Source organism: Aphis gossypii, chromosome 1 (assembly GCF_020184175.1).
Source record: "Aphis gossypii isolate Hap1 chromosome 1, ASM2018417v2, whole genome shotgun sequence".
Taxonomy (NCBI): Eukaryota; Metazoa; Arthropoda; class Insecta; order Hemiptera; family Aphididae; genus Aphis; species Aphis gossypii.
Genome location: NC_065530.1, coordinates 86,104,753 through 86,213,604, shown reverse-complemented (window position 1 = coordinate 86,213,604; position 108,852 = coordinate 86,104,753). Strand labels below are relative to the sequence as shown.

At 25.2% G+C, this 108,852-nt stretch overlaps 6 protein-coding genes and 1 long non-coding RNA gene across 9 annotated transcripts; 4 read left to right on the top strand and 3 right to left on the bottom strand.

Annotated features, from left to right (window-relative positions):
- Positions 1-328: 328 nt before the first annotated feature.
- LOC114126834 (coiled-coil domain-containing protein 50) lies at positions 329-9,381 on the bottom strand. Its single transcript, XM_027990902.2, has 8 exons — positions 8,985-9,381; positions 2,543-2,605; positions 2,342-2,471; positions 1,816-1,965; positions 1,633-1,741; positions 1,289-1,405; positions 1,050-1,230; positions 329-954 (listed from the first exon to the last, which is right to left on the bottom strand). Exons 1-8 carry the CDS (start codon positions 9,136-9,138, stop codon positions 809-811), a joined length of 1,050 nt encoding a protein of 349 aa, XP_027846703.1. The 5' UTR covers positions 9,139-9,381; the 3' UTR covers positions 329-808.
- Positions 5,934-6,982, top strand: LOC114126923 (39S ribosomal protein L10, mitochondrial). Its single transcript, XM_027991003.2, has one exon. The coding sequence runs from the start codon at positions 6,109-6,111 to the stop codon at positions 6,871-6,873; it is 765 nt and encodes a 254-aa protein (XP_027846804.1). The 5' UTR covers positions 5,934-6,108; the 3' UTR covers positions 6,874-6,982.
- Positions 9,382-10,913: 1,532 nt separating the features above from the next.
- Positions 10,914-17,574, top strand: LOC114132876 (coatomer subunit beta'). The gene is given in 13 exon segments (XM_027998478.2): positions 10,914-11,100; positions 11,193-11,351; positions 12,088-12,280; positions 12,432-12,779; positions 12,842-13,004; positions 13,092-13,782; positions 13,855-13,894; positions 13,897-14,192; positions 14,456-14,690; positions 14,758-15,122; positions 15,186-15,300; positions 16,358-16,503; positions 17,366-17,574. Coding segments are annotated over 13 exon segments (2,808 nt in total). The 5' UTR covers positions 10,914-11,097; the 3' UTR covers positions 17,420-17,574.
- Positions 17,575-21,949: 4,375 nt separating this feature from the next.
- Positions 21,950-41,726, bottom strand: LOC114132797 (forkhead box protein I1c-like). The gene is made up of 9 exons (XM_027998380.2): positions 40,981-41,726; positions 34,180-34,261; positions 31,420-31,564; positions 30,963-31,327; positions 24,076-24,265; positions 23,921-23,987; positions 22,913-22,985; positions 22,697-22,831; positions 21,950-22,616 (listed from the first exon to the last, which is right to left on the bottom strand). The coding sequence occupies exons 1-9, from the start codon at positions 41,059-41,061 to the stop codon at positions 22,492-22,494; spliced, it is 1,263 nt and encodes a 420-aa protein (XP_027854181.2). The 5' UTR covers positions 41,062-41,726; the 3' UTR covers positions 21,950-22,491.
- A 19,070-nt stretch (positions 41,727-60,796) lies between these two features.
- LOC114132688 (synaptobrevin homolog YKT6) lies at positions 60,797-64,620 on the top strand. Its single transcript, XM_027998224.2, has 5 exons — positions 60,797-61,080; positions 61,188-61,385; positions 61,447-61,547; positions 62,212-62,382; positions 62,803-64,620. The coding sequence occupies exons 2-5, from the start codon at positions 61,196-61,198 to the stop codon at positions 62,935-62,937; spliced, it is 597 nt and encodes a 198-aa protein (XP_027854025.1). The 5' UTR covers positions 60,797-61,080; positions 61,188-61,195; the 3' UTR covers positions 62,938-64,620.
- A 20,656-nt stretch (positions 64,621-85,276) lies between these two features.
- LOC126549263 (uncharacterized) lies at positions 85,277-104,450 on the top strand. 3 transcript variants are annotated; one of them, XR_007603413.1, is made up of 5 exons: positions 85,303-85,635; positions 85,703-86,484; positions 87,122-87,459; positions 87,940-88,048; positions 104,236-104,450. It is a non-coding gene; the product is annotated as an uncharacterized LOC126549263 (long non-coding RNA). The 3 variants fall into 3 exon arrangements; XR_007603412.1 differs by having other exon boundaries at positions 85,277-85,635; positions 85,703-87,459; XR_007603414.1 differs by lacking the exon at positions 85,703-86,484 and having other exon boundaries at positions 85,364-85,635.
- A 1,693-nt stretch (positions 104,451-106,143) lies between these two features.
- Positions 106,144-107,596, bottom strand: LOC114132342 (uncharacterized). Its single transcript, XM_027997783.2, has 2 exons — positions 107,133-107,596; positions 106,144-107,035 (listed from the first exon to the last, which is right to left on the bottom strand). Exons 1-2 carry the CDS (start codon positions 107,478-107,480, stop codon positions 106,199-106,201), a joined length of 1,185 nt encoding a protein of 394 aa, XP_027853584.2. The 5' UTR covers positions 107,481-107,596; the 3' UTR covers positions 106,144-106,198.
- Positions 107,597-108,852: the final 1,256 nt, after the last annotated feature.

Below are 108,852 nucleotides of genomic sequence, written 5' to 3'. Positions count from 1 at the left end.
TTACACGCTTATGCAAAAAACTGGTTAGTTATAATAATAAATAAAAGTTTTGTAATTTACATTACCTATTTACAACAAGATTTAATTTAAAATAATTAATATATTTATTTTTATTTATAATATTAATTTTAGATTTTAATAGGGATAATCTAACATTTGATACTTATCCCCCCCCCAACTTGTTTGATAACAGTCCATTATATCTTAATCTGTGATCAAAGTATTTAAAAACTTTTAACAGGGATATACAAAAAGTTATCAAAAAAACAAACCATAGAACAGGTTGGATTAGGAGTTATTATATATATTCTACAGGCTACACAATACATTGTTGTATAAAAATACAAAAATTGTTTATTTTATAAGTGTAACAATAAAAATAATAAAAACACTGTACATATAATTTTCTTTTTTCATAAGTCCATAGTTATTAATAGATTAATGTAATTAGTTTCATAATTACAATAAGAACAGTATTAGTAAAAAAATATAAACTATTTTTGTATAATATGAACTTATAGTTAATGACGATAAAAATAAAATTGACAAAAGCCAACAGGTAAAATAAAAAATTGAACTAAAAATACTTGTTATTTCAGTTTACATGAATTAGGTATTAAAAATGTTCAGTTTGACAATGAACACAGTTTTATAAATTGGTGGAATACCAGGTTTTGATTAACAATAATTTTTAAGATAAATAAAATTAACTAAATAAAGAATTTACTATGAATACATTCTCTGTTAAACTGAGAATCTAGAATATAGAAATATCACATTTTATTTTTAAATATTTCCCCCACAAAAATTACTTAAATACTTTAAAAAATGATGCAACACCATCAGTCTTTGACTTTTTTTTCTTATCTGTATGATTACTACGTCGTTGTCCTTGAATTGGCATGTATGGAGGAACATCGTCTAATGATGAAGATAGAGCAGTAGTAGTACCACCTATAATTTATAACAATTCATAATTATTTTGGTGAATATATAAAAATGAATTAATAATTAATAAATACTTAATAGTTAATACTTTTAATACTTACAAGAAATATCTTGTAGTTCTGTTCTTCTTGAACTGTAAGTTGGATCAATAGCAATCGCAATATTAGAAAGAGGTTCTTGAGTACTTGATACAACTTCAGATGATTCTTCTAACTGCTGTTGCTTTTTAAGTAATGCTTTTTGTTTTGCTTTTTCACGAGCTCTCCTCAGTCGCGCTTTTTCCTTAAAATAAATGTAACTTCTTAATGAACATTCCTTTCATAATGTTTATAAATCTTACTTTTTCTTGTAAAAGCTTAGCCAATTCACAGTCTTGTGTTTCAATAGCAATTAGTCTATCTCTATCTTCAATTGTCAAGGGACGACCTTCTTGTTCTTGTAATCGCTTGGCCAATTCCTTATATTTAATTATTAATAATTACTTATTTACTAAATAATATAAAAATTTAAGCTAAGAAATTAATTACATTGATATTGTTGATTAGGTCTTTAGAATTTGACGAGTGTAACTCTAGTCACGATTGTAAATATTAACGTGTACTAAAGCCTACACCCGTAAAATGCTATGACTGTGGATCTAATAATTATTTAATAAAATATAAAAAACAAAAAATAAATACTCACAGCATCCTTTTGTTCTTGAATTCGACGGTTGACCTCTTCTTCATAATCAATGTCATGCAAAATGTCATCAATATCAAACTCAGTGTATTCATTGGACTCAACTGTAAAACTTTAAAAATTGATCAATATTTATTTATTTAACTAAAACAATTTTTAATAGTAGACATTTGATACAATAAATACCTTTTAGTAGATTCGGGTTGACGGTGTTTTTTTAATATCCCAGGTCTACCTCCAGCAGCATTTGTCTTAATCTCAATGTCATGAGGCGTATACTTATTTTTTTTTAATTTTTCAGCTAATTCCATAGCAACTTTGAGATCTTTTTCTTCCCTAAAAAAATATAAATAAAATAAGATGGCTTAGTTATGAGATAATAAGTTATTTTATTTAAGCAACAAAAGTCATTGTGCAAACATGATAATTTTATAAGCAAAATATTACAATAAAACCACCTTTTAATGAAATCACTTAAAATCAACTGAGTTTTCCATTGTAAAAATATTTCAATCTTAAGGAAATTAGTAATAGAGATTTTCCTATACTATCAAAATTCTGATACACCCAACTGTTATATGTATTCATTTTTATTAACAATATTAAGAAAACTACAAAAATCTTATACATAAAAATTGTAAGTATAAAGACTAAAATAATTATAACAAAAATTATGTAAACAATTAAGCATCTACACTTTAATTAAACTCACTGTTCTTTGATGTATGCGCCATATCGTTCTTCAGCTTCACGTATCTCACGTTCCTGTTCCTCCTTGGCTGTAGGCAAGTCTTGTCGAACGATAGCATTTCGTGTACGATTGCCACTGTAATGCTCGTCGACTGTAAAATAATAATAAATATATTAATGGAGTTTATAAAACGAAATAATGCGCAACAAGAAGTATACTGACCTTCCAACTTTTGTAAATGATACGCCAATGCGCTGTCCTCGTGGACCAACCATTCTTTACACACTAGAAAATAATAAAGCAGTTAAAATGAGAATTCAATGTAAAAAACATTTCATCATTAATAATAAAAATAATGATACAGCAAGGCCTCCCTACTATTCCGCTTTATAGACACTACTATACCATAAACAAATGACGATCTTACATACGACAAAAAATAAGGTCTAAAATACATTCCATGAAATGAGTACCTGCAGAGAGAGAGAAGAGCGCGTCATCAACAGCCTCTATTGTTGTTTGTGAATAGACTGTGAGAAAATAATAACGAGAAAAAAACGGTCCTATATGAGGTTCATTGTAATGGAAAGTCACAATGGTTTCACGCCTGGATGAATAGATGTGTGCGTGCGTGAGTATGAGTTGTATCAGGTTTACCAACCGGTTAGGTTAAGTGTTTCTCTGTATTTAAAATATTTTTAGTAAAGATATGATTTACCTTTACTACTTATTATATAGAAAATTGTTTAAAAAAAAGCATAAAACTAAAAAAAAATTGTTCCGACAGGAAAAAAAACAGGCGCCGAGCGTCGTTATACACTTATAATATCTTAAATAGCTATAGTCGTGGTCACAAATATAAAATAATAACAAATAATATTGTTCCAGCGCACGTAGAAGTAACACATGCGTGCATACGCTGTTTACAGACAAACTACCTGTTGCTCTGGGGTTGGCAGGTGGTTTTCGGCAATGGGGTGCGGCGGAGGCGGCGCTTTCTCCCTCTCACTCGAGATGAACAGTGGAAAACATAAGTAGGATAAATTCCATGGGTTCGAAAAGTCGCGCACATCCGAAAACAGAAATTTACTTTTGTTCAAATGTATGCACATCGATAGGTACTCGTGATTAAAATTACGAAAACGAATTTCGCGATATTATAATAGTAATAATATTATTATTATTCTGTCATCGTACATAAAACAATCACTCAGTTATGCTAGTAACAATGATGATCTACAGGCGATCAGTGATTAAAATTTGATGTTCAAGAGAACGTACAGTTGCCTGCAGAGAACGTACATCAGTCGTTAAGCTGCGCCGAGGTCTAAAACTGTTACTGTAGCCTGAGAAGTCCGAGTCGTATACAATTGTATACCATGGAACATTAATCGAACCTACGACTACGGTCGCGCAGACAGCGGTCAAATATAATATTACACTATTTTTTTCACCAAACAATCTCGAGCGTGATTAAATTTTGCGATAAAAACCATAATATAAAATACCTATATGTTCATAACAAATACTTATAATATTATGATACATTATAATACTAATATTATACGCAGGACACTACGTTCTAAGGTAGTATATATACATAGGCGCACACAGTGCATGTAAATAAATTATTATTACTTAATGTCCACTATTTCCCCTCCTACACATTCAACCCCTCCGACATAACCATTACATGACACACCAACCACCTAGATTCCCCTTTCGCACAGCTCGTACACCGGTTGTGGCGCCCGACCGATGAACTATCCAGACTATCTGTCCCGCCGTCGCTACAACTATTTTCAGTTTTTTTTTTGTTTTTTATCCAAGGAGAAAAACAAAACAAAAGAAATTTGTCAGATACAATCTCAATGGGAACTTATAGTAAATAATAATAAAAACAGAGTCTTCTGATAGCTAGTATTCTGGGTTAAATTAATAACGATATTGTTACACATTCATTACCATTGGGTACCTATATCGAATACAAAATAATATTATATGAATTATTTAAAGTTTAAAACATTCACCACTAAAGATTGTTTATAAACATATTTTGACCAAGTATAAGCGTAAAACAATCAATCACACACTTACATGATAAAAAAAATACAGATCACATACGGCATTTAAAATAAAATAAGTCAAGGAATAAATTACCTAAATGGCTAAATGTCCTAAGCACAAAAAATATATTATAATATTAAGTAAAACAATAAACGAGAATAATTTATGGCGCTAATTCTTCCAATATAAATAAAAAGCCCATTTCACCTATTTGCGATTCGTGTAAAACAAAAATAACCGAAATAAATGAATCAGAAATAAGTACAATGTAGTAAAATAGATATCAAGATTTAACCATTTAAGTGTTATTTTCTATTTTCCTAGTAGGTTATGAATGCAATTAAATTACTCTAAAGCACTTTCACGAAACCAATTATTTGCTTCAATGAGTGTCGTGGTAAATTAGATGAAAAATAAAATCCAACCACTAGCCAAATTGTATTAAAATATTTATAAAATGAAAAGTGTGATCTATAAAAGTGTATGTCTAATTTACCTTTACCTACATGGATATACATATATAAAAACAATAAATTAAGCATTTGAGAGTTAGTATACTATATTGATTAATTATATTAGCTATAAACCCATAAGCCAACTATTAAAATTTTATATAATTTTATATTATATGTATACTTATACAACACAAAACCGTAATAAATATTTTGTTTTAAGAATTTATACATTGGATAAAAAAGTCAATAGGTAAGTTGAGGAAGCCTACTAAATAATAGGCAGTGATATAAAACACTGAGTTTAAGCCAGAACATATATTATGTTTTATAGATTTATTATTATACCTACCTATATTATCGATCCCAAAACGTTAAAGAATATATTAAGTCCTATAGGAATTTAAACGAAAAGGGGGAATTAGATTACTTAGATAGTAAATAAAAATATATTTAACATTGATAATACATTTTAGCTAAAATAATTGTTATACATTTAAGTAGCAAGAAAAAAATTGCCTAAAATTTTAAGTAAATAACATGTATTGTTTTAACTATTTCTTTAAACAATTCAAGATAAGTCGATAAGTATACAAACAGCATGATCAAAAATTTATCTTTTTATCCAGAGACAAATAAAAAGTATACTTAATTGCAAATTTAAATTCATTACGATATGTAAGTACTAGTGTAATTGTGTCTTATACCAACTACCAAGTCAATGATTAAATAATATTATGTAGTTAAGTTTCTTTATTAATTAATCTCGAATTTCTGAAGTTTTATACTAATAAATGATTAATGATATAAATATAATTAAAAATAGATATTATTATGTAACCATTCCAAATATATATTTTTTTTAATAATACTTAATTAATGTCTTCTTGACTTCTTAAATATAATATAGTACTAAGCAGGCTGTTGTATAGTACTATAGTATATTACGAATAAATGTATCGTATTAACTAAAACAAGACACGCCCAAATACAATATTTTAAAGCATAATATTATAATAAAATATGGCTACACTGCTTCAAGATTGATAAAAAAAAGAGAACGAATTGAGGTTATCGTTCCAAGTTAGTAAGTCTTATGATATTATTTATTATTATTTAAAAAAATTATAAGTTTTTGTAAAAGATTATAATAACATTCGTGATTTACTATTTTTTTTTTTTGTTTTGTACTAACAAATTTTACCTAAGAGTTTTCAATTTTGAACCAAACAATATAGTTAACAATAATAATTAGGAATCTGGAACATCATGTTAAACTGTTCAACTAAAGCTATTTGTAGCCGAGGATTTATACCAAATGTCGTCAGTGTTCGATATAGAAGAGTCAATGTACAGAAACCCAGAAAACCAGATCATTACCGTGCAGTCATTGACACAATAGCAATGCCTAAATATCCGTGGCCAAAACCATCAGATATGAAATGGAGTGAAAGATGCCCTAAGCCGTTCAGTAAAGCATTTAAACAAATTGAAGAAAATCCATATGAAAATATTTTGGCCAAAGAACTTAGAGAATTATTTGAACAAAGTGCAATGATTGCTATTTTTCATAAAAATCCAGTTAAGGGGGAAATTGATTTTAAAACTGCAAAAACTTTTAAAATGGCTGATATGGATTACGTTGTATATGGTAAAAGTACTTTAAAACTAGCTCTAGCAGACACACATTATGCAGCAGTGTTGGATTTATTTCAATCACACAGCTCAATAGTATTTAGTAGCACATCACAGGTACCTAAATTGTTAAAAATTACAAAGAAGACGCCTCATTTAATTTTATTAGCATCTATAGTTGATGGAAAATTGTTAAGCAAAAACCAAACTGTAGAATATGGAAACCTGGTAAATATTGATAACGCCAGAGCAGCATTGGTTGGTGTAATAGAACAAGTAAACAATAGGTGTTTGCAGACTATAGGACAAACACAATTGACAATGGTTCGATATTTGGAACAATATGGAAAGTCATTAGATGTTAATACAGAAAAAAAGTCGACAGAAGAATCAGACTAATTTTAATATCATAATCAACTTTGAAAGAAGCATATTGTTTATATTATAACATATATTTTGTAGATAATTTATCAGATTAATTTTCAATAAAATATTTATAAAAAATGAATACTTTTGTTTATTTTATAACAGCAGTGATGAACTAATATTTAGTATATTATAGTTATAAACAAATTAAGTTAAAGTGTTAACGAACTCGGTAAAAATTAAACTAAAAACTATTTTATAGAACATAATAACATGTATATAATAATAAGAAGTACGTTGAAACACAATAAAAAATATTTATTTCATTTGAGGATTATTTTGAAATAAATGTTTATTTTTAAAGCTTTGTTATTAAAACATTTTGATATATTTATTATTATTTTTTTATATGAAATTTACAATCTGTACTTAATGGAACAATAAGTAAATGAGAAACAAGAATAAACGTATAAGGTATCAAAACATATAAGACTACTTAACAGTTTACAATAAATTATTTTTGAAATATGACAAAAAGGTATAGAATGACATACCATAAAAAAAGATGTGTGATAATGTGTTTCAGAAAAAGTAATATTTAGATGTCTCAAACTAAGTAGTTGAGATTACTGAATAAAAAATTTAAAAATAAGACAATCCTGTAATAATTAAATGGGCCATCTGGCCACCTTAAGTATTCATAAGCCTGGTTATGGAACCAATTACTATATATTTAATGAATCAATAGGCAATAGTGAGCTTATAGTCTTTAAACATGATTTAATATATAATTTTTAGTTTTAGTGATCTACTGAATTAATACAGGAATCAGATGATCTATTAAATCTAAAAAAAGAAAGTAATTAACTATGAAGAATTTTCCTCCTTTATTCACTTTTAAATTTTGATTCTATCAAATTGTTCATTTTATATACTATGTAATAATTAAACAACATAATATTATGCATATATTTTTTATTACGATACATAGTTAGTATTTTAAAAGGTTTTTTTAAAATTAAATTTACTCTTTAGAAGACAATAATTATTTGTTTTTGTATGGTAGATATGTGCCTGTTTATGTATAGAACCAATAACAATATGGAAACTGTTTTAAAAGTGCTTCTTTATATTTTGTACATAATAATACGTAGGCCCTCACTTCCTAAATATAACAATAACATTCATATTTAAATAATATAGGTAAACGATATATAAATATATTGCTTATGAAATTACAGTAAAATCTCATTAATCCAGACAGCCATTTATAAATTATAATACATAAATTATACTAGAAGGTGTGCTTTAATATTATTAAATATAAGTATTAGACTTAAATTTTTTAAATTTATAATTATCAATTTAAGGTTATTTTGTTTAATCCGGACTTTCATTAGTTCGGAGTACCTAGGGCCCCAATTAGTCCAGATTAATGAGGTTTTACTATACATCCAAAATTATATTTTCCTTAGATACAATTGATTTGACATAGTTATAAAATAAATACCATAAATATTTACAATATTTCTCGAAAAGAGTTTGAAAGAATTATTATCATAAGAACTCAAAAATCAAAATATATTCAATTTAAAATTTATAAATTGTATTTTTTTTTTTTTTTTTTTTTACTTGAATTTGTTGGTCACTGACTACTATTTCTAGTACCCAAGAAAATACCAAAATAAATAAATCATCGAACATGACTAGAAATACACAAAAACCATAATGAGTACAGAGTTTCATTGAATAACAAAACAATAGTCACAATATTTGCGCAATTGGTGCCAAACGAAGTTATGAACTTGTCCATACTTAACAGTGACTACCGAGCGCTATGCAGTCATGCAAATGTGTTAAAACACCCCGGGCTAATCGAACACCATAACACTGCAGTGAAAGTGACCCAAAACACAACCACTTTCTTTCTCTGGCGAATTCAGGATATTTACATCCTGTAGATAAATACATACACAAGAGGACGAAGAATTTCGGCCTACATTTCGAGCGTATGAATAAACAAACTAGGTACTACGTATTACGTATATAAACATCTACAAATACATTCATCATCATCGTTCCGCTCAGCTCATATTTTTTAAGTAAATAATAATAGTAATAATAATAATAGTATATTAAAGTACCAGAGTTGACCTTTCCGGGTTTGGGCAACGTGTCGCTGGTGGTCTTCTTCCTAATGTTGTCCCCCATGGATCCGACGCCGCCAAATCCAAACTGACAATGCATATCCGGCCGACACTCAGTGTCGCAATGCGGCCCAATGTTCCCTGGAGGCATCGAAAACCATTTTGTCGTTGTCGATATATTCTATACACGCACAAAAACCAGTGGACAATGTCTGTTGTAGGAGACAGAAGGCAGTCGCGACCGTCGGCGGACGAACGCTCTGGTGGCGACGCGTTCTTGTTCCTCAGTCAGTGACGAATTGTTAATGGTGATACTGGCCCGTCTACCGTCGCAGTTGCGATCGTCGGACCAGACTGTGACGCGCCACCGACACCTCCTACCAGGTTCCCCTCGTTGGTCAATGTATAAACATAAACACACTACGATTACTACGTTCTACTAACTAACTTATACAGTATAATATGGCAAGCGATGAAGACAACCACTAAAGTATGACGGTTGGCGCTAGACACGAAACCGTAAAATAACACATAATTAGACGTCAATATAATATATATTGATAGTTCATACAAATATTTTTTAAGTACCTAATATTATTTGATAAGTAACGTCGACTCGACAACGTCGTGTATTACATACATAAACTACCTATAGACATATTAATATATTATTCAGGTACTCGTATTATGTCTATTAAATACAAGTCTTGGGAGTTGTATGTGTATTGTGTTGTACAGTTTAATAGTTCTTACTGTATATCTACTAAGTATACTAAGTAGTCATAACTATAAAGTGCATAACCAACGGGCAACCATTATAAATCACGATAATATTACAAAAAATGAATTTACCATAACAATATTATAATATTTATAATGAATAATAATAAGCAATAGCCAAATAACCAATAGGTAAACATTATATTTGTTGGTGAAACCTGTTGCACGCCGCAGGCTTCTCATTCATGAATCATCATGATTCATGATTCGCCAGCTTCCGAAGTTTGGTACAAATTACTATTAGAACAAATGTTTTGCGGAAAATTGGAACAAATGGAAGATATTTGAAGGAAACAAGAAAATTGGATATTGGAATAAATTGTATTATTTTTTTTTAAAAATTAAAGTTGTTCTGTCTATTTTGTTTATTAACTCTTACGTGATTTGGTTTGAAAAGTAATCGTGCTATATAATAGTATAATACTGGCATGTTACATACAACACATTTTGAACATATGTCTTATGAAACGTATGGTTCATATCACATTTCACTACATAAATACAAAGGTCCATGAAATAATAGTCCCTTTCAATCTTTGTTCCGAAAAATAGTAAACCATCAAACCCACTTTCTACCAGTAAAAATATAGGAACATCAAAGTATAGGTAATAGGTAGTCGTAGTGTAAACGGTATAATAAAGATTCATCTATTCTAGTTATATTTATACTTTTTATGGACTTGAAACGACAGTGATCTACTGATCTACTGTAACAATGACGGTATAGAATAAACTCGAGACCTACTAAAAAACAAGATCAGAGACAGTGATTTCCCCAATTTCGTTATTATAATATTATTTTATGTCTTAACCCTTAACTTTTGAATTTAAATGCTCAAGTTGGAAATCAAAGAAACTGAGTTTTTTAATTTCCATATTAATATATTAAATAGGTATTTCTCAGAACAAATAATGAAATAAATATTATGGTATTTTCAATTTTGAACATTACAGATTACTTCAATTTAAAAAAATTACTGATACGACATTTAGTAGAACAAAATGGACCAAAGCGATGTACGGCAATACGGCATAGGCATTTGATCGGCACTTAAATCATATACAGTGTTTATGATTTAACTTTTGGCACGACTGCTTATGTACACGTCCGTCGTCATCAGTCGACATTGATAACCATACTGATAAGACCACTGTACTTTCTGCCGACGACAACATTCTGCGTCCACACACACTCGTTAAACAAATATAGATAATTAATAATAATTTTAATATTTTGAACCCGTATATGTCATTCCCTGGAGGATCAAATAATTCACACGAATACTCGACGCAGTGGATATTCTGAGGCTTTAATTGTAAAACCTTAAAAATGGTGAGTATGCTTACTATAATTGTCTGGGATACGACTACAGTATATTTAAGACTTATCCAGAGCACTGTGTTTAATCGTTTGGTATTTTCCAGCCTTTACGTTTAGATATCAAGCGTAAGTTGACTGCTCGGTCAGATCGTGTCAAGTGTGTCGACCTTCATCCCAAAGAACCATGGATGTTAGCATCTTTATACAATGGCACTGTTCATATATGGAACCATGAAACAGCTACACTCATAAAATCATACGAAGTAAACCTACACATTGTTTATTAAATTATATTTATCACAATATTTCGGTGTTACATTAACATTTGCCATTAATAATGAGCTTATTTCTATATTAAATGAAAATTCTTAATATTTAGATATACAATTGATGTCATCACATGGAGTATGTCTATGTATTATTACTTAAAATTAATTTTCTTATACATATATTTATGTTTGAATTACATTCATAACTTTCAGTTAAATATTTTAAGTTAATATGGTGGTCCTATCATACAAATTTGACAAAACAAAAAATTATAATAATTTTTGATTATAATAATTAAATTTAATTGTTTTAATTACCTAGTTACTAATTATAGTTTATATTTCTTTTAACCTATTGTTATATACATAGTAAAGCATTACATACTTAAATTTGCATATTAATTGTTAATTACTATATTAATTTGTAATTTTTATTTATTATTTTATAATAATAATTATTTATTAAATATTTGGGTTATATTTTTCAACCAAAAAACCATTTTTAGACCCAAAAATAATTAATTATTTTTATAAGTATTGACAATTTACTATTTTTTTAAATTTACTTATCAACCAAAGTGAAATATTTTATATTTACTTATGTATAGTTGTCACATAGATATAGAAATAGATTTTTGTATGGCCTATATTTAATGTGATACCTTTTATGTTTATACATATATATAACTGTAGATGATAAATTGTTGATCATCATAATATTTTACATTAGGTATGTGAACTACCTGTAAGAGCAGCTAGATTTGTTGCTCGAAAAAATTGGATAGTTACTGGTTCAGATGATATGCAATTGCGTGTTATCAACTATAATACTTTGGAGCGTGTTCATCAACTAGATGCACATTCTGATTACTTACGAAGTATTGCTGTTCATCCTTCACAACCTTTTATACTCACAAGTAGTGGTATGTATTAAATTTTGATACACACTGTATGGGTGAATTATTATGTTCTCTCAGGTTGCTCACAAAGCTAGTAAAAAAAAAAAAAAAAAATGCATATTAGTTATTATGTGCAGAGGAAATTGTTATGCATTTAATTTTGTATGTTTTATAGACGACATGTTGATAAAACTTTGGAATTGGGAAAAACAATGGGCCTGTCAACAAGTTTTTGAAGGACATACACATTATGTGATGCAGATTATGATTAACCCCAAAGATAACAATACTTTTGCCAGTGCTTCGTTAGATAGAACTGTAAAAGTATGGCAACTTGGTTCTTCTACACCAAATTTCACATTAGAAGGACACGAAAAAGGAGTGAATTGTGTTGACTATTATCATGCTGGAGATAAGCCTTATTTAATATCTGGTGCTGATGACAGACTTGTTAAAATTTGGGATTACCAAAACAAAACATGTGTTCAGACATTAGAAGGCCACGCTCAAAATATTTCTGCTGGTAATAAAATTCTGTTTACTGTTTATCAAATTATTGTAACTTAAAAATATTTGTCTTTTCAGTTTGTTTCCATCCAGAACTTCCAATTGTTTTAACTGGTTCAGAAGATGGCACAGTCAGAATTTGGCATTCTGGTACTTATCGATTAGAATCATCATTAAATTATGGATTAGAACGTGTATGGACAATCTGTTGTTTACGCGGATCTAATAATGTGGCTTTAGGGTAAGAATATAATTTTTTATTATTTTACTTATTAGTTCTTTTATAAATTAAAACTCAAAATGGTAATTATAATTTATGATTTTTTAGTTATGATGAAGGTAGCATAATGGTTAAAGTTGGTCGTGAAGAGCCAGCTATGTCAATGGATGTTCATGGTGGTAAAATTGTTTGGGCTCGTCATAGTGAAATTCAACAAGCTAATCTTAAAGCAATGCTTCAAGCGGAAGGAACTGAAATCAAAGATGGTGAACGCTTACCCATACAAGTTAAAGATATGGGTAGCTGTGAAATTTATCCACAATCGATATCTCATAATCCAAATGGTAGATTTTTAGTAGTATGTGGTGATGGAGAGTATATTATATATACATCAATGGCTTTACGTAATAAAGCATTTGGCTCCGCTCAAGATTTTGTATGGTCTTCTGACTCTGAATATGCAATAAGAGAAAATTCTTCTACAATCAAAGTCTTTAAGAATTTTAAGGAAAAAAAGTCTTTTAAACCAGAAGGTGGAGCCGATGGTATTTTTGGAGGTTATTTGTTAGGTGTGAAATCTGTTACTGGATTGGCATTGTATGACTGGGAAAATGGTAACTTAGTACGAAGAATTGAGACTCAACCTAAGCATGTATTTTGGTCAGAATCTGGAGAATTAGTATGTCTTGCTACCGATGAAGCATACTTTATATTACGTTTTGACGTCAATGTACTTAGTGCTGCAAGAGCATCTAATTATGAAGCTGCTAGTCCTGATGGCCTTGAAGATGCCTTTGAGGTTAGTTAACAAAATTAAACCTCATACGTAGTCAAATCATGCATTTATTATTAACCATAAATTACATTTTAGATTTTAGGAGAAGTTCAAGAAGTTGTGAAAACTGGTTTATGGTTGGTGATTGCTTTATTTATACCAATGGAGTAAATCGTATCAACTATTACGTTGGTGGAGAAATTGTTACTGTATCTCATCTTGATCGTACAATGTATCTCTTAGGATACGTTGCTAAAGAAAATCGGCTCTACTTAGGTGATAAGGAACTTAACATTGTTTCTTATAGCCTTCTTTTATCTGTATTGGAATACCAAACTGCCGTCATGAGGAAAGATTTTGAAATTGCTGATCGTATACTACCATCAGTACCATCCCAATATAGAACCCGAGTGGCTCATTTCTTAGAAAAGCAGGTAATATAGATTTTTAATGATTGATTATTTTTAGTTTTTATAAACATAAAAATTTTAAAGTTAACTGTTTTATTTCATTATTCAACCACTAATGAGTAGTATTAGGTTACTCAGCAATGTAAAAGAATAATCAAATAACTTTGTCTATGTCATTACTCAATTTTCTGAAGTAAACTAGTTTAACCAATTAGTATTTTCATTATTCTACAACATTTATTTGTGTAATAACTCAACTATAATTACTTAATTATAATATTTCACAGGGTTATAAGAAACAAGCATTATCAGTATCAACAGATGTTGAGCATAAATTTGAATTAGCAATTCAATTACAAGACTTAGCTAAAGCACATTTACTTGCAAAGGAAGCATCTAGCCCTCAAAAATGGAGGCAACTCTCTGAATTAGCTACTGCACAAGCTGATCTTGAATTAGCACAAGAATGCCTCCACCAGGCTCAAGATTATGGTGGATTACTTTTGTTAGCTACATCTTCTGGTATGTATTAGTATTTATTATACCTATATTGTATTCAATTTTAATATAAATTAATTTACTTATCTAGGGAATAGTGAAATGGTAAAAAAACTAGCTGAAAGTACTAACTCGAATGGCAAAAATAATATATCATTTCTGTCGTATTTACTATTGGGTGATCTAGACAAATGTTTACAATTATTAATAGAAACTGATAGATTGCCAGAAGCAGCATTTTTTGCTCGATCATATTTACCTAGCAAAATGTCTTACGTTGTTGGACTTTGGAAAGATTCATTAAGCAAAACTAATGTAAAAGCTAGTGAATCATTAGCAAATCCAGATGAATATGAAAACTTATTCCCTCACTACCAGGAATCATTAAAAACAGAAGTTTATTTACAAGCTGAACGAAAAAGGCAATTACCAGCTGCTGCTTATGCTAATACTCCAGTAAGCTATTTAAAATATATTAACACAATTTATTCTGTTCTACATGCCTAAATTTATTTTTAGTTGAATCACGAAAGAAATTGTTTAGAAGAAATGAAAGCTGCTGAAACTAAAGAACCAAGTTTTAGTTTAAATGAACAAATTGCCAACATCAAAGCTGAAGTTTTACAATCCAGTTGTATGTATACAGTTATTTATTTATTAATATTATTCAATGATCAGAAAAAAATAATCATTTTATATTTTTATTATACTACAATAAACTTAATCACTAATAATTAATATTAAGTACCAAGATAGCATTAAAGGAGAAAAACTCTATGTTAAACCTAGAAACAATTTTGTTTTAGCTTTAATGTTAGTATGAATTGTTCAATTATTAAGCTTATAGGTAAGAACATTATCTGTATTTGTTTTGTTTTTAAGATATTAAATTTTTAAGAAAAAGATGGATAGATAAAAATTCATCAGTAATATAAGAATTCACATATTATATAAGTTATAACTTGCTTCAAAATTAAAATATTGTAAAAAACTAGTGTACAAACCTCAGTATTGTTCTTACTTTTAAGTTGAGCAATAGATTAATTCACCCTAATATTAAAGCTAAGAACACAAATTTCTTATGTTGTAGGTTTTAAAGTCTAAAATAAAACATGCAAGAGTTGTATCCTCTTAATTATAAATATCAAAAAATAAACCACAGAACTTGTTCTGATATATATATATACCATATTCAGGTTCAGATTGAACTATTCTCGTGTTAGCAGACTGAGCTACTTAATATTGTCAAACTCCCTATATTAGTTACTTTACTCCTCATAACCTATAAATATTATGATATATTTGGTTGAAACTCATTTAAAACAAATCACATTGTTTAAAGTTTGGTTTGTATATTCCACACTTTCTGTGTTGGGTACTGTTTTATGAAAATGATCTAAATACTAATGTGATTAGGTCTTAAATGTTGTTTATCTCTATAAAGGTTAAAATTGTTAGTGGTTCAACTATATACAGCTTTTACGTCATAGCCGTGGTGTAACTATGAGGGATAGGTGATGTAGGTGATATATCACCCCCTAAACTTTTTTTTTTTATAATATAATGAATTATAATTTGTGAGATACCTATAAATGTTTTTTACTCAATGTAAATTATAATTATAACTATTTAATTATTATTAATTTTTAAATTATATCACATTTTTACGTAGAATTATTTTGAATATTTAGATATAGAAAAGAAAGAAGAGGATGTAATTTTACCACCACCATTAATTCCATTAATTCCTTCAAAAATAGTGGATGATTTTGAAGATGTAGATAAAGAATTAGAAGAAGAACTAGAAAATATGGACTTGGATGATGTAGGATCAACGGTAACACATTATATCTAATCTAATTTATATATAGTTCTTATAAAGTTAGTATCTAATTTTCTTTATATATATTTTAATACCTAGAAGGTGAAAATAAATTATGTAAATTGAACTGTTAAAAACTTAAAGTTAATAAAAATTATAAATATCTGAATAATGTTTAGATAAATTATTACTTTTTAGAGATCCACTATATTAGTTATCAAAAGTCAACTGTATATTCTATAATATAAAGATTAAATTCAAGATTTATTATTCTTCAAATTTTAAAATTACATTATGGAGGTTATATTTGATTAACTATGATTAAAGGTTACACTAAAAATAAATACAGTGGAACCTCGATAACTCGAATCGATTGGGGACAAAAAAAAAATTCAAGTTATCAAAAATTTGACTTACAGAAAATATATAAAATATATATTGTAAGGCAGGGTCCAAGGCATTACTTTGAGTTATCGAAAATTCGACTTATAGAGGTTCGAGTTATTGAGGTTTCACTGTAATAATATAAATAGTTTTATAATTGTTATTTTAATTTTTGTTGAGTATATCTCAATTTTAAAAACAAAAGTTCCTTGTTTAACAATACAAAAGAAAATAGTGCTAAAATGTTGTGAAATTTTAATGAATTTTCCTGTACTTCTGATTTATAGTAAAAGATATAATTACGATAATTTTTACAACATGTTTTACATTTTAATAATTATATAAAGTTTTAGTTGAAATCAGATACATGATATCTTTTTTCAATTATTATTTTACTACACATCTATTAATTGTAAATGTATAATTTTATAAACCGAGTATAAAAATAATAATATTGTTAAATATTTTGTTTTTTTTTTTTTTATATTTTTAGGGCATTAATATTGATGCTGAATTATCTGATGATGATGATGACGATTATGCTTGAATAAATAAATATATAATATAATATATTTGTAATATTCTTGGATTTTATATTTGGTGAGTATAAGCCTCAATAAGTTAATAATGCAATGGCTTTTAATTGTAAAAATACTACTATATTTAAAATGAAAATTATATTATTATCTTTGTTTTTATTTATTTTATTTGTTCTAATTTATGATTTATTTTTACACAAAAACATGTCCCTTCATTCCATTTGTTGTATTCGTGTTATTAATTTAAGGTTATAATAAACCAAATACATTTTTTTCTAATTTAATTATTATTTTTGTTTTGAAAAATAAAATAACTCTAAAATCAATATATTAGTTAATAATATTAAATATTACTTATCTTTTTCATCTTAATGTATTTAAAATGTATTTTATAAATAAAATATGTTTAGTTCCTGTTTATTATTTGAAATTTCAGGTCAATGCATTTAATATATTGTACAGTATTATGTCTCAAAATTATTGACACCAAGAGTATTTGCACAATAATAAAATATTATATAACTCTAACCTAGTATAATATAAATAAGTGTTTACTATTTTATATTATATAATTATACTGTTACATACTTACTATAACTGTGTGTTCATAGTGTGAAAATATATTTCAATATTTGTTTTTATTTTACATATTTTTATTATATAATATAGTCTTATATGAAAAAAAACTAGTTTGAATTTATCAAAATATAGTCATTTACATATTTATTTGTTATTAAATGTATGAAATACAAGAAAATTATCTTGAACCTTTTTTCCAACAATGTTTTGTGGAAATTAAAATTTTTTTCCAGACCTATACAAATAATATGAAATATTGCATAAGTTCTAACTATTTAGAAATAAAAAAAAATTTAATTTTATATATGTATCAATATTTTAGTTTGCTTGGCTTGGTTTATTGTCTGCTTTCCCAGATCTAATAATACTTGTTATCTAGGGGAAAGTAATGAGGAGGAGGTTAAATCCTGCTGTATAGAATCATTGTAAAAGAAATTTAAAAAAATAATGTTTTTTAGAAAAAGTAATATATATTATATATTATATTATATTATATATTACATATATAATACAAGTCACAAAATGTGAGTGTTCTTTTAGGTACTTTCAGATTTTAGAATAGATAAAATGAAAGCTTCCATTAAGTATTTGATGTTTTAAAAATCTACAGACTACAGTTAATACTTTTTAAATTACAACAAACAAGAAAAAATTGATTTAAAAATCGTTATTTTATACATGGATATCCAATTTTTTTTTAAATGTTAGTTTAAATACTCATAATAATATTTGCAAATTAGCACTCAACTTTTTTTATAACTAGTAAGAAAAACTTTGAATTTTAAACGCTTAAAAAAAATGTTGACTGATTCTAATGAGTAAATTAAACTAATTTCATAATAAATCAAAAAATAAAAATGTCTATAAATTATAAAAAAAAAGACAAAATATTTTAATAATTGTTTAAAAAAATGATACGTAATGTACTATAATTTTGTTGAAAATTTAGTGTACTTGTTATTCAAAAAGTTACAACAAAAATCAAAATTGACCGTCAAAAACTGGTTTTGTGCATAAATTTTCATTTTTAAATATTTGAAATATACAAATTGTGCGTGATTGAATTGAATTTATTTACCTACGTGGCTACATCAACATAACGATAACGCACGTTTCTCACCAACGTAGTCAAATTTCCTAGAACGACGCATTACGAACAGACTGTTTATAAGCATAGAATTGCCTATACACTGCCCCTTAATAACACCGTTTCCAATTAAATATTTTATAAATAGCAAGGTATGTTGTACCGTAAGCCGTTGTACACTAATTGTATCTTTGTAATTATTTAACTATTATTTTTATTACGTCGTAATATAGTTTTTTTATTTTTTAACTTTTTTTATTAATAATACAGAACGATGTGAGTTATGTTTAATTAAAATAATTTGGATTTTGGAAAAAAATATTTTTAAGACATATCTGTGTACTTTAATGCATAATTCAGTTTCATTTAATCTATTATGTTTTTCATTCTTCGCTCTGTCACTCACCTTATATCCACAGGATCACTTATCGGACGACGGCTAAGAATAGTAAAGACGATAGTATATACGTCCGGTGCAGCTGTGTCATCACTCATCACTGTATGGACGTCATATGACGATTTTGACACTTGACAGACAGTAATAAACTAATAACTAATATAATTTAATAGTCATGTACAATTTACCAATTGTTTATGTGTTCCGACTTACGGTTGTCACAGTGACTGAGACGTTTATTTATAACATAAAATAGATTTAGATTCCGTGTTAGTATTCCTATCTTTGTTTATTTTATTTCGTTTTTATTCGATAAGTACCTACTATTAAAACCAATTTATCGTCCAATTTTTCAAATTTATTTCGAAATCAACGTTGACGATTCTTTTACTTCGTAATTTTGTCTTTTGATGTAAAAATGGTTGATTTTAGTGGTTTAAATTGTGATGTAGCCGTCGATAGAGGTATCTTCCTGCAACCAGCTAGTTCAGTTGATCATTAATTTTTATTCGTAAAACCTGTAATAAACGTATGTAAGTCATTTCTAAATTTCAAAATAGTATAAAGATGACGTATTATCATATCAAATCATTCAATCAAATTTAATGTACTTTTCCATAATACCAGAAACCCTTAGACTTTTCTATACCTCTTATTTTTTCATTATACCAGTTTTGCTAAAAATTCACCTCTTTCTAGATCATCATTACAAGTAACCCATTTTTGATTTCTTTTTTGATAAAATACCTATCTAAAATAATTATATCTCATACTAAGGTATTGAATTTGGTACCAATTAAATCTTAAAATCTTACATGATTTATCACTTTATTTGAAATCTTACACTATTTATCATCATACACATCATTATATATTTAATTTTATATAATATTACCTATTGTTTTATACTTTTATTCCTTACTGCTCAATTGGGTTAACGCTCATTTTATTCAATGAACAAATTATTATCCTCAGATTGAATATTTATATACCTATATAATAATCGGTTCTGGAATTTATCTTTATTTATAAAAACGTTACCTTTTGTACTAAAAACAGACATAAATGTTCTCGTAAATGTTTAACATTATCGTCATTATCATTATCTTTGTCGAGTTTTAAATCAAAAGGTGATGAAAAAATCAACGATTAAGATCTATTGTTTATAGGTACTTATTGTTTTCTGTATTGCTGTACAATAAATTTATACTGTTGCTTTAATCTGTAAAAAGTATAGTTTGTTTGTTCTGTTTGTACTACATTAATATACCTGTTACCATCAAATAAACTATGTATATTGCCACTATGCATTGTAATATATTAATAATAATTAGTGAAGTAGTATATTGAATAATAATGGAGTAACTTTACTTTTTTATGAAAACCAATAATAACATTACATTTCTTATCTTTTACTAAAATTTTTTTTATAAAATGTCTTGAAAAAAAAGGTTGTTTGGGAATCTGGACTTTGCATCGGTTCTTTGTCCTTGTTCTACATTTTGATCATGAGCAAGCCACTGTTTCAATCATTCAATCTCTATCAATAGATACGACGCTACAAGTGGCGAAATTTAAGGGGAGGGGAGTGGATATGGGGATATATTCTTCCAGACGCTTTTTTTGGAGAAAAAAACAAAAAAGCAATTGACTTGATATTATAATTTATGAAAAATACATTTAATTGTTTACTTTATTGTCTTTGAAAGCCATTATTACACCATTTACCTCATTTAATTTATAATGATAAATGAATAAATGAATATAATATATTGTGATCTATGAGATTTAATGGACAATGGGGGTATGGGGGCCAGAGCCTCACTATAGAACGATAGTATAAACTTATATCCCAACCCCACCCCTGAACCAATTCCAAATTGCCACTGGACACTACTAATATAAATATAGCAATATACCTATTATTTGTAAAACAACATTTTAAGTACCTATTCATATACTATTATTATCTTATACTTAAAAATGAGTAAATAGGTGCTTAGTGAACATGAATTTGGATTTTTTGTTTTGAGTTACTAATTGTATGTAGGTACCTATAGTCTATACGGCTTTACATAATGATATGATATGGTACCTACAATTAATATCATATGTACCTAGTTACATTGAAATTAATTATACAATGGTAATAATTATTGGATTAATATAATAACTATAATAAATCATTTTTATTTTAAATATTTAAATAATTAAATCACAAACTGTTATATATAAGGCACTTAATGTAGGTATTTGTATTTAACAATAAGATAGGTAGGTACCTAATCAATAATGGCTATAAAAACCTAATATTTTATAATACAAAAATACAAAATTAATATAAGTAATATTTATATATCAGAGGCAGACTTAAATTTATTTGTTCATAGTTTAAATTATTAATTTTTGTACTTTTAAAATGTTAAGTAAGTCTAATTATACTTATATTATAATTATTTGTATGACATTTTTAAAATTGACGTAAAAATATATTATTTTCCTTAACAATAAAATACTGACTTTTAATAGGTAAGTACTAAAAATATTTTAATTAGGTTAATTAAAATTTTTATTTGGTATATATACAATTTAAACCATTTGGTAACAATAAAAAATTAAATGTTTTGTTGCTTTAACATTAAAATAAAAACATAATAAATAAAAGATCAAAAAACAAGCAAGTGTTAAACTTGTTAATACTTATGAATGGATGAAATGAAAATTTTTTTTTTTAAATTAAATAATATTTTACTTAAGTAGGTACTCTTACTTTATAATAATATATGTTTTAAATTTGGCCTGCCTCTTCTAATCCCCTTAGTAACATCTTACTATAATATTAGTACTTCATAAATTAATGATTATATAAACTTTGAATTCAGATAAAAACGCTATGTTATTCATACCAAGTTACATTTTTTTGTTACTTATTAATAATGTATTATGTCTAAAAATTATATCATAGAACATTAGAACCATAAATAAATGAGTGTTTAAGAATAATCACAAATCATTTTTCATAAATAACATTTTTGTCGCGAATCTGTAACTTCAAAATCTACATTTGGGGGTTGTACCTCAAAATGGTCAAGGTTCAATGTATCTTGTGTTTTTTCCAATAGATTCAAATGTTCATCTTTTACTAAATGAACAGAAAATATTTATAATTAATAATGATTGGTAAGTTTACATACAAATATTAATGATTTGAATATTTTATACCAGATATCATATGATCTGGAGAAGATGTTGATGTGGCCCAATAAGAATACTGAAGTGTAGTATCTGGTAATACCTCTTGTTGTGGGCGCCTTTGACATTGTGGATATGTACTACCAAATGTCATATTTGAACTTGCTAAAAAAAATATTGTACAATTAATAAAACTAAATAAAAATAGTTGAATTATACATATAATTAGATTTTGATTTTTCTTACCCATAGTTGTTGGTAAATGATTGTAATTTGAATGATTCATTGATGAGATCTGGACAGATTGCACTGGTTGCAACTAAAATTAAGATAAGATTTAAAAATTACCTCTAATTGCTGGTTTTCAATTTTCATAGTTATAACGTTAATGTAAAATATAATCAAGTTCATATGAATATAATATGATAACGAATAAAGATATTAATAATTATAAATATAATCATTCATCGCAAATATTATATTACCTATTAATGAATAGTAAGAAGATTACAGAAAATAATTAGTAGTTAGGAATTTGAACGAATGTGTCCAATGAATACAGAAATATAAGAAATACCATTGACGAAATAGATTCATTTAATGTACGACACTCATTTTATAGGTACCTATACTTACTTAAAAACTATTAACGTTTTTGAACATTTTTTTCACATAATTTTAACTTATTACGAAACAGCATTTTTCTAAAACACATTTCTTTAACATTTTTTGGAGTATTTAAGTACTTTGATTCATAAATATCGAATTTTAAAACAGGCAATTTATGAGTATTTAGAGTTACCTGATACCTCTCTATATATTGGTCCTCTACTCTGCGTCTCTGCTCATCAGAAGTTTAAATAATAATTACCTATCTAATGGCTAACAACTATAGTCTATAATTATTAATAAACTACTTGTACAAATTTTGATTTTTATAAATCAAAATACTACAAAGAATATTATTTGTAATATAAAATTAAAAATGCATATTGTCATTCTATAAAATTTAAAAAAAATGATAGGTAACGATAAAAATATCATTTTTTTAAAAAAGTAATTTTATAAAAACTTAAAATTATATAAAAGAAATACTTAAATATTTAAAAAAAACGTCAGTGTTTCCTAAAATAATGAGTGTTACAAAAATTCGATCCTTACGTGTATTATATATAATAGATGTTATCGTAATTGTATATTCATTAATATTAAAATTTCATTATTAAACCGTAATAAAGAATAACTAAAAGTTACCTGAGATGGAAAATGCAATTGATGCGTTTGAGGGCCTGCTGTATAAGGCGATATAGGCCAACTGTTGCTGAAATAATAATATCAGTTATTGAATATGCAATGCATACCTACGCTCTACAATAATACATTAATACTTGTTCATAAACATATTATACCTGTGGTCAAATCTCGATGTTATATTAGTATTTGAACCAAAACTTGTAGGGTGTGATCCTAAAATGCCTCTACTATAATCTGGTCCAAAATAAGTTCCAGGTGTACTATAAGGTGTTGTTCTATATGGTCTTTTCATTCTTCGACGTCTTCTATAGTTCCCATTTACAAACATGTTATTATATTTTGGATCTAAATAATAATTGTTAATAAAATACAGATGCATAATAATAATAATAATAATAATAATAAAAAGATTAAACAAATAATGCAGCTGATTATAAATTGTGTTACGTAAATCGTTCAAAATTAGACAGCCCGTGGGTGTTTTAATATGTTACAATAATCATAGATAAAGGGATTGAATTGCTTGTTTTGTTTCATTTCGTGTTCTCAGTTAGAACTATAAACATTCTTTAGATAAGTTACTGTCATTTACAAAAAAAAAAAAAATATATCACAGGGACTTGTTGATTTTATAATATGCCTGTATGTATAAAATAAAAGAAAGTTTTTATACTAAACATTTTTAACGTACTTAATACAATATCAAGTATAATATAACTAACATTGAACACTCATCAGTTATCACAGAAGCGTAACAAAAAAATTTGGGCACCCCCACAAAAATAATAAATATGGGCCCCTAAAATATTGTTATACCAAATATAACCCTATAACCAAAGGCCCCAAATTACCGTCGCGGGGTCTGCGGGCCCTTAGTTACGCCACTGACTCATCATATTATAAGTTTTGTCACCTTTAGACTATTTAGAACAAATATGATTCATTATACCGTTATTGTACAATTTCAACTTTTTTACACGGAAAAAAGCTCAACACGCTCGACAACAAAAGAATAGAACGAATTTTTAAGAAAATGATCTTTTACTTGAGAAGAAATATTTTTAAATTATGGCGCATTAGTGTTTGTTTTTTCAGATAAAAAGGTAAAAGGATAAAAACATGTGCATCCTGTTATGTACTCTTATTGATTATAAAAAAGTATGAAGTAATTTAAACATTTTATCGTCAGAAAGTTTAAACGAGCTTGAATCCTGAAACTCCACCAAATAATTTGGTTATAGTCACTGGCACTGAGCACAATTTTACAACTCGTTTACGTACAATTTTATAAATAATAGTTAACATCCTTTTTTTGAATAATTTGCGTACATTTTCAGGTACACTTATAAAAAATAATGATAATAATACACAGGATATTATGGAATACATACAAGGTGTTTAACCTGTGCGTTCCAATGTTTAATAAAATTCAAAACATAAACAGAGAAACCGAATGCATTAAAAATAATCCACAGACCAAAAACGTAATAAATTTTTAATTATTAAAAATTAATTCATATAACATTTTTTTTAAGCCTTACTATTGAAACTTTTTTTATTATTATCAAATGAGTATAACCATAGATTTCTTAGATTGATAGATGATTCGATCATAATATTATGAAAATAATTATTTATTAATCTTCTTAATTCGTGAAATTTAACGTTATTTTGTATTATAAAACATTTTCTTCTTGCATGTTTACAACTGTGACGTTCGTAGTTGTAGGTATATAATCACGATGTAAATGTTTATAATACTCATAGGTTCTACATGAAATATGAAAATGGATTTTCATAGTATATACTTTGTGTGTAAAGAGTTGCCATTAACTTTGTTTTATTATTATATATATTATGCTTAAATAAGTTTCTATCACTTTGAACTAAACTTAATAAAAATTAAATTTACATGGGTAATTCATAAAAATAAATATTTATTTTATAATATATCCAACTGCATATAGCTATAACGCAGTGTACTTACTATTTATACAGAAATATAAAACGTCATAAATCATAATATAATCCAAATGAAACATGAAATTTACCTGTATATAGGAACCGCAGATACATATTTAAATAAACGTATACAAATAAATACACAATGCATTTCTATAGTGAGTATAAACATAATGTTTTAGACTTAGTACTTTTTCGACATATTATGTGTCTAGTACCTAACTATAATAGCGGCTATAAGTACCTAAGGGTCGATCAACACTACAGCGATATTGACGTGCGGTTATCCATTTAATAGAGCGAGTCAAACTACTGCGACAAAAACGCAAAATCGTAGCATACAACTGTGGGCATGCAGTAACGAGCGTTAAAATCGCACTTTAGTTTTTGGCGCGCTCTATTATGTGGAGTGCGTTTTCATCTAACGTTTTCATCGCACGTCAAAATCGCTTTAGCGAGGCTCGACCCTAAATTAGTCACTGCAAAGTTTCAATAATGTAATACAAGATTTTGTTTGTTTATTTATTTTCGAAGAAATCTGAAATAGGGATTACAGATTCATGATGTATAGCAGACATATATTTATGCGTTTTACTTTGCGATCATTTGATATACCTACTTAATTTCTTAAGGGCTAAAATAGTTAGGTCAGTGTATCGTCGTAGTGTACATAGTATAATATAATAATGCTTCTCTATTAAGATACTTATACAATTTACATTATTGTAATATTATATTTAACTCATTCAATTTAGGTGGGTTGTAGCCTTGTAGGTACCTACCTATCTAACTATTTATATTTTAATTAATTTTATATTATCTATAGGTGCCTAATACCTACGGCAATCTACAATTAGAAATAATAATGAATTTGATTAAAGACATTTATATAAAATAAGAAAATGTCGAAACTAATTTTAGCATCTCAAGGGAAAATTCTTTTAAAGATAACGAAAAAATCAAGACAACAATTATTTATATTATATTGTTTTAGACTAAAAGTAGAACATTTAAGATAGGTATTTACCTATATTTGCTTCTTTTTTCAATGCTCTTTAGTCTAAAGCCTAGGCGCTTACTTTGAATATATGACTATAATATGTTCATCAATTTACATAATAATTTATCCATATAAATTATAATTATAAGCCAGTTAAATAAATACCTCAGGAATATATTAATTACCTTATAATTCGTAATATAATTTCCTTAATAAAATTACACTTCTGCAATAAATCAATATATGAGTAAATATAACATAACATTTATTTTTATAACATAATATATTAATATATATACCTATTATACCTACCTATTTAATAAGTAACTAGTAGAACGTTTACAAATTTAAAATAAAAAATACCTACATTACAATTTACAGTTATGTCTAATTAAGTCCGAAGATAAGTATATAAGTACAACTTACTTACTACAACTTTCTATGCTAAATATAGAATATTAAAGAAAAAATATAATTATCTTAAAAGCTTCACTAATCATTGGAGATAAGAATATAAGATATACGATATACCCATCTAAAAATGTTTGAATTAATATAATATACCTAATAACGAAAATTATATTTACTTATATTAATTAGGTTTATTTTGTATACAGAAATCAAAGAGTTGAATTTTATTATATTCGAAGTATTAGCTAACTAGTGAGTAATATAGCTATTTTAATGAAATTTGTTTTGTATTACTATTTCAAAAGTGACGTTTTAGGAAGCCTTTGTATCCTTATTCCTTAGTGGAACACTTTATTAGTTATATTAGAAACATTATAGTAGGAATTTTAAGTGAAATTTAGTGAAATGTTATATCTAAACCTTTAAGATTTGAAACAATAAATAGTTTTAAGTTGGAAATAGATTATAGAAAAATTATGGTTTTCTTAATAAATGAATATATTCTTAAAGTGGTTATCAGCGCACCGTTTGCTTCTCTCTGGTCCACACGCATTCACGAAAATCATTTTTTTTTTTTTGTATATTTTTGAGTAATCTTAGAGTTAAATTACTCATTATAAAAATTATAGATAATATAATTTTTGTGGGTATCGATTTGTTTGAATTTGTCTTAAAACAATTCAATATCAATTTTAATGTAAAAAAATTTATTTTTAATTTTTAAGTCTGATATAAAGACAAATAATAACAAAATATAAAATCGATACATCAAACCTTTAAAAAATATTATCCTGTATAATTGTTGTAATAGTTGATTTGAATCTACAATTAATCAAAAATCATACAAAAACAATTTTAAGTGAATGCATTTTATTTACGTTGCACATGGATTTAAGGTTTAAGAGAGATAACAAATATTTCACTGACATACTCTTAACATGATATTTTCATCAATGTCTTAAGTTTAGACTATAAATCATCCCCATACTGGGCTAAATATTTTTCAGAGAATTTTTCTCTTGAATATTACTGGTTTGTTTTCGTCAGATTTGGCAAATGGTCACGTTCTATTCCATAAAATATTATGGGTTTAACTAGAATCGCATATAACCTTTTTAAAATAATTTTTTATTTTAATTAAAATAATCTATTTATTAATAGCTATTGGTACAGTACATTTAATTCAATAGTCAATAGATAATAGTTTAATTTTAGGTTACCTGCCCATTTGGAATTTATATTATACCTATTTATTTATATACACATAACAAAATATAACACGATCGGTATGTCTGGTATTTGGTTCACCAATTTTTGAACTAATGATATTATTATTATTACGAGTATATAATATTATTCATTTTTACTTAAATTAATACAACAAAGTATATTTGTATTGTATAGAAGTAATATGCGAATATGGCAAAAGTGCCAGGTGTCAGATATATAGGTAGTATTCAAATTTCTAATGCATACCAAAATATTTAAGTACTACTTACTATATAATTAAATATTATTAATAATATAATTCTATATAATAATAATTAATAAATAACCTAACTACTATGGGCTATGGCATACGCTATAATTTAAATAAAAAGTGCTTATGAAGCGGGCAAATCAAATTTTTTCCTGGATTATAATACTAGGCCTAATAATAAATAAAACATAATGATATTTTTGAAACGTAATGAATTTCATGTTTTGGTGAGCTAAGCACAACGCACGCGTACAAATCTTTATCATATGTTCAATACTGCTAAAGCAGCAGTTTTCACACATTGTTACGACCATCAGCTGTCGTTTCAATGTAATAACAAACAAAACAAAATCATGCAATTTTAAAATCTTTATCGCTCTTGATCAAAACTAGTTTGGACATTATAAGTTTTGTCGAAATTATAAATGCTGAATATCTTAATTGTATATTAAATATTAGGTATATATAATATAGTTATTTATTATATGGCGTATTTGTTTATTGGTTTATTTTAATTTGATTAAATGTACAGGGTAAAGAAAGCTGGAGAGAAAGATTAAAAAATATTGTGCAATTAAGTATTTACTATATTATTTGGAATAAGGTATTTAAAAAAAACTTTTATGTTTAGATGAATAACGTACTTAGGATGTTGATCCTACAATGTTACATGCATATAGATGAAAAAAACCAAATTAACTCAATAATTCTTTAGGTAGTATCTAAATATCTAATTATATAATAAACATTTAACTTTTTTTGAATAAATATATTAACAATTTATCTATTTTTTCCTCTCTTTTATTGAATTTAATTATTACTAAGTAAGTAAAAACAAATAATATATAACTATTAAAATACGCATAATTATAATTAAAGAAATACAACTAGTGTAGGTATAATTTAAGTTTTTAAAATTTATACTTAGCCAAATTTTGGTATGCATAATATATAAAAAAAATATGTACCTATATTTAAGGTAAACATAAAACGATTTAAGGTAGAACTCCATATAGGACTCCTATTCTTTCAATAACGTTTGTATATTTGATTTTCGTTTTTATTATTTTTCTTTAAGTGTATTATAACATTATTATTATACTATTTTATAATAAGTACTATATTTTGTACAAAATTCAAATTTATATACTTTTCATACTTTTTTGTTATTGAAAATTTATAAATAGTTTAATTAATCTATAACAAATTTATGTTTTTTTTCTGGACATTTTTTGTAGGAATACGAATAACACGCCATCATGGCAACATGTGAAAATAATTTTCAAAACCTTATAAATTTACCATTATTTATATAATAACTAGCTGAATTACCCATGAACTGATTTGTTCGGTAATGTTATTTCTATTGTGGGCTGTAATCATATTAATATCTATAATTATGTATATGTATATTATTGATAGGTATTTTTGATCGTTATTACTACCTATAGTATCTACTTTTAATTTAACTAGAGATTGGCATAATATAAAGATAGGCACTTATATCTAATTTAATGATTAGCTAGGTACTTACCTAAATAGATATTAAAATTAAATATACATTCTAATTATGTTTGTATTAAAATCACTAAACATACTACTTAATACATTTATCTGCAGAATAATTTATCATGATCTAGCCGGAATGAATTACGTATGTTGGTTCCACATCTAATAATAAATTATACATTAAAACGTTAAGAAAAAAATATTTTAGACGGATTTTTGTTTAGAGAAAAATAACAGGACTTAAAAATTAAGGAGACACCACCCTTGCGTATGGTATTCCTATCTAAAAAACAAACGACACGTAAATTTGTGATCAGCAGTTCTAATTGCGTGTAATAATAATTCATAACAAAGTGAATTGACCTATTAACTTAAATCAGTGGCATACCTAGTGGAGGGATAATTACACTATAAGACTTTTTATTGAAATTAGTTTGTTAAGAATCAAAATCCTATGTACTTTGTTTGGGTAAATAACTCCCCCCCCCCTTTCTATCGAAAATTTTTGGGTATATCACTGACCTATAAACCAAATGTATTTAAAGGTATTTAATTACATTTTTCAATTTTTTTGGTTGAATTTTATTGTTATATCATTATAAAAATAATCATTTATATATTATATTTATTTCGTAATTCATTCATTGTCTTAGCTATTGATATAATAAATTATTTCGTACCTAAAGTCCAGTAGTTGCCTTTTCTATCACCGCCGCCATCCCTAGGTATTTTGAGAAAACACTCGTTTAACGACAAATTGTGTCTTATTGAATTTTGCCAACCTTTTTTGTTCTTTTCGAAGTATGGAAACTTAGCGGTGATGTACTTATAAATTTCAGACAACGTGACCCGTTTGTACGGTGAATGTTCAATGGCCATTGAGATTAGAGCTACGTACGAATACGGCGGTTTTGAAGGCAAAGTGGTAGCAGTTGGCTGCTGTGGTTGTTGTGGGTCAGTAGACGTCGGTGATCGTTCCTCGGGAGACCCCAAAGAAGTAACCGTATTGCTACTAATGTCCCCCGAATGTACAGCACCATTATTTCTAAATTATAGATAAATATGTTTATTAAATCATACATATTTGTAATTTATTAATAATTAAAACTTATAATAATATAATAGTTTAGTACATACTGTAAGTCTGTTTCTGTAGGATAAATAGTTAACGGCACTAACTCTGTGGTTGATGGTTCGTGCATAGAAATATGATGAGAGTCTTGAAAATAGTTAGGTCGTTTATCTTCACTTGTGTTGTTAGCATTTATATCTGTATCATCTCCTGTATAAACACAAATCAAATACAATTTAATTTTTGTACCATAGAGAATCATAATAAAAATCTGTTTATTTACGTATATCAACTACTTGGTTTTTTCATTATAAACTTATGTATATTGACATATCACATTCAAAATAATATCATTCAGTGTTGATTTCAAGGGGGTTATCGGGTAAGAGCGATATAAAATGTATACGATATTTTTAATTACCTTCATTATTTATTCCTATAACATACCCCCTTGACATTTTACCAGGATATCCTTCGGGACAGAAGGTCTGAAATAAATACTGCTATATAATTTGATAATAAAGTACCTATATTTAATTCTTAAATTAAATATTTAATTTGAATATAATAATTTATAACATATTATCAAATAAAATGTATACAATAACCGTATCTATAGACCTACATTGTAGATTCGACCAATAAATATACTTTTGAATATAATATTATCTTTGTAGATTTAAAAAATAATAATTATTTTGAATCGCAAAATAAATTATATTACATGATGTTAAGGTTACAATATTCATTTAAATTTAACGAACCTATCTACTTATTACATATACATATATTTATATAAATTATTTAGACGCCGTATTATAGACGTATAAGTATATATATATATATAACAAAAAACGTTCTCATAAAAACGTGTTTAAAACGATTTTAGATCCTGTTAAATATTATTTATTACAAAATGGCTAAATTGTTTACTTATATACATATATCTTATAACTTAAGACCTCAAGACAACAAACTACAGTATATGCTAAACAAACATTAAACGCAACAGGTTTTAAAAAGGGTTTTTTTGATTTTATGTCATAAAAACTCCATATAGCATACTTTTTTTAAACTAAATAGTAAATATTATATTATAAGTTATAACATAAGTCTCATAAATAAGTTCTAGATTTTTAAAAAATGAAAAAATTACATATTTCTATGAGAAAAGTTTTATGATTCTAAACTATTATTTATTTAATAAAATAATAATAATTGTTATCATTATTAAAAAATATATACATTTCGCAGGACTGTGTAATTGTACCCAAAATAATGTTTTGATTAAACCATGTACACAGGTAAATTGCATGAAATTACGTATTTAATAGTTAAAATACACAAATTATTTTTCTGATATAATTAATAAATAATCAATAATAATTATTCTCGTAAAAATAATAAGAATTTCAAAATATAGCATTGAAATAAATTTATGAAAATTATCAAAGTATACAATTTTATATCCTAATTTTGTTTATATATTTTTAAAATTTTAATTCGTTTATTACAGACATTTGTAATAAACAATAAAGGAATTTAAAATATTAAGCATTAATCCTATGTCTGCTGGTTGGCGACGTGTCTACTCAATTCGATAAACTAGCCGTGGCGTTTAACAGATCATTAAAATGGTCCTCGTTAAGTATACCCCTCTCCCAACACCTCTAATCCTACTGCCAATACCTCCACCCCTTCCGAGTTATGATTGAAACGTGACGAAACTACCTTTTCTGGGCCACCTCTCTTCTATAAGTCTGTGACCCATTATTTTAAAACACTATATATAAAAAATAAAAATGCATAAAAAAACCACACCTACTCATACGGGTCACTCATAAGTTAACAGGAAAAAAATTAGAAAAAAATCTAGTCAGGCAAAATTTAAGCATATGATTCTATAATCACTTATTTTAGAAAAATTATTAATAGGTATTTTAATGTTTAACTTATGTACTTTATAAATGTACTATGTACTTACGTACGTACTTCAAATTATTAATAACTGTACAAGAAAATTTAAAATTAGAATTTAGAATATTATATAGTTGATGTCGGATATAGTGATTCGCTATATTGCTGCGATGGTGAAATAATGAAATATTTAATTAGATTCTGTAAGTATTCCATTACAACTTTCTAACAATAGTATATTTTGAATCTATAGGTACGCAGTTCAATTTACAGTTAAACTAAACAAATGTATATTATCTAGAATAACACTTCAACCAAATACTATTTGACTATCCGATGGTATACATAAATTTACTGTACACACACAATATCCATAAAATGCTTACATTTTTGAGTAAACTTCTAGAACAATTATAGTTTGAACTGAGGTCAATTTTTGTTGATTGTGATTCCGATTAGAAACTATATATTACCCATGTTTATAATCGGATTTTAAATATATAAAAGTAAAGGCTGTATATTTGAATTTGACTTTTTCAAAATTACCTACCTACGCGAATGTATTAAATAATATTTTATACTTGAATTTTTAAAAAACGATCTTTACCAGTTAAAGCTGGCAGTTCACAACTATGTCATCAGTTGTGTCGTGTTGTGTCCAAAAGTTAAGCTCAACCCAACTCTGAGAAATTTCCAAGTAGATCATAGTGGTAATGAATCATATGAAAAACACAGCAGCCAATCAGAATACAATATGTCAGAAGACAAAACAGACGACATAGCTATGAATCCAGCTTTAGTTCTAATAATTATTATTAGGTACACCCATATGCTTTAGGTATAAAGTTTATTGAATACATCAAGTAAAAATTAATTATCAATGTACATAATAATATTATGAATCTTACCTCGCATCGAAGTATTTTGTTCGGTGTAAAAACAATCTTCCTGAACATCTTGAAGATAGGTTGTTTCGCTTTTAATATTACTCTGAAATAGATTTAATAATATTAAAATTAAAAATACTACTTTATAATTTACAGATTGATTTAAATGTACAAATAAAATATTTTGTTTTCTATATTATTCTTTATATTAATTAAGAACTTTATAAATTCGAAAAATATAAGTAGGTAGGTACTTAATATAGTATTTAACATTATTTTGATTAATTATATATTTTAAATTCGAATACAATTATTGTAAACATTGTAGGCAATATTTCATATAAACAATGTTTATATTTAATTGTTTTAAAATGTTTTTATTTGTTTATTAAACATGCATATGACTTTTTTTAATTCTTTTAGTAAAACATAAAATATTTTAATTTAATTTGCAAAATTCATCTATTTAAAGAGCTAGGAAATATTATAGGTGAATATTTTATAAGAAAGATACCAATTAAATTAACATTGGACTAAACAAAAAGGGGATTACTTATTTACGGATTTTATAATATTACAAAGTATTTATTAGTAATTAATAGTTAGGTAACTTAATTTATTTACTGACTCACATCGTCACATGGTGTTATTCAAGGGTTAGGTGATAAATATAATATAATCATAATCAAAACAATATTACTTTTTAATGGGTAGAGGTTTGATTAAGCAAACAATTGTTTACTTTTTTTTTTTTTAATTTGCACATGCCAGGCAAAATTGTTTATATAACTACGTAAGAGAATAATAAACTCATATAGCTTCCTGGTTGAACAGCTCGGTACTCTCTGCACTCTTGCAGTATACAATTGTACAAGCATAAAAATATCACTTAGAAATAATTCATATAAGTTGAGTCAAAAGAAACCATTTAAACAAAAAAATAATGTGAAAAATGGATAAAATGCTTTGTGCTTACTATGTTTATAAGTCATAGCTATTTTATTCTTGTGAATAGTAAATTTATAAACCTATTTGTTTTTTAATAAAATGATGAATTTGTTTTTTTTTTTTTTTGTAATTTAATCTTTAGTTAGGTTATTAAGAAATATTTTGTATAATTATTTTAGTCATAATAAAATACTACATATTATACTGTTATATAATAACATTGTTCAACACTTAATAGTTTATAAATACTAAAATACCTACATAGAATATAATAAGTACTCAGGTACTCTAAAATATTTTGAACGAGTTACTAAAAATTACATTTTTGACATAATATATAAGTACAAGAAATAGGGATAACATTGACATGTTAATTATGAGTACTTATATGTTCATTGGTTAATATTAATAAATAATAAACATTGCAATGTTAAAATCAACTTGATTATTTAAGGATTTTTAGAAATAAAATAACAAATAAAAAAAACATGAATACTAATAGAAATATTAAATTAAATACCTATACTATTCATTAAAAAAAAAAAATCTATACAAATTATTAAATATTTGAATATTTGAAGAAAAATATTTAAAAAATGTGAATTATCATGTTTTATACATAATTTAAAAATAAAATAAATAAAGGTCTGATTTGAAATATTTCATAATATTTTGTTAGATTTAACACATTACATAATGGATACGTACAAAAAAAATTTTCAAAATGAATAGATATTATTGCTCATATAAAATATACTATATATTATATAGGTAATGGTAATCAATACAATAAAATATTGCAAAAATTATGAGAAACTTTGTATGCAATTTTTACCTATGGTATTAATATTGAAAATTGAACGAACTTTTAACAACAAAGAATTTGAAAATTCTCATGATATTGAAGAGCTAAAAATATTTTCAAAATTTTTTAATTTCTACTAGAAAATAGAAATAAAAATTATTTATGAGAAACTTTGCATTAGTTTTTTAATCTTTTTGACAAAACTGATAAAATATTCGAAGAATTATTTCATATTATACAATATATATATTAGAAATACTAATAATTGGATAAACTATTAAGTCTCTTCGTATTTATTTTTAAATACTAAAAAAATTGATTTTGTCAAAATTAGTGTGTAGTATACAAGTACTACTAGTACTTACTTACATTTTCCTCTATTTTTAGTTTTTCTCAATAACTAAAAAGTAAACTGAGCCTTTTAGAATCTGAGCAGAACAATGAATGTTGTATTTATCTGTCATCACCTTTTGGAGTTGAACTAATCATTCGATTTTTAACTTTGGAATGGTTTTTTGTAGATTGTAATCGAATTGATATTTAGGGAGATCAAAAATAAAAGAATTTCAGTAATTTTAAAAATAAGCAGGAAAATAAAAAAAAATTATAAAGAAAGAATAGATAATTAGTGTACCTACATTGTATATCAAAAAATATATGTTTAGTATAATAGAATGACAGATTGTTTTCACTCTGAATCGTTTTTCGTAAGCAGTGATTTATTATTGAAATCAAAAACAAACATATTACAGTGACTTACTCATCAATGATGAGGTACACTCGACACCTCCTGTACAACAAAGCGGTTTTACTTAGTTCACTCCTTATTTTTACCTAATATTTAAGTATAAACTATATATATAGTTTAAATGTTTCACCAACATTAACTTAGCCCGTTATAAATATTAAATATGTTTTCCTATTCCAGAATGTCATCAGTCATCGGACACACAAAAAACTATTTATTCTTAGTATGGTATAAGTAGGTATAGGTAGGTAGGTTATTTATGGTATAATAATGTAAATACTAAACAATTTTAATGAAATTATAAAAAACAAATGTTAAAAATCGTATTAATAGCTAAAATTGACTTTTTTTGAGTACCTATACTATAATAAATTGTGTATTAACTATACAATGGATCCAAAACGGTTTAAAAATCTCTGGTATAGTTGATTACAATGCGCTTAACTAGACGAATATTTTTACTTGAAAATACATTCATATGATCTATTATAAGAAAATAATTTCAAAAATTTAGTAGCTCAAATAGATAAATAAATAGACAGAATAAGTGAAGGTTGTTCTCACAATGTTACACAATAGGTATACTAGAATTGTTTGCAATTTGCTGTTAGTAATAATATTTGTATATAAATTTTATAAACAACATGACAAAACCTTAGCTCCAATATTATCATTTTTTAGATCCGGTTACTGTGTAGGTACTATGTGATTCTTTTTAATTATTAATAAACATAATATAATCATTCATTAAACACATGAATTATTGGCATGTGATGTAAATAAAAAAACAATGTATAGGTATATACGTACATCAAAACAATGTTTTATTCATTATTATACTAAATAATAGTATTTTATATTACGTATTACAAACTCAAAAATGATAATAAATTATTAATAATAAAAACCCAAAATAAAAAATTTATATAATTAGAGCAAATTATATTCAAAAAAACCTTAAAACCTATATAACTTTTCCACTTTATTGAGTTATTTTAAAATTCATAATAAAATACCTTCATATTAATTACCTACACAATACACATACGTAAATACGAGTATACATACATACACTAAATTTTAATTCAATCTATCAAAAATGACCTACATAATTAAAATAAAATGTCAATTAGTTTTGATTTTAAAATCAATAATTTAATCATAAATATGTTTGTAAGTACTTGAAAATTTTTAAACATAAGAAACATCAAAAAAATATCGATTACCTACTTATAGTATTGATTTTAGAATATTCTATCAAAAACTGTAAAAACAATAAATTTAGTTTAAGTTGGAATATTGGATGTTGGATGATATACATGTTTATTTTAAAACTACAAACACTAAACACTTATTATTTTGAAATTTTGTTTTTAGAAAAATTAAAATTTTTGTAATTCTAACATTTATTGCATTACTCCTAATTTTACCCTTACTCAAACCTATGTTTGTATAATTAAAAATGTTAACAACTTTTTAGGAGTAACCTATAGGTTTTATTTCATAATCGGAAGCATCGTACTTTCATAATAATATTGATTATTGAACAAATATAGTTCGTTTTAGTTGTTATTAATAATTTTAAAATATAGATAAGAAGCAGCAAGAATAAAGTGTACCTATTATAGGCTATAGCGCAACTATTTCACGAAAATTGTAGTGACCATTTGCTGATTTTATTGATTTATTGAAGTTAAAAATCTATATTTTAACAGGATTCTATAATTCTGTTAACCATTAATTCATTAATAAATATAAGTGTAAAAAATATAATAAAAGTTACATAAAATATTTCGAATTGCAAGTATATTATGCACTTTATACATTTAAAATAGGTAACTTACTTTAAACATTTAATTTAATAAACATTTTATTTGTAGAATTTATATTCCCATTTTTTCTCTTCAAATCTATCCTGAACAAAGTCCACTTTAAATTTAATTATCTATTTATGACTGTCGAGTATAAAATTATACACGAAATTATTTATACAAAAATAATAAAGATTAAAAATTATCTAAAACTGCTGTTTTAATGTAAATCTTAACTTTTATAGTTGAAGCTTTTTGGCTAAAAGTACACAAAACATTTCAAAATTGTTTTTTGAAAATATTAAATTATTAATCATATAGCCAATAGCTATATCTATTTAATATTTAATATCGCATAAATAGTTCATTTTTAAATTATTGACGTTTATAACATATTCAAATGATAACACAATCGAGCTACATACTGTCATAGACCTATAGTAGTCTATGAATATTATGTATAGAATTATCCAATTTAACTAGTTTCTTATATTTATATTACAGTTTTATTGTATGGAGCTAATAATTTAAAAGTAAAGGTAGATACTATAGGTAGTTAATTAAATAAGTTTCCACTCGCAAAGTACAATTTCAAATATGAATTTGATATAATGACAATGTATATTTATGTAAGAATATATAATATAATATATTTATAATTATTATAACTTATATTAACTTTATGATCAACATAGGTATACATAAGTAGAAGCTGTTGTTAAATGTATTCTATTAAAATATATATAGGTATTACTATAATATTTGTACAAAATAAATTAAAATTTTTCAATAATAAATTATGCATTATTAATGAGGTAATCTTTTAGGCCGTTGTTAATAATGTTTAATAATAGATCAACCATCATAAAAAACTTTGTACAATGAGTGCATTATGGTTATAATGTTATATTATGATATCTATGTCACGTGCGCTATAGCACGAATTTTCAGAAAATAATGTCGACGGTACGCTATTGAACAAATTGAAAAAAAATTTTTTATACTCCTGGCTAACATATTTGGATAGGACGTTTCGTAATAGACACAATGTGATGATGTCACTTCAGTAATATGAATATTGTATTGTGAGTCTAACACTCTAACAAGTCATATTCGACGCAGCTAATTTTTTCATAGAAAACTGAACGAAAACCATTTCTAAAATTAGGTCCATTTGAATTCCATTAAACGTTTTTATTTTGGAAAAATTAAAACAACAACCCATCAATTAAATCGCTACAAAAATACATTAAGTTATCAGTTCTTCGTTCTATTTTTAAGACATTGAATTACCTTTTCTAATTACGCACTGTTTTATAGCAAGTTATGAATTATGATAGAAAATGGTTTCAAAAGAAAATTTTAATGAAATAAAACTAAATAAATGCTGAAGAAGTCTGAAACAATCTTTTTTAATTATACAAAAAGTATACAAAGGGACATCCAAGGGGAGATTTATCCTCAAGAAAATTTTGCCTGTCGATTAAATATACATAAATATCTTATCACAAATTCATATTGTAAATATTAACAAACTATTTAATTAAAAAAAAAAAAAAAAACAAGAATTATATTATGTTTTGCCGTATAGACACCTAGTCACCTAGAAATACACTTACAAAAAAGAAAAATACATCTAGGTTCTAAAATAATTTTTAAAGGGGTGTAAATTGTTTTATTTATAAAATATTAATGTACCTATTGTTATAATCTTATAGAAGATAATGAAAATGTTTTATGGTTTATTATCAATACAAAAATTATGATTTAATATTGACAGATATATAATTCAGTTGTTTATTTAAATTTACATTTTTTGTATTCTACAACCTTTGAGTTTATTTTTTGTTGTAACTAATTGTATTTTGGCATTTCAGTTTTTAAGTTATAAGACTATTACAACAACGTTATTTTTTAAGTATAATTGCAACAATTGTAGTCATATATATGATTTTTTTTTTATCTAATAAAATATACCTACCTATGTATTATACTCTACGACTTACCTAATAAATTTAACGACTTTAAACAAAAAAAAAAAAAAAAATCGTGAAATAAAATACTTAAGTACCATACATAATAATGTGTAAGTTGATAAAAACTAGGAGCATAAAATACAATAATATTATACTTCTTGAAGACAAAGATTTTTCTATACAATATCATTTTTTTAATTTTAACAACTAAACAAGAATTTCAAGCATTTTCTATGAGAGGCAAAACTTTTGAACAATGACATTCAGTATCATAATTCACCGTACATATTAATGTATTATGTACAGTTTATTATTATCTACATGTACAAAATGTATAATACAAACTAATAGGTATCTATACAATTAAATTATAAGTAGCTAGAACAACCATTCGAAGTTTATAAATATACATACACGTGATGAACTCACTAATATTTTATTTCATTTTCTTAAATATCGAAGTGACGTTCTAGTGATAAATGTGTATATATATATTATGATCTACACTGAACGTTTATTATAATAAGTACTTACTCGGTCTTTGGACAGAGAGTCAAAGTCGTAGTTCTCTGCAGTTGTACCGGCCAAATCGCCGGAGCCCGGAAAGTAGCTCATATAAAATACTCCTCAGACCGTGCAGATCTCTCGAATTGGGCCCGAAAGCTGCTGGACAACTGTCGTGCGCGGCGAAAGGGTGAGCTGAAGAATAAAACGTACTCGGCCGAGTGCTCAGTGCGCGGACGTACAGGTAATATCACGTAAAGTAGCTATTGATACAGCGGGTAGTAAATAACGATCATCGTTATTTGCAGCGCGCGGGGTTCGTGACCGCCGATGATGACGAAGACGTCGCTACCGGAAGATGCATATTTTCGTCGTGACGGATGGGCCGTCGAATCCGCGGCGTTCGGAAGTCGACAAGAATATCATACACCGCCGGCGACTGAACGGACGCGCGTAGAATGTACCGCGAATACGCGACGGGAATAACTGCAGGCGGCGGCACTCGGGTCGCGAAACGGAAATAATTCAATAATGTATTATTATTATTATTGTTCTGGCCGAAACCTATAAACACGGCGGCGTGGTGGGGCACGCAAGTCGCACGATTTCGTTATACGGACGTGGTGTGCCGGTCGACTCCGGGCGGGTGGACGCGTTATCGCGAGGACTTCAACAGGGTGAGTGAACGGGTGTGCGCGTTCTCGCCGACGCTTGACTGTGCCTACACGCGCTGTCCGCGCCGCCGCCGCCACTCATTGGGCGAAACCCCGCGCTGACGTCACCGCCCACCGGACTGGACATTGGCGGCGGCGGCGTCGACGCCCCGGCGGACGGCCGCGTACGCGACGACGACCCACCGTGGAGAGTGCGTGCGTGCGTTCATCTGAGTCGGCACAAATTATTTAGGCTATATGCGGTCGGCCCGTCTTGCGAGCCGCGTTTGCGTGCGTACACATATTTTTTTTTCGATAATTTTTTTTTTCTTTTTTATTATTTATTTTTTTACCCGTTTATGAGTTTTCTTTGCTGCACATTTGTCGTAATAACGATTATAATTTTAATATGCGTTATATATTATGCTTTATAGTAGTTGTACCCGAGATTATCGATATATCGTATATGTATATATATACTATACGCATCGAGCATATTATATATTGTTATTTATTGTGTATGGTGTATAATATATAGCTCTTGTATTATACACTGCAGGCTTTAGCCAAACACATATATTATTGTATTGTTGTGTGTAAGTCAGAAATATGAATTTTCCAAGAACATCGTACGAATTGAATTTTTTTTACAACTTAAATAGCTGTTCGCGTTACATTGATAAAAGTGTTGCTAAATCGACAACGGTTTTATATAGTAGCTATATAATTTAATATCCAAAAACTATTCAAAAACAAAGATGAATTCAACATTTTTTTTTTATTAAGTTTATTTAAAAAAAAAAAAAACGTAATAATTATAATTTATACTATATATGTATTCAATATAGGTACATTAAACCATTATCATCGATCAATATACGTATATACCTATTACCTATATAGCTATATGTACGTAATACCCATAGTATATTATATGCATCAAGATATTGAGAGCAAAATAATACTAACCGACCTCACGGGCCGTGGCACAGAAATCTCTCATGAATATTTTAATTTGATATAGGTACATAATATATCTCTATAATATGATACACATAGGTATATGCATTTAATATATATAATAATATGACATATCTATAAAACGTTGGTATTAACATTTTAACGTATTATAGTTTATATATATATATATATAATATTATTATGTATACGTGTGTCTATTGTTCAGCAATTATCAGTGGTTGCAGGAATAAGACGCACTATTTTTGATGTACCTAATAATGCGCTAATCGCCTACCGGTACATAATACTATAGATACCTAAAAAATAGATTGTTACAATTATCGCTACTTGTAGGTACATGTAAATCAGTAATCACTGAAAGTGTAGGGCTATCAAAATACATATAATTTTTTTTCTTAGGTAGTCAAATAATCTATATTATATATAGGTGTAGAATAAGCCATATAAGGATAATTTAGTCAGGAATTAACTCATGCGACTGTTAAATCTACCAATGACCATGTAATTTACATTTTTCAAGACGTAAATATGGCAGTGAGATCATTTCAATAATTTGTTTGTATATGTATACCTAATATTTTTTTTAAATTTACAATAAATCTTATTTATTTTAGTTTTGGATAAATTGTATTATTAAAATTATCAAAACAAAATAAATTATTTTTATTTCTTATATATATATATATTAACTTCCAAAGAATAATATAGTGAAAATTTGCACTATTATTGTAATCAAAAAACTATATTTTAGAATTTTAATACATATAGAAACAAAGCGTTTTCGGCATACGTGATACGTTACTTAGTTACGTAAGTGTCGTATAAGTTACAAGTTATATTATTGCATGGTGGCTACAAATAGTAAAGGTTATATTACTACTAACATTTATCATGTTACTTCCTGTGGAAGATTTTGATTGGTTGTTGGGTTACAAAAGGTATAGGTATGTATCTGAATAATTTAGATTAATACATTAATTCCTATTTAGATTTAAAAAGCAATTCTTTCCTTCTTATTTTATAAAGATAAAAAAAAAACATAGATATATGGTATAGTGTCTACCCCCAATTTTGTATAAATATTCATTTTAAACTCATTCGTTTATGGACTTATGGCGTAATTATTCCATTATACTCTCACGCTTAAAATATTCTTTTTAAATTACCATACAACATTTTTAAAAACCAAATCGAATTATCGATAATAATATCGATTTAGCCATCTTATAATTATAGATGTATGTATATATTATAATATAATAGGGATAGTTTTGCGATTATAAGTAATAAAGTAACTATTTAATATTTTTTTTCCTTTATATTTTATAATATTATGATATTTCTAGGTTAAATAAGCTATATATATTAGGTATATATCATTACACTATATTTTAATAACTCATAATAAACTACTTGTTACAATAAATTTAAATAATTTGTATGGAACAATATTTTCAAAATAGTAATGTTGACTGCTTAAAAAAGTACAAAAAAAGGAAGTTGCCTTTCCTTAAATGGCATAAAAAATCCAATCATTTGAAATCTGTAGGTCCTTAAATATACAAGTAAAAAATTTAAAAAATCAGAATTAAAATAAATACATTATTATTAAAGAAAAAAGGGCTTGATAAACCATCCTGCATGCATGCGGTTGTATAATATATATTATGCTCCACCTATAATAGTTGCGGTAGTGACTGATAAAAAATACATTTATTTAATTGTTACATACCTATAATATATACTTTATAATACAAAATAACATATTATAATAGAACATTTACGATTCCTATATAATGTATGTGTTTTATTTAGATAATATTATTATGATGTTATTTTATATACTTATATATATTGCAACAAAAACTTTATATAATTAAAATTTAGTATAATTTTACAATAGTATTTACTAGTTATACCTGCAATCTGCATTATATAACATAAGTTATAAACAATTATCATAGCCTTAATACTTTAGTATAGTAAAAATATTTCATTTTTTTGAGTCTGTTACATTATGTAATAATTAATACTATTACTTATCTATATGATTTCTTATGTCCAGACACTTATCCAAACTATTTTCTGTTTACATCATGTGTATCCTATAGACATGCTATTTACAGAATATAGTCTCTAAGTACCTATATACCTATAGGTATATTATTGATTACTGATGGTCCTGATTTCTAAATTTTATTTAATTTTATCATGATTAAATTTACAATTGACTCTTTTATCATCTATTATGCATTTATATATATAGTGTCGGATCGAGTTTTTATTTGTGCATACTTTAACATTTAATAAATTCTTAAAAAATATTATAATTTAAAAAAAATTTACACATTTATGCTTTCAATATATAGGAGCTAGGTAATTTATTGTTCAAATGTGCACAGAGTTTATGTACCACGCAAACATTTATAACAAAAAAGTCAATAACGAGTATTGTTTACGCCTAGTGACAGCTAATAAGATATAATTCAAAACTATAACTAAATTTAATGGTTCATTTTTATACTTATAAGTTAAATCTAAATTATTATTAGAAAATCGCAAATATTTTTCTAATTGACCTAGTTTGCAGTAATTTGACCTAATTGTTGATTGCAAAACAATGTATACGATTACTTTAATTTGAAACTGACAAAAAAAATTAACAACTAAAAAAAAATAATCAACAATAACAGAGCCTTGTAAAGTATTGTGATGCGAAGATTTTTGTTTGATGACACACTAACCTAGTTGTTGGACAAACCATATATATTCTTTATATGTGTGTAAGCCTATTTTTATTTTATCGCGAAATCAGCGAAATATTTGAATGTGTTTTATTAAACGCTATGTCAGTTTTCAATCGAAAACCTTCAAAGTGTCGATAATCAAATTATGCATAACGGGTGTTCTATTTTTATAAAATATAATATTAATTTTATTTGGCATACAATATTATTATTATTTATTATTATCACAGTATACAGTAATATTGATTGTTGTTTGCAGTTAAATATGGCTTCTACAGCAGCTTCTAGTAAAGATTTTATCAAAATAGTATATAAATGTTTATGTTGTTTAATTCAATTGAATACAACTATATATAAATATTTTATAAACAAGTTATTAATTTATATTATTTAAGTTAAAAGATGCATACCTAGTTTCCATTTCATGCATGTATTAGTACGGTAAATGTTACCGAATTTTCTACTTGCAGATAAATACTGGTGTCAAAACTCAAATTATAAAAAAAAACAAGAAATTATGACTTCTTTTGGCTATGGTATATAGTATCTGCAAGTATGATACTAAAATTCAAAATATTGATTATTATTATATTGAAAATTAATTTTAAAATCGTTTTATTTAGATTATTGAATATTTGCATATAATACACAGTATTACAAAAGAGGTGAGTAATTGTAGCAAACATGTTTTCTGAAATAGTATCTGGGCTCGGCTATTTAAGTTTTGTATGAACTATTTATAAAGTGTATTTTTTAAAAATATATTTAGACCACAAAGTTAAATTAGATATAAATGTATTATACTTGACAGTATAGTTAGTGAATGGGATAAAGTTTCAACACGTTCCGATATCACCGACGAATTGTACCCCATATAAATGTTACCCCCTCGGTAAAATGTATAGGGGGGTGAAAATCGCCATATATTATGTAGACTGTGTTCATAGAGGGCTAAGGTAAGCACACATTTTAACTCAAGAATTATAAAAAATGTTAATTATAATTATTTTATACATAAAAATAATCAAAATATATTCATTTTTATATTAAAAAAATTGTTTTAAGCCGACGGAAGGCAAATGCCACCTCCTCCATAAGCACGTACCTGCTATGAAGTATCGCATAAGGTCTATGTTAAATCACATTAGTTTTTTTATCATATCCTAATTAATATAATAATTATTTTGCTTGGTGCATCGAAATGTTTTCTCGTTAAAGAGTTTTAGCTTTTCGGGACACCTACGACTATGCAACAGTTTTACAGTTGAATAAATCATAATAATATAAATGATTCATTATATTCATAAAATGTATATTTAGGAACATTATACTACAGATATTCGTGTCTTATGAAAATTTGAGTGTGAGTAATTGCTGAAATCGAATAAATTCCGTATTTATAATTATACTATTATAGGCTATTTTATTATGTTAAGTATCTATCTACCTATATAAAATAACTTTTTTGAGAGCTATAGAGGCAGCATTGCATTGGAAGTTGGAACTATGGAGTCAAGTATCCTCTTATATGTTGTTTTGCTATACATTTTATAATCTTATACATAATAATATAATATATATTTGTATATACGTAGAATGAATTAATATATTGTTCTTTTTTTAATATTTTAAATCGTGGCTTATAATTTACTAAGGTATTTAGAATATAATTAATTTATATTAATCTATTATAATTAATATAATTTATTTTTTGTTGTTTTGTTAAGAGTATTTATGTTTATCAAAATTAAGTAGAGAGGGAACGATAATATTTAAATATCGTAGTCCTCCCCCCTCAGTGATCATTGAAAACATATTGCCCCTTAGTAAATAAGTCTGACGCAATTACTGTTGAAAGCTAATAAAAAATAAGTTATAGTTACCTAGACTAACTATTGTAGACTACAATTGCAGGTCACGTCTGGTCCTGTGATATAACATAATAAATGTAATTATCCTATCTGACCTAAACCAGACGTGTCTCGTTTTTCTGCAATCTTAAGTATATTATAAAACGTATTAAATAAAGATAAATTATATAATAAGTTATAATACTAAAGTTGTTATTCGAGTTGAGTGTATAGAAATATACATTATTGTCACTCATTAATAACAAATTTAGTGTTAAATGGTTATGGTTTTTATTTTTGATAAATATTTTGATAATTCATCATGATAATACCAGGAAAAGTTAATTTTTTTTATAGAATAATATAGACATATCACATATCGGACGGAATATAGAATTATTTATTCTATAAGAAATTAATAAATTATCGCTGTATACAAAATATTGTATTTCCGCATTGTATCTTACAACAATATATATAAATATAATTTAATTAATTATAAGTAGCTATGTTATTATGTTTTGAGAAGAAGCGACACTATAAGGTTGGTATGTATATATATATATCTTTCACACACAAACAGTGACTATAGTGAAATAGCAAAAACAAGAGTAATAGAAACGTCATAGTTGACGCAGATCTGTTATATGAATTATTGGGATTATTGAGATAAAAAATTTATTACAAAAAAAATGAAGCAAACAATATTTTCAAGGGCGTCCTCTAGAGTTTTAGCATTTTTTTTGAAACATGTATACATTAAAAAAAATAGACAGTTAGTGAATCATTAGTAATGATATACAGGATGATTCACTAAGAAAACTCAACTCCTTTTTATCCTATTCTTATGATATACGTATTTATTCAATTTTTTTTTAAAATATATATAAAGTATTCGAATATTTCAAAAAAGTTAGAAACATAATTGATTTGTTTTATACTTAAATAAAATAGATATTATAATGTATGATAAATGATAACACATTTTTAAATAACGAAGAAAGTTATTACTTCTAGTAATATTAACGCAATTTATAAGATATATATGCGTTTTTATTAGTATAAAACGTATATATGATAGATGTTTTTGCTTTTAAAAAAGAATTTGTTTATTGGATTATGTATTTACAATAAAGTAAGCCATCAGGCTACAAAGAGTCAATAAGACATTTGAATATGATTTGTATGCTTGCATAAACCTACTATCTACTCTCATACCATCTGCAACATCTCTGTTTTCTATTATATCTTGTCAATTTGATTTTTATCTGTGTGTAGGCATTTGAAAACCACAGTATAATTTAAACTTTTTATATAGGTACACTTCCTTCCAAATATTATATATCTATATTAGGTACTCTGCCATATTCATCTCAAATTAATTTTAAACGTTCGTAAAAATAATATTTACTTGTTTGTTCTTTAGTCCATATTATAATAAACCACATATAGTTAGTATTAGATACCTATACTTACATAGTATATAAATATTTCGACACTTTAGAAAAATATCCAAAAATAATTATTTTATCTTTATGTGGCTATTACTTTTTTTTGGAAAATTTATTACGTTTACTGAAAACTAGTTTTGGAAAAAAAATCGATATGATTAATAATAACAGTAGAGACTATATAATACTATATTTAAAATTTTTTACAACAAATATTTATACTAAAATTTTCTAGACAAGATTTTATTTTCAAAATATTGTAACTATGCTACCTACTTAAAGACATTTGACATTTTTAAAGGCTGTTTCTTTGTATTTTTTTTATAAGTTGAAATATTTAAATATGAAATCAAGATTCTTCATTAGCTGTTATAAAAGCAATTATATTGATAGTTTATATTACTTTTATTTAAATAAAATAAGTTAATGTACAATTTGTATAAATAAATACAACGTAATATAAATAAATGCGGTAGGTATTATGAAGAAAGGAGTCGGAGAACATATACATATCAATAATATATTCCACATTTGTTTAAACTAGTTTAAAGAAATTCTAAGTTCTAATTTTTACCAATAATCTAAAAAATATTTAAACAATAAATATTAAATAACCATTTTGGTTATTACGTTATATACCAAAAAAACACGAATCGTAAGGACTTGAATATTTTTGCCATTATGTAAATTTTTCATTTTCTATACACAAAGAAATTGTCTAAATATTTTGACTAATTTTAATCTATTTATACCAAGAAACTATTCACACCATTTTATAATATTTTATGGCACGTGGCATTAGCTTATGAGTTTTAAGAAATGAAATAATATAATATATAATTAGTATATCAGTTTAGTTTTTACTTATATACTGTAGTGTTACCCTTTGGGGTGTTATATATTTATTTATTGATTTGATTTAATAAATATCCATCAAATTATTAAATATATTTTCATAAATCGGAACTGCAGATACATATAGTATCCACTCATTTTTTTTTAAATGCACTGATTTCTAATTGAATAAATTCAAATTCAACTCATCCATACAGTGACTTACTTACTATTCTACAGAAAAGTGATTTTTATTATTTTTATATTGTTTATACCAAACCTAACAATGAGTAGGAGCTGAAAAATCTAACGTCTAATATTATTACATAGGTATGTAGCAACTACTAAGTAAACGTAGTATAGGTAATCGTATAAATATTAAAAACTAAAAGTTAAGGACACAAATAGGTATAATTATTTAAATTAATATAATCCATCAATGTAAATTATACTAAACATTTCGTAGATAAATATGAAATAGGTAATTTTTATACCTAATGGCTACTCATTAATAAAGCAAATTAATCATTAAATAATATATTTTGGTGAATGTGACAACATTGTAATGCAATTTAATATTCATTAAGTGTACGCAATAACATCAAACATTCGGTTTATTTGCAATATATGCAAAACTTAAGCAGAACTAGACATTTTTAATAAGAAGGCATGTTTGTAATGAGGGCGGCAGGAGTAGGAGTTGAGCAGCATATAAAATATTTCCATATAATTTATAAGGAAAAATATTATGTTTTATTTAGTTATCAATGTATGTAATGTATGTTTTATTTTTATCGGTAGGTACTATTTGGCAGAAAACTATGTAAGTAAGAAATACATATAGGTAAAGATAATATGTACCTACTCATGTCTCATACTAAATTTTGAAAATCCATAAATTAGAGATGTTATTATTTTAACAAATTATCGGTATTTCAATAAGTAGACAATTACATTTACTTTATATAATAGATTATAGTTTAATGTTTATCGTATTTTTTTTTATAATAGAATCATAAAAAATATTTATAATTACTTTACTTAAATCTAAATGATATTTGTTATAGATTACAAAATATAATATATTATGTATATTATGTATTATGTTTAAAAAAAATTGAAATTTATCAAGTACCCACTTCACTATAGTTCATATTTTTAATAAGTTTTTGACGTCACTCTGAATTATTAAATAATTATAAACATTTAAACCCAATTACAGTAAAAAAGAATTATATTTTTTTTATAGAAAAATTAACCTATATCATTAAGATATATGTAAATATTTTATAATTGTACTGTTGTAGACATGTAGAAATAAAGCTTATATCAATCTACCTATATAGGGCACATATAAATTGATCAAGTTGAAATTTTTTCATAATTCAATTTTATTTGATGTAGGTACCTATACTAATACTAATGTATAGGTATTTATACTTAAGCTTTAAATTAATGATCTAGATTTGATCGATTTTAAGAAAAAGGTAGTGTAAAAAAAAATTGTTTAATTAATAATTAACAGTAAGTAACTCATGCTCTGTCCAGTTGCGACTATGTAGAAATACTGTTCAATCATATTCATCACTGAAAATTAACTCAACTGATTTTGTATACTTAAAATATTGGAATCTCTTAGATGTTACGACTATATAAATATAGTTACCACCTATGGCCTATAGGAAAATTGTACCAAGTATACACACAACACACTAAATGGTACATGGTGACACATAAGCACCTCGAACCTATAAATTAATGTAAGTACTATATAATAAATAGATACACAAGAATCCTATTGTAGTCTCTATGTAGGGTGTGAGACGTGTGAGTATTTTAATATAAATTAATTTTACAAAAATGTTTGTTTTGGTCGAAAAAGGGATCAGTCATTTTTAAATTTGGTAGAAAAGTGAATTGGCCGAAAAGGAAAGGGTATAATTTTGGTTGAAAAGGGAATCGACCTTTTTTAAAATCAGTCGAAAAGGGAAGGGTAAGTTTTTGATCGAAAACGGTCTCGCCTATTCGGCCACCTGTATCTCTTATACATAATCATTATGCATACACTATCAGTATTGCTTATTATTAGTATCAGTACCTACTATTGCAATTTGAACAATCCCATTGTCATTGCCCGTTTTCGATGACAAAATACGTACCGCGGACTTAGCGTATAATCGATTGCATTACAACTGTAGTTGAGGAACGTAGTTCGATTTTATAGGTTTTATACTTTTATATAGACGACTTTATAGATTTTACATTGACGACTTTATAGTTTATTATTATATCGTGTTATTATTTTATGTTTGCACAAATAGTCGACCAGATGTTCTGTCTTAGTGCCTACGTCACAAACGTATGAATTCATACTTATTACTTCAATACATTTATCGTAATAATCGACACTATGTCACAACCGATATAATATTTTGGATATAGAATACTGGCGTTTTTAATAAGGAATAAGGTCCGTTTTTCTTTAATTTTTAGTTTATTTTTAAATTAATTGTTACAGTTAATATTTATTGTTTATTTCCGAATGGGATATAGGTACCTATATAAAATAACATGTCCTCTAGTCAATGAACTAACATCTGTTATTATATTAAGTATTTAAATAAATTAAAAAAAAAAAAACAATGTTTACTGTTTAGCTATAAAATAATTTATACTCGTATATAATACAATGTTTTATGTTTCTGTCGAATTTTATCAAAATTTTAACTTAAAATGCTTATAATAAAATAGTGCCTAGTTATTTTCAATAATATATAAATATATTAAACTGCTAGGTATATTTACCAATTTATAAAAACCTTGTCTGAAATTTTCGAATTTTTTGGTAGAGCAAAATTTAAAAAATTAGATCAACAATTTTAAGATGTCTAATAATAGTTCAAAAAAAAAAAAAAACAAACAAACAAATATTTTGAAAATAATACTATGTCTATAAAATGAGAAAATAAATATTCGATACAATTTCATAGTATTATTGATACCTATTGGCTATTTGTTTTGAATTACAACAAAAAATAAAAAACTCGTGTTACATAAATATTTCAATTGTTCCATTTTCATTTAAATATTTATGTGTAAAATTTACATTATTTAATAATCACCCTTTGCTCAAATCATTCTATCCTCACTCATAAACCTACGCCTGATAAAAGACTTTTATTGATACTATTTGTTTCTTAAAAAAATATTTATCTTAAAATTAAAGACTAAAGTAATATATTATAGTGTCTTGTATTGTATTTAAATATTAACAGAGTCCTAATGTATATATTATATTATATACACAATCCAACAATTATTATAAATTATAATAGTATACTACCTATATACATATTATATTATAAGAGTTTAGTTTTTATATAATATGTATTGTATATCTTATTTCGACTGTGTATGTAAGTCGTTTAATACACATATTTGTAAATATATACGTATATATATATAAATAAATGTAAAATAAAAATTGTTTATTGTTAGTTGTTACACTATACCACAGACCCCAGATGTTTCAAATTTCAGAGTGCTCGAAGTAATAATTCACAATATACAGTACTTCAAAATTTACATGTTTATTTAATAAATAATTTACTGACTAATGACTTAAAGAAATTTCTTTATTAATTATGTGAATTATGTGTTTACATTATCCTTGAACAACTGCGTATAAAATGCTGAATAACGAAAATATTTATTAGTAGTAATTTATTTTATTATGTATATACCTAACAAAGGTTCAATCTATACTTGTAATGTATAATATACTGTATAAATAGGTAGGTATAGTATGCCGATACCTGTATATACATTTCAATCGATCATACATCACCATTTAAGTATTTGATGAAAAACGATGAAATGTAAAGGACTCCACATAACTGTATTTGCTCTGATTAGTCCGATTGACGGTTGTCTCTATCTTTTATACAAGATGTGCAGTTTAACATAGAAAATATACGTTATGCAGTTTTTAAATGTATAATAAACCAATTGAACAATTAAATATTTAAATTATATATTATTATTTATTAGTGCTCCGAAGTTTTACTCGCATACTTTACACTACAAAATTAAATATAATAATATTGATGAAGAAATAATATAATTTTTTGGTGAGATGGGAGTGACGAAGGCTCCTGCTACTTATAACTCGTTATAAAATAATTAAATATCGATTACTTCCTCCCTCCCAAAATTGAAAACCTATAATAGCTACGCCTTCATATGATTAATAGTTTAATTGTATATGTATGAAATAGTTTATTCTTATTAATTTATTATATTTGATTTTAAAATTTCTTTGAATAATACAATTTGATATAAATCATGAACTAAAAAAATCTTAATTTTTTTTTTTTTTTAATTGATTAAAATATTAAAAATGGCTTTGAATTATAAATAAATTAGTTATTTATTCCTTCATCAATATTCAATCATAAACCCACAAATTAAATATACCTGTATACATGTACCATGTTATCGTTATCCATAAAGTTTTTTTTTTTTGGTAATTGTCGACCGTTAAGTGTTTTCCGCCACTTTATTTGTAAAAATGTTTATTAAACAAATTGCAAAATTGTTGTTGTTGATGTTTATGTTGATGATACAGTATTAAGGATGGTCATTATATGCACCTTATAACACGTATAAATATGCGTTGTATGTGATATTATGATCACTTTATTATTATTATTGTTTACAATAGCCGTAACAATACTATAGGCTGTTGGCTGCCGATTGTTTATTAATTTTTTTTTGTTAAAATGTTCAAGACCAGAGGTACTTTGTTAAGTATAAGTTCCTACTCCAAGTCTCGAAGTACAACAATACATTTTTAAATATAACATGGGCGTCTCAAGAGATGACGAAAGGGCGATCACTACAATTTATTTCTATTGAAGATTTTACAATTTTAAATGCATAGTATACATTAATATATACCTATAGGATTTGTACATTAGTAAAATATAATAGAAAAACTATAAATAATCTGTGACATCAATTGAGGTTATAATAAGTAAAATATCACCAAAATTGTTATACTATAATAATATAATATACTAAATATAGTAAATAACGTTTTAATGTAGTCGATCTCTCTGCATAAGTTTATTAGTTAATTAAGGTGTGTGTTAGACGATTGCACATTGGTCCATATATCCCCTAGGTCCTAATATATACAAGTTATGGATTATAGTTATTTGGATATGTGATTGAAATGGGCGCCCGGGAATTGGGCCACAATTCACCTTTTTTTCCAGAGGTATACGGTAATTGGGCCACTAAAATTTTATATTTATTACAGGTAGGCCCGGTAATTGGGCCACTAAAATTGTATATTTATAATAGGCAGACCTGGTGATTGGGCCACTATTACATTTTAAATTGTAATAAAATAATATTTAATATAGTACCCTAAAATGTGTCCCATATTTTTGTGAGATTACTTAGACAATTATTAAATTTAATTTAATATGACACAAAGAGTGATGGATTTGTTATGCCAAAGCGTTTTATGATAAAAGGTGCTATCTTTATTTAATAATTATTGTTTAACTTACCAGTAACATCAGGTAAATAGACATTCATGTTAAAGTGTGTACAGGAAATTATTAATACTATTTTTTAGTTTGTAAGTGCTCTGACTTTTAAATTACATAACCAATTAATAGTATTGTATAAATGTAAGGATTTTTTAACGAAAATTTCAGATTTATTTTTTTCAATACCATTTGAAACTGAGATCGGTGCCACTTATAATGCTGCTGTATATTTTACTATGCGCAGACGCAAATATACATAATTATTTACATTATACACACATTTTTTTATTAATATGTGTTCTAAAAACGGTCGCACAAACTACAAAGCCATATAATGTCCATACTCCTAGTTCCTACACAAGAGAGTTTGAACCCATAAAGAATACTATATTACCTTGACGTCACATATTTTGTTATCATTGAAAACCGCACGTCATGTTCAAGTCGGACTGGAAAGTGATGAAAGTTACAATTCAAATATAATAATCGATGCCCATATAAGTTATATCTCTCTACGTGGCCTTTGGCATCTCTAGAATATCGCAATATGACATCTACAAAATATCTGTTTCAATATATACAGTACTTATACATGCACACAAGCAAGACGAGATTTGATGGAAATAATTAAGGACATATTTGCAAATCTCTATTCTTTAAGGACTTTCACAAAATTATCTCAAGTGTTTTTATCGGTAAATTTGTTAATGTGAATGTATGATTTTTATTTTTTTATTTTATATTATAGCATAAATATATATAATTTGAAGTATAAATAAGTTTATAAATAAATAATAGGTTAGTATTAAATCCAGGGCCCAAGATCTTTTTTAACCTGTTCAATCAAAATTCTAAATCTTTTTTTAAGCAGATTCATTTATTCAAAAATTTGCCACACAGCACACATAATCATAATTAAATTTGTTCATAACCAATATATTTAAATTATATACGGCAATAATGAGAAAGTTATAATCGATCTAGAAAAGCCGTTTATCGTAGAATCGGGAGACTCATACTCAAAGTATATAATCTATAACTCAAACTGACTGATAGATAATTTTGTTGTTATATGTTTGCAAGTGTTACTATTTAATATATCCTTATCCCTATTATACTTATAATATCCCTAATATGGATACGTCGGGTACAATGTGGAATTGTGGAAAACGGTGGCATTAACTTCGAAATCCTTTTGAAACATTCTGGTGAAGTAGTAGATACTAGGTGCACACTTGTTTACAAGTTATTAGAGTTATTAATTATTAATTTTATGTTATTTATAATCGGTCAATGTGTATTATAAACTCGAAACTTTAATGGTAACGCCATCTACCTACTATCACTGTTTTGATTATTTCAACAAGTGTGACAAGAACCACCATAGAGAAGGGATTATAATTATTATGAGAACCGCCCTCCAAACAACTTATCTAAGATTTTATAAGGGCACATTATATAGGCAATTTTAATACATACGTGCAAAATATGTCCATCATACCCAATCATTTGTTATGTAAAAGTATTGAATACTATATCAAAATATTCAAATAAATGTTTAGACCACCACAAGTCCATACATAAGATAGATTTTAGATCAACTGGATTGTTTGGGATTTAACGTAGATAATCTTAATATTATATTCTTCCACTTATCCCAAATCAAATTAATTATAATATATACGAACATTGAGTCGTAGAAGTGTTTATAGTTGCCAATCACCGACGCGGTACCACGTTATTTTAAAATTTAATGAATTTTTAGTTTTGTTAAAGTGTTATATAAATAATTGTATTGTATAATTAATTTGTTCAGTATACTTTTATTACCAAAACCACTTCTTTATAAAACTCTATTCTTAAATTAAGAGCATTTCTTACTAACTCGTGCAGTAGATACCACCTACGACACCTACCACACATCAGTAGCATACAGTAGGTACACCAGTCAAACAATAATAATCTTATAAATATCTAACTTGTAAATTTGTTTAACCATTTATAACTCTAGGCCATAAATTTTATTATTATCTATATAGATATGATGTATAAATGTTATAAATTGTATAATATGTCAATAACAAGATCCATCTTCCACCACTGAGCATCCGTGAAATTGCACTTCGCTTGGTGTCTTTTTCATAATGTCATCTAAACTTTTATCATAGAGTTCAGTCCGTAAATTATTAATTACCTATTTAGATAATTAGATAAATATCACACTATAATACTTACCTATTCTTAGACAGGCCCGTGTGCGATCAATTCCACTCCCTTATCAGTCTCCGACTTGAGTGGTAGATCAAAAAATAATTATCTATAAAAGTCCATTCTTGATTTATGGGACACGTAGCAAATGTTCGTTAAATGATATAATAATATTATACGTGTTAGTGATTTTCGACTCTTTATTTTTCAGTCACTGCATCGGCAACATGTAAAGACATTTCGTTTGCCCATCAAACATAATTATATAATCGATGACGTTGTGTGATGTGTAGAACACTGTCACGAGGAGCCGTGGCCGTTGGACGGTAATTTCGTTGCAATCACGTCATCGCGGCCACAGTGCCGCATTAGGTAACCGCGGTCGTGACGAACAGAAATTAATGATTTTTTGTCATTATCCATACTTATGACAAACAGTAATCGCTTTCCTTAAACATCGGCGGACGTCCTGCACGTCATCACTGATGTAACTGATGTGACGATATTTTAATAATAATAATATATGTATATTACAATACATCTATTATTATGATAATGTGTTAGTGTTACAATTTACCGATAAAAATTATTGTCACCCATTCACCCACATCACTATCGTTTCATTACTCAATTGTGTAAATTACTTGGCAACTATTGCATAGTTAGTGGCCTATATTATATTTGACGTCCGACCAAAATCGACCATCGTTGAAAAATCTTATTTTGATAATGAAGGAAAATGGTCCAAATTTGTTAAGTACGAATGATCGATAGGCGTGACCGCACTGACATATATTAATACAATTATTATACTAATCACTAAATTATAAGGGTTGATAAAAAAACAGCAAAAACCCGTTTTAATTGTTTAAAGGATTGTGATTTTTAGTTTTTGAGTATACTGTAAAGTAATTAGATGTAATATTGTGCTTTTATAACCATTATGTTGTATTTTATATCATTTTAAATAAGGTACCTATATAAATTAGAAGTCGATAAATTGCGTTCCCCCAAAAAGGCTATAGTCATATACTATGTAAATTGCATCCCGGTTATATTTGAAATGTATGTAAATTGTGGCCTGGGATATTTCGATTTTCGGTCGGCTGTACAATTTAAAGATAAATATAAATATAACCTTTAATATAGATAGATGCGATGTGTTGCACAGTTAAAACATGTAAGTGTGTTTTGAAATTCAATAATAATATTATTTGTATAGATAGTTTTAAAGATCACAATCATTAACAAATTTCGGAACCAATAATAAATCGACAGGAACTTAACAACAATTTAAAAAGAAAAGCCTTAGACGTAATTTCTGTATAAATAAAAAATATTTAGGTAGGCATATACAAAAAAATACCCAGGCCGCAATTTACATAAAAAATTTGAAATGGGACGCAAATGCATCGACCCATATGCCCTTACAGTCATTACATTGTATTTATAAATTATAATTTTTATTATATTCATACGATCTTATGATTTTTTATTAACAGTTTTTATTTTGTCGTCATTCGATTTTATAAAAGGATTTAATATCACAGCTGGAAAAATATTTATTTTAAATATATTATTTAAACAAGTGTACTAGTCAAAAGTGACATGTGTAAATTGTAATCGCATACTCCCACATCACTACCATACCTATATAAGTACATATTTTATTTTATTATTACGAAGTTAACTAGGAGACAGGTAGGTAGGTATCTATCGAGACATCAAATCGATAAACGTCGTTGTATTTTGATTAGTTGATTATCAAAGCCTCCTTCGATATATACTATGCATGAGCGCAACTATACCTCTAAAACATGGGGTGCTAAAAGTGTTATCCCTCAGAGAAATCGAGTAACTTTTTAATTTAATAATCATACTAAATAGATAATACTATATTACACATTTTAAATCAGAATAATTTTTCTGAGTTTCACGATATTTCTTTAATACAAAAATAGTTAGGTATAAAAAAATTAGAGGTGCTAAATTTGAACTAAGGAGTGTTAAATACTCTTTTGCACCCCCTAGCTGTACCACTGAATTAATATGTAATTATGACAAGGATTTAAACGGTACAACTGTTGGACTTTCATTAAGGACTATACCTACATCACCTAGCTACAACTCTATAGAAAAAGTGTTTTTACTTACGATTAACAGAATCCGGTAGTAGGTAAATTAGTTTTTCAAGTTAAGTATAACTTATTATAATAGTAGAACTTAATACGTAGTTACGATTGGCCAATTTTCAATCTGTAAAATTCAGAAACCAAACTAAAAGTTGAAGATTAAAGCATTTTTCTATAATACATTGTGTATAAACACACATCATTGTAAAATTAATACATTTATCGCTTTGCACAGAATCTAAAACATTATTTTAAAATTCAATTTCAGACTACATTGAACGGCTTGATAATGATGTCGATTCATAAGGATAAAAACTGTTGAACTGTTGATGTTGATGATGCTTGAATTAAGCCGTACAAATAAAAGAAGAGCCGATTATTTTGTTAAATATACTTATTCATACATATATATGTTTAAATTCTAACTAATAAAATAAATAAATAAAAATACAGTCAGTATTTTTTTTCAAATATAAATAATGCTTTTTATACACATGTTATGCTTCATGACCATGACCTCTAAGATAAATTTAAAATCTGTCACTAATTTCTATAATAGTAATATAAATAAATTAGAAAATAAAAATAGAGACTTACACCGTAGTTATAGAACAATACATGGAGTATCCACTCTGCAGAATCGTTTTTTACATACAATGATTCATAGTTGAATTCAAATGTTATTCATTCATTAAATAAAGTAACATAATCAAACACTAGGCACACTCGAAATCTACAACCATAAATATCTCCTATACAGCTGAGTGACTAATTCTGTCTTTTCGTTTTATTTCTTAAATAAATCGAAATGTAAATGGTTCTGACGTTAGTCAATAATCGATTACAGTTATATTATGTTCATGATTCACGAATGTTTAGATAAGCACTTTTTAACCAAAAGAAACAAATGGTTATATGCAAAGTTTATAAAATTAAAGTAGCGGTAAATAACCTGAATAAACCTGAATTTTAAATAAGAGATCCTTTGAAGCCAGAATCCTGACAGTAATTTAAATATTTAATTCATTTGATTTGGGGGTGTTACATCTCCCAAACTATCACGGATCTTTGTCAGAAATGGTTATAGAGGGAGTGGCTAAATTCTATTAAAATATTATTGTTATTTGTTCTTTTATAAATTCTCTAAATTTTGGGACAATAATTATTACATACAGGTTTAATTTGGATAACTATTATTTAAAATTTAGAAAATTTTTAAAAAATAATTGTAGCGATCTTTGGTCACCAATTTCTTCTAAATAATATTATACATTTGTTTTATTAATAATTTTAATATTACGACTATTTGATGGGTGTGTTGGTTGGACGCACTGCGAAGAAAACCCCCTTTCGTGTATAAACTGTTGATAGTCAATTATTATTATTGTGTCCTTGTTATCATGTAAAATAACTTTAAATTTCCAAATAACATGTAGCATCACATATTTTCACTTTCTTATTGTAAACTCTCCAGTTCGTTAATGCGTTATCAACTAAGATTTATTAACCCATTCTAATATCGTTTGATTGTCACGAAAATTCGATATTATCATTTTCAATAATACATTAATCAATTAATGTCAAATTTTAATTTTTTTATTAACGCATTACAATAAGATATTGAATAATATTCGTTCTACGATTTCTTATTAAATTAAATTTTTAACAAAACAACCATTAATTGATATCGTTTCAAGGAATTTATTTATCTAGGTAAATATCATTTTTACATACTTGTTACATAATATCCAATAATTCATTATAAATTTCACTTTTTGATGTATCGATAAGATTTTAATTGTATGATATTTTTCTAACAGACGCTAATATGGTGAAATTGTTTGCTATGAGTGTGTTGTACAAAGGACCCAATGATTCAACGCTATTGAAGTCTGCATTTGAACTGCAGTCATTTGGTTACTTTCAACGTAAAAGTGTGCAGGAATTCATGGGATTTGTAACTAAAACCATTGTAGAACGCACGGCAACCGCTGCTCGACAATCTGTAAAAGAAAAAGGTTTGAATCTATTAATCCTATTAACAAAATTATATAGATTATCAATGTTCATTAATTTTAGAATATATGTGCCATGTTTATGTACGGGCGGATAATTTGGCTGGTGTTCTAATATCTGATGATGAATATCCTCATCGTGTTGCACATACACTTCTAACAAAGGTAAACTCATGAAAAAATATAAATAGGTGTGATTATAATTTAGTGATACTCGAATGCAATACATGGAAAGTGGTGAGTTTTTCAAATCTTTTCTTTGGTTTTTGGTATAATAATATTAATATATTATATTATTATTACCTATATAAATAAAAACATGCAATGATCTTTTATGTATGTAACTAATATAATTTAATTTGTTGTGATCATAACTTTATTTTGTTATGGGTAAACTTAGTTTAAATATTTTGCATTTATCATTTACTTATAGTTTTTTAGTTTTAAAAATGTAGAAAATTACTTACAATCTTAATGCAAACCCATATTTTAATATAAATTCTTATCTTTTTTTTTCATGTTAAACTTTATTGATAGGTATATTAATTTTATTTAATGATTAAGTAAATAGTTTATAAAATAAATAAATTCAGTTTATCAACCTTTATTTAATATCTCTAATTTAAAAGCTTTAGTTGGAATTATTGAATTATAATACATTATTATTGAGGTTTAAAAACTTCATTTGAAGTCAACATTTGTTACTTTTGAGTTGTATAGTAGGTTTTGTTAGTTCTGAAAAATGATAAGTTATCACTGTATACAATACCTATACTTAGTGTTTATTTAATTTATTACCTCACTATTAAAATACATTTTTTTCTTCTAGACATTGGATGAATTTTCTGCAAAAGTTCCATCACATAGTTGGCCAAAACTCAACGAAACACAAGTTACATTCAATGAACTAAATGTTATGTTAGCCAAGTATCAAAATCCTAAAGAAGCTGATGCTATGACAAGAATTCAACAAGATTTAGATGACACAAAGATCATTTTGGTAATATTTTATTTTTAATACTTAATTCCTTTATTTTTTTATCAATATTTTTTATTTTCATCTATTCAATAGTTACACTTTTTGTCATCATTTAATTTCTTAAATATTTTCTCCAAAAGCCTATATTCTATCTCCACACATTCTTATTTTCTTTAGCTTTCATAATATCTTTTTTTACTATAGAGATATTATTTTACAAATTACGAGTATATTAGGGTGTGTTCGTGATGGACACTTTATATGCTCTAAATGCTAATGAATGTTTACCAAGCATTTGTTCATCATGTAAAATATGTGTTATATTATGAGTTCTTGTTCACAAATGCTTTATTTATCCTAGTAATGCAATATGAGCGTGACCGTTATTTTTCTCAATTAAAATTGAAATATTTTCTAATAATTAATCAAATCATATTTTAGCATAACACAATAGAGGCTGTTTTGGAGCGTGGAGAAAAACTTGATGACTTAGTTGCCAAATCTGAAGGCTTAAGTATGCAGTCTAAAGCATTTTACAAAACTGCTAAGAAAACGAATGCATGTTGTCGAATGTAATGAAATTAATGGTAACCAATATGATTACTGGTTTAAGTATAAACCTTTTTTTACTTGGTTAGTCAATAAAAATGTGACTACTTATAAGGATATACAAAAAAAATATTTAGGCTTATTATTATTACATTCCGATCCCTTCCCAATTTATATTTTATATTATAATCAGGGAAAAAGTGTGTTCATTACTTTTTATCCACATTTGGGGACATGATCAATTTTTTGTAATAAACACAATTTAAAAATATATATTTTAACAACAACAATAATGAATTTAATTTAAAATTTAAACCAATTTGAAATTATTTATTGAAATAAAAATCAATCTTATTAATTATTCTATTATTCTATTTTAAGTAATAGTAGATCCAGCTACATTAATCTGATTAAACTAGCTTAGCCATAAATAGAATTAAATCAAATGCATTTTATCTATAATTGATTTATTAATTATTTTATATACCATAATAATATGTAAATTATTAATTTATGAAATAAAAAATTTAATTACATATACTGGTAATAGTTAATTTTCTTTTATAAATTATGAATGTTTTGTTTATTTCTGGATCTGCTTTTTTAACTTGCAAAAGAAAATTTTTATAGAAAATGTTTTTAGTTGTAAATTATTGTAAATGTATCACAATTATCCATGACATTCTTTGATAAATTATTGTTTAGTCATATGTGAATTTATACTTCAGCGGTCATATACATTTTATTTAATCTAGTTAAAACATTATAGCTGCCAGAGCTTGTAATTCTCCAAGAAATGTGGGATCTTGTGATTTAAGGAAAAACAAACATTTAAACAACACTGATTTAAATATATATCCAGTCAATTATTTTTAACATCTGTATTAAAAAGAGAATTAAGATAAAAATAATTTGAAAATTTAACTTGATTTTGCCATTGCATATTCAGAAGTAATTCTTAAGATTTTACCAGTTTCTACCATTTATAATTGAAGAATATACATGTTCATTAAGTGAAGAACCGAGAAACTGTTAAAGCTGTATTTTTTTTATTTATAATATTTTATTGTTGTTAAAAAAAAAAAAAAAAAAAATTAAAAAAAAATTAACTTATTTATAGTTAATAAATTGTTTGATCTTTTTTTAATTATTATAATTATTAATAGCTTAAATCATTTAATCCATAATAGCAGCTATTCTATTATTATATTATGTACAATGTGACAGTGACGTATATATGAAGGAAGGCCTTGGGACATGTACTATACTAAACTTTAGATTTAATTTTAATATAATATGAAAAATATAACCATCACAATCACAAACATTTAATTAGATCCTAATGAAAATAATTCTTATATACGCCACTGCAATGTGATGTGGATGTTTGGATATTAAATATTGTGATATTTTATGTCATGTAATTTTTAACAAAACAGTTTTTTTTACAATAGAACGGTTTTGTTCCTTGTATAGGTATACTTCCTAATATTCCCAAATTAGACCTAAATGTGGATTTTTAATAAAAAATTTTTTATGAATTGTAATTATGTATTTAATTTCTTTATTCAATTTTAATGTTTTGTAAAATAGTTTGTTATCTATGAAGTTAGTAGTTATTATGCTAAATATTATGTAATATATTAATTATGGCGTTTTATTGTTATATTTTGTGGATTATCCAAATATATATAATATATTGAATATTGATTACATATTAGAGATTTTTCAAACATTAACATTGGCTTTGATTTTAAATTATACAATTTCTATACTTTTTAGATTAATTTTTATGTCCTTACTGTTATATTAATAGATGCGAATGATGGACGTTTTATTTATTTATTTTTAAGCAAATATTTAATTCATTATAGTTGATCAATATTCTTTGATCTTTTATAATGTATAAGTGATAAGTACAGATATTATCTATAATATTAGAACTATTTATATTGATAATAATAATTAATAATAAAATAATATTTTAATCGTGAAAAATATGCATATATTTATAAAGTACTACAATAATACATGAAAATTGAACACTTTCCTTCACAATTGTATTACTTTGATTAAATAATTTTATCAATAGCTACTCTTAAGTTGAAATTATTTAAGATTTTAAAATTTAAAATCTAATTATACAGCTTATATGGCTATATATAGATACTATTGACTTTAATTCTATAACTAGACATAACATAATATTATCCTTAATCCTTATACATTTTGTTGTTAATTATTTAATATCAAATAACTAAAATGTATATTTGATTAAGAGTTAAATAATTAATATGGTCGTAATTTTTAATTAAAAAAGACATACTCATTCTTCTGTACAAGTGTAGAATTGATCTTGAGCGTAGAGTAGGTCACTATAATGGATGTGTTAAATCTGAATGCGATGTTAGCTATCATTGTATACATTGGCGGATTTGGATATATGTTGTTCCGTGGGTGGAATACCTTAGGGGGTTCCTTGTACATAAACAAAAAAATATATTTTTTATACAATTTGTGTACGAAAAACGATTCTGAACAGAGATGATTTGTCAGCCTAGGATATATTTTCCAGTGAGTGATGAAAAAGGTGGTTGATGTAGGTACTCCAAAATTAAATCATGTACTGAAAATGCCAATCTAAACAACGAGTATGTATGTTTCAAGTTTCTTTGACTAGTAATTTTTAACTATAACAAAGGTCTAAAATTATTTTATAGTAATAAATAGTTATTTTAGGCGTGAATTTTTGATTTTGTAAAAACTTAAACTTTAGATAAACATTTTTTTAATTGTCCAACGCGACAACGCTTAACTTCTTTTATACCTAACTTTTGTAAGCTAAAATTATAGAAAATCTTGTATTAAATTTCAATTCTTAGTTACGTAGGTATACAAAATTTTCTATTATACACTTTTTCGTGACATTCAGTTTTTACAGATTCACTCTAGCACAATTTTTCTGTTAAATTTCGCGCGGCATGTATACATAGACAACCATGGTAACCATTCAACTTTCGTTACAATATAAAATTATATTAAAAACATATATATTGTAATAAATTATTGGCGGGGAACCATGGAAACCATTAAACTTCCGTTAAAATTTTTCGTGACATCGAATTTATACCAATTATTCACTCTAGACCCATTTTTTACAGGTGGCGCTTAAAGATGTTAACACATCAAAAAATTGTGCCCATGTAATCTTATAATTTTTGAATCACTATAAGGCTAACTCATGAAGAACTTTGAAGGTTATTCTTTTAGAAAACTACTGGGAATTTTTTACGTTCCCTAATGCATTATGAATATTCAAATTGTGTTTAGAAATCACTCCTTTAGACTTAAGTTGAAAATTGCTGCATTATTTCAATAAGTTATTGTGTAGGTACACGGACACAAAAACACACGTAAAATCAATACATTCATCACTTCGTTCAGAATCTGTAATTGGTAATAATTTTTGTATATTTAAGAAAAAAAAAACTATTAAAACTATTCCCGCTATATTTCAACACATACATTTACACCTGCACTTACAAGTCATGCTGCATAATATACCTAGGGCATTTACACTTATCAATTCATGTTTAACTTTGTTAGTTTAAAAATTAGAGTAATTTGACTACTTATTATGCAACTTAATGGTAAGAAATAAGAATAAATATCTATATTCGTAGATTAGTAATTTACAATAGTTTAATATTTTTTAGCAAGTTATGAGCATTTTTTAATTGCGCTATTTTAATTTCATGTAGGTAAAATATCAAAAATAAAATTAGATATAGGTACTGTCTATTATAGACATCTAGTATTCTGTATAATTACCTAGGTATTTATTTACAATTAATTGTTCAAATTATCTTGTCGTTAGTTCAAAACACAATTTTTTTCTATCAAAAAAAGAACTTGTATTAAGTTAAACAATTATGTACAATATGTAAGAATATTTAAAATACATTTATTATTGATGAATATGTATAGAATTATTTTATTTTTTGAGGGGTAATAATACATATACTATACAGATAGTTTTATTCGTATCCTGTATATCTGTATGATTAATTGTGTATTTATAACCATGGTAATTATTAAAAAAACATTGGCATGATTCATAAGCTGATATTTAGTTGATTCATCAAATTTTTTTAATAAAGCTGCTAACATAACCTATTTTAACTTTTAAGTTAAGTGCCATAGATACAGCGATGATCAGGGCTCGTGAGTTCATGCATTTGCATATCAGTCTTGCTAAGTTGTACTTAATGCTAGGTGATATGAAAATTCATTTGAAGGTAGGTGCTGTGGTTGAGTATGTGAAATTTAATTTTGCATATTTATAGGTATATGTATATTTTTTAAACTATTTGGCATATTTTTGCGTTTTTCTATTTTATTATTCATATTTAGAGTGTTTTTACCAACATTTGATCAAAATGCATTAATTTATATTTTTGCACAGTAGAAAATATATGAGAGTTTTCGCAACATAAAATTATTAAAAATAAAACGTGTAGAGCAGATAAAGCGCGTACAAACGTGACAAACGTGCAGACACGAGAGACTAGACTGGATGTTTATTTTATCAGATTGTTGATAGATATTTTTAGTTTATTTTTTGGAATTATATTAATTGAGAAAATAAAATATAACTTTTACAAAATTTGTAAATTCATAATTAATATGAATTGAAATTTTTTGTTATTCCAAAATTTATTTTTAATATTTTTATTTTTTAATCTATATATTTTTAGATTTTTAGTGCATATAAATGTATATTTTTCCAGCTTTTAGTGAATAAGAGTATAGGTTATTTAGGCATTTTTTAGAGCATGAATTCACGAGCCTTGGTCCGATGATTTGAAACTTGATTATTAAAATAGTATATGATAAGTCCCTGCAAGAAGCTTCCTACATAGGATGTTTATATTTGTTAACCAGTTTAATTGATTGACAAGTTAGAGATTAGATCTTTTGTATTCGGTGTTTAATGCATTTTACAAATAGTGTTCAAATTAAAAACATGCGATTCCATAAAATTCACAATCCTGAGCTTCTGAATTCTGATAAATGGTATTATTTTAAGTGATTCCTACTTATATTATTAGGATTAATAGGTAAATACCCTATATTGTAGTTTTTTTTAAGTAGTATTTGTTGAAAAAATATTTAGGTACTATATAAAATATAATAATTTAATTGAAAATCTAAATCATTTGTTGTTTCGCTCAACATTTTAAAAATAAGTTATCAATAAATTGTAATAATTAAAAATGTATAACCAAGTTAGATCAAATTTTAAATCATTGCCATATTATGATACATACGAGTACATATTGTAACGTATGAGGTAAGTATGAGTAAATAAAATGCTAACGGTTGGTACTTTGGAGCTCGTCATATACCTATATAGCCGTAAAAAAATTCAAAATAAAAATGAAAGTAGAAAATTGCGACTTAACTATACACATTTAAAATACTATAGGTACCTATAAAATATAAATAGGTATTGTTGTATGTGTATTACAGCAATATGTCATAATAGTATAATACATAAATAATTAATACCTATCGTAAGAAGTTAGAACATCATACTTTAGATTTTTGCAGATCTTACAGTAGATAATTTTTTTTTTGTAATAGCATTAATAGTTAAAAACAGATGACCAATTAGAACATGTAATTTAAGTAATTTCGACTATAATATTTGGCGAAATATCAACTTTTATATCAAATTTATTTTACGTTATAATATTAATAAATAATAATAACGACAATAACTAACATCAATTAATTTAAAAAAATAATTACGCATATACCTAAATAATAGCCTAATAACTATTTTTTTAATTTCCTATTTATTGAGTGATGTAATTTCGTGTTTGTATTAAATCTAATGAGGCCTAGATAGTAATGAAAAACATTATTTATTATATAATTAAAAACGATTAACGAGATATTATTATTGAGTATATGTAATAAATGTCAGAACTCAGTCACATTCGCTATATTATAGCTTATAATATAATATATTCTCTATACGGGGTGATTTTATAACAGTGGAGGGGAGCATCTAAACATTTTAATCTTATATTCCACGTATGTAAGCTATATTAGTATAACTAATTTATTTATTTTGTTTTTATAGATACCTATATCATTAATCATAAAAAAATATTTAAATATGAAATTAAAAATATACTTACAAAATAAACTTTGTGATTCAAGAAAGTTAAAAACTTAAACATTAACGAAAAACATCTCTAATATTAATATATGTATAACAATGATATTAAACTAGGCAATTCAGATTTATTTCTTCATAGTTAAATATTTAAAAATCAAGACAAGTGTTATGTTTTGATGCTTTTATTATGTAATATTATATTTAAATGCACTTACAATTATAAAAATTAATAATTTAATTACTTACCTAAATATATTATTTATAATATATTATGTATGTATAATAAATGATCCACACATGCATCCATGTAGTAAATGATTTAAACAAATAATACTTAATAGTACCTACCTATAATAGATACCTCAACTTCTAAACAAAACATATTGTAAAATATAAATTATTAGATATCTATTTGCGCTGTATTTAAACACAGCACATGTGCTCATGTGCTAAAGTGAGTAATGCTTATATATATTAAGTATGATCTATGCAAGTTATGATTACATGATGGCTAATAAAGGTAAATGAAAAAAACTAAAAGATGAAATGTTATTAAATTATTACTTTTTACTTTTTAGATATTTTAATACCTACTGATTATTTAGTATAATTGTTTTTTTTAAAAAAAAAAAAAAAACAATAATATTGATAAAACAATAGAAATAAATTGTAGGGAAATTGAGTGATTACCTATATTAATTTAGTAAACGCTCTCATTATCTCAAAAAGTATTGATGTTATTGAAATTATTTTATACATCCTTACCTAATTTGAATTCAATGACAACATTTTTAAAATAAATATGTATGATCTATAAAATCTATTTCTTGAAACAATGAGTAACTTGAACGGGCGCCCGGGAATTGGGCCACATTTTAACTACCTACCTATTTTGTATAAAATATTTGTTAATATTTTTCTACCCGGAGATTGGGCCACAAATTAAATCTATATTTTTAACGTGTACCCGGAGATTGGGCCATAAAAGTATAGCACACAAATATACTATTAATACGAATATAATATAATGTTTATCAACTAATTATTATTTTTTTAACATATAAAAATACAATTCGTCAAATAATTAATATATATTTTAAAATACTTCCATACAGATTTAATTAATTAAATATACAACAAGGTCCATAAAATTAGTCGAATATGAAATAATTTTTATAAAGAATGCCAATACTCATTTTACAAATATAATATAAGGACCATAAAGTTAGTCAAAAAATAAATAATATGAAATAATTTATTTCTAATATAATATTTAAAAATATAATTTTTTTTTTTTAAATAACATGATACAGATTGTAAATATTCAAATTGGATTTTTTCCCCTTCTTCATATTTTTTAATTTCATTAAGAATAAAATTTTGTCGAACTAAAGTTCGTTTTCTTGTTTTTATTGTTCCTATACTTCTAATCTTAATATAAACTTCTGATTGAAGTTGCAATAAAAAATTATGTATATTTGGATGTGACATATAGAAATTATTTTTGAAATGTGAATGAAAAGACTCAACGGCATTTGAAATTCAAATTAGGTTTCATAAGTTTTGCACACTACGCGTATGACTATTTATCCATTTCATTTGATGACAATTGATAATTCTATATCATAAAATATTGGATAATTTATTACCTTTTGATAAGGCATACGCAGTCGCTTCGAGTAAAGTTTCGTATGCACTGCAGTATTAGGAATTGTATCAATTTATATAAAAAGATGTATTATATTAAATATTATTTTATTACAATTTAAAATGTTATAGTGGCCCAATTACCGGGCCTACCTGTAATAAATATAAAATTTTAGTGGCCCAATTACCTTTGGAAAAAAAGGTGAATTGTGGCCCAATTCCCGGGCGCCCATTTGAACTTGCCATATTATATAATGTAGGTAACGATTTATCCTATGTTTTTTGGCCCTAGCCCCTCTTTTACATTATATTATTTTATTGTAGTTTGTATTTTTTAATATAATTTATTCACTATAGGTAATTAATAATAATTAATTATACCTGAAATTTAATATTTTTGTTTAATAATTTATTTCTGTATGAATGAATATAAAATTGTTTTCAGTAGCCACATAAGTAATAACGTCAGATTGGTTCAGATTTCGTAGAAAAACTAATTGTTAAAAAAAATATTAATAATTTCCAAGTAGGTATTTATTTATTTCAATAACTTAAAAACACAAAAAAATCAAAATATTTATATGTAAAAATTGAAAAACAAATTGGTAATATAGATAAGATATTTTTTTAATTTAAAAATAAAATAAAAATTTTTTTAAGTTAAAATCATAAGCATAATATTTTAAAAAACATACTTCACATTTATTGATAAACTAACGTACCCTTTAAATAGTTATTTTATATTTACTTTAATGAATTCATTATGTTTAAATGATTTTGCAAAAAATAATAAAAAAAATACTATTAAGAAAAAAAAATCATAATAAATTAAATGTAATTTTACATTTTGTAATCAGCATGATATGAAACATATTTAAATGTTTGCTTTAATATAGGTTCATAAAATTAGAACTACAAAGTTCTAATACTACAGAATTTGTAGTAGGTTAGGTTAACAGATTAGTTAGGTACATGTACATACATACAGTAGGTATTCAAAATTTCAAACGTAGTAACAAGTATGTATTTGTTTGTGATGCCAAGTTGAAAGACTGTTTCTCTAGATTTTTTGTTATATTAGACGATTATTTTTTAACTAAGTATTTAATAGCCCTGATGTAGGTCATGGATGAAATTTCATAGGTATAATATATACACATTATAATAAAAGAATAATGCATATTATAATATTTAAAGGGCATTTAGGTGATCAAAACACTTCGAAATTATATTATAGTTTACTTTTATATAGGTCATCTTATCAATTTTAAGATTATAACAAATGATACAATTATAAAAAAAAAACTGTTTCAAATTTCAATATGTCATTATATGAAAAAAAATATTTTGATAATTATAATTAATGCCCTTTTTATCATTTAAAATATTAATTTATAATTATTTTAATAAAAAATTTAAAAAGTACTGTATAAGCAATAAGTATAATTATTAAATTAAAATTAAAATTTAATAATTATTGCAGAGTATTAAATATTAATTTAATTTAAAATAAATAATTATTTATGGGGATTTTTGGGTGTATTACCTATATAACGGGTAAGAAGTTCTAATTATGAGAATTATTTAACTAATAATTGTCATATACTAAAAAAACTAATTATTCAGAAGTTTTAAATAGGTAGGTAAATATTATTTTTATAGGTATCTAATTGAAGAAAATAGTATCTATCTGCTTATAAGCATCATAATATATTTAAAAAAACCGTTTAGATTTTTGTACAGTTATTAAAAGTTACACTTTAAGTTGATATTAAGTATTTAGTAAATAGTAGATGATTAATTGTTTTAAGTTTTTTCTAAAGTTAAAACTTATTAGATATTTACATCGTATAACCATTTGAATTTTTTGAGAAAGATTAAAATTTTTAATACAAGATAAACTCAACTTTTGTTAAATATAAATGATATTTATTAATTAAGGATAGAAAATTGATTAATTCTTACTTGTTTTTAATTTTAATCTAGCTATAAAATTACGATTAATCGAATAAAATCGAGACAATTCTGTTGACATTTGGATCGTAGTAATCTGTTTTTGTCAGGCTTTTAAATGATGTAGTAGGACACTAGATAGGTACTGCATGTAGTGTATTATTTATTGTTTACTATATTATGTCATATTATGTCATATTTTGTTTTTTCAATTATTGACATGTAATAACCACATTGATAGGTAAATAGCACACAATACCTATATACCCGGTCTACACGTGATATTATGATATAATCAACACAAGGCTTATAATTTTACTGTTTAGCACGCATAAATGATAATAAATACTAATGTGTAAAATTAAAACTGTTGTGATATTTTAAATAAAAAAAAACTTAAAATTGTAAAGTTACATCAAAACTTGATTAGTTAAAATTTATTAAAATATTTTGCCATTTTCAAATATGTTAATTATAATTGAATGATATTGCAAAATAAAATACAATTATCACTTCGTTCAGAATCTAAAACAATGCTAAAATGTTCAATATAAAATAAATTCGCAGCTAAATCAATACCTGTTAGGTAACTGCATGTGGTATAAATTTAAAAATACGTATCCACAATTGATGAAACCTTTCCTACTTAAATTCGATTAGACCTTGAATTTGAATCATCCTAACAAAATATGATTGTGCAATAAAGTTGTCCTTTGTCTATAGAGTAAATAATAAATTTATTATTTATGTGGTCTCCGTCTTATAAATGTATATAACAGCATTTCATTCAGCAAAGTTGATCATTTTTGTCGTTAGATTTCATTAGAGTGAATTAACTAACTGTAAAATTCAAAGATAAGAACCTTATCTATGTTTGTACGCTGGGTTTTTACAATATTTTAATATTTTTGAGTGATTTATTAGAATGCAAAATATTGCAAAAAAATAAAATGTTCATAATTATAACAATGTAGAAAACAAACGTAAAAACACAGATAAAGTTTTAAATTCTTACCTTTAACGTTGATAATAATTCATTCTATCAACCTATAATGAATCTAACAGTACAATATTTTAAGATTGTTCAAGATTCTGCTGAATACATATTTTATATATTGTTCATTTTTAAGATGGCTACTCTTAATAAAAATATAGTTATGCTAATAAAATTATTTAAATAAAATAACTATAAAAATAGGAATTTAATAAGTTTATGAAAAATAAATATATTATAAACAATTTAAAGAATTAACGTATAATAATAGGTCAACTATGTTTATTCACTCACGGACGTCGAGTTTTTAAGATCTTATGTAGGTTATGCGAGTGATTTATATTTCTTTTTTATACCTAAAAATATTAATATACTTTTGTATTAAAGCTTTTTTCCTTTATCTAATTTAAATTCTACACTTGAAACTTTTAAATTTGAAAATTTCACAATAATTTAATGATTATACTAGGTAACATATTATATTAAAATCTTGTATCAGTCATTCAGTTACCTATGACGTATCATTCTTTATTTAAGAATACTTAGACATTTTTAAACAATTATGTTTGTTAAGATTTTCTAGGAAATTATACTGCCTTTATCTATGTTTAGAATGTTTACACTGTTTTCAGTAGTTCTTTTTTACGCTTAGAGAATCTAATGATAAAATATACATATTTTTTCACATACCAATATAATTGTGAATAATTTAATGAATTATTTCATTATATATTTTTTTACTACATTATATTATTATTTAAATGTCGTGATCCTTATTATACTGATTGATGAAATATAATATATTTAGTTATTATTTTTCAAGGTAGGAATTAAAAATAATAATAAGTCATTAAAACATATTTTACAAAACAAATATTGATACCTAACCTAACCTTACTGTTTAAAATATTTTGATGGCTGATTCTACGGTAATAATATGTGATATTCAAATGTACTATTTAAATTATCTACACGAATATTACTATATGCTATGGAAAAGGTAAAAATATAAAATTGAAAAATGGTCTGAAGGCTAAAATGTCTATTTCCAAATTTTTAGAAGACAATTTTAGAACTATTTTATCTCTGATTATATAGGTTTATCATATCATTACCATCCTAAATTAAAATTAGACTTATTAATACTTACCCTATTAATAATGCCTATTACAGATATTTGAAAGCCATTAACCATTACATAAATTAATAGGTAGGTACTATATGAAAAACAACTAGGAAAAGCGCTCTGCTCTAAAAGTAAATGCTAAGTTTATATGTTGCAATATGAATGTGTTAAATTTGAATTCAGTAATATATTTTTAATATAAATATAAATAGGTAAAAAAAACGCTCGAACCCTCTATATATATTTTATAATTTATTTGCATTACAATTAATAACGTATTTTCTACCAATAATGAGATAGGATAGGTTGATATTTGTTACATACAAACAAATATTATATAGTAATTTTATTTTATTATTATTAATTTATAAATAATACTGGCGTATCGTAAAACCTTATAAATATCGTTGTAAATCTTGGTAAGTAGTATAAATATAGCTTAAAATGAGTTTAAATATTTTTTTTAAATTTCTTTGTGAACTGAAGAAAGGATGAATTTAAACTGTGTTTCAAGTTTCTACGATTGTAATTTATCGAATTATAACTAAACAATTAAAATTTTAAAATCATTATTTTTCGTTTAAATAATCCTTGTTGTAAAAATTTGAAAGTGAATTAATTGTAAAAAAAAATGTGCTTATTTATGTACTTTCAATGTTTTAAATAAAGTAACTAAAAGTCTTCTATCAAACAAAAATATATACCTAACTACCTTATTAATTATTATTGTTTAAGCTTTAATTATTGAAATTGAAAATGTTATGAATTTTTAATTACATAATAGTTTAAACTTTAAATACTTTCGTAATTTTAAATTCTTTGAATAAGTTTATCAAAATTTGAAGTTCGAAAACACGTAAAAAAATTGTACTTTTGTATTTTTAATTTATTATAAATTGTTAACAGTGTCTGTGAGAATCATTTTACTGCATATTAATTTTTTTGTTTGAGAAAAATTATAAGTTATACACAATAAAAACTCATAGAAATATAGCTTAAAAAGAACCAAAATATTTATATAATTATATCATGTATAGAAAATTCCCCCCTCCTAAAAAAAAATACCAAAAAAAAAGTATTAACAAGATAAAATAAGTTACTAGAACCACCTTCAATGTTGTAGATTGAAGTATTTTTATAACTAAAAAACACATTCACATAATTGTAAAACTTATACATTAGTTTGCTCGGATCTATAAAATTTAACGGCACATATATAGGTATTATTAAAAAAATTTTTCATGTACACAATTAATATAATAAAATATATACATTATTTCACTCAATATGCAGATGTTTGGTTTCTGTAATATATTATATATAAATCAAGTCTCAATGTTAAAAAAACATAGTTTGTTTATTATTATATTATATTGGGTTAAATGTTAATAGTCCCTAGATATTTAATTTACAACCCGCTCACGTAAGTCCTTGAAGCCTTATGCTTCATTTTATTTTATTATATATATATTACAATCGTATTTATAACCATCATATTACCTACATGTTCTTTTTGCAATATTTTAAAGTATTGTCTGTAGAAAAAAATTATAAAAATAGCCAAGTATTATATGTATGGTAATTTACTATTATCGATACCTACTCAATACAAATGTTTAGAAATCTTATAATAGTAAAAGTGTATCTCATGTATAATTATTATAGGCATAATGCTTTAAACAATTTATTCACTTCAGGTAATTGTAGTACTTATACTGCATAGTGTTTAGTGTATACTATGTAGGACGTAGGTAAGTACAATACTATAATAAATTATTCTATTAATGGAGATTTTATTTTTGCCTATGAGTATATTTATAGTTTAATTATAATTAGTAAATATTATTTAGAGTAAATTAAAATTAGAATAATATATTTTAATCTTATGATTCATATTAGAAATATAATTTCGTTCTATGATATTAAAAATAAATAATGATTATGTGAAGATATTATAATACCTATGTTCTATAGTCAATTTAGAGATTACAAAAAGAAAAGTTTTGGCCAACGGAAGGATGTGGTAAATAAATCATATGCTGTTTTCTGTTTAGCTTACTTAACAATTTGTCCCAACACTCCCAACGCTGTTTAAATTTATAGTATTGATTGCCAATTAATGTGTAAAGGTTAGTAAGTTACCAGTAAAAAATCAAACGAATAGATTAGTATATAAATATGATTGGTTAAGACTTAATTAAATTAAACATTTAAATAAATGATATATAGTAGAAAACTGAAATTTTAAAAGGTAATTATATTTACTAAAAAGTTTTTATAGCATATAAACCATAAGAAGATCAAAATAATTTTAATGTGTAAGTATTCCCTATTACCTATTCATAAAGATATGCGTTTTAAAAATAATAAATGATGATTAAGAGTTGTTCTATAATTGTAGTGGTACATACCTACACAATGTTATATTCAGTTTGAAATTTTGGACGTCTGAACGAGTTTATATTGTCACTTTTAAAATCTAAGGTCAACAACACAACCATAATTGTGCATTATGCATACATCAATAAATTAAATTTGTAAATTTGCACATCACTATGTACCCAGACTGCAGATTTAATTAAATACCTATATTAAAACTATGAAAGCGAGTACCTACATTTTTACAAAATTAAAGGGAAATAGCATTTAAATAATATCCTGAATTCCTGAAACACGTTTTGTTTAATATTGAAAAATTTTTTTGGAATAAGTCCATTTCCTGATCTCATATTATTATTATATTCTTAATAATAATAAAATAATAGGTACAATAATTCAAATGTGTCCTTCTTTTCCCTTTTAAGTGTTTCTTCATCATCTATTTATTTTCTTATTTTGTTGGTTTTATAAATACATAATGGTTACTTGTCATGAATATAAGTCATATTAAACCAAGTGTTTGTTTATTAAAATGGACAGAAGTACCTACTACCTACCTATATATTTTGTTTAAATACGTCATACATACTATTATGCTTTGGATATAGATAATTCTAGCGTAACGTAATGGATTCCATTTTTTAATATTATTATATGATAAACAGTGTTGTCCTTTACATAACGGACGACAGTGAATTGATTTTAATTGATCCGTTTAAAAAAAGTAATTACGTCAATAAGTATAAAGACTAAAGACGTTGGTACCCATTAGACCAAGTATTTGTTTATTAAAACTGTCAAAAGTAACAAATGAGTACCTACTTATGTATTTTCATCATACACACTAAATTTACCTATTATAATAAAATGACTAATTTGTATACTACGCATAAAGAATTGTAATTTAACTTACAGAATTGTAATTTTATTAAATCATTACCTTCATTATGATAAACTGTTATTTGTAGGGATTAGAGAACAAATTGCAATAAATTGATTTTATTGAAATCTGTTTAAAAGTATTATTGTTGTCGAGGCATAATATGTGAAAGTTTAGATCATATAACTTATTAATTTTTAAGTGATTAAAGATGAAAACACATACAAAATAATATTTTGATTTTACTAATTATATGTAGTTGATTTTTATTTACTCATTAACTTAAATAAGTAGATTATATTAGTTACAGAATGAATATACGTTATTAATAAACAACAAAACAAGATTAAACGCTTAATTAAGTATTAAACATAGTTCCCCACTTTAACACTTGTATACGAGTACACTGTATTATACCTGTAAATATAGATTTACATGATTTACATAAGTATGAATGTATGATGCGTTTTGATTTGGACTTCAACATTAGAGAATCATTTTTATATTATTCAATTTTCATTTACTATTGTTAAAGCCTTGAAGCAATGATTATTTATTTTACTTGAAATATAATAATATTTAAAAAAAAAATGAAGTACCTAATATTTAAAACGCAAATCATTAATAAATTATTATTCATCTTCAGATTCAATTCCATTTAATTTTACGATAATAATATAATACCTATATTAAATAATTAAATGAGTACCTACATTAGTTATTAATATTATATTTTGCTTTGATATTAACAAAGCTAAATGTCGAGATGTGTACGCGATGTCGTATTTTGTCTGATGTGTTTTGTTAAATTATTAACTATATTGATTTTACAATGGTGTATTGTTTCTTTTATCTGTCATGATATTTTAAAGTAGTAAACATTCTTAGTCGATTTGCAACTCTGTAAAGATTAGTTCTTATAGTAGCAAATCGGATTTAGTTAGAACGTTGAGAGGTTAAAAGCTAAGAAATTCCTGTACCTATTCTTTAAATTAGTTTTGAAAAACTAAGACTAAAAATAAATAATTAATCGTAGTATTGTATAAATTTTTACGAACTAGTAAGTATTTACTTGGTAATTTACAAGATCTGCACTCTTATAGATTATGTGTAAAACTAACAACTATGAATATTTCAAAATTTTTTAGTTCCAATATTTATCACATAACTTGCATAAATGACTTCGTCTTATAAATTCCTGTTTTTTGTAATTACCATATAGTAGTGTTTACTGTTTACGTCTCATCTCCCGTTAGATTTTTTTTAAAAAATACGCTTAGTCAGAGCTAGCTGAAAAAAAGCTCTAAAAAATCCCATAAAAATTACACATTTTCTTAGCCATAAAAAAGGTTAAATTAGTGGATTATCTATATTTTTTAAAAATTTTTACAATGCTAATACGTAGCACGTTGTAATATGAATTTGCATGAATCAATCCCTGATCAATGATCCAATAATCCATTTTTTGAAATACTGTATTTTCCAAGAATTCTACAACAATAAAAAAGTCTAATAATGCTAACTATAGTAACTCTATGTAATAAAATATAGGAAATATAATTGAATGGTTTTTATTTTAAATTTTGTTTATTTCAGTTTAGGTATTTAATATTTATATTTTCCTAAATATGACAATGTCTACAACTTCTAGTATTCGTTATTGTTATTTAATAGTTGATTATAATATAATTTTCAGAACGATGGACATTAAGATTGAGGCTATATACTGCGTTTTCCTTCATATTTAATTAATAATTATAAAATAATTTCTATGGTATATATAGCGTGTTTTCAACAATTTCTTCATTATTCTCAGAAAAAGTTAAATTTAATTATGTTTATATATGTATACAAACAAAAAAATATAATCAGAAGCATTTAATTTAAAAATATTAATACCAAAATTAAATTACTTAGGTACCTACTCATAAATATATCAGAAAAAGAAAATATACGTAGCTTATCTAATATCAATATTTCAAAATGGTTAAATTGGGTTAGTAAATAGTGAACGTCCAGCTAACATTTTATTATTATTTCAGCTAAAAGTTCCTCCTTGTGAGCCAGCATTTTTAAAACTATTATTAAATTAAAACTAAGGTCAAAACTCAAAGATGACTGACAAGTTTTAATATTTTAAAATTATTTAACATTATTAATGTTAACAAAAACAAACAAAAACGTTTAAATGAATACGTATAATTATATCATACAGAAATATAGAATAGTATATAAATAGGTACTTAAATACTTAAACATTGTAATATGTCAATCGTAGCACACAACGCATTAATACTATTTGTGTTAAAAAACTTCAATGCTTTATTATTTTATGAAATATTTTACTCTATATTGGTACAGTGAAAATGAAATATCTTAAAGTACAAATATTATTGAAAAATAATAATGTTATACATATTTAGTGCATATTATTATATAATATATGTACAAACATTTTTAGTTGTCTAAACTTGAATATAGTTTTTATAAAGGCCGATGTACTAATGCATACTATATTTGTTTAATCGTGATTAACAACTGAAACTTCCGTAGTTATTTCGGCATTCGAGCTCATCGAGATCAATGCGAAATCATTCGCTTAACGTTACGCATCGAAACGAATGCAACCGGAAGTGAAAACCGAAGATTGCAGATGACGCCTTCACCGTAGTTAGTTATACCACGACAATTATTTAAACGATTGGATATAAGTTTGGAGTATAAATTAGCAAGTGTATTCCTATTATTTTCATCAAGGTGTGTATTGATGTATATTGTATATTATATATCACGCAATTCATAATAATTTATTGTATTTTTATAGCATGATAAAATGTGATATTCTGTTTTCACTTAGTGTAAATAAAATATATAATAAATAAGTTGAAACTGATTTTCCTTTTTAGATATTAATGTATCACTCTTTTATAAAGCTTCTAAACCATATTATCCACGGTATTCTCGACTATTATTGTACTCGTATATAACATGAATATTGTGACAGCTATTATACTATTTCCTTTTTTCGTTTAGAATCAAATGTCATGAACATTGTATAAAAGATTTTTTTATTTATACTTAATAAATATAATGATAATTAATTGTGAAGGTTATAGATTTATAGACATTAATAGTCCAAATTGTTTTTTAGGGGGGATATCAAACCCCCATCATAACATTGATTAAAAAAAAACGTTGGCCATTGTAAGTTATCGGTGGTATAAATATAAATTATTATTTATATCAATTACACTATTCACATTCAATATTTATAAAGTCATTTATCCCGAAGTGGTATCAGTGTATCATTGCAGGATATCATTTATTCCCTTGCGATAAACATAAGTAGTTAAATAACACAAAACAAAACGTAACGTTTAACAAAATATATAATTTATCATTAAACAAAACATAACGCAAAACATTATTTATATATAGTATAGGTACCATTAAAAAAAATGATTAATTTAAATATTATTAAAATTTTTTTTAAATTTAATATGTAGGTATTAATATAGAGTAATTTTATTGTCAATAGCTAATAGTGATTCCCTATTGCTCTATTACTTTGAAACAGGTACGCAAACACGTAAATACGTTTAAAATTTAAATTCTGAAAAAAAAAACGCATAAGTTGAATAACGTTTTAATTCTGAATAACGATAAACTCAGAATTTGTTTAACGTTTTTATTCAAAATAACGTAAAACGAAATTTTTTTTTTCAAATTCAAGCCCTGGTTGAAGATGTTGTATATAATATTATAGTTATAACGTAAAATGTGTTATTGTATGTATACTTAATCTGTATAAATGTATAATAATTAAAAGGTCAATATACTTGGCTTTGTCACACTCCACACAAAATAATATAAAATATGTGTATTGTATAATTATACATAGTTAAGGTATGTTTAAGCATTCTACGGGAACTGAATGGTAGGGTAGAAACACTAAGGTAGAAGAATAATAAGACGTTCCTTATTTATTATTGTTCAAGAATTTCGGCTTAATATACTTTAATCGTTATTATATACGAAAATGTAATTATTGTATACCTACCTAAGAGGCTATGACAATAAACTTTGTGAGTCAAGCCGATATCAGTTTTTTTATTATTATTAGGATTAATAATAGAGAATAATAAAAAAAAAACTACCTAGTGCCTTTTTATACAGGTGGAGACTTAGAAACTAAGTGCAGCAGCTATTTTAATGGATCCCCTGTAAATTTCGGTATGCTATTTAAAATAATAAACTCGTGTTTGAAATTAATTTATAGGCATGCGGATATCAATAACGTATTCTTCGCTTGAATAAATAAATAAATATGATAGACCATAAATTCGTAATTGTCGACACCGCCGTGAAAGTCAAACAGCTTTTGTTTTATTACCTACGTTACTAATAGCGTTGGTCTCTATGTATGTAACGTGTATGTTATATGTATGATATGAGATGAGGTGACTGCCATTTTGAATAACAAATGCATAATATCATAGACCATGGTGAACTGACAAAATGGTGTCTTTTTCAAACTATAAATTTCGTTTCCGTCTCTTAGGTACGTCATACGCACGACGGTGTTTTTAAGAGCATGCCTATAGAGATGAGGCTATCTGGTTGCAAGTTGTAATCTATAATACGACATAGGTACCCTAACTCTTATTATTTTTTTTTAAAAATGAAATTATTTAAATTTTTCACTCATTTTGACTACGTCTCAAAAACATACAATAGCAAATTTGCGTTGGTTAAAATCTCATTTTATGTTCCCTATTATTATAATATTATACTTTAGGGTAGAACATTATCTGTGTTTGTACCTACATTGATTTTTATGATTTTAAATTTTTAAGAAAATTATGAATATAAAATATAAAATATTACAATATAAAAATTGAAAATAGGTACTCAATATCTGCTGATGTTATTGTATGTTTATAAGAAGGAGTAATACATAATGTGAGTATGATGTTCAATATTTTCAAATATTTAACTTGTTTGAGAACTAAACTTGAACTGCAAGTTATTATGTACACCAAAATTTTAATTTTGATGTAAGTATATAAACTGAAATTCAAACGAGTAATTTATGAATGTTTTGACTTTGTATGCTCAGAAAATAGCCTGTGCTAATAGGTAAGACCTATGGAAGTTATAATGTGTGACTATGATTACTTGAAAATTATAGAAATTAATTTTGTAATTTATAAGATTTGTACTAGTCTGGTAGTCTGGAAACAATTAAAATACTACATAGTCTATAGTCTTTACTATATAGACTGAATACTCGTATTACATTTATTTTATACTCAAAATAAAATCATACGGTTATTATCCTTATAGTACATAAAGTTTAATATATAATTCAGAAACAGCTCGTTTACTCATTATTCGATTTAGACGCATCAACATTAAAAAAAAAAAAAAATTTACTTAAAAATACATAGTCAAAAAGGAAGTTAATAGTATAAGACCCAAAGTAATAAGTATATATATATATATGTGTATAGCGTATATATTTTATATAATATAATAATGTACGCAAATTATGTCAGTTGACGATAATAAATTATTATGTTTAGGTATCTGTAAATCATAAGTCTGTTCTTATAACAATTTGAACATATATTTCATACAGCCATAAAAAAAAATATAATTATATTCATATTCACTAGACCATTAATCGATGACGATGCGACGGCGACGATGACACGAGTACACAACGATTACGAATAATTAACAATGAACCCACGCAAGAAATTATTACTCGGCAAAATTGTATGTTATTATATTTTATTGTGGTCCTTTTCCCTTTTTACTTTTTTCCATCGTAGGCGGGTTGCAAACACTAGCATTGAGTTACACTAGCAGCTATATAGTATGTATACAAAGTGATAGTTTGTGCAAACAGTCGACGAAACATTATATGTAATGCGTAGGCGTATAGAGTTGAATATTATGCAGTTTTTTCGCTTATCTACAATATTTTGGGTTTGTATGTAATATGTGCATGTTTGAAAGTCTGTTATTTTTTTTAAAAATTAAATAAATTCATATTTTTATTAATTATTTCAGATAATTAATATATTTTGGAAACACTATAAGAAGTTTGAAGTAGTTTTTGGTAAAACTAATTTATTGTAAAAAAATAAATGTAGTGGTGAGGGTCGTACATATGTTAGTGAGCACAAAATTTTAAATACTCAATTCCTTTGATCTGGACTTTTAAATCATGATTACCTATGAAAAAATAATTATATTGGTTTCTATATTAAGTTTCTAATAATAGCGTCTAAATTTACTGGACCAAGGCTATTGACATTTTAGTGGCTGAAAAGCAAACGTGATGTACTTTGACTAGCTATAAATTAATTTCATTTATTAGGTACTCTACATTATAACTAAGCATTAATTTGAATAAACTTATTATCTAATACAATAATCACTAAAAATTGGAATCTAAGGAACTTTGTGCCTTCAACTTGAAATAAGCTTTTAATAAAATTCAAAATATTCAATATTTTTAATTATTTTAGTTGTAGTTACGTATTAACTTACTAATTATAATTATCAGTGTTAAAATTATCTAATTTAGGCGCATTAAGCTGATAAATGTGAATATGAGATATTAAAATTGTTTCAACGGCGATAATTAATATTTTATTGTTACTTTAAATATTTATGTATATTTTTTCCATTCGTAAATCATTTAATACTTGGTAAATTTATTTGTTTTTGCACAACATTTTTTAATAATTTAAACTATTTTTGTTGTTATCATTTAAATTACAATATATGTTTTTAATTGCAAAGTCGAAAGCAGGAATGAAAACAATAATAATTTTACAATATTCTAATCTACAAGAACAAGACTGTTTATTAGGACACAATTCTTCTTCTGCAGTAGTGTACACATAATTCGTTTATGGGGTGGGGGGTTAGATTCCTAACTCCCTCCATCGGTACGCCACTGTTCTTTTAGATTATGCTAGCCGATGTAAGGAAAAAAAATAAAAATTGGCGTTATGTAATATTTACATACGCATACAGTGTACCCATATGACGACTATACAGCATTTTTTTTAAAAGCAAAAATAAATAAAACTGACATTCAGAAATCTGATTAACAGTACGACATAAATAATACTAGCGTGTTTCTTATATTGAATAATATCTGTTTAATCTAATCCCATGTAAATAGTGGTGGCTAGCGGTCGAGTTCATCGAGCTCACATATTATTATTATTATTTATTATCGCTGGTGGTTTGTAATATAGTATTATTTTGTTCAACTCGGCCGGCCGAGTGACCGGACGAACGGTGCGTTGTCTACTCGTACGCGTGACATTATTTTGGCCGCGTTCCAAAGAAGATTAAGAAAAAAATTAATAATAAACAACCCAGTATAAAATGTGATGTATATATACAGAGTGAACAAAATATAAATTCGTTTCGTGCATCGCGTAGTGTTCCGAATATTTTATTCAAATAAACACGAAGTATATAAAAGTGATATAAGTGGTACCTGTGAGTCTAGGAGTGGACTGTTATAGGTATGTGGTCTACTATTCCATCTTGATAAACTATAAGTTATGACTATAAAAATTGATATTTTCAAAGTTTAGTGGCCTCTATCGACGTATGAACTGTGTTACCATGTGCTACAGTTGTGTACACATACGAGCTAGTCATTCCTTGCCGGCGACTGCGAGTTAAATATATATACAATAGAAATCGTTCGTTTATAATGACAGTCAAAGGACCAAGGAAAATAGATTATAATAACCGTTTGTTATTATAACCAAAATGATGAAAAAAATAATTTAATTTTAATACATAGGTATAGAAAAAAAGTAAAGATAAAAACATTTATTTATTTTAATGAATTTATTAAATTTACAATATTTTGTTAAACGGATTTGTTTTGTTAAATTGAACTTTGTTTTTATAAAAATTAAGCTCTATTTTTTTTCTAATAAAGTTCTTCAAAATTTGTTTTTTGACAAGATTTTTCCAACAACCAAAAATAACCGTCATAACATCTCTATAGTTATTATATACAGACGTCGTAATAATCGTAATACAAATTAGTACATATTATAATATAAGAGTTTTGCAGGGACCTTCCAATTTAAGGTCATTACACCCAATACGTTATTTTAACCAGTGTCATTATAAACGGTTTCTACTGTATTGTATATCTAATCATATTAGGTACATATTTTATTTTGTTAAATTTAACTGATTCGAATCAATGCTGTAACATCATACACGTCATGTATCCTTTTGGACAGACATAAGCATGTCAATAGCATGGTTCTAGTATTGACAACTATACGACATTCCGTCGTAGCAGTGTCAAAAATACATCGTTGTGATCAGTGAATACTTACATATACAGGGTAAATATAGTTTTTCTATATCGAGTAATTTTAATTGTTCTACATTTTCAATTTTGTGAAATATATATTATTTACTGATCTTATACGGGGGGCCAATGGTTGAAAAACGGCTGATTTTTAATCATTTTAATGCCGAGTTACGTGAAAAATATATTAATTTAATGGCTAAATACAATTTATTGGACACCAAATCATTTGTAAAGGGGCCACTATTCGCTCATTGTCGATTTAATAAATGTTAAGTAATGTTCATGTGCGACCCTTTATACGTGTACCTACTATAAGTTGTTAAATATTAAAAGGTTTCATTTTATAATAGTAAAAATTACGAGAAATAAAATCTAAAACTTATTTACGTATGCCGTCATTCCGATATGTCTTTATACCAATAAAGTTCTCTCAAAAAGCTTTTTATGGGTAAAACAATATGTTGCCCTAATTTCTCACTTTTTTTTAGTTAATTATTTTTTCTAAAAACACCACGTGCCTACCGTAACTGCTAATAATTTAACATGACTAGCCGCGCAAACGCCTCACAATACTGTAATAGAATATTTAGAAACGAATGAGAAAATTTAAACTCGCGACACTGTTACACTATTATACATACGTTACTTATTTAAAACGTCCGTGCCAGACCGTTTCTCACGGAAACACGCTGCAATCACATAACAGACGTCGAGCGAGTTCATCGTCGTCCCGAGGATCCTACGTGCCTCCCCTCCACAATAATTCCTACGAAAGCCCTCGCCGACGTCCCAGCGTGTGTACCACCCGTTGGACTAGACGACCCGGTGGCGCGCGGCGGCGGCGGTCCCCAACGCGGTTTATAATCCGTCCGGTCGTTTAAAACCGTGTGCGCTTGGTGCGACAAATCAGATGGCTGTCCGACTCGTCGCCGGCAACAAGTAATGTAAAACGATGAAAATATAATATATAGTATTATACTGTTATACGCGTTATAGCCTATTAAAGGTAATATTTTAATATTATTTATTAAATTATTACAATATATACAACTCGTCTACGATGACCATATCGCGTCTCTTAAAATTAACATGGACATACAGTTCGTGTAATTTATATTTTTAAACAAAAGTGCAACGTCGCTAAATCTTAACTACACCTGAAGTTTATGCCCATATATTTTACGAAGCGTAGAACATTATTATTATTATTATTATATGTATTTATATCGCGTTTGCTGTAGTGTTATTTGCACACGTACAACACTATACCTACTGTATATACATTGTTGTCGTGATATTTTATGGTTGCATACGAAACAGACGACCAAATAGTTTCGTATACAAAACGAAGTATAACAGTTTTTTACACGCGCACGAAGACGACAAACGAAAATAGTCCGATAAACCAAAACATTTAATATTATTTTGACCGTAGCTACCTACCGTTAATATTTTAATAATAGTGCGCGTGTATGTTTTAATGCAGGTAGACTATTGAAATTCCTATACCAGTGCAGATGACCTGTAGAACATCGGCGTCCAAAGAGGAAGACAACTGCATTGATTGGATCGACCTTGAAGACGTTCGAGATCAAGTGAGTAAAAGTGCTACATTATTTTAAGTACTTTTATTTAAATTCAAAGATGTTAGTTGTCTTTAAATTAATATAGGTATATTTAATGTCCATTAAAATGTATAGGTACCTTACCTAACCATTTGTATGATGATATGAAATACAAATCTTCATAAAGATTAAAGTGTTAAATCTTATTTTTAATAAATCAAAATTTTTACTTTTAAGTTGTATTTTTTATACCAAGAGAATATTTAGTCGTAGTTTATTTAACTTCTTAAAATAATAAGAAATTAATTTAAAGAAATACTTAGCATACACGATTATATATACGTAATTCGTATATATATATGTACGAGTATATACATAAAATTTTATTAACACGAAGTTGCTTTCTGCAGCTTTTAGCTATTAAACCATATTTTTTAATTATTGTTTTTTTGAACAATGCTTTACCTATATATTATAATAAAAATCATGATTTCTATTGGATAGGTACTTAATCTATAGTAGATATATGTTATAATTATTTATGATTAAAAAGTGTAATTTTAATATAACAAATTAAACTGTAAAAAAACATTCAAAATAGGATTTGTCTTATTGTTAGATATGTGTAGCCGTGTAAGGTCTTTGGACACTTTTAAATCGATAAATTATTTTATTAAAGATTTAAATCAACTTTAAACAACTTTCTTTTGTGTTTTTAATAAAATTAAAGATAAAACATGCAACGTATTATAATTAAAAACACAAATTTAAAAGCGCATGCATGAAACTACGAGATATCTTTATTTTTTTGAGAGAATAAATTTAAATTTAAGGGACCGTATCTAGATATTTTTTGGATAAAGGAGGTATATAATACTAGACAAATTATAACTTTAGATAATACTGAATTTAAGTTTTGACTTTTAGTTAGAAATATAATATAAACAATAATTTAAAATTAAAATATTTATGTCAAACATTATCTTAAACATTTGTAAAATGTTAAAGAAATTTTACTGATCCGGAATTCCGGACATCATGGCCCCCCTTCATATACGGCCTTGAATGGTCTAATAGTAAGATTAATTTGAACATCAAATTACAAAAAATATATAGTATGGACGATAACACTGTGCATTAAAATGTACGATTGTACCTATGTGGTTATGGTATTTTACTATACCTACTTACATGTATAAATTACTCATGTAAAACAAATTTAAAAATGCTTATTTATGCACTGCACTACTATAGATTGCAAGTGTATATAATAATTAGTAATTCTGAGAATGATAAACAAAACTAATTATATACTTACTATATTAAACTATACATGATTTGAATATATTTGATAAGAGCTTAAATTGTTTGTTTTTATTTAACACTTATTATAATATTTCAATTATTATCAATGTTAGATGATATACAATATTGTGGTTATTGATGATCACGGCCTTCAATAAAAAATCATATAATCTAATGAGAATACAACTAAATTTGGTGACAAGTATAGATATCTATATGTATATGGACATACAGTATAATCTGACTTTTAATGGTAATTCATTTTAAATTTTTTTTATATTCTGAGTCAATTCTATATTGATTTTACAATAGTATATATTATTTATTTGTGAAGACAATTTTTCCATAACACAAAATATTAATTCAATCTTCATTATCAAAGTGTCTGGTAGCAAATTGGATCTAATTTCTACTTGTGAGAGGGAAGAAGATTCAAAAGTAAAACAATTCCTATTTTTATTTTATTTTTATGGATAATGTTATTAGATTTTTATGAAAAATAATAAGATTTAAATAGTAGTAGGTAATAGATTAGAATGTTTCAAGTTTCTACGATAAATATTTTTTGAATAACTTATAACACTTATAACAAAACAAAAAAAAAATCAATATGATACGTTTGAATATAATATGTCATCAAGGTTTTAACTTTATATTAGCTGATAAAAAATGTATATAACTAATTTTTTTTAAATTTTCAGTAATAAAAATTATCAGGGAATCATTTATTAGAGTTACCTAACTAATTAAGGTATAATTGTCTAGTAATTTGACTCTTTTTGAGCTATCTATTTATTTTCATTTGATATTTTTGACTTAATTTAAAGATGTCAATAAAAAATTACTCGCTGGATCCAAATTCTTGAAAATTGAATAAAAGATCTTACATAAGTTTTTATTATATCTGTATAAAAGTATTAAAAATTCAATGAAACTTTATTTTTGTATGTATTTAAAGTTAGAAATTTTGAATAAATTGAAAACTATTTATAAGTAAAGTTAAATACTTTACATGTTACGATCTTTTTTTTTTATAAGTGGTTGAAATGTTACACTATTAAGTAAATTATTCTTTTAAAATTATTATACTAATTTTCAAGACATTTATATCATAATTCTATTCAAATAATTTTAATGTACGTCATTATTAATAGTTCATAAAAATAGTATAATATACGATATACTTAATATTACAATATTTATTACTATTAAATGTTATAATACACGCGGTGTTTTGAAAAAAATTTATATTAAACAGTAGTAAGTTTACCAGATTTTCCACTCAATATATCGTTTTTCGTGTACAAAGATTTTTTATTTATTATTGAATTATTGAAACTATATGGACCTCAATAACTCGGATTATTTCGAGTGGTAATTTTGGTGTAAACCTATTTCGGTATAAAATCACTTTTTTATCATTTAATGAATTTAATTATATTTAAGTGTATTCATTTTTTATTGTTGTTTTTTAAAGTTTAATTTTAAAGTAACAAATCAATAAATCAATTAATTTATTATTATATTTTTAAATTCGTATTATTGAACCTACCCTCTTTCTCACTGGTTTTCCTTGGATATGTAAATAATTTTAGCGTTGGTGTTTATTAAAAAGAAGATTTAATTAAAGTAACTGTTTTTTACATTTATACTGACAAACAAAATACTCGATGAAGTTTTTCCTTTTTGGGATTAGTTTGAGGACAATTATATTTGACAAATAATACGAAACATGCGTTTTTACCTGTGGTGTAGACATTAACAAATACGTACTTACTTAATAAAGTAACTAGTAAATAGTAATAAACATTAAGATGACTCAATTAGCAAACTGGAGTATAAATGGGACCATACAGTAACTTTTGTAAGAAAAAATGAAAAAATATATTTATGTATAATATAGACTTATTTGTTTAATTATAATAATAATGTTTTAAGATTTGTACAGTTAATTATAAATCAGCCACCATAGATTTTTTTTATTATTATACTATTTTTGTTTGATCAAATTTACTTTTACACAAAATTTTAATTTTTATTATGATTTTTTAATATAATATTATAATAGTCGTATCGACTAGGCACGATTTACGTAAAGATGATTACTCCGAAAATACGTCCTAGAAGACTGACTCAACGTACGTTACGTTGACACGATACACAAACTACCTATACTCGAAACCGTGTTAATTTTTTTATTATTTGATTGTTGACGCGACGAGTATAACTGTAAAATCCACTATAGTATAACGTCACAATATGCAGTATTAATGAGGTGAAATTATAGGCAATAGGTATATTATGTACTATAATGATACCTGTGAACCGGTTCAACACCTAATGTGTTTTCTTTATAAAATATCTTTAAATGTTTATTTATCAGTATTATTTTATGTATAAATGCTTAAATGTGTATTATTAGGTATAGCACGCTGTAGCTTGTGTCTATAATAAATTTATAATGATTAATAGTTATGTGCTGTTTGTATTGATAACATATACATATATAATTGTAATTAAGTGCATTTATATATTTTTAACATAGCATTTTAATATTGTTAGTATTAAAAAATTATACTTCTGATAATTCTGTATTTTTTCTTTTTTTTTTCTTTTACAAATCTGAAGAAATTTCCGATTTAAGGTTTTCAATAACTAATACATTCAAGATTCAATGTACCGTATTAACTAATAATTTATGTATAATTAAATGGCACAAAATTGATCAAACATATGAATGTATGTACAAAGTACAATTTAATATCGTATCAATACGACTGAGGAAACTTTAAAAATATAAATAGATAAATAAGCTCATTAGTTATATATAGTCAAGTACTATCTGGATAACTCAGTTTTGCTAGTAAAAAAAATGTCTTGAAATTATTAAAATGTCTCACAGAAGTACAGAACAACAGGTACATTGCTATACATTATTAGAATTATATTTGGGTTACTATACTAATTTCCCGAGTACTGACAATGCAATATAAGAGTCTTTGTTATGGAACTATTGTAATTATTCAGATAACCACAACGACGTGTGAAATGATTTATGTAAATCAGAGATTATATAAAACCGACTACTATATACGTATAATAAACCGCAAACGTTAAAAAATTAGGTTAATTAAACTATTGAAAGATAGTGGTTTACTGGTTTAATAAAAATGTGATTTAGTAATATTATTGTTGAATATTTTGCCGCATGAAAAAATAATTAAAAATCGTTTTACTCATAACAGCGAGTTCAATTATTTCGAATGTACGTAAATCTAAATAGTATTAATAATCAAAACGTATAAATTAGATTGATAAGAGTACCTAGCCATTCATTAACAAAAGTATGTATATTTATTTTTTTAATTGTATTGAATAAATTTGATTTTGGTTACCTACTGGAATATTAGACCTAAATATATGTGAAATTAAAAAATTATATTATATATTTAGGATATTAACCTAACATAAAATTATGTTTATTTCGTATTTTATATGAGATTTAATACTGGAATTATTGTTTTTAATTATAACTATAGTTATTTATATTTATCGAGCAAGATATCACGACTTTTACAGATTCGTTTGAGGCGTATTTGAGGATTTTTAGAATAATTAAAATGAACATTTTTGTGTTAAGTGATTTTGGATTGGAATTAAGTTTATTTTAATAACAATAATTATGGAACATTTTTACTTCTTACTTTAATATATAAATTTATAAAAGTTTGATTAGTTCAAAATAGATGTAGAAATGATTAAATTTTATTTTTTAATATTTTTGAGTTATTTTTATAGTGTATTAGAATAGATATAGTTAAGTATTTATTATAATTCATAGTTTTACCAAAGTTAGTTTTACGTTTTAATGAATCCCAAATTGTGAAATTGATACACTTGTTTTAATCTGTTCAGTAAATATTCCACATAGTATATTAAATAATTCCTGTACAAAATTGATCGACAAGTGGATAATAATGATAATAAATAATAATACTATTCAGAGGAATAAAGGTCAAACCACGTGTTTTTTTTTCAATTGAAATCCTTGAATATCATATGAATAATAATAGAAAAAAACATTCTCATTTTCCTATAGTAAATATTAAATAATGCAATAATATTATAGATGAATGACACACAATAAATTAATATATGATGTATAAATGTTATAGGTATACCTACTGTTCAGAATTCAAATAGTTATCATAAGTTTTGCAGTTTTTAATTAAATTAATATTTTTTTGCATTTTTATCGAAAAATTGCTAGTGCCTATATTGTACTACGATGTTTCTATATCGTTCTATAAAAGTGCTGATTACAAATAATGAAACTTTATGAAAATATTATAACTTATAATAAGCTATAAGTTAAAACATACAAATCTTAAAGATAAAAAAATATATCATTAGGTATTTATTAGTTTTTGTGACCAATAGCTTCTTTCTTCTGTTCAGGGTCTGAAATAAGAAGTATATCTGTATATATATTTTAATTAATTGTTTTTACTAATATAATAATATAAACATAGGTAGTTTATAATGATGATAGATTTAATGTATTTAATTCTTTACGCTAGTCATATTAGTATGTGTCTGTATTTCTATTATTTTTAATTATTAATTATAAGTACAAAGGTCTTTAAACAGTGTTGATCGATTTTGATTAATGATGTATCTTTTGACCTATAGATGTAAAGTATTGTAAGATAAAACCTGTATAAGCACATTTATTAAAATGATGATTACATTAGTTTTACATTCATACCTGATCTTTGTTGGTCGTTGTTTTACTGTCAGTTTTCTTAAATAAAAGTGTATTCGAATTTTAATCGGTTATTTAAAGTTTCAAGTAAGTCCTCATAGAAATACTATGAATTAGTTAAGAACAGTTTCATATAATAAAAAAGGTAGAGAAAAACTAACATAGTTCTATGTACCTAAGAATTATTAATTAGTAATCTTCTCAATTTTTATAATATGATGATGCGTAAATGTAGGTAATAATGTAATATACTGATATTATAACACGTTTCGCTTAATCTTAATGTTATAAAAATAGGAAATTCACTTTACTGTATACCTAATATGTAAATTTTTAATACAGCTGGGAATGGATTTGTTAAATTTTAATTCAATGATGATATTTGTATAATAATTTGTTTAGGTATACAAATAAAATCGATTTTAAACAGAGGAGATGGGTGAATTATTTAAGTTAAAAAAAATGATATATAATTTAATTCTATAAATAATTAATAAATGTAACTGTACTGTATTTTGTATATATTTTTTGTTAGTTTTTCCCGAATTTAAAAAAATTAGACACCCCAACAATGAAGGAATAATGAAAAAACTGCTTCGGAAATTTACGACACACGCACATACAAAAAATGAACATACATCATTTTGAATTTTCTCTTCACCTTGCAAAATTTAAAATGAAATATAATTGTTTTTAGTAAAATTCTAACGATAAAAAGGATCAAATTATACTTAGATATATATATTTTTATATTAATTAATAATTATTCTAAATAAAATAATTAGTTCATATTGCTTAATAAATACTTAATTATTATTATTATCATCTTATCTCTTAAATCATAATTTAACTTAAATTTAAAAAAAAGTAATATCTTAAATAATAAGGTGCTGTACTAGTTAGAAATCATAACAGGAAAGAACTGTGCTTTGGCATGATTTGAAGGAGGGAGGTTCCGTAGTACATATTATAGTAGCCATCATAAATCTATAATTTTAACTAAATTCTAGTATCTAATTTTATTTTATTTTCATGTATTTCTTTTAAACAGCAAGTAGACTACTAATGCAGAGGCTCCCAAACTTTTTATTGTACGACCCATATTGAAATTTTTTTAAAATATGGCGACCCACAATATCAATGAATTTACCTTTTTTTTTCTACCATACAACAAAAAATTAAACTATTTTATTAAATTTTATGTAGTTACGAAAAAAAAGTTATAGATGATTATATTTTCGTATTATTTAAAAATATAGCGTGACCCACCAAAAGTTTAATCGCGACCCACAGTTTGGGAACATCTGTACTAATACATTATTTTAACTTACATATTAACATTATAATTATTATATTATAATATTGTATAAAATAACGTGGCATGGCTCAACAACTCTGAATTTGATAAATATTCTTACTATGGAAAAAAAAATACTATAAAGTACCCAAATCCGCAGAATTAAAATATTAAAAATAATACAATTTATTCAGTTTTTTTAAACAAACAAATAAATAATAAATAATATATTATTCTATCAATATAAATTGATACAATAACTATTCTTATGATAAATATTATGTAACTTTTAACTCTAATCTTAAATCCGTTCTATCATTATATGTTTCTTAATACTTATACACAATAACATGTTTATATTTCTTATATTTTAAGAAAATGAGTATATATAATACATGAAATTTTATAGATACCTGGCTATAAATTTTACCTATAGCATGCTTATAATGATTAACAAACAATGTATAAACCATTATTCATAGGCAGGTACATTTTAATAATTTTACGATACATAAATAACCAGAAAATCACCATATTAATGCGTGACTGTAATTTATTATTAGTACATTTATTTGAAAAATAATCAAAATAATATTTAATTAAATAAATATTAAGTATTATGATGTGTAATTAGTATTTTATGATTTTCTAATGTAAGATTTAATCTTAAAATAATTTTATGGTGCACTCGTACTTTATTGGTTTATGACCTTATTACCAATTTAGTTCTATTGACATAATGTTTTAATATTTTATCATCATTCATTAATCAAAACACGCGTTATCGTCGTTTAATTTAATATTCCAGTCTAAGGACGCGTTATTGTGTCTTAGGAAGAACTTTTAATAATCAATCAATACAATTAATTAAAAAATAATTTATTCTGCTTAATTTACTATCCCACAACAATCATTTTAAAGTATTAAGGTACCTATATAAATATATAGTTACTATTTACCAACATAACATTGAGCATAAATTATACGTATAATGTTCGGAAAGAACGCGTTCACGTTCTTATTTCGTGAACATCACTTATATCAGTTATATAACTTAACTCACTCATGTATAGCCTATGAACGAAATCCATATTATTCTTATGTATAAAATTTGTATAATTAATTCAATGTATTTAGGTACTTTAAAACACTGTAAATATCAATAATTATATAATAAACAATAGTAGGTATAATCGTTCTGTGATGAAAAGTATAAGTATAAAATATATACTTAACTATTGGTTTTTTTAAACTTTTATAGAAATCAATGCGAATTAATATTATCCACTTAATATGAACAAAATTAATTTACATGAGATTATACATAATAGGTACTATTAGGTATATTAAAAAAAAAAATAGGTAGCAGTTATAACGTATATGACGTAACTATGAAAATAAATCATAGAATTTATAGCACCCATTAGTGGAAAAAATTCTAAATTAATACAGATAAAGTTAAATTGAATAGCTTTACTGTATGTTGTGAAATAGATAAACATTTCAACTTATTGAATATTCAAATTACAATTAAAATAAGTTTGAAATAAAATCATATTTTTGATTTTGAGTAAAGCAATAAATGTATTGATTTTACAATGATATTTATGTGTTTTTGTATTTTTAATCTGTTACCATCTTTTGGAACAATGACATTATTTAAATTTTCAACTAAGCATGGTTTCTAATAGCAAATTAGATATAGGTATAATTAATATTTTTTGAGGGTTAAAATATAAAAATAAAAATAATAAATTCTTAGTACTATTAAAAGAAATAGGGGAAACAATTAAGAAAAAACGAGAAATTTTTATGTAGAACAAAATTATTAGACAATCTTAAGAAGCAGTAATTTTTAAATGGTTTTTTCTTCTCGTATTACTATCATTATGCATTAAACAATAAATTATGTGATTTTTTTTTACTCTTATATGTATAATTTTTCATTATAATGAGCTCATTAGTATTTATATTAATTCAAACATCGTGATTACTTTTCTCATCAGATTACGCAACTGTGACTACATTTTTGAGGACTCAAATTGTTTTATTTGTTAATATGATATGTTTAAATTCCTTTTACGAACTACATCTCTCTACTAAAGTACTTAAGTTTGTATATTTGTCAATTACTTAAAATATATAAATTATATAATACCAATGTATCGTAATTTCTTAGAAATTGAAGCAAGATCTATTGAAAAAAACCTAATTAGAAAAACATTTTTGTGGCATTTTTAGATAATTTTTCACTTCCCTTTTCCTTGAGTTATAAATTATAATTCAATACATCATGTGTATATATTTGAGTGTGCTATACTGCTATTGAAATATTTTAAGACCTTATAAATCAACCCCCTCCTATTTATACCTTTTTCGCTATGTGTATTTTGAGTGATTTGCGTTTGGGCAAGTAATTTTAAACATTGTAAGGTATTTGGGTCGTAATTTATTAATCCATTTTCCCTTTCATTTTATAAGACTTGAAACAATCAGTTATGATTAAAAATCTATATTTTTAAAAAATAGTTATCACCTAATTAGTTATTTAATTAGTGTAATTTTTTTATTATTAAAATTAAGTTTAAAAAATGTATTTGCTTTTTTATATTTCTTTTTCTTGGAATTTTACCACCTAGCATTTTATGTATTATACAAATTTAATCTCACCTGACATATACTTGTTCTATCTTGACCAGCTTGTTTTTAAATATTTTTGTTAATCTAATATAATTTTTCGTTGAATGTGTCTTTTTTCCCGTTTGTTATTACCTTATTTTGGGAAAGGACAAATAATATATTTATATTTCAATATTTGTTTAACATGTATTTTAAAAAATGAGAGTAGATTCTGGAAGAAAAATTAGATTTAGTTGGTATTTTGTAGGGTCCTAGTTAAAAGTAAAAAGTTTTTTAAAAAATGTGAAAAAAAATGTTCTACGCAAATTTCATTTTTGACAAAACCCGAATTACCGTCAATACTATCATTTTTTTTTTACAATACATTTTTAATTGCTTTTGTTTTTCTGCTATGAATGTAGTTTATTTACTATTCACTAGGTAGAAATGCTTGACAATTTTTTGCTAATCTTTTCATAAGTTATTAATTTTTCAATTAAAAAATATTAAAAATCTATAGTTACAATATTTTTTTATAAACCTTTAAAGTTAAAATGTTGATAATATTTGTCAAAATCTCATAAATATATAAATTATTTTTTCATAAATAGTTCATAATGAAACAATAAAATCTAATCTGCTGATAGATATGAAAAAAAACAGGACGATGAGAAAATTATTTAAGATTTAAAATTTATAGTACCACAATAATCGATATATTTTTACCAAACATATCTTCTGTACTATGAAAATACTTACTTAAACACAGTATAATATGAATGTCGTTCAAACACACTATTATAGAAACTCGCCCAAACACCCCAAACACTTGGTTTTTATTATACGAGTAAAATGGTAATTCAGCGAATTATGATCATGAAGCCATCAATGGAACTATGTTGGGGAAATTATCTGCCATCTCCTTCATGAATAATTTCTAAATACGCATCTAATTAATAAATTAATACCAATAATGTTTTTCACTTATTTGTACTCGGTGTGCAATGAATGCCATTGGTGAGTTATATCTACCTAAATGTGTTTGCATTAGATAGTTTAATTTTCTGTGTTCCGTATTGAAAATCTGTACGAGTGTTTTGCACTTGGCGTGGAACTAGCGCACGAGCTATTTGAGACGATTTCAGTCAAGTACTACAAGATAAGAATTTTTCCACCCAAGTACTGATATGACCACATTGGATATGGTAACTGGGAAACCAGTACCAGGTTTATGGAAAATCAGTGGCACATCAGTGGAGCTAGTTCAATTAATATAGAAAACTAATTATTGCAAAGTATGTTAGGGAACGTCGAAACGCACTAAATCTTATCTGTCTTATTTTATAAAACCGTAGTTTCAATACTATACCTACCTTATATTTACGTATAATATTCATTCTAATTTCTGCCATTTTTTGTGAAATACCTGTCCTGTCAAAGTGCCCACTATTTAAATTTGGTAAGTACTTACATTGAGTAGGTCTATTTAAGACTAATGCATAATTTTTTGGAACTATTTTATAATATAACACGGAATAATTTTGTATAATTAATTATTATGTCAATTTTATTTTTTCAATGTGTTCACCAATATATTTAAAATAAAAATGTTTTACGTTATTTTATGTATGATTAATTTGTAATACTTTACACATTTGATATCTAATTTATTAAAAGGTTAATTAAATTCTCGTTTAAAACAAACAAATAGTAATTCTATAAAAAAAACTATAAATGAACCATGTAAACGGAAGTTATTAGAATTGCTGTATTAGTATATTGTACATAACATATACCTTGAGGACCTCGGATGAGTCGTTCGTCGATTTTACCTGACTTGAATAATATTGTAGTCTGTATATTTTCCTTGAATCTTAATGTTTTCCGTTTTAAAAGGTTTGAATTTTTACAACTGGACTTTTCGTTTATTATGAAGCGTGTTCATGTGGGTGTTGAAAAAATATATTTCAATAAATAGTTAGTTCAAATCAAAGTTTTTGATGAATATTTTATGTTTTGACATTTGATTTATAGTTTTTAGATAGTTGATTAATATTTTGTAAAATTTGCTTGTGTCTATTTTTTTGTTCTCAACTTAAAGACTTATATGCACTGAGTACTAAAAAGGCGTACCCCACCTGCTGCCCCTGTCTTACTAAATGGACACTATCTAAAATTTTTGTTCACGAGTTCCAATTTCCTAACTAATTTGAATCTATGTATTGTTTTCATCTAGGTGTTGAAAAATATGTTGTATTTGTATAATTTTTAATAATGTGTTAAATCTCAGATTAATTTCGTTAACGGAGTTGACATTAAAGAATTTTAGGGATTTCTATGAAACTTTAGAAATTTAGTTGATATTTTCATTTGTATAATATTTTTAATTTATAGCATATATATAGTAATACGCGTGTTAGATTATTATATATTTTCAAGTATTTATATATACTTAATTAATTCTTAAACATATCGGCATATTTTTATGTAATATGTACTTATTATATATGAATGAATATTTCCATTTTTTTTTTTTTTTAGTTTTTGAGCGGAACAATTCATTTAAAATGTATATGTTTCTTTTTTGTATTTTTTTTGTGACTATCATTACTTTTTGGCATTTGGAGCAATAGATAGATATATCTATATATCTATTCTATATCAAAATTTTTTTTTAAATTTTCAACTTTGAAAGTATATAGTTAATGGAATGAAATTGGATCCTTCTTGGTATATTAGCAATTTTTTAAATAATTGTAGAATAAAAAAACTGAGAAAAAACTAAAATTTTACTCAAAACTAGTTTTCGACAAAATAAATTGTTATTTTTATTTTTTAAAAATGAACAACTGTATAGATATTGCGTTTTTACAAAATATTTATGATAATATTTTTAAGACAATATAATTTTCAAAATATCTGAAATTAAATGTCTTGGATCTTGTTGTGTGATATAATTATATATACATTTTATATAATACATATTATAAACGTTTTATAGAAGTTAAAATTTCGTGAATTGTGGTAAATTATACTTGCGAGTCGTGAAAAAATATACACTTAAATTCTAAATGAATAATAAATATTCATAATAAATATTCTTAATATTATATTATCTGTAAAATTAATATCTAAGTATTTTTTTCAATGATATCTTTAATTATATAATTCATATATTCTTGGAAATATATCCATTCTATCAAGGTAAATCTTGTCTAAAAAAATGTTTCATAAATTTTATCATGTTGATTATAGATAAAAAAAAATAAAAAAACTGACAAATGTGTTATGCTGTATGTAAAAAAATTTTTATTAGTATTGTTCAAAGCGCATTCTAACGGGTGCGATAAATTCGATCGGACCATATTTGTTTGCACTGTCCAGCCGTGATCAGCGTCCTTTTTTTAAAGTGTATAACCACTATCTTGCATCGAGGTGAATGCAGTAAAATAAATACTTTACACCTGGCTCATAGAATCCTTTTATTTAAGTATAACAAATTCTTGGTTTTGGAGACTTGTATGTTTGTCGTTTATACCACTTATGGCGCTTATTAAACAATAAAAATATTTTATTTTGTTTTTTGTTACATTTTAATGTTTATTCAACTAATAAAACAATTTAAAAGAAAACTCGTTTTTATTTCTGTAATAAAATAGATAAAAACTAGGTAAAATAACATTGCAACACTGGCTAACTTAGTAATGAAAGGATAATTTGTACGTTTTTATGCCTAAAATAATCACCTATAGATATATTATATCAACATAGTATACTATACTTACGAATATATTATAAAAATACCTAAATCAACTATTTTTTACATTTTTCGATTTAATCTTTAAACAACCGGTTTTGGATTTTTTCAACTTATCTAAATTCCTGCCCGTAAAGTGTAATATTATTAAAAAAAAATCAAAAATCCACCACAGGCATTTTATGAAATATAAAGACCCAAGTTTTTAACATAGGCCTACGTGACTCATGTAAATAAAAAAAATCCTTGAATTAAATCTAGTTATAATTGAGGCATTTATCTTAATCAACAACGATATGATATTATTATTACAATTTTATAATTGAACTACAATAATAATTACGTTTTTTCCGTTTATTATTGAAAATTAATTTAATTTTGTACATTTTGTTGAATTTAACGAAATAACTTGTGAATACTATGTATATATCGTGACATTTTTTTTTTATTATTATTTTAAATAAGTTATATAATATATTATTTTACAGCAGGTACTTATCAGTTATGTAACTATCTAAATAAACAGCTATTTTTTTTTAAAAAAATTCTATAAAATGGACGCAGTAATAATAAAAGTGATATAAAAATTAATAATGAGTATGATAATTATTTCAATTACCAATTATAGTGTAATACAATATAATAACGTAAGAAATTACATTAAGCTTCTTATTTATACATACGTTCAGATGTTTTATTACATGTTTTATTTTTTGACCATTAAATAAATATAGGTAGGTACCAGGAAAATAAATAATAACTAAAATATTCTAGAAAACACTTCGCATATTAGTTATTATTGATATAACTTATGGTTTATCAAAATCATGAATAAAATAAAATTAAATGGGTATAGCGTATAGTTACATAACACCGATATTTCTAAAATTAAGAAATAAATCATGAATTATCAATGATTTTTATTTTTTATCGTTATTAATAATCAGCCATTAAGTCGAATTACCTATGTGGCTATATAAACTATAATGTAAGATAATTTATTTATCTTTTATAGAATCATATTCCTTTCCCTGATAAGGTATTCTGCATTATCTATATCTGATATATTAGATTACAAGATTTAAGTAAACTAATCTTTCCAAAGAACCTCATCTACTCCTCATTAGTGGCGTTTAAGTCCAAAATGTAACCCATTACATGAGATATCTCCACATAAAATGTTGACATCCACCTCTTTTTTATAATTACCTTACTATACACCATGTATAGTTTTCATGTTGCCAATTACATAAATTGTATTATCAACATTTAAAAATAACAGACAAATAAATAAATTATATCAGTTTCTTTATTATAAGTTATAACTACTATAATTTTCTAAATTTGTACATTCAAGACAAAAAATATCTACTAAATTCATCTATGACAATTCTTATAATTAAATATTTATTTTGATACCATTGCTCCATATTAATTTTACCATTATAAAAAATATATCTTTTACAATATAATTCTAATGATTCCTAAAATTTATTTTAGATTCTGAGCAATGAATATTTTGCAGGTTTTACAGGGATTTGTGTTTATTTTGGGTGTCTAAAAACTCTTTAACTAAAAAAAAAATTATCCAATCTTTTACACTTAGATTCTACTTTTTAAAGTAATTTAAAATTAAATAACTATACAGATACTTTAAATCTTCCCACTATGTTTAAAATAATATTTTCTAGATATGAGATAATGATCAAAATACGGCTTTTTTTATCTACTAAAATAGAATTGATGATTTAAAATTTTTTTTTCGATTTATGTTAAAAAATATTACTTTTCTTAGTCAAAAAATTTGAAAATTTAGGTTTTTCCCAAAATTAGTTCTTTCAAAATATTTTAAAAATAATCTTAAGTCAATTTTTTTTTATAAACATTTAATATTTCAATTTTGACAAAATTCTCCAACATTACAAACTATTTACAATTCGTATAAGTATAATCACTTAATTTTAATAACTACATATATAACTTTAACGTTAAATTCAAGGTTACTAAGTTTTTCTAACAGAATTTTAAAAATATCAAAAAAAATTTTGTATCCCATGTTTAAAAGACATTTGATTATATTCAAATGAAAGATAATGGGATTTCATTTATGATGTTATTTTGTTATGGCTGAATAATAGAAACTTTCCAGCATTACTTATTTTATAATTTCTAAACACAATTAAATTTTCAAAATATTTAAATTTTTTTTAAGCTTCTGTATGCCATTATTTTATTATTACCGTCCTAATTTCTAAGATACGTCGATATATAATTTTATAAGTTAATTAATATATATATATATATAAATAATGACACCGTCTTCATTCAGAATCGTTTTTCGTGTGCAATAATTTAACGTTGATTTCAAATTTAGTTTTAGTTATTTTGTTTATAGAATATTTTGCTTCATAAGTTTTGATTAATTTTTTCTTTAGTTTTTCAGCAGATGTTTAAAAATAACCTTTTTTTTCTAGGAAAAAATTTGGCTAAAAAGGATGTTGTCAACTGATAAGTTTCTTGTACCAGGAAATGAAGAACAGAAAACAACCAGCGTTGTATTTGAAGCACCAATGTCTGAATTAAAAGGTACCTATAATTACAAATTTGATTTATTACAAAAAAAATTATTAACTAGGTCGTAATGCATTTGTATAATTTTCACAAATACAAGTAATTTTATTTGGTTCAATTTTTTTTGATTTATCGATATCATTTGATCGTATTTTTATTTATGTTTATGTATTTTTCCACCAACTTAACACGGCATTCCTATAAGTTAAACAAAACTCATTTCGAACATAAAATTATAAAATCTATGCTTAGATTTCAAAACCTTTTATTAATTATTATTATTATTTTTAATTAAACTCGACTTAAATAAATAAAGGGGGGTCATTGTTAGCGATTTTATATATTATTATAAAATATCTACTTTAATACTTATACAACCATTAAAAAATTGAATTAATAAAATAGTTTTTTAATTATAATTTTTGTTTCTTAAATGTATTTGTCAAATCCTGTTACTTTAAGAGAGAAGAAAAAGTTGTTGATTGATGTTAGGTTATAAGTTGATTAGTATAAAATATTTTTCCTAGATTATTGAATGGTAATTATTTTATTAAATCTAAATACGTTAAATCGTCTAATACGTATTCGAGTAAAAGTTTTATACAAAAGTTTTCAGGCTATCTGTGTTATCTGTGTATAAACCTATTACATTATTAAGTATTTCTGAAATCCACTGCAAATATCATGCTTTTACTTGAAGGGAGTATTTCTTCATTGTGTAAATCCTCTTAATTATACTTAATCATTTATTATCAGTAATACACTCACACTACGTCACTACCTATAAGAAATTCTCATAAACAATAATTATTCAATATTTAAACTATAATTCAAACACCTATTCACAATGCTAAGTATCATTAAGTATTATTTGTTATTGTCTATTGACTAATGTACCTACACTTAGAGGTACTAGTAAGTAGTTTTTTTGTAAATCATTGCATATTTGTTTAGTCTATTTTTTTTTATATATATACGACTGACGTAGTATTATCTATATATAATTAAATGTGAACATGGAACTTTTTGTTACGCATGTTTTCTGAAACTACTCATCCGATTATTTTGATTTTTTAAAAATTAAAAGATTACATCGTGGAGGAAGTTTTAAGCTTATTTCTAATTCTATAAGTTAATGAAACATCAAGTTATTAATTTTTTAATTAATTAGTAAATATTCACATAAAGAATTTTGCGCATTTTTATACATGTTACCAATATTATTAGTTATATTATAAGAAATTATTATTTTAGTAATAGTAATTTTTGATGTATTATAGTCTATAACAAAACAAAACTTTTTCGTTTTTTTTATTCCACACTACTGAAATTTTATGAATTCTTGGTTTTTAGTCCAAAATGATAAGGAAATCAAAATTGGATAATTTAATATATAAAACATAACAAATTATAATAATTTAAAAAAAATTCTTCTGTTCAATGGTAAAAAAAAAGCAACGCTGAACGGAACAGCTACGTAAAGTTGATAGGTACACAAAATAAAATCGCAAAATCGCAAAATAAAAACATTATTTACCTATACGCTTTACGCTAAATGATAGCATCTAAATTTAACATGAATGAATTTTGTATGGGAAACGTAGTGATCGGAGATAGCTAATAAATTTATCAACATGTTAATTATTCAATTATGTAACAATCTCATGGAAGCAATTTGAAACTACCTTTAATATTTGCTCAGCGTCGTTCAAACGGATACTAATTATATTCATACGGCTATTGAATGTAATAGACAATAGTATAAAATATACAGTCATTGTACATTTGTACACCATTATTAAACTTCATAAGTTTTCCAGAAACATTTATTTTTTATTCACTTACATTAAAATGTAATTATTTAGATCAGATTTTGTTTATTAAAAATGAATTATCTTCTTTTTCATATTCTTCAGCTAAAATACTTCTTAAATTTTGATTTTTTTTTTGCTCTTGTGCAATTTTATTTTTAAGTGTTAGATAATTTTCATCTTTTACTTCCATTTTTTGAATCATAGAAATTAGATCATTTTTTTCTTTTGTTAATAATGTTACTCGGTCTTTAGCATTATTCAATTTATTGTTTCTAAATGACAGTTCTCCTAACAAAATTCTCATTTGTGTTGCACATTCAGTTTCCTTTTGTTTTAAATTCTCATTTTCGATTTCTAACATTTTTATTTTCAAATCCATTTTTTGTTTATGCTCTTCAATAGCCATCTGAAGTTTATTTTCTGCATTTGTTTCCAATTCTTCGTGTTCATTTTTTCTAATAGCGTTTTTTTCTGGGTTATGAATATCATCGACGTCATTTATTATATTTATAAATTTTAAATGTAAATTATTATAAAAATCATTCAATTTTGTTTCTAATTTTTCAGCAGTCTGTTCTTTATTAAACATATTTTGTAATAAGTATTCTCTAACGGAGTGTAAATCAAAGAATTCATTTGGTTTAATAATATTTTGAAGCCAAAAATGATATTTCATGTTCTTTTCAGATACGGCCAAATAATTATTCCATACATATTTATATGCCTCTTCTATTGATGAATCTAACTTTTGATAACCAGTTGTGGAATTAATATCTACACACAATAATGGTTTATTACGATTGAAAACAAAAACTGCATGATCTTTTTTGGATGGAGCTTCTGGTTTCAAGAATGTTTTACCAAATTTGTCTTGCAAAGTGTTATGAATCTATAAAAGTATAAATATTAAACAATACGAAAGAACCAAAATTGATTAACAAATATTATCACGGATAACAAATTTAGTAAAAATAAATTGTATTTACTATGTAATCAAGTTCTTCAAGTTCTCCAAACTCTGAAATGTTGTTATCAGATAATGAATCCTTTTTAAATTTTTTAATCGATTCGTAGCTCATTTTTAATTCATTATATGCTGTACTGAATGCATTCTGATGTTTTTTGTAATTACTAAGTTTTACTTTGTATGTTTTTTGACAAGTATTGCTTTTATGCTTCGTTTCCAACCTGCTGGTATTTAAAGACGTAACCTTTTTTATAGTATTTTTATTGTCTTCTAATATATTTGAATCATGCAATTGAGTTAGTTGATCGTTACTAACGGTTAACTCTAAAAGTCTATTTTCGTTTTTAGTAGAACAATTTTGAGACATATTGGTATTGTTAAATTTTATTTCAGTACAATGTGAATTGTGATTAATTTAATGTTTAAAATAACCTTTAATATTATTCCCAAAATGAAAATTAGTATCTGTTAGGTATTTATATAATCAACACTCAAAAACATAAATATAATTTAAGCCAATATCTATAAATATATATTTATAGTATTTATAAATTTTTTAATTTTGAGTGGAGCGATGTGTGTTTTTTATTTGTATACAGTACATGCGATAAATAATTGAAAAAATGATTTGATTTTCAACTTTAAGAGTAGTATCTGATAAAAAAAAATATCTCGTTTGTGTTTTTATAAAGCCAAGAAAGTTAACACTAAAAATTCCCAGTATTTTTCAAAATAATTGAGAAAACAAAGAAAAAATTAAAGCATAACATAGGAATTTTTATCCAAAATCAGTTTCTGACAAAATATATTTGTATCAAGAATACAGAGACATCTTTTTTTTTTAATTTAAAATTTCTATAAAATCTGTAAAATCTTATACATTTTAAAATTATTTTGTTATATCAATTTATTAATATTTTTCTTTTTATATTTGAAGTATGAAAATTTAATTTAAGATTTCTCATAAGTTTTTCTACCTTAAACAAATAAAAAGTTTATCGGAAAGTTACATTAACTTTTTTAAATTATTATTTTTAGTTATTTTTTTTTTTAATTAAGCTATTATTTATTTTTCTAAGCTTTTTTATAAACCACTTCGTATTTCGTAAATTAGTTTAAAAGCCTTTTTTCAAAGCTTAATGAGTTACCACTATTAATAATAAATTAAACTTACTGATGTTAAATGTGATAGGTATTATAAAAAATGTAAAGCTGATACATTAGTTAACCACTACATATCATTGCATCTCTTTTATTTTTACTTTTCTTTAAATAATTCTTATTCGTTAGAAAACTATTGTGCAAGATAAAAATATTTGTTGATATTTTTTTTCTCTATTATGTTGGAAAAAACAATATCTTTAATGAGGATAAGAATGCTGCATCTATATGAGTTCAACATAAATGGCAACAATAGTATCGCTTAAATTATGACACTCGTGGCGGTTGTCGACCATAAATATTATAATACTATAAAATGCGTTGCGTATATAGCGAGGTAATCTAATAATAACATACTTCAATCAGATAAAATAAAATAAAAAATGAAATCGATAAAATATTATTAGTATTAATTACGATTTTAATGAAAAATACTGTATTGATAGGTAGTTAAAATCGAATAACACGTATTTCATGTGTATTAGTAAATATATAGTAAATGAGTAAGGCTACTTCACAATATTATAATAACCCTCATAATGTTCATAAAGTACATTTTCTATGATCAAATAACGTAC

What these genes read in the sequence shown, in the direction of transcription:
- LOC114126923 (XM_027991003.2), top strand. Translation starts at nt 6,109, where the DNA reads ATGTTAAACTGTTCAACTAAAGCTATTTGTAGCCGAGGATTTATACCA.
- LOC114132342 (XM_027997783.2), bottom strand. Translation starts at nt 107,480, where the DNA reads ATGTCTCAAAATTGTTCTACTAAAAACGAAAATAGACTTTTAGAGTTA. An exon ending in TTGAAGAACTTGATTACATA is followed by an intron (nt 107,036 to 107,132) that starts GTAAATACAATT and finishes ATACTTTTATAG; the next exon opens with ATTCATAACACTTTGCAAGA.
- LOC114126834 (XM_027990902.2), bottom strand. Translation starts at nt 9,138, where the DNA reads ATGCCTCCAGGGAACATTGGGCCGCATTGCGACACTGAGTGTCGGCCG. An exon ending in CAACCCGAATCTACTAAAAG is followed by an intron (nt 1,742 to 1,815) that starts GTATTTATTGTA and finishes CAATTTTTAAAG; the next exon opens with TTTTACAGTTGAGTCCAATG. An exon ending in TTCAAGAACAAAAGGATGCT is followed by an intron (nt 1,406 to 1,632) that starts GTGAGTATTTAT and finishes ATTAAATATAAG; the next exon opens with GAATTGGCCAAGCGATTACA.
- LOC114132688 (XM_027998224.2), top strand. Translation starts at nt 61,196, where the DNA reads ATGGTGAAATTGTTTGCTATGAGTGTGTTGTACAAAGGACCCAATGAT. An exon ending in ACAATCTGTAAAAGAAAAAG is followed by an intron (nt 61,386 to 61,446) that starts GTTTGAATCTAT and finishes CATTAATTTTAG; the next exon opens with AATATATGTGCCATGTTTAT. An exon ending in CACATACACTTCTAACAAAG is followed by an intron (nt 61,548 to 62,211) that starts GTAAACTCATGA and finishes TTTTTCTTCTAG; the next exon opens with ACATTGGATGAATTTTCTGC.
- LOC114132797 (XM_027998380.2), bottom strand. Translation starts at nt 41,061, where the DNA reads ATGAGCTACTTTCCGGGCTCCGGCGATTTGGCCGGTACAACTGCAGAG. An exon ending in ACTCTCTGTCCAAAGACCGA is followed by an intron (nt 34,262 to 40,980) that starts GTAAGTACTTAT and finishes AATCTATTTCAG; the next exon opens with AGTAATATTAAAAGCGAAAC. An exon ending in TCATTTACCAACAACTATGG is followed by an intron (nt 22,832 to 22,912) that starts GTAAGAAAAATC and finishes TATTTTTTTTAG; the next exon opens with CAAGTTCAAATATGACATTT.